The sequence below is a fragment of the Mus musculus genome, chromosome X, assembly GCF_000001635.26.
Source record: "Mus musculus strain C57BL/6J chromosome X, GRCm38.p6 C57BL/6J".
Classification (NCBI taxonomy): domain Eukaryota; kingdom Metazoa; phylum Chordata; class Mammalia; order Rodentia; family Muridae; genus Mus; species Mus musculus.
In genome coordinates, this window is record NC_000086.7 from 56,716,698 (window position 1) to 56,860,876 (window position 144,179).

General features: G+C 41.4%; 2 protein-coding genes, 1 long non-coding RNA gene and 2 other non-coding genes across 25 annotated transcripts; 3 read left to right on the forward strand and 2 right to left on the reverse strand.

Moving 5' to 3' along the window:
• Window positions 1-3,438: 3,438 nt before the first annotated feature.
• Window positions 3,439-6,911, reverse strand: Gm36289. Its single transcript, XR_386935.2, has 3 exons — window positions 6,287-6,911; window positions 4,472-4,613; window positions 3,439-3,722 (listed from the first exon to the last, which is right to left on the reverse strand). It is a non-coding gene; the product is annotated as a predicted gene, 36289 (long non-coding RNA).
• Window positions 6,912-8,375: 1,464 nt separating this feature from the next.
• Window positions 8,376-8,538, forward strand: Gm26312. The gene has a single exon (XR_003953233.1). It is a non-coding gene; the product is annotated as a U1 spliceosomal RNA (small nuclear RNA).
• A 5,973-nt stretch (window positions 8,539-14,511) lies between these two features.
• On the forward strand, window positions 14,512-76,649 carry Fhl1 (four and a half LIM domains 1). 18 transcript variants are annotated; one of them, XM_006527802.2, is made up of 8 exons: window positions 14,512-15,171; window positions 37,638-37,694; window positions 71,292-71,473; window positions 72,447-72,621; window positions 73,180-73,349; window positions 73,767-73,953; window positions 74,542-74,741; window positions 75,147-76,649. In XM_006527802.2, the coding sequence occupies exons 3-8, from the start codon at window positions 71,318-71,320 to the stop codon at window positions 75,228-75,230; spliced, it is 972 nt and encodes a 323-aa protein (XP_006527865.1). In that variant the 5' UTR covers window positions 14,512-15,171; window positions 37,638-37,694; window positions 71,292-71,317; the 3' UTR covers window positions 75,231-76,649. The 18 variants fall into 18 exon arrangements, with proteins under 18 accessions (XP_006527865.1, XP_030107084.1, XP_030107085.1 ...); XM_006527803.1 differs by having other exon boundaries at window positions 15,023-15,188; NM_001077361.1 differs by lacking the exon at window positions 14,512-15,171 and adding an exon at window positions 15,260-15,471.
• Gm23258 lies at window positions 33,313-33,418 on the forward strand. The gene has a single exon (XR_003953158.1). It is a non-coding gene; the product is annotated as a U6 spliceosomal RNA (small nuclear RNA).
• Window positions 76,650-78,135: 1,486 nt separating the features above from the next.
• On the reverse strand, window positions 78,136-105,793 carry Map7d3 (MAP7 domain containing 3). 4 transcript variants are annotated; one of them, XR_878106.1, is made up of 17 exons: window positions 105,540-105,793; window positions 102,147-102,239; window positions 101,979-102,056; window positions 100,579-100,742; window positions 98,828-98,936; window positions 96,618-96,710; window positions 94,166-94,854; window positions 93,341-93,468; window positions 92,921-93,093; window positions 91,147-91,273; window positions 88,703-88,847; window positions 87,669-87,773; window positions 85,064-85,145; window positions 84,306-84,495; window positions 82,593-82,972; window positions 78,591-78,886; window positions 78,136-78,333 (listed from the first exon to the last, which is right to left on the reverse strand). XR_878106.1 is itself a non-coding variant. In XM_006528089.2 (16 exons), the coding sequence occupies exons 1-16, from the start codon at window positions 105,766-105,768 to the stop codon at window positions 78,882-78,884; spliced, it is 2,790 nt and encodes a 929-aa protein (XP_006528152.1). In that variant the 5' UTR covers window positions 105,769-105,793; the 3' UTR covers window positions 78,136-78,881. The 4 variants fall into 4 exon arrangements, 3 of the variants coding, with proteins under 3 accessions (XP_006528152.1, NP_796267.2, XP_006528151.1); XM_006528089.2 differs by having other exon boundaries at window positions 78,136-78,886; NM_177293.3 differs by lacking the exons at window positions 78,136-78,333; window positions 78,591-78,886 and adding an exon at window positions 81,256-81,405 and having other exon boundaries at window positions 105,540-105,628.
• Between the last annotated feature and the right edge of the window lie 38,386 nt (window positions 105,794-144,179).

Below are 144,179 nucleotides of genomic sequence, written 5' to 3' on the forward strand. Positions count from 1 at the left end.
ATAGTTTTTTCTCCTCCATCCCCTGATGACTATCATTCTACTTTCTTTATGAATACAGCTGCTCTTGGTACCTCACACAGCCTTTGCAGTTCTGTCTATGTTTGCAAATTTGCTTTGCATGCCCACAGAAGAAGGTTATTGAAATCTTTCTCTCGGTTGCGTTCAATTGTAGGTCAGCTCAGAAGTTGTTTCCATCGTTACAATAGTGAAAAATTTGCTCTTTGAACTCAGATGCCTTTTGCATTGGTTTAGGTCTTTAATCTCTGTATAAAATGGCCTTTTTGTTGTTTTTGTTTTGGTTTGGTTTGGTTTGGTTTTTGGTTTTTCAAGGTGGGGTTTCTCTGACTGGCTCTGGAGTCCTGAGTCTTACTTTCTAGACCAGACTGGTCCTGAAGTCATTGAGATCTGCCTCTCTCTGCCTCCCAAGTGTTGGAATTAAAAGCATACCACAATCTGGTTATATAGTGTACTTTTAGAATATACACATTATATCTTTCCTGTTTAAATCTATTCCTCAGATACCCCAAAAGGGTAATAATTTCATTATTTTATGTGATTCTTGTATTGTTACTGTGACATTTGCAATGAGAGTACTTTTTTTAAAAGAAATCACTGTGATCAACCTCTGAGTTTACAATCAAAAGTTATTACTCTTTTTGGGTTATTGTTTTCAGAGATTCCAATGCTCCACACAGTAATAAAGCTTTAAAAAATGAAATTATCCCATTAGTATGTTTTGGTAATGTGGAAACAATTGAGTTCACTAATGGATTTAACATTATCATAAAAATGCCAAACCAGCCCCATGCTATTAGAGAGAAGTGAGTGTAAACCGTTGATTGCCCCTGGAACTTGTCTGCTAGTACTTTAGAAGTACTTTAGATATTTAATATGCTCCTTGGGTTAGTGGGTTTTGCTGGAATTCAAATCCTTTTTTTTAAGGACATGGAAAATTCCTGGGTGCTGGTATTAACCTCTCCCTCTTTTTAATGGGCTGAAAAATTGAATCCAACGAGATGAAAATGTTCTCAAGGGCCAAGATCAGGACTCTGCTGTTATTGTTCTGACTTAACTCGTGTTTTAGGAGTAGATAGGACCTCACATCAACCTCGCAACTAGGGAGGTTGCTCCTCCATTTTTCTTCATCTTGGCCTTAACATGTCTCAACTAGCATTCTCCTCTTTAAATTTACAGCTCCCCTTGTTTTATGCTTAAATAAAGGATAAACAATTTTATTAAAACATCTGTATACTGGTCAAAATTCAAGTGTGTGGTAAATACAAGTTTGTTTTACTTGAAACAATATTTTCTTTTGATTTAGAGAAGTTTCTTTGCTCCTCAGAAGTTTAAAAATGTTTACCCACATCGTGTGCCAGCTTAAAATAAGAAACTTGTCAGACTGGAGGCATCTGAGAAGCCAGGGCAGGGGTCTGGGAGCCAAGTTCAGCCTGCAGACATGTTTCATTTGGCCATTCTGGTGTTTTTAAAAATAGCGAAATTAGTTGCCAACATTTAAAAAAAAAATCAAATAGTTTCACATAAAAACTTGGGACTTAATTTTAATCAAATCATCTCAAAAATTAAAAAAAAAACTTGGGACTTGTGATTTTTCTATCTCTAGCCTTCACTCATTTCAGCCTGTCCCAGGCTCCAGTTTGCTGAGGTCCTCCTCTGTCTCATTGTATTGAGGAGCCTGAAATGATGACCCCAGGAGGCCTTGGAGACTCTGACTTCTCCAGAGATGATTCATTAATCCCCTTCTGATGTTTGGAGATATCATTACTGCTCAAGAGTTTGTCAATTGCTAATTACTTACCAATTTCTCAATACTTGTTTGAACGCTGACACCAAGAATGCTATTTATATAACAGATAAAGTTAAGGAAGGGCTGGTTAATTATTTTATATTTTCAAAGGATTTTCTTGCTTGGATGCCATTCTTCTGGATACATTTAGGGTTTTGTTTTTTTGTTTTTTGTTGTTTTTTCAAAACATAATTCTTGACAGAGGTTCTGAAGAAGCCACTGGTAATCAAGATTGGCCACATCTATACACAATAAGACATTATTTCAACCTAAATTCCCAGCTTAAATCTGGTTCATAAAATTTTTCTTTCTTTCATATCTCTCCTCTTCTTTCAAATACCCATGATTTACTTGTTTATCCAGGCTATAAGCAGACTAGTAACTAATTTTCTATTTAGTCAATAAATACTTATGCAATGAACTTTGGCTACAGTTAGGTGGTAGAGCATGTATATAGCTGGCAGGAGACACTGCATCCCATATGAGGCACTACAACCACTACAGCAAGAGAAATACATGCTGGAGCACTTATCAACTCAATAGCAAGTGCTATTCTAGGTTCTTAGGGTAGTACAACAATCCAAGGAGACCAAAACCTCTGACAAGGCAACATAGTGGTAGGAGAGATGAGAAGATGACAGACAGATTGGTTCTGAAAGTTGAAATCAGAATTAAGATGCAAAAATTGGCTACTGTAAACATAACCTAGCTTTGGGAGTATTGTTTTGATAGGACAATGACAATTTAGGAACCACATGAGGATATCAGGGTGCGGGAGGAGGAGAATTGTCTTGGTAGCTAGGAAAATAAAGCCAAAAGTTTGCATGCTATAATCCAGACTCAAATAAACTAAGTAAAAGGACCCAAGGGGGGATGTGTGAATCTTACACAGAAAGAGAATAAAATAGTCCTCCGAGGTGGATGGAGAGAGGGAACTGAGTGGGAGAGGAGGTTAGGAGGGGGACAATCGGGATGGCGATCAGGTGTGGGGAGGGGAGGGGCTGGAGAGGGGGGGAAGGCATCTCTGGGACTAGCTGGAGACCTGGGACAGGGGACGCTTTGGAGAGTCTATGTGGATGACCCTAGCTGAGACTCCTACCAATAGGGAAATATGGAGACTGAAGTGGCCACCTCTCATACAAGGAAGGAGGAGGACATCAACCCACCCACAAAACCTTCAACCCAAAATTTGTCCTGCCTACAAGATGTTCAGTGATAAAAGTGGAACAGAAGCTGGGAGGTGGTGGTTCATGCCTTTAATCCCAGCACACGGGAGCTCGAGAGGCAGAGGCAGGCAGATTTCTGAGTTCGAGGCCAGCCTGGTTTACAGAGTGAGTTCCAGGACAGCCAGAGCTATACAGAGAAACCTTGTCTCAAAAAACCAAAAAAACAAAACAAAACAAAACAAAACAAAAACAAACAAACAAACAAACAAACAAACAAAAATCCATGGAAAATTGAATTAAGGCATTGTCACAAAATTGATAGAACTGAAGAATTGATAACATTAAGCAAAATAAGCTATCATATGTGGCATCTAGAGAAAAATTAAAAATTAATTTAAGCCAGAAAGTGGTGACACACGATTTTAATCCCAGCACTTGGGAGGCAGAGGCAGTTTGGTCTACAAAGTGAGTTCCAGGTTTATACAGAGAAACCCTGTCTCGAAAAACAAAAACAAACAAACAAACAAAAAAAAAAAAAAAAGAACAGAAATAAAGGAAATGGACAACCAATGACTGGCCCAACTTGAGACCCATCCCATGGGAGAGAGCCAACCCCTAACACTTTTAATGATAGTCTGCTATGCTTGCAGACAGGAGCCTAGCATAACTGTCTCTTGAGCGGCTTCGTCCAGTAGCAGATGGAAACAGATGCAGAGACCCACAGCCAAACATCAGGTAGAGCTTGGAGAGTCCTGTGGAAGAGTAAGGGATAGCACTGAGCAAACCAGAGGGGTCAAGGACACCACAAGAAGACCTACCGAGTAATCTGAGTCTAGGGGACTCACAGCGACTGAACCACCAATCAAAGAGCATGCAGGGCCTGGACCTAGGTCTCCCACACATTTGGAGCCTTTGAGAAGCTTATTCTTCACGTGGGTCCCCTAACAATTGGAGCAGGGGCTGTCTCTGACTCTGTTGCCTGCCATTGGATCTCCTTCCCTACCTGGACTGCCTAGTTGGACCTCAGTGGGAGAGGATATACTTAGTCTTGCTGGAATTGGATGCCCTAGGGCAGGTGGTACCCAAGAATGGATTCCCCTTCTCTGAGGAGAAGGGGAGGGAGTAATGGGAGGAGGGATTTATAAGGGTGGAATTGGGAGAAGGGCAACAAGGGGGGAGGGGCTATGATGAGAAGTAAAGTGAAGAAAGAAAGAAAGAAAGAAAGAAAGAAAGGAAGGAAGGAAGAAAGAAAGAAAGCAAGCAAGCTTGGAAGTGAAAAGTGTAGAGGGCCTGGGAGAGGGTAGGAGGTGAAATCGGAGAAAGGAGCCAGCAGGGAGCCTTATAAGGCCTATAGGCTAGAACCTATGGCTTTATTCTGCTTTAGAAGCCAGTGGAGTCCTGGGATTCTATTATGTAGCTTATGGCTTATACTTCCCAAGTCTTTCACAGTGTTCCCAGGCATGCAATGCTGTGTCAATCTGTACTACTCAAGTTTACAGACCCTGGACAATCCTTTGGAGACAGGCTGTCACCGGAAGGACCAAGGATGGCAGGGTTCAGGAAAGTTCCATTTGTAAGAGTTGGTTTCTGCACAACAGAGGAACTTCTTCAGTCTATATGTACCTCTGTGGTCATGTGACACCCTACAAAAATTAAGAAGAGCAAGTGATGGCATCAGTGTCACCAGTGCCACTTCCTGAGAGTACACCAGATGGAAGGGATCAGATGAGACACCAATTTTTGGTCATGGGGAAGATTTTTGCGTGACTCCCAAAGGACTGGGTGACAGGTAGCTGGGGGTGAGTGTACACAGGGATGCATGAGTGAGTGTTAGTTTTGAGAACCCACTCAGACCTTTGGAATAGTACATCAGTGGATACAGAAACACCCCAACAGAGGGGAATGTGGTCAATATGGGCCACATCACCAATCACAACCAATCACACTGCCATTTCAAAAGTGGCAGAGAAAAGGGGATCATGTCTGTCTATGACTAGAAAGTACCCTCCAACTCTACCCATTCAGGTACAGTGGAGTAAAACTGGGCCTAAATAGCAGCAAGCCCTTTTGATTACTCTGTGGTCTCTTCCAAAGTTTTACTGCAGTGAACTTCTTCAAATAAAATAAGCTAAGAAACAAACTACGTGCTTCATGAAGTTACTAAGGAGTAAATGAGACAGACCATTTACCTCTAGAATTTTAAACAATGTCAGGTGCACTAACAAAGAATATTGCTTGTATCTTCATCCTTGATTTGTTTTTTGAAAGCCACAGAAATAAGGTAGTTTATATCTTTAATGCATTCATAGCAATTAACAGTACACCCTATGGGCTGAGTTTTATGGGGAGACAACAGGAAAAAAAATGGACTTCTTCCACTGATAGTCGTTTCCTGTCATAGCTTCACATAGAAGTACCTCTTGAGCCATTCCCAAATATAGGCTGAATCTTGACCAACAATGATTCATACTCCTAAATCTCTCCACCCCAGAAAACAAGTCAAGAATTAATTTTCATCCATTTTTGTTCAAATGGACTGAGCCATAAGTTCTCTGCAGCTTGAGAATCAAAGCCTGTCAGGATTCAGCCACCTCTGAAAGCTCACCTAGGCTGAGCAGATCTAGGCACAGCTGTAACATAAACATGTAGGGCAGAGGTCTGCATGCAGCTATGTGGACATAGCACAAGATTTAACCCCACAAAGAACAAACCACTAAAGTCATAGTTGATGCCGCCTTAGTTGGTCTCTCTGGCCTCCCTCAGGTCCCATAATTTCATAAAGGTAACCTCAGCCTGCGCTGTCTGTGGCATTTCTCAGCAGCTTTCATTTCTGAAATAACAGGGAAAATGGCTGAAAATGACACTAACATATTCTAATATGTGGATGCCCTTGTTTTGACTTGCTTTTACTGTAGCGATACTGTTTGTGTTTAAACAGTCAACAATGGAAATATTAATGGATGAAAAATGCTGTTTAATTAACTAGCTTTTATCAGACACCATGTCAACAGCTATATTTAGCAACTGCACTAATAGAGAAAGCTGCTGCAGAATTAGTCAGCACATCAGCCTGTTAAATAGCAAAGAGCGGAGGACGCCTTTTGTCTCCCCCATTGAACAAGAGACTGAAAAATGCATCTAATTTTAGCATTTCTAGAGCCGAATAAAAGATGTGAAACACAATCATCAGAAAAAATGTCACGCACAGCCTAAGTACACATTCATCAGAGAAGAAATGCCAAGACGATGGCAGCGTAAGAGGTCTGCCCAGAAGCGAGAATTCATCATCATGACTGAATTCTTTAAAATAACTTACCATTAAAAAAAAGCCCAAGGCTCCAGGTCCTAGGGAATAATACTGAATATTGAGTAGGTGGCAGGGATATTTTTTCCTAGACGTGATTTCAGCATTTAATGACATCATCAGTGTAATTGAAGGGAAAGATGAGAAAAATGAAAAGAAAAGGTTTCTTTCCAGGGTGAGCTTTGATCTCCTTGAAGGTCTTTTATTTTGAGAGCGAACAAGCAGGTGAATCTAGGGAGCAGAAAGGAGGAGATGGTGTGCATGCAGATCTCTTTGAATCTAGCCATCCTGACCAGACTGGAAATGTTTCTCTATGTTATGGAGACAAATTTCATATTTTAAAATAGAGCACCCAAAGAGGCTTGTGCTTTGATCAGGTGTGATCATGTATTTTAAGATTTTAGTATCTCAAGAATCTGGATTGGTGCAAAGAGTGCCCACAATAAGTATTGCCTGATTATGTGGTAGAGCCCTTGTCTACCCAATCAGCACAACAACAACAACAACAACAACAACAACAACAACAAAATGCTGAGGAAATAAACCAATGGTTTCATGATGAAACCATGGTGAAGTAGGCACATGCTGGACTCTCTCAGTACTGCTGCAGTGATCCATGAAGTCTTTTGAAATATATTTACAAGTCTGTAATTGTCAAATGATAGAGGGAAAATTTCACAGATCAAAATAGAGGAGCAGCTGGTGGTAGTGTTACAAGTCCGTGGGAGCCCTCCCCCCCCCTCCCCCCCCCGCCATGAGATGCCAGGGTCGAGCATCAGGCTTCCTACTCTTCCACACGCATACACACGCACACCCGGACCCGGATTGGGCCAGAATTGAGGGTTACACTTTTGTTGTTGTTAGATCCCCATCTATTTTGTGCCATATGGTATGGATGCTAGAACTGCTAAATCTTGTCAGGGAAAGCCATGTATGACCTGAGCTATTGGTAAACTGAGAGGCCAGAACTGAGGCCATCGAAAACCTACTTTCATGAACGTGGTCATGGACAGAAAAATCGCCAAAGAAACTTGATTCTCAATAAAGTGATTCACCCAGCTATGTATTGGGCTATACCTAGCTTTTATGGTTTTCTATGAATTTTGTTCATTGAGTTGGGCCTGCTTAATTTTGGTAAGCAATTTTTGCGACATTTTTTACAATGAAGTTTAAAATAAATTTAAAAGAAAAATAATATAAAACTATCCCAAAAATATTTATACATTTCGCAGGAATAAGGGAACTTGACAGGTTGTAGGGTACAAGATCAATATATAAAAATCATTTGTAATTCTGCACTGTATCACCAATTCAATACTGAAATTAAGAAAATAATTTCATCCGTATTAGAATAAATTACCTAGGAATAAATTTTACAATAGCATAAAATTTGTACTCACAAATTGTCCAAAGAAGGTTTAATCAAAAATGAAATTTCTCTCCTGTTGGGAGGAGGGAGATGCTGAAGCCTGGTACCAGCCAGAGAGAAACTTGCCTCACAGGAAGAGATCTCACATAGTTCTAACAACTTATCAGACCACCGTAAAGGACAGACTGGAGCCTAGAAAATATGGAGTCAGTGATGGAAGGGAGTACACATTGGCCAGGGCTGCTTGGTTATACACATTGCTCGCCTTTTATTTAAACCACAATCTCAGAGACAAACACGGGGTAACCAGACCTCTTTCTTAGTGGCTATATCAACTCAATCTCCCTTTTCGGCCTTTAGTATTACTTGTTCCTTGTACTTTCATATGGGAAGATGGGTTTGACCATAACTTGTTGGGAATGACAAATCCCAGGATTTGTCCCTAAAATCTCTAGTAACACAGATATTAGGATATATATATATATATATCTCCTAATAGCTAGCCTAATGCTAAAATAAAAGTTTAATTTTAATATATGTACATTTTTGCAAAGAAATATAGCAATAAACCAGACATGATGCCAGATAACTATTTTCTAAGCCTTGGGAAACGAAGGCAGAGTGATTAGAAGTGCAAGGTTATCCTCAGCTACATAGTGAGCTAGAAGCCCACCTAAGCTGCCCAAAATAAATAAATAGATAAATAAATAAATAAATAAATTAATTAATGACATACATGTCTGGCAGAGGAGGGAGGATAGCATGAACCTGAAAGTGGTTTTCCCAGGGCGTCTCCACTGCACCCAAAGGTGTGCTGACTGCTGGAATTTCTCCTAATATGGGAAACTTGACTGAATAATTTATGCTAGTGAGAAAAAGCATGAATACAGTCTCCCTACTAAAAAAAAGTCTGTGCTAGATGATCAAATCAGAGTTAACATGCAAAGCATGAGTTAGATTAGGTCAAACCTCTGTTGTAGAAGAGAATGGAGATATGAATTTAAGGAGGCAATACAGAGAACACTGTAAAATACTCAACTGTAAAAGAAGTTGATGGCCTATATTTATGTGCCTGATGCTGAGTATAGTATTTAGTAAATAGCTATAGCATTTAGATTCAACTGGATAGCCACAATAACATGATGTAACCACATTACTATAGAATATAAATATTTACAATAAAAATAAATTATTGTTTGTTGATATTTGAGAATGGAAGATTTCTATATATCAATTTATACTATATAGGGAAGGATACTCAGGCTGCCAAATTTATTGTAGGAGGCATACCATCAAAAATGTTTATAGACACATGAGTTTATATATTTCCCTGGACCTCAAAACCAACAGAAGGCCACACTGACACCTGAGCCCATGTCTGCAAACATTGCTCTGCTATTCTATCTATGGATGATAATTTTGATTATTCTTCTTAGTTTAGAAATAGCTTATGTGGTTGTTCTAGATTAGCAAGGCCTTGTCCTTGGGGCCAAGCTCTGTACACTGATGAGTAAAATTCATCACTTTCCTTCTAGGAGCTGGAGACTTTATAGGGGAGATAAACTGTCTTTACAATGTGACATAAGATTAGCTCAATAGGGGCAAGAGGTCTTGATGACAACTTCCGTTGTCATCTGTGGAGAATGGGAGAGATTACTTTGGATTGCGTTGTCACAGAAGAATTTCAGCAGATTATTTGTAAAATGGGTAGAATTTAGACTGCTGAAGAAAAGAGAGATGATGCTGAGAGTTTATTTGTCCACATACCTATCCATTTACTCATCAAAGAAACATTAGCTTAAAATGGAGTAATAAGTGTAATTAAATGGGCCTTTTAAAATATCCTGTTTTGGAAGAAATAAACTGTATAAAAACATTTGTGAGACATCTAAGGAATTCTGAAACCTAACTATTTGTTGATGGCAAGGGAGTGTTTTTTTTTTTTTTTTTTTTAGTTAATTCCTGTTACATGTGATAATATTGTATGAGGAGTCTTTATCTTTTACCAATGTGTACTGGACTATTTTTTATGGAATAATATTTTGCATTTCATTTTAAATAGCCCAATGTGTATGTGTAGTTTGGAGGGAATGGGTAGAGGGAGACTAAACAAAAGAAACAAATCATATGTTAAAGAAAGTGTTTGATGCATGGCAGTTTATTGTACTAGTTTCTCTCTTTTTATTGCCTCCAAGAAATACCTTTAAAAGAACGTCCAGATTCCAAGAAACTGGAGGGAGATATAAGTGGGAAGGACATGTTCCAGTGCCTCTCCTTTCATGGTAGAAATAGCACATGAACTTGCTTGGTACGTCAGCATTATCTGTTATGCTAAATGGCATGGTTCATGTGCTATGGGATCAATGGACTCTGTGTGGGATTCTCAGGGGCAGCTTGGAATAGGAAGGGAGGCTTTACTAGTTCAGAAGGAGAATTTTTTTTAATTAGGTATTTAGCTCATTTACATTTCCAATGCTATCCCAAAAGTCCCCCATATCCACCCACCCCCACTCCCCTACCCACCCACTCCCCCTTTTTGGCCCTGGTGTTCCCCTGTACTGGGGCATATAAAGTTTGCAAGTCCAATGGGCCTCTCTTTCCAGTGATGGCTGACTAGGCCATCTTTTGATATATATGCAGCTAGAGTCAAGAGCTCCGGGGTACTGGTTAGTTCATAATGTTGTTCCACCTATAGGGTTGCAGATCCCTTTAGCTCCTTGGGTACTTTCTCTAGCTCCTCCATTGGGAGCCCTGTGATCCATCCATTAGCTGACTGTGAGCATCCACTTCTGTGTTTGCTAGGCCCCGGCATAGTCTCACAAGAGACAGCTACATCTGGGTCCTTTCAATAAAATCTTGCTAGTGTATGCAATGGTGTCAGCGTTTGGATGCTGATTATGGGATGGATCCCAGGATATGGCAGTCTCTACATGGTCCATCCTTTCATCTCAGCTCCAAACTTTGTCTCTGTAACTCCTTCCATGGGTGTTTTGTTCCCAAATCTAAGGAGGGGCATAGTGTCCACACTTCAGGCTTCATTCTTCTTGAGTTTCATGTGTTTAGCAAATTATATCTTATATCTTGGGTATCCTAGGTTTTGGGCTAATATCCACTTATCAGTGAGTACATATTGTGTGAGTTTCTTTGTGAATGTGTTACCTCACTCAGGATGATGCCCTCCAGGTCCATCCATTTGGCTAGGAATTTCATAAATTCATTCTTTTTAATAGCTGAGTAGTACTCCATTGTGTAGATGTACCACATTTTCTGTATCCATTCCTCTGTTGAGGGGCATCTAGGTTCTTTCCAGCAGAAGGAGAATTTAACCAGACTTTGGAATTTATTGGATGGGGAATCAAAAGAAGTGGATTTTTTTTTTTTTTTTTTTTACTTTGAACACTGACATAGCAACCTCAGAGACAGGAAACAGAAGAGAAATTGGTTGGGATGGAGATCGACACAGAGTAGTTCAACTCTGAATCTCCAGAGGCTGAGCTACTCCTGAAATGTAGAGGTGGTGAAGATTTCACACAAACGGCTTTAGGCAGGATGAACTTCAGTGACTACAACACGGGGAGGGAACCGTGCAGTCTCCATCCAGGTAGATGCAGCTCCCTCCGCACAGGCTCTGAGCGGAAAGGATGGTTGGCCTCAGTGGTAGGTAGATGCACTCACTGAGCTCATGCTGCCCTCCACCATTATCATGAGGCTTGATGAACCTCAAATGGACCAAGTGTTTTAGGTCTGAAGGTCTCTCGTGGAAGGGGATCTGGATGCATGGGCACTTTAAGAAAACAAATCACTGACCTGAAATAAGTAGCCATATAGAATTGCCGTGGTAAAAGTGATGAGCACTCTTCTTTTGTTGTTTTGGAGTTACAGTTTATTGGTTGGGATTGTGGGCTCGAAAGCTCCCTGTTTTATTTTTAAATCCTGACTCTACAGTTTCTTTGCCTCAGTCTATTCCTCTGTAAGGTGGGGAACATAATATCTAATATGAAACTACATCAGATGATGAATATAAACTGTGCTAATTCTTGTTACTTTCTTTCTCTCTCCCTCTTTCTCTCTCCTGCTCACAATGCAGGGCTCATGCTAACGCTGGGCTATCTTTTTAGCCCTCTCTCTAACAATACTTTTTGAAAAGAAGGCAAAGGATTGATAGTTTTGTGTATTAAATGCTCCATATTTCCATTTCTAAGAGGACTCAACGTTCTATTGAAATTGAATATCTGTAATGAGCATAGTAAGAAATGCCTTTTAGACATGTAAAATTAGCTTAGTCAGGATCCCCACAACATCCAAGGCTGCTCCTGATAACCAGAACTCAATGACATCACTCACTCAAGATAACCAGACGTACTCCTACCCCTCTCCACCCCCATGACGCCCACTGGACAGAATATAGGCAGAGACCAAGAGCAAGGCTCTACTCTGCACATCTGGAGAGACACCACCTTGATCTGTCCTGTGGCTGTAGAGTCTACCCACTATCCTGATTCTTGATTTAGAGACTTCTTTTAGTGACTGGAGCTGACCTTCAGGGGAGCACCTTTGGGGAGATAGGCTTAGGACTGTAGTTAGGAATTTAGAGTGTGAACATTGTATAATGACCTCAGCATAAGAAAATATACCTTTTCTTATACTACCTACATGTATTTAACGTCTTGCTCAAATAATATTCCTTTCCTCATGTCTATTATATTCCTCAACCAAAAAAATCCAAGCATACTCAGATCTGAGATTAGACTACCTGAATTTATCCTTTTGTGTGTGTGAGTGTGTGAGTGTGTGTCTCTGTGTGTGAATCTTCACATTAGATGATTACAAAAATGTTCTAAAACAAACTCACCCCTTGAACAACTCCTTTCCTTCTACTTATTCAGCAACACCACCACAGTTCTATATATTTTAACTGAAACAGTGTGTTTCTGTGACCTCCAAAAGTTGAATTCCAATGCAAGAAAGTGACCAGCTAGAGGGAGAACAGGGCTGGCCTTGCTTGTGCAGCTTTAGTTAGGGTGATGGGAGAGGTGGGGCACAGCTCACATCAGGTGCCCAAGACTTCCTGGGAGGTAAGACAGGAAGCAAGAAAGACAGGCAGGAATGTGTGGAACGGAGTTGGTGGGGGTTGAAGGAGGAAAGAAAGAAGGTTAAAGAAGTGAAAGGAAAGAAAGGGACAATTTCTACCAATTGGGCAATGGAAGGTTCCTTAAGAAAGGGTCTGTACTTTCCTGTCAGATTCTAAAGATACTTGTGCCCTTCCCTTTGGCTAGTTGATTGTGAAATAATCACAATGGTCCCAGGAATCTCCTGCTGGGCAACGAGAAAGGTTGAAGGAAGAACCTGCTTGCCAAGGAGAGATTTCACACAGTATTGACTACTACAATCAGGACTTCCTTGTGGGACAGACTGGAGTCTAGTGGCGCGTCAGTTTCCAGATCATACCCAACTTGGCCAACACTGCTCAGCTACACATACTTCTGGCTCTCTATTCAATCCTAATCCTCATGTTACATGGATTTGGGAGTCACTAGACCTTCATTTGTTCTTCTCAATGTGGCTCCATAGAATAAATTGTCTTCCTTTCTCCACTTTTTACTATCACTTGGGACTTGAATTGGCAGAGCAGAAACAGGTGGTGGAGCCGACCTTGTTAGGCCTGCCAGAGCCCAGGCTTTGATCTGAGAATCTCCAGTAACTGGCTCTCTGTCCAGAGCCACCCAGAGCTTTTGCACTGAGTGCTCTTGGCTGTTTCTTTCTGGTTGAGCCCAGGGCTGGTATGCAGGGGAGCTGCTTGAAGTGGTGCTAATTGTTCCAGGCCTTCCCATGATGGCCTGGGGCGGATCAGTCTCCTTTCCTAAGAAATGTGTGGGGAGACTTTTTTTGCAAATCCAGAAATACCAGACCTCAGTGAGCCTAAGGGCTCAGAAAGAGAAAAGAGGCGTAGGCTCTGGGTAGCAAGATAGAGAAAGGAATTTTGCAAGTAGCTATTGGGTCGGGTAAAAGAGGCCATCACTTGAATTTTGAAGCTGGAGGGGGGGGGACGGGGGGACGAGCTAACAGCAGTGTTTAGACCTTTTGCTTGGTTTAAATACACAGCTGCTCCGCCTCATCTGCTTCCACATAAAGGGCTGATTCTCCCCTCTCCTAGCTGGCCTTCATGTTTTTAAATCAAGACTTTGGATTCCTTTAATGAACCTCTCTCCTGACTCACTAGACATTCTAAGTACTGACTATTCTCACCTTTCAAAGTTTTCCTCGACCCTACTCCTTCCTTCTGGTCCTTTTCGGGTCCTCTTTAAAAGGAAAAAAAAAAAAGCAGGTTTCTCTAGTTCACCTGCAATTCCTTCAACCCTCTTCTAACCAAGTCCTTCTACTTCCCTCCACTGACATGGTGGGATTCTCCTGGCTTCCTTGCCTCTGCTCCTTCTGTTTGGAAAGTTATCCCTTGGTTCTTTACACCCACTGCTTTTATACCATGCAAGGCTTAGATTAAATACTACCTTCTTTCTCGCATTATTTATACACCCTTTTATCCTGCAGTTTATCCCACTGTGTTTATTTTCTCACTTGCTCATAATCTGTCTTCTTCCACCAATAAAGCCGAGTGTGTGCACAACTGTGCTGTATCTACAGCATTTGGCACAGTACTGGGCACATGCTGAGGGCTCACTGAACTGAACTAGGGAAAGAACGACGGAGTCAGTCACTATGTGAAGCTCTGCTGTGAGAGCTTTAGGAATGATGGAAAGCCCTCTGAATAAAGGCTCTTTTCGTTCTGTCCAGCTTGTTATTAAGGGGAGAGGTCGTCGGTGGGTCTTTCAGTGTGGTGGGAACCAAGAGATCTGCAATCACTGGCTGTACTGGGCTGTGCAGGTCAGCGAGGCCCCTGGAGAGGCTAGAGGCCACCTTGGCTGTCTCTCTTTGTTGCTCCCACCTCCCGGGCTCTGGCCGTGGCTGCCTGCAGTGACTCGTGACTCCCCAGCAGCCAGCGAAGGCCTGAGCCCGCGAGGGAGGGGGGCGGTGGGCGCCCCTGGCCCGCCCTCCGCGTGCCCTTCGGACGCTTGCAGGGGGTGCTCCGGGAAGCCGCGCCACCGCGGGCTCGCGGCCACCTCTCGCGCGCACTGTGCGCGCCTAGCCAGCGGCTTGGCCTCTCCCGAGGCGGGGCCCACGCAGCCGCGCCCCCTTCCCGCGCTTGCCCGACTGGGCTCCCGCGCGCGAGCGCGATCTGCCCGCACCGCAGCCCCTCGCACCACGGGCAGAGCCCAGGCGGACGCGCGCTCCGCCCTACCCCTCCCCGCCCCGAGTGGGCTGCGCCCGCCCCCGCTCCCGCCCCCGCCCCCGCCCCCGCGCGTGCTCCCTCCTCCCTCCCTCCCACCCTCTTGCGCCCCTCCCCGTGCGCCCCTCCCGCGCCCTACATCCACCGCCCGGCCGAGGGGGCTCAGTCCTGTGCTGCCGCTGTCGCCGCTGCGCTTTGGTCTCGGAGCTGGCAGCGGCCGCCGGTGCCGCCTAGACAGCTGCGCGGGTGAGCATCCCCAGACAGTAAGCCCGCTTTCCCTCCGCGAGTGTGTGTGTGTGTGTGTGTGTGTGCGCGCGCGTGTGTGTGCGTGTGTGTGTGTGTGTGTGTGTGTGTGTGTGCGTGTGCGTGTGTGTGTGTGTGTGTGTGCGCACGCCTCCGGCGTCCCCGGGGAGCCGCAGCTCGTGCTCCGTGGCCGCTACTCCGGGGCTGCGCGGACCTGCTGGGCTTGGGTACCTGCGGCCTCCGGCCTCCGCTGCCTCGCCCACGTTGGGGGCTGAGGAACCTGGGGCTCCAAGGTCCCTTAGGGTGCGTGCCTAAGCCTCCTCCCCAGGGCTTTCGCTCCCCTGGGGGCCGGGATGCAGGGGGGCGGCTTTGGGTGTTTCCTCTGCAAGGATGGAGGGTGGGAGTAAAAAGAGGGGGCTTTTGGTTTTCTCACCCAGGATGGCGGGCAGTGGGGGTTGGGCGAGGTGGGAACACCTTTGGTTTTTGTTTTTGGTTTTTTTTTTTTCTTTTTCTTTTTAAAGGATAGCTAACAGCAGTTGAGAAGAGCAGGGGATGATGATGACGATGGGGGGGGGGCTTCATTGGTTTTTACATTAAGGATGGCGCCTGTTGGGCAGGGGAGGAAGGTGAAACCTGCCTTGGTTCTTGGAGATGTTGAGGGAACTGCTGTGCTCCCTTTGGGGATGCTGGGGAGGAGGCAGTGGGAGGACTGGAGTGCAAGGAGAATGGTGATGGAGGGAGAAGGCTGGTCGTGGTTCTGCTCTCTGAGGGGGAATGGCAGTGATATGGGGGATGGGGGTGGGAGAGGGGACTGGATTTCAGCTTCAGCATGGAGGCAAGTGGAAGGTTCTAGCACTTAGGTTGAGCCTTGGTTGAGCCTTGGCAAAGTGGGTTAGGTAGACTGCTGGGTGTGACCTTTCAATTTCAGAAAGCTTAAAATTCCCACTAGATGCAGTTCTGGGCTCCTGGGAAGAGGTTTCTGCTTCTCAAGTTCCCATTGCTTAGTCTTCCACAACTGGTAGAGGTTTGAATGAGAAAGGCCAAGGGAAACAGTGAATGTGCTGTGTATTTTCTGCATTTGGGCCTTTCAAGTTTCTTGGGTTCATTCTGATTACAACGACACCTCCCCCCCCCCCCCCGCCATACACACACACACACAAACACACACACACACACAACTAGGGTAGCACATTGGGAACAGGAGACAAGAAAGTGTATGAATGTGATTTCAGATTTGGTTTTGGGATTTCCTGAAGGGCAAGAGTTCTGTCGTAGAAATGCAGCAAGAGTGGAACACATGTCTTTGCTGGAAGTCCTCTGTTCTCTTCATTTAAATGATGCCATCGGGACTATCTGAGCCTCTTTTGATTTGAATTTGGACTAGATCCAGTTTTCCTAATTGGAGCTATCATTTTGTAATTGCTTGTAATTCTCCATGTTATCAAATGTATTGCGAGTTTAGAGAATACTGGGAATATTTTTGTTATCTTGATTAAGGCCGTTTAAATATAAATATAATGTTCCTTGGAAATGAGAATGTTTACAGAGTAGCACAAGTTTAAATTATGGGCCACGTGGAATTGGATAAGGAGTTCTCATCCTTGCCCATCCCCAGGAACAGGCTACTCCCCATTCCTCACATTTGAAAAGGATTGGGGTTGGTAATTTTGTCTTTGGAAATGCGTGCCCATATTTTCTTAAGAATATGCATTAAAAAGCAATGGGCCTTAAATGTGCTAGGAATATAATGCTTCCCTGTTTCCGTTACATAAGGTTCCAATCTAGTCTACCTTCACTCTTTTAAAACATTTATTTACCATTTTTAAGGGCAAATAGAATCTTTATGCAACAGGGAATTTGTTAGATAGGCCAAGGTTTGTACAATGCACTACAGAGTAAGTGCACATTTTACTACTACCGTATAGAATCTGTAACCATATATGGCTTCTGAAATTCTAGGCTTCCATTCCATGATTTAATCTTTTTGGAGAAGGAAAACATTTTTAAAGCAAGTCTAGATTGGGGGATGAAATTTTGAATGTGCAGATTGGTAAAATACCTCTTATATGAGTTCTTTGGAGATGATTTAATATATAGTAAATTAATGGATCACCTCAATAAGATACTGACTTTGTTTATTGCAAATGTTAATACATAAGTGGGTCTACAGGATTAAGAAAAATGTATTTGCTTATGCTGTTGTATACTATTCTACATTTCTGTGGTGTGTATTCTGCCCCAGTGCAACAGTGAGACAGAACCGATTTTCACAATCTAAGTTTAGCCTGGTGTTTTTTGTCTGAGGAATAATGCTGAAGGTGGTGAAAAGGAACAGTATGTTGGTGGGAAAATGGGCCTTAAGTTGCTCTCTAAACAAAAGGAGCAAAGGGAGTCTTTTACTTGGCTTTTTGAGAACCTGTTGTAAGATGGGAGGAAAAAAAGATGAAGAACTTTCAGAAACGAACAGGACAATGAAGTAATTGTTTTAAATCTTAGAGAGTTCACTCTGTTATCTTTTTTTTAAAAGTAACTTGTCAATTGAACTTTTGCGTGAGAAACTCACCACCCTCGCACCTTCGGTTTGAAGAATTATTTATTCATTTGCTGTAGTCTTGGAGATGGAACCCAGGGCCTCCTGTGTGGAGCAGGCGCCTTTATCATAGGGCTATGTCCCTAGCCCAAGTTTAGCCATTAAAAACAAATAATTTGTTGAAGGCACGGCAGCTAATCTCCTGAGGCTTTGCCCTGTTTTCCTAATCTCTTCCTCCTGGTTCTCCTCTTCCCTCACCCCTCCTTTGACTCCCACCCCCTAGTGCCAGAAACATTGGCTTTTATAACCTTGTGGGAGTTGAACAAATGTTCCTGCTTGCTTGAACTTTAGTCGTTATCTCGTTGGCTGCTTTCCTTAACTTTTGTCTGCCCTTTTTTTTTTTTTTTTTTTTTTTTTGTTAACTGAACTATCCAGTTGTTTGGATTTGGGATAAAAGGGAGAATATTGTAATTATTTTTTCTTAAGAGATTTTTTTTTCTTTTAGCTCCTGTTGAACAGAGCAGGAAAAAAAAAGGTTTCTCCCTGCCCCCCCTTGTCTCTCTGCCTCTGCCCCCCTCTCTGCTTCCACCCCTCTGCCAGGACAGTGCGTAATTAAGCAAAATATATGACCATTCCTTTCTCCAACAAACATTTACAGAGTCACTGTGGTGGTGGTGGTGGGGCTCTTGTACCCAGATCCTGAGTATGTAAGAAATGGCTCCTGTTGTTTCTGATTTGATTAAGAAAAGAAAAGTGTAGACAGTTAATCTGTTGTAAATAATTAAAAGATGCCTAGTCTCTTAGATAGCCACAGAGCAACTGTGAAGACAATAAACATTCTTCAGGCCTACAAACAGTGAAATAATTTCTTTGTGGTGACTTTGCTTGGGACATACTTTTTCATTTGGGGAATACAAATAGATTCGGATTCAACTAGTCTTCTTGAAAGTATTTGCAAAATTGACATCTTTATTAAGCCTTTATAGACTTTGTTGTCTGAAGACTACATAGCAGTCACATGATTTTGAATATCATAAGTAATTTGAGCGATTTAAAGTATATGGGAAAATATGTGTAGGTTATATGTGAATACTGTATCATTTTACATGGACGACTTGACCATCTGTGCCTTTTGTTATCTATAGGTAGGTTCTGCAACCAGTCTCCAACTCTCAATCTTCTTGCCTCTGCCTTCTTATTGCCACTGCTCCCATCTTTCTCCTTTTTCTTTAGTTAATATAATTGTATGTATTTATGGGGTACAACATAGACCACTGATACATATATATGCAATATGTGAAGGTATTTTCTATAGATTAAATGCAATTTACAGGATTCATAGATGTTTAAATTCACCTTTCTCATTTTCTTTTCTTGAGACAGGTTCTCACTGTGTAGCTGTGGCTGACCTGGAGCTCACTCTGTAGATCGGCTGGCCCAAACACACAGAGATCCACCTGACTCTGCCTCTAAGTGCTAGGATTAAAGACATGGCTAAATTTATCTTTCCATTATTGTATAGATTATTGGAACGTGGATGAGCAGCCTCCCTTCCTGTAATTTAGATTTAAAACATTTTCTGATGGCAAATTGAGGCCCCATTGATCAATTTTGATTTATAGTTAGACATGGGTGATGGAGTCCAGAAGAGGTCTAGTATTTAATTCTAGCTTGATAAGCATTTGATCTTTCTCAGGATACCCTCTGAGATCTTGGAGGATCCTTCTGTTTGTGGAATGTGCTAGAATAGTAGTTTTCATCCCCAGGGAATTTGCCACACAGGGTTCACCGGACAATGCCCAGTAGATCTTTTTTTTTTCTTTTTTTTTTGCTAGATGCACTTCCTGGAATCTAGTCACTAGAGGCCAGGGATGTTGCTTAAATATCCTAGAACCTACAGGGCAGCAACCCCAGCATAGATGTGTCCAGCCTGAAGTCTCAGTAATGCCGATGCTGATGTAATTTCCTCTGCTAACACAGGAACACATAATTCCAGGAGAGGAAAGGACAATAGCAGTGTGCTCATGTGACCCTGTAGAGTACTTGGCTGAGCTCATTTGATTAGACTTCAAAGTGGCTAGTTCCTGCCCACCAAACTGAATAATTAGAATAACAGCTTGTGTTTATGGCCCTCTGTTCCAGGTACTTGCATACATTACATATTTCTCTTCTTTGGTAAAGGAGGAACCAGGTTCAGAGAGGGGATATAAGTTGCCTTGGGTCTCACTGCTGGTTAGCCCTTGGAAGTGAAGAAAAAAATCTTCTGAAATTTATTGTCTCCCTTGTGGTGGGCATCATTCAAAAATATTAACCAGCACAATTTTTAAATGCTATTCAAGTTCATTAGTATATGTAGACTTTCTTATTTGCAAGTTCTTTATAATAAAAATAGAGTATGGTATTGGAAAAATAAAAATTGCTGTATGTCCTAAGTACCATTGAGCTTGCTTGACATTAATTGAAGCCAGGGATGATAAATTTGGCCAGGCTTGGAAAGAGGGCAGTGGAGAACAGGGAACAGGGAACTAACTTTAATTATTTCTACCTTGTTTCAGGAAGTATGCTAGTTTGGTTGACACAGCCTACCTAGTTTGATCCTCTTACTTAGTTCTACAGAGTCGTGCATGCTTCCTAGTTTGAGTTTGGGGCCAGGCCTGGGGTTGCACCCCTTTAATCCTAGCACTTATGAGACAGAGGTAGGCAGAACTTGGAGTTTCAGGCTAGCCTTGTTAGGGCTATATAGAGAAACCTTGTCATGAAAACAATAAAAACACAAAGCACAACAACCAAAAAGAGTTTGCAGACCGAAGAGTTGATAAGAGACAGAGTTGGAATTTGAGTTGAGGTTCCATGGCTAAGCCGCTGTGCTGTCCCTGCCAGGAAGGCTGGTGTTGAGCTGACCAGGGAGAGGGAGGGGGAAGGGGAGGGGGAGGGGCAGAGGGAGAGAGAGACAGGGAGAGGGAGAGAGAGAGAGAGACAGGGAGAGAGAGAGAGAGAGACAGGGAGAGGGAGAGAGAGAGGGAGAGAGACAGGGAGAGGGAGAGAGACAGAGAGAGACAGAGAGAGACAGAGACAGAGACAGAAACAAAAAGACAGAGAGTCAGTCACTTGGTCCTATGTTGCCAATGGATTTTGCTGTACTGGCATTGAGAATAAGGAGGTAAATATATGTTCTCTCTTCAACTGATGAGAATTGAATTCAATTGCGGATTTTTGTTTCTTCTCCAAAGGAGCTGCAGTGTTTAGTTTGGAGAACTTTATTCTCTTTACTTGCCTGAAATTTTAAGGAAGAGAATCACAAACCTGGGCATTATCTACTTTGGCATCCAGCCAGGCACTTTCCCTTCTTTACAGGACTCACTAATGACAGCATCTAGTTTTCTCTTTTTTATATAATTTGAACACTCATACTTGCTATGGGAGTTGTTTCTATAATAAATACTAGATTTGTACTTGTGTTTTCCATTTGGGGTGTTTTGTTTTGAGAGCCAAATATTTATCTTAACTTTTGATGTGTTTTGTTTTAGAGCACAAAAATAGGAGAGATTTTAAAGAACCAGCCCAATAACAATCATATTTTGTCTGGAAAGCAGTTTGTGTGTGTGTGAGTGAGTGAGTGTGAGAGAGAGAGAGAGACAGAGAGAGAGAGAGAGAGAGACAGAGAGAGAGTCAGAGAAAGAGAGAGACAGGGAAAGGAGGGGAGGAGGGAAAGAGGGCAGAAAAGGGTCCTCGAGTTTCACTTAATTTATTTTAAGTTGGAAAGGAATTTTAACCATGATTCTCCAGGGTGAGAGTGCTGGGGGAAAAAAGAGCTGTTATTTAGATAAGATGCATGTTTTGATTTCTATATAGGACTGTCAGCCATAGATTGTGATTATAATAATGTTCTGATTCTGACCACAGCAGTCAGCCAAGTGCTAATCACCCACTGCGTGCCTGGTTTTGCTCCCACCTCCCTGATTGTGATTCAGTTTAGTCTTTGCTGTGTGGGGTATGGAAACGGGCCTTGTGCATGCTAGGCTAGTGCACTGCTACAGACCTACATTCCCTAGACTCACCCCACTAAGTTCGGATAGATGGGAGATCTAGTAAAACTTGTAAGACTACAGAATCCTTTCTGTAACTTAGATCTTTCAATGATAAGATTAGTACTTCTCGGGGCTGGTGAGATGGCTCAGTGGGTAAGAGCACCCGACTGCTCTTCCGAAGGTCAGGAGTTCAAATCCCAGCAACCACATGGTGGCTCACAACCATCCGTAACAAGATCTGACTCCCTCTTCTGGAGTGTCTGAAGACAGCTACAGTGTACTTACATATAATCAATAAATAAAATCTTAAAAAAAAAGATTAGTACTTCTCTGTTATACAGAAAGGCCTTGAGAAGAAAATGAGCAGCATATATGATCTACCATCTAGACCAGTGGTTCTCAACCTGCCTAATGCTGTGGCCCTTTAATGCAGTTCCTCATGTTGTGGGGAACCCCAACCATAAAATTATTTCCGTGCTACCATAACTGTAAGTTTCCTATTGCAATGTAAATGATCTGATTTGCAAGCCTCACAAGGGTTGTTATTCACAGATTGACAACTGCCTGATCTAGAAGTTTGTGACAACTGTTTATGAATCTTTAAAATGCAGTCAATTTTTCATGGTGGACTCAAGTCTATTCCAAAGTTGCCAATTTAAACTCCTCTCAGGTTTTCTAAACTCTCAAAAGACTGGGTTCCTGCTGCACAGCTAGCTCGTCACAAGCACACTGCAGGTGAAGGGGGAAGCTGCTGGGAGCTGGCCTTGTCATCTGGCCTGCTCCTGTCCACTAGATACAGAAGGGAAGAAGGACTCGCCCATGTTCCTCTTCTATCTGCCTGATTAGTAAGGATTTCAATAGCAGCAATTCACACCTTCCTTTTACAGGTGAGGAAAATGAGGCTCAGTTAATGACAAAATTCTGGCTTGGATTCTTGGTTTTTTTCTAAATTGAATTGAACTTTTGGTGGCCTGGCCCTCAATATGTCAGGTTTTGGGGCAGGTGACATAGCTTTTTTTCTTTTTTTAAAAAAAGATTTATTTTCTATATGTCTATGAGTACACTGTTGCTGTCTTCACCAGAGAGGGCCTCAGATCCCATTAAAGATGGTCGTGAACCAACATGTGGTTGCTGGGATCTGAACTCAGGACCTCTGGAAGAGCAGTCGGGGCTCTTTACTGCTGAGCCATCATCTCTCCAGCTGTAGTGAGATAGCTTCATGGTAAAGGACTCTCTATTTAAACTCAAGGTCCTGAATTCAGTCTCTGCTCTGGGGTCGTGATTGTAGTCTCAGTGTCTAGAAGGAGAACCCAAGGGGATCCTGAAGGGCTCACTGGTCAATAAGTCTAGCCTGCCTGGCTAGACTCAGGCACATCAAGTATGCCAGTTTTTTTTTTAAAGATTTATTTATTTATTTATTATATGTAAGTACACTGTAGCTGTCTTCAGACACTCCAGAAGAGGGAGTCAGATCTCGTTATGGATGGTTGTGAGCCACCATGTGGTTGCTGGGATTTGAACTCCGGACCTTCGGAAGAGCAGTCGGGTGCTCTTACCCACTGAGCCATCTCACCAGCCCAAGTATGCCAGTTTAAGTGTGACAGTGAAAGACAGCTTTAAGACTCTTTGGAAGCTCACAATTAAGGCATCTCCATGAAAATGTTTTTGTTTGTTTTGTTTTTATAAAATGAGATGTCTATTCTAATTGTGGGATATTTGAAATTTTATGACTGTTTAAGATCTAAGTAGGAAATTAAGTTATAGTAGATTCTGACACTGTAGTCATTAATGGATACATGTACACACTTTATTTAATCTGACACTCAAAAAATGTTCCCGAGGGTGGGGCTGGAAAGAGGGCTCGGTGGATAAGAATATTTGCTGCTCTTGCAGAGGACCTGGGATTGGTTCCAAGCACCAATATGGTCACTCATAATTCTCTGTAATTGCAGTCCCTGGGAATTAGATGCCCTCTTCTGGCCTCTTCAGGCATAAGGCACTTGTGCAGTATATATCCATTCATGTGAGACAGTCATATATATGAAATAAAAATTAATCTTCCTCCTATAGGGTTGCAGACCCCTTCATTTCCTTGGGTACTTTCTCTAGCTCCTTCATTGGGGACTCTGTGTTCCATCCAATGGATGTCTGTGAGCATCCACTTCTGTATTTGTCAGGCACTGGCAGAGCCTCTCAGGATACAGCTATATCAGGGTCCTGTCAGCAAAATCCTGTTGGCATCTGCAATAGTGTCTGGGTTTGGTGGTTGTTTATGGGATGGATCCCCGGGTGGGGCAGTCTCTGGATGGTCCTTCCTTCAGTCTCAGCTCCGAACTTTGTAACTCCTTCCATGGGTAACCATATATATAGGTGGAACAACAATATGAACTAACCAGTACCCCCAGAGCTCATGTCTCTAGTTGCATATGTAGCAGAGGATAGCCTAGTCGGCCATCAATGGGAAGAGAGGCCCCTTGGTCTTGCGAAGATTATATGCCCAGTACAGGGGAATGCCAGGGCCTGGAGTGGGTGGGTTGAGGAGCAGAGGGAGTGGGGAGGGTATAGGGGATTTCCGGAGAGGAAACTAGGAAAGGGGATAGCATTTGAAATGTAAATGAAGAAAATATCTAATAAAAATGTACTTGCTAAAAAAAATTAATCGTATTAAAAATAAGTAAGTTCTTCGGTCTAGAAAGATGGTTCAGCAGTTAAGAGCACTTGCAGTTTTCTCAGCAGATCTGGTTCAATTCCCAGCACCGATGTCAGGCAGCTGGCTTATAACCACCTCTATTTCTCATTTCCTGGGATTCAAACCCTTCAAAAAATAGATAGTCTGGGATCTGTGGGCACCTAGAATCAAATTCATATGTACATACACCACCCCCTACTCGCAGAGACACATTGAGAGGGGAAGAGGAGAGACAGAGAGAGGGAGAGAGGGACAGAGGGAGGGAGAGAGGAAGAGAGGGAGGGAGGGAGGGAGGGAGGGAGAGAGAGAGAGAGAGAGAGAGAGAGAGAGAGAGAGAGAGAGAGAGAATGAATGTTAAAAACTAGTTCTTTAGGGTTCTTTGCTTTTCTCCTGGCGGAAGACATTTTTTTCCTGTAGCTATTGGGGCCTCTTCTGTATGCCCCACTGCACATCCTTTTACCCTCAGGGTGACTTGTCAGCCCATCTCACTGTGCCCACTTCCCTTTCCTCAGGATCATTCTTGTGGCACATTTGCCAGCCACTACTTCCGCCTTTCTCTTATCCATATTTGCCACTGTTGTACATATATACTAGATAGACTGGGCTGGGTCCATTTCTCCTCTTTGGATGATTTTTTAGGGTAGTGGTAAGGTGAGAAGATGTAGTGTCACCAGATATAGACGTCCTAGTGACAGAGTAAACCAAAAAATGTGTGTGTGTGTGTGTGTGTGTGTGTGTGTGTATGTCAATGTGGAAATGCAAAGCAATTTTTCTTTATAGCTAGGGTACCAGCTATAAAGGGTGTGTAATGATGCATGTGTGCATGTGGATACACTGCTGGGGAATGAATGGAACAAAGGAGAAAATTGTCCCTTTGACTAGGGGTGTATTTTCAAGTAGCCTTTGCTCTGGCTTATCACTGTGCCTGCAAGTGAATACTGTATATCACAAGCCAGTGATCAGCAACTTGTAGGTTTTGAAAGTGCAGTGAGTCTGTCATCTGAGAGTGGATTTTCCTTCCAATTTAAGCTATTGAGATATACTGTCTTTTGAACTAGGATATATATATATAAAATATACAGACGGGGGAGTCATGAGAACTTTTTAAAAATGCAGTGGAACCTAAATAAAAGGGCAGCAATCAAAATAAATCATCATGTTTTCACTGCTTGTCAAAGTTATGTTTTATTTGCCCACTTAATATATGGCATATATATTCTAAGATACACATGTTCCCAACATATTCTAATAAAAGGAATTTGTAATATCCATGAAGTTGTTTTTTTTTTTTTTGACAGCGTTTCACTGTGAAGCACAGGCTGGCTTTGGCAGTCGCTACAGTCCTTTTGCCTCAGCTTCTCTGTTGTTTTTAAGTTGAGCATAAGCTACCTGGAGCCACATGGTTGTCAGTGTAGTTTTTCTTCAAAAGTGGTAGCTGGGAATACAGAAGGTTTGTTGGAAGAATTACCTTGCTGAGGAAGTATAAAACTAACTGTGCTTATGGGTTGTCCTTCCCTCGGCTTTTGAGTGTGCTTAAGGCTGTTGGCTCCTGTTCAGTGCTCACACAATGTACAATGCACAATTTGTTAGGAAGACTTTAAGGACTGATCGGCTTATCGACGAACTGAGTTCGCTGCTTCTCTGCAGCGTTCCTGTTTGTGGAGCTGGTAGCTGGCATCTGCCTGCAAGTGCTGGGGAGGGGGTGCTAGCGTGAATTTTGCTCCAGGTTTGCCAGAAACCTGGAGAGAGGGGGAGGGAGGAAAATAGGGAGAGGAGCATGAGTTATAAAGTTCATGATTTTGAATGAAAAAAATGTCAACAATATGTACTATATATTGTATAATATATATAATATACGTATATGTAATTATATATGTGTGTGTGTGTGTGTGTGTGTGAGAGAGAGAGAGAGAGAGAGAGAGAGAGAGAGAGAGAGAGAGAGAGAACAAGAACCCTGATGCTAGACCAAGCCCCTTCTATGCCACAAGAGATTCAGACTCTTTGAGAAGAACTGAGAAGTTTTCCAATGTAGCAAATACATCACACTAAGGAAAGAAACTATAATGGGTGTGTTGGTACACGCCTGTAGTCCCAGCACTTGGGAGGTGGGGGCAGGAGGGTCATAGGTTTGAGGCCAGATTGGGATACACAATCTCACCAAAACCAAATGTAGAAAGGGAGACAAGAAATCAAGCCCATACATGAAAAGGAGGCAGTGCACAGGTTTCTACTTATATTTGTACATAAAGCAGCCAGACTGCTTAAATGTCTGCTTTATGAAGTATCATTTCTACATGACAAACGGTAGCCATTTAAGAACTCTAATTTGATTAGTTGTGACAAACATATATACCCACGAAACTACCATTATAGTTAGGGTATGTATTCCCCCCCCACCCCCATTTTCTCTTATGGCCCTTGCACCTACTGATGATATGCATTTGTGCAAGAACCCCTTTCCAAACTAGTTTTATAAATTTGTAGATCCTCCTCTATAAAACCAAACCAAACCTGGATTTGTAGCCAAGATGCAGTCTTTCTGTATTTAAAGCAAAGTAGCATTACAGAGGAACCCTAGGTGTGGCTATTCTGAAACATTTTCCTGGTCACCTCAGTAAATGACTTAGCATGTTAGTTTCATTACATATTTGGACTGAAGGCAAATTATATCCAAGCGAGAAGCAATTGTGTTAACTAGAGCCATGTACATTCTTACATTGAAAAGTCAAATGCTCAGGAACAGGAAAAGTGGGCTGGGGCTGGAGCTCAGTGGGAGAGCTAGCACTTTATATTAACAAGGCTCCCAGTTCAACCCCCAGCACTGCCAAACAGAAACAAACGAAAAATGCAGGAAATGAAACTATTGAAAATTTGCCTCAAATTTAATGGTGAAACAAAAAAAGAAAAAGAAAAAAATGTTTGTTTATATAGTTATGTTACTAAATGATAGGTATATTTTCTGAGAAACTTGTCAGGAGATTTTTTTTTTTTTAACAAACATGAGAATATACTTGTGCAAACCTAAATGGTGTGGCCTACTATCCCCCTACAGTGTATGGTACCGCCTATTGTTAATAACTAATAACTAATAACTTTAATAGCTAATAGCCATGGAGCATTTTATACTGAATATTATAGGCAATGGAAACAAAAAGGTAGGTACTTGTTTGTCTAAACAGAGAAGGTACAGCAGGGGCCAGGGAAGTAGGTAGCTTAGTTGGTGACGTACTTGCTGTATAACATGAAGATTGGAGCTTGACTAACCAACACACACACACACACACACACACACACACACACACACACACACATTAAAAGAGTCGAGTATATGGAGCACATACTTGCAATTCCAGCATGAGGGCCTAGGGAAGAGGTAAGACAGGATAGTGTTTAGGGCTTGCACACACACTTTAGAGTACAGAGAAATTCAGTCGGAGGATTTTTTTTCTTTTTTAGCTCAGTGATAATCAGGGTTGGAATCATATAATGTCATTGATGGAGAAGTGATGTGGCTCATGGTAGTAACATCTGTATCTCCAGGTACCCACAGAGACACAGTCGGTTAATATGAATAACCCATGAACCTTCCAACAGATTTGGGACTTTCTGTGCATAGATTATATACCCCTGTCTACATATTTATGTGTAGAATGGGCTTTTAGTATATTTAGTTGTTGATTCTCATCTGTACTATTGAATTAAGTGAAAAATTCTTTGGGGAAGTTAGGGGCTACTGTAGCCAGCTGCAATCCATCCCTTTCTCTTTTACTGTCAGAAGAATTCAAAAGTCAGGAAGTGTTTTGCTGTCATTCTATTGATAGTTGTGACCCTGGTCTGTGCCCGCTCCCCTGCCACTCCTGTTTTGCCCTGTGGCTGCCCTCTATGTCTTCCTTCCTGGTTTTCTCTTTATGTGTCTTTCCTGTCTCCTCATGCTCCTTCTTCTGCGCTGCCTCTGCTGTCTCTTAAAAAAGCCATTTCGTAAATGTCTTCAGATAGAGTGCTCAGCAAACAGGAATTGGAGCGAGCATCTTTGGGACAGTGTTTCCGACTTTTCATTTCGTGATCCAATAAAACCTTGACACTCCTTTCAAGTTTGGAGCCACACTAGAGGTTGGGGAGTCGTGAAAGGCTGGTATTTAGAGAACCAAAACAATGTATTTCCTGGGCTACTTTATACAAAAGTCTTCGAACAATGAATCAGTAAAACTAAAGAAAGGGTTTATGATATTCCTGTGATGGTTCCTTTAACAATGCTTAAATAGTTAACGGTCAATTAGTGTTCTTCAGAGTGTACTGAAAAGATATTATCTACCCCCAACATCTGTCAAAGCCTACAAAATGCATGGCACAAAGCAGGAACCCTACCCCTAGAAAGTGTGTACGTGCGTATGACCTATGTGTGTCCTTCTGTAAATGTTAAACCATATTCCTTACAGTACCTAAGGTAATATAAATGCTCGGTACCCATTGCTACCATATTTGGGATAGTTACAAGAGAAAACTGTATATACACTACATGCATGCAATATTCTCTCCTGAACTTTCCCCATGCAAAGTTGATTGAATCTGTGGATGTGCAACCTGTGGATGTGGAAGGTTGGTTTTACCTGGAACGATTGGGGAAGATAACGACACTGGTTAAAGGTCAGGCATGTGATGGCATCTTCTAGTCCCCTTGATGGTTACTCTCTTGCTTCTTGCCATCTCTAGTTTCTCCTTCCCTTCTTTATCCTTAGTGTGGTTATTTTGAGATTATCTTTTAAAGAAGAAGGAGGGCTCCTGCATGACACAAAGATTGGCCAGCAGATCACAACCATCAGCACATTGTACTTTTATATAAATTTCTTACACTCAGAACTTTATTGCTGTCGTAGTTTCTTCAGGATAAAATGGTAGGCAAGGTTTTCTGACAGGGAATTTGGAAACAGACATTGTGTTACCTTGTAAATTTGGTTATCAACCCTGCCATGTTTCAGACCCACATTCATTCTCTTTATTTGTTTGTCATTGTTCCTGTAGCAGATAGTGGACAGCACAAAGGCTACAAAGGCTACGAAGGAGCTGAGTACCTCAGAAAGGAAAACCAGCAAACGCTTAGTCAGTGCTTCATCTCAAACACAAACACATGGGTGGAGACCAGTAAAAATCAATCTCCAGGCAAGGAATGGGCGCTATAATTGAATATGCTGTTAGCAACACAGCAAGGATGTGGTAGAAAGAGTATTGAACTGGGTGGGGCAGTATAGGGAGTGGGGAGAGCGAGGAATTTAGAACGCTAACCTGAGGATCATTTGATTTTTCTGGGAAGGTTATTCCTCCACTGAGGCTTCGCTTTATAAAAAGACAATCTACTGGATTGTCTAAGCCAAGTGTGGATATTTCAGAGAAAGCTACATTCTCTTTTGTCTAAATGAGATGCACAAGGCTAAAATATCCTTAAATGCTTCAGTACTGGGACATTTCATATTTCAGATTAGGGATTCTTATGTGATGAAATCTACACAAATATTACAGAATCTAGGAGAAAGTAACCCCAAATCTGATATACCAGTAGTTTAATATTTCAGGGAAGGTGCTGGGTGTGGCAGTACATGCTTTTTTTTCTTTCAGAACTAAGGAGGTAGAGGTTGGTTGGCAGATCTACCTCTGGTCTACATAATGAATTCCAGGACAGTCAAGGCTACATAGACAGACCCTGTCAAAAAAAATTTTTTTTCAGAGAATCTATAGGTATAGAATTACTATTTGTTTCCTAATTACTATTTGTTGTATAGTATATCTATTTATATGATATCATTGTACTGATTATAGCTACACACCAGTGCTTCTCTGTGTGGGTCCTTGGACCCGGAGCAAAGAGCATCATCACCTAGATTCTAGGTCCTAGAACCTTGTTAGAAATTCAAGTTCATGAGCTCTACCCAAGCTGGCTGAATCAGGAGTGCTGGGGACGGGGCTCTGCCTCCTGTGTCAGGGAAAGGGTCTACATTAGGTAATCTGATATCCACTACTATTTGATTACTATGTGCTATCTGAAGTTGGGACAGTGATTTTCAACTTGGTCTACATCTAGGATTCACCACGAGTAACTTCGTCGGATGCGCTCTATCGTTCTTTATTGCTATAAGAGACTATCCAAGACTGAGTGGCTTAAAAAGAGCAGAAGTTTAATTTCTCATCATTCTGGAGGCTGAGTAGTCCATAATGAAGGTGGCAGCAGATTTATTGTCTGCTGAGGACTGCTTTGCACTTACAGCATGGTGCCTTGATGCCTCTGGAATGAAGGGATGATGTTTTCATCAGATGAAGGACAGTGGAAGGCCTAGAGGTGAACTCTGTCAGCCCTTCTGTAAGGGACCCGAATCTGACTCACCAAGGTTTAATCCTCCATAATCAAGCCACTTCCCTGCGTCTTAATGTTGTCTTGTTGTTTATGTTTAGAAATGAACCTCAGAGAATATGGAAATATTCACATTCTTGCACCAAGGAAGACCAGGAGAGCCGATGGAGGAAAGAGGAAGGGGAGTTCCTGGCTTAGTTAAAGCACTGGGAAAGTGGGCTACCTGGCACGGGCACCACATGAGGGGAAAGGCAGAAAGGCTAGCAGCCTCAACACTGCAGTGGAACCTTTTTTGTACCGTCCTTAGTTTTATCCAAGAGGGAGGAACATTGGCGCTCCAATCCCTTAAAGGGTCTACCTAGTAATAAGTGTCACACTCACTGGCCATTAAGTTCCACCACCTGAATTTTGGAGGGGGCACATTCAAACCATAACACTACCCATACATCACTAGTCTCTCTGGCTCCCAGTGTAGCCAGTTTTGGTTTAGAGGGGAGTAACACCTGTGGTTCCTTATCAGAGTAGAACTCTAAAGGTGATGAGGTAGCCAGAGCTGGGGCTGCGAAGAGCAGGCCAGGGTCTCAGTGAAAGGAATTGTGTTTGATGGTAAAGACCTTGGCTCTTAGATCATGGCAGAGGAAGGTTATTTTAGAGAAAGGGTATAAAACATGTGAGATGATAAATATATCATGATTGTTTTGACAGCTACATGAAGAAGAGATTTTGCCCAGCATTTAAAAGTCTGATGAGGAGCTAGAGAGTGGTTACCAGCACTAGGTGATCTTGCAGAACCTGGGTTTAATTCCTAGCACATACATGGGGGCTCACAACCGCCTGCAACTGCAGTCCCCAGAGTTCTGACATGCTCTTCCCGTCAGTATAGCTCTAGGTTCACAGGTGGTTCAGAGGCACGCCTGCAGACAAAATACAGAGAAACATAACATTTTTAAAAGTCGGATGACAAGGGCTGGAGAAATGGCTCAACAGTTAAGAGCACTGAGTACTCTTCTGGAGGTGGTGGCTCACAACCATCTAGATCTGACGCCCTCTTCTGGTGTGTCTGAAGACAACTACAGGGTACTTACATATAATAAATGAATAAATAAATAAATAAATCTTTTTTAAAAAGTTGGATGATGTAATCAGTGTGCTTAACAGACAGCTTGGATTGTGGAGATGGTAAGAAAGAAAAATGTGAACATTTGTTTGTGAAGCATGGGAAGGGTCTAGTGGTAGTCGTGGTTGAGTATCCAGGAGGACCAGTGCTCTGGTACAGCTGTCAGAATTGTCACATGGGTTCTATACAGTCCTCTGTCCTTCATGGCTTTCATTTAGCTCTAAGTTGGGGAGTGGTCTACAGAGAGTTATATAAAAAAATAGAAATTATACATGCCTAAAAAGCTACCCATAGTCATCATGACAGAGTGGGAAAATGCTGCTTTTTTTTTTTTTAAGTGAAAGAATGCTTGGAGTTGTGGGAAAGTTGTAAACTTGGCAATGACTAATTCAGGCCTCTCTCAGTCAATTAAGCGAATTTTTATTTTATCATTTGTTTTACTTGGGAGCCACTGTAATGGTCATTGAAAGAACATCTATCGTCTTATTTTGAAAACACAACAAACATATCGTCAAACATTAGGGCAGAGGACAAGAATGTCAAGGTTTCACCTTTTGACTTTAGCAAATATCTGTCACTCCATTTTTCTTGCTGCATTCGACGACGTGTGCCTTTGTGCACATTCTTTGGCCAGTGCCTAATAGGTCTAGTTTCCTATCTTCTATTTTAATGGCTCTTGGAATTTGTAAATATTATTCATATTTTAACATTGCAATAAAAGTGGACAAATATATTTTCTTATTCTGTCTTTTGGCCAGAGGTCCCTGAAACTTGTGTGAAGCCATGGGTGTGGAAGGAGCTTCCTCATCTTTAGTCTTGGAATCCGGAATGGCAAGAGGGTTGTTTTCATCCCTCCACAGTTTGCTGGTTTAGAGGAAAGACACATCTCTAGACTGCATTGAAAACCTATTAACACAGGTTCCCACTTATTCCAGTGGAAAGCTTAAAAATACTCATTCCTCTAACTTTGGGAAATCTGTGCACTTTTTAGTTTTTGAATGAAATCAAATCCGTAGAAAAATCTGGACTGATTGCAGCCTTAAATATGCAGCATATAGAGCAGATGCCTTTAAAGAAGAGAACTGGTTTTCCCAAAGCTGTATATGGTGATAGAATTATCTCTAAGTTGTGAAGAGTACTTAAATAAATGTGGAAGGATTAAGGAGATAGTTCAGTGGATAAAGTTCTTGCCACACTAGCATCTTGACTGGAGTTCGGATCCCTAGACCCCATGTAAAAAACCTAGGCAGGGTTACAAGTGTGTAATCCCAGTGCTAGGGAGAGTGGAGACAGGAGGGTCCCTGGACATGCTGACTAGCCTATGTAGCCAATTAGTGAGCTCTGAGTTCAGTGAGAGTCACTGTCTCAAAGATTAGAGAGTGACTTTCATGTGTATTCTCACAAGTGAGCACACCTCCTCACACCCCAAAACTAAAACAAATACTCAGTGAAACGGCATGCGTTGTAAAATTGGAACAATACAGAGGAGATAAACATGGCCATACACAATGATGATTAGCAAATTTATGAAGTGTTCCAAATTTTGGGGCAGGGTTGGGTAGTCAGGGTTTCTAGACAGGATCTCTTTGTATAGTCCTGGCTGTCCTGAAACTAGCTCTGCAGATCGCATCAGCCTCAAACTCATAGAGATCTGCCTGCCTCTGCCTCCCGAGTGCTGGGATTAAAGGCATGGATAAATACATAAATATAGAAAATTGTATGTAATTATTTTTTAGAGTATAAGAGCATGTTATCAGATATACTATATACCTAATCTTCTTTAAATAACAAAACTTGGGCTGTGGTACATTTATATGACTGAAACATACTTTAAAAGTTGCTTTGCTTATTATATTAATGCTTACTGAATAACTGGTTATGTTGCAGGTCTTATGTTGAAATTATTGAAATAAGGCATCTCTTAAATGGATCATTTATTCTTTTGTTTGTTTGTTTGTTTATTTTATGTGAGTACACTGTTGCTCTCTTCAGACACACCAGAAGAGGGCATCAGATCCCATTACAGATGGTCATGAGCCACCATGTGGTTGCTGGGAATTGGACTCAGGACCTTGGGAAGAACAGTCAGTGCTCTTAACCACTGAGCCATCTCTCTAGCCCGAATCATTTATTCTTAATAAATTATTTTCAGTTTTTCTAGAGGGAGCCAGCAGACATTTCAGCTGTATTTATTATTGCACTTTATGGCATCATTGAAAGTATGTTTTGAATGGCACATATGCCACTGTTTCAGACTCCCATATTAACACAAGTAGGGAAATAGATAACAGGAGGGTGAACGAGAAGTTTGAGCCTGCTGGTTACCATCACAAATACTTCTAATTAAGGGGATACTTGGGTTCATGCCTTTTTGATTTCTTAGGTGGAAGAGAATCTCCTGAAGAACATGATTAAGGGATGGTTGCCATGACAATCATATCCAAAGCATCTGAGACAGTGAATCCATGGAGATCATCCATTTTGATTGATTCAACTGGTCATTTAAGTTCATTTCAACAGACATCATCTCTGCATTTTATTTTATTTTTTTCCACGTAATTCACAAAATTGATTAGCAACTTGAGGATCCTTGAAGCTTGACTGAAAGTAATGATAGAGTCATCAGTGTCTATGACCACAATACTTTTGTTAAACCCCATTGTCTTAAACATCATTAAAATGATGTGTCAGGCTCATTAATGACATTTCTAATTTGAGTTACTAGTTTATCAGAATAGGATAAGATTAGCATGATTTATTTGAAAGCATATACCCTAAAATATTCCAGTCTGCTTTAGATTACTTTGGTATTATCACATTTACCCAGTGTTTGGCTGTCCTCCTGGGTTTTTAAAAAAATGTTTTTGCACAATATTGTTGGCACGATATTATACATTATGTCTGATCAAAGCCACAGTTATATTCTACATATGGGAAATGGCACACAGGCAATACAACCCAAAATGATGCTAAGTGGAACACACTAGCACAGGAAAAAAAAGTGAAATGAAGATGCAGATGCAGTTCAAGTCCCACTGTAAAGTTTCTCCTGGTCACTGATGAGGAAACTCTGAATTATGGAAGGGAAAATAGCTCCTTCGGGCTCAGTTGGACCCCAGTGTGTGAGCTTTGAGTTCTCAGCTTGAACCTTTCTCTCTTCTGCCCTCTGGAGGGTGTCAGAGAACATTAGATACGATGCAAGGACTTCTGAAATGAGTAGCCAGGATCCTGGTCTGCTAATAGAAGTCTTCAGCATCTTCGAACTGGTAGCCTCTTCCTACCCAGCAAGAAGGGTATAGGTGGTGAGCAGGCAGAGAAGGCGTTTGTAAAGCCAAGATCTTAGGAGGGAAGCTACCTGACTTTTCAAGTAGAGAACCAAATTCCTTCTGAGTAGAACCCAGTATAAATTGCATCTGTCTCCAGGAATAATCACTTCTAGAAGGGGAAGATGTACTAGTATTTGGAAGCTAGAGTGTGAGGAGATGAAGTTTGAAATTAAAATTGGTTGAGTCTGATGAATATATTTGGTATCAACTATCTGCGGGAGTGTTTATAGTTATCCACATTGATAGCATTTTAACTGCTTGTCTGCTGTAAGAAGTGGTTGTGTAGCTAATATTCTGCGAGTAACAGCTATGTATGCCCTGTACATTTGATTCTTTGCCTTTGTGGGTTGGTTACTATTAGGAAGTTCAGGAGGGAGAGGTTGGGCAGCTAATGTAAGGTGGAGCCAGTGTTTCGCCCCACCCTGTGTGAGTCTGGCAGCCTGTGTGTAAACCAGCTGTAACACGCTGTGTTCTTTCACAGCTGCATGAAAGGGTGTGGCACCTTCTGTGAGCAGCAAGTTCCATATGAGCAGCTGTGAGTGGGAGAGCGAGACTTTTGTATCTGTATGCCATGCAACCTACCTAGAAATAGGAAAGAAGGGCTTTGTGTTGGCCACGAGCCATTTAAAGTCCTCTAGCACGAACAAAAATGTGACATGAAATCAATAACAATGATGTTGTAGTATTAGATAATATTTCCTCCTGTGTTGGTGGGAAGGGGAGCAAAAGATAGTTCTTTGAGGATGCTTCTAAACAATTCTTTTTTCCGCTGACACAGTTTGATGTGGCCAAAACCAAAAAAGTCCTCTTCAAAAAGAAGACTCAAAAGTTATTTATTTTTTAATTTCTGAAATACTTTGATCTCTTACTTTTTTATATTTACATCTTTTCTTTATTTTTTTTTACATCCCAACCTCAGCTACCCCTCTCTCCTCTCCTCCCATTCCCTCTCCCCACCTCCCCTCTGCCTTCCTTATCCATTCTTCCTCCATTTCTCTTCAGAAAATGGCAGGCCTCCCATGGCTATCAACCAGACATGGTATATTTAGTTGCAATAGGACTCGGCACTTTCTTTCCTATTAATGCTGGACAAGGCAACCGAGTAGGCAGAACGGATCCCTCAAGGATGCAGAAGAGGCAGAGCCAGCCCCTGCTCCCACTGTTGAGAGTCCCACAAGAACACCAAGCTACACAACCATAACATCAATGCAGAGGACCTAGGTCAGACCCATGCAGGCTCCCTGATTATTTCAGTCTCTGTGAGCCCCATATGAACCCAGGTTGAAGAACCCTGTCCTTTTTAGCCAACAGTTTGCCCATTTGGACTTCAGAATAGTTGTCTTTATCTCAGAAAGTCATTGTTAAGGTTTCCTAAACAGATGAATCTGTTAGTGTGTAAAATGAACTACACCAGCTCCCGTCTAGCACACACACACACTTCAATCTGTAGTCAGTGCCTGTTTGATAACCAGCCTGGAAGCGGTTGTGGAGGTACAGGAGGGATTCCAAGCCTCGTTGTAAGCTTGGTTTATGTTTGTCCTATTCCCATTGAAACTCCCTGACAGCCTGTTCCGGGTGTGGGAACAAAACAGTTGGCAGCCGATTGTGGTGACACATACCTGTGATGCCAACAGTGGGGGAGGTGGAGGCAGGGATCCTCAGTTTGAAGCTGGCATGGATCACATGGTGAGATCCTTTCTCAAGTAAACGAAACCCAAACAGGGACCTCTTTGGGGAGCTGTCATTTTACCAGGTTCCCTTTACAAGTGATAAAAGGTAGAAATGGGGATGTGTATGGGCTCATGGGGCAGTTGCCTGTGTGTTCGGAGGACACTGTTGTGCATTTGTGTCATGGATAGCAGCAGCCATGGGACACCTGTTTCCTAGTACCACAGCTCCATCCATGCAGGGAAGAGCCTGCAAACTAACCTGCATCCTAATCCTGTTGTGGGTGGGAGATAACCTCATTTCCATGGCAACAGCTAACTATTACTCTGGTGACTTGTGGTCTACACTCTGGATGGATCAGAGCCCCCCTGTGGCAGAATATTCTAAAGATGCTAAAAGAGAAAGGGAGAAAGGTTCAACTAATAAATCTATTCTAAATGACTGAATCATTTGTTTTGATTACCAGAGTGATTGCCAAATGTTAATTTAAAACTGAAATAGGCCATGAGCTCACTTCCCTAACAATGCTGAGAGTTTGAGCTAATACAGCTTGATAATGAGGGAGCCAGATCCACTGCCAGGGCTAATGTTATATGATAAACAGACATTTGGAGAAGTATGCAGAACATCTTGGCTGGTCTCCGTTAGCTCTTCGGGTTGTAAATACAAAGGAGAATGTGTTGCTATGAGTCTTTTCAAAGGAAAATAATTTTTTTAATTGATGACTTTACTTCTAAAAGGTAATTTTGCTATTTTTTTTCTTCAATTTAGGCAACTGGTAGCTGTTCTTAGCTGTGCCCAGTCCTTCTGGAACACATCCTGTGTGAGGTGAGAGTTATTCATTGCTATGGATTCTTATGCTGATCTCTGATTTTCCAATTTTGAGCATTGTACAATGCGTTTTATTTCTTTGAGAAGTTGAAGAAGATTTATCTTAATGGGCCCGACCAGTATCACTGCTTACCCTGACTGTCAGCTCTCTGGGGAGTGCCTTTTCTAGCAAAAAGCTCATTTGCTTTGAACTTGGTAGCATAAAAGTAAAAAGTGGCAGGTGCTGTCGTGGGGAGCAGAGAAGCTGCGTGGGATGACCACTGCTCTGAGTAGAAGGGGACTCCTCATGGTGACTGGACATCAAGTCCGAAGACACTTCCTGTCCTGGGTGAAAGGTGTCAGGCCACTGTCAAACCTGGTGGTAGGAACACCAGAGTGTTTCTTCTGGGTCACAATAGCCTGAGCCAATGTGTTTTTGTTTTTTTTTAATTTGCCTTCAAGTTTAGAAGAAGCCATGCTATAATGGTGCATGTAACCACACTGCCTGGACATTCATCTGCTGTACTCATTGGCTAGACATCCTCTGCTTCCTTCAACTGGGGGGCTGCTTTATGCCCTGTGATAATCCAGGCTTCCTTATTTCCCCTCGAGAGACAGGACATCCATCTGTAAAAATAACTAGAGACATGTAAGAGAGGTCTACTTTAGGTACAATGTAGAAATGACTGCTTCCTTTTGTCCCCCGGTTTCTGTATTTATTCAAGGGACATGATACTTGGGAGCACTGTACTTGTCAAGGTTGCCAGTTTCATACACAAGGAGGTGCCATTGCTGTGGGCACCTTCTCTACTTAGGTAAACCTGCTCAATTCTTTTGAATCAATCATTACAGAAACACACAGGGCTACACTGCTGAGTCTTATGTTTTTCCTTTAATCCACTGAGCCCCATTGTGTACCAAGGCAGGAGTGTTATGACAAAAGTCAGGTACTTTGGATCTGATGTAGGGAAGCCCTAGATAATTTTCTCTTCATCAGGTAAGGAGACTGAACATTGCTCTGTAAAATGTTACCCACTTACGCTCTGATTCTTGAGCCTACAACTTTTGCTTCCTCTGTAATAAGCGGGTATGAACAAGTAGGTGATACTGTTGGAGCAACAGCTGTGCCTAGGACCAAAAGCCCCCAAAAGAGAAAAAAATGGAAGTTCTGTATTTCACACCCTATTTTTAAAGTTATTTAGGGTCAAATTAAACCATTCAGGAAAATGGAGTTTGCAATTTCCTCAGGAGGATGGTAGAAATTTTAAAACGATGTGATACAGCATTCATCTTCCACAAAGTTTATAATTGTAGGAATTGATATTATTCTATTTGGCTTGCCTCCAGTTTATAAAATTATTTGGAACACAGTTGAGCACAAAATAAAAAACAAAAGACTTATTTTATGTGTCTTATTTTGTCTGCATATGTGTCTGTACAGTCCCTGAGGAAACCAGAAGGGGGCACTAGATTCCCTGTAACTGGACTTACAATCTCTTGTGAGCTGCCGCGTGGGTGCTGATCAAACCTGGCTCCTTTAGAAAAGCAGCTAGCACCCTTAACCACTAAGCCATCTTTCCAGCCCTCACAACATAATTGTTAGCAGACACATGAGCTGGGTAAAATAGGACTACTCTGATTTGTACTGTAGAAATGATAATATTGTTAATGGATTGAATACATTTTCATATTTAGGAAATATTTGTGTAACTGCCATATGGTTATTTTCATTATTGATTTGGCAGGTTGTTTTTTTAAATATTCACCAAATAAAGTTCTGAAAGATAGTAGTCATAATGATTTGATGTGTGCCATGGATATTGATGTGATCTCTCTCTCTTGGAATCCAAGTAGTCAGCATACGAGTCCGCACAGATGGATTACGCAGACTTAAAAGAGTTTAGAACTCTTGAATCTAGAGCCATGGGCTCAAACTGGTAAGCTGGATCTGGCACACAGAGGTGTTCTTTTAAAATGCTAGTGAGTTGCCAGCCTTGAAAAATCGAGAGATTTCACACTCTTAAACATCCACATTTCCCATGTCTTGAAATACAGAAGATTTGGCACCACAAACCCTGTGTTCCCATTCGGCTATAATAGGCTGCAGCCAACTTGCTGCTGTTCTTTTGCAGAGAGCACAGGCTGCGAGAGCCTTGCCACAGCCTCCAACCTTCCCTGCGGTCTTCTTGACACAAAGGGTGGGGGCCTGTTGCCATTACTAGAACACTGTGCTCACGTAGGCACTTGGCTTTTCAGTGTCAATTGAAGATAAGATTGGGTGTGAAGTTCAGATTACCCTGTCTGGCGGATCACTTGGTTTATTTTTCTGGGCTGAGCCATGTTCATTTTAAGGGCGTGCTTAAGATTCATCTTAAGTTGGCAGGTGAACCCTAATAGGGGAGGGATACTTACTGATGCTACCTGAGTAAGAAGAGGAATATCTGAGCAGTATCTTCTTACAAAGGCTTGCTTGGGGTCAGTCTTTCTCAGATATACCTCACTTCCTTTCACTACCCTGTAACAGGGTAGCTTAAAAATGCAACTAGTTTTAATACAGCATACCACATGTGGAGGATAAAGAAAAGTTGTTGAGATAAAGAAAGCTTGCTTGAGATTTTATTCTGATATATTTTCTAGTAAAATATTATTCATGTTAAGCCCAAGAATTATGAATTATGGACAAGAACTTTATATTTAATTATCAGAGTACACATTTATGCTGCTCTTAGGATCCATTGAACATAAGACTGCAGAAAATCGGCTAATTATCAAATCCCTAAGTGAGCAATAATCATGTAAGTTGTAATAAGCTGAAAGAGTCAGAAAAGAAGAAGATGGTCTTCTTTTCTCTAACTCTACCGTGAAAAAGGTAATTATAACCAAAAGGAAACTGTGCCCAGAAAATTTGCCACATGGATAAAAGGTAATTTTGGCATTGTATACTGAAATTATTCAAGTTGTTGAGTTTCGATGGTTGCTTAGTAATGCAAAAGAATATAGCTAGCAAAAACGTATCATAGTGTAGGCTGCAAAATTTTATGTATATGTGTATGTGTATGTGTATGTGTATGTGTATATGTATATGTATATGTATAGTGGTTATAACCATGCAAGGTGATATGGATGTATGTACAAGAACCAGAGGGCACATGGATGAGTAAGTACTACTTTATTTGAGATTTCATGATGCTTATTCATTTTAACATAAGCTCGTACTCTAAGGCTGAGAATCTGTTGCTTTTAACTACTTTACACATCACGAAATATTCCTGTTTATCACAAGGTAAGTAAATAACCATGAACTATAATACCATTTGGTCTTGGCCTATACTTAAATGTGGCATTCCAACGGTATAGGTCTTTCTTGTGTATTTTGTACCCACTCAGATTCCTGTTTGTCATTCTTCTCCTGTGTTCTTGGTGACCCCCATGACAAAGGACATGTATTTTGTTTTGGGGCTTCTTGTAGATGTGGGCTGATGCTTCATGTGTAAAGGTCCAGTGTACCCTGGGGAAGGGTCTTAATTATGTTCTCACAGGAGGGCAGTATCAGCCCATCATCTCTAGGCCTTTGCAGAAGCCTACAAAAATTACTTTCAGAGTAATGGTCTTTTCTCAGTGCCCCTTCCCTTCATCTCTCTTTCAGATGTACTTGTGTCTCTTCTAATTAGGTCAGGTACTTCATGTCTGTTTTTCTTTCTTGACATGGTTTTCCTCTGGCTTTGGCAGCACATATTTTCCCCATATGTCATTGCCTCTAGAGCTTCATGCTGCAGTCATTTTTCAAGGGGAATGGAGAGCACATTGCTGGAGGGGGGGTAAGTCTTGCCTCCCTTGCTTGCCCTTTACTTGAATGAGCAACTCATATTTCTTTTGGGTCTAGTTCTGTTTGGTTTTGGAGTCTTCACAGTCCGTTATGTTTGGACTAAAAGATACTTAAGTAAAAATAATGGTAAGTCACAGATATGTCTGGCAGAGGTGCAGCACATTTGTTAAGGTTACTGGTTTATTTATCTCCCCTATCTCTATGGCAACTCAATCTGAGTCTGGGATTTAATGGACTTAACTTTGACCTTCTGTAACATCTCTTAACTTTTCCCAGCCCTCTACTGAAAAGGAATTCATTTTCACTTGAGGAAAGAAATACACGTCACTTACAGAAAGAGTCCTATTTGGGCTCTCAAAGGTGGTCTCTGTAAAGGCTTTGGGTTTTTTCAGCTTAAAATTGTATTGAAAAAAAAGAGTTTCATGTGAATAAGTATCCACAGTGTGTGTGTGTGTGTGTGTGTGTGTGTGTGTGTGTGTGTGTGTGCCATGAGTTTTTTTGGTGCCCTCAAAAACCAATCAGATCTGCCCCAAGAACTAGAGTTACAGACTTCAGGTTGCTATGTGGATGCTGGGAACTGAACTCAGGTCCTCAAGATCAGCCAGTGCTTTGAACAGCGGAGTCATCTCTTACGCTTCCCAGAACCTTTAAGTTTTTATAGTCTTCAGTCTTCAGAGTATACATCACACTTAACAACACACATATGTATAACAACACACATACGTATGTGGCATTACTGGTGTACAAAGAACAGTGTTCCTTTTGGTGAGCTAAAGTACTGTTTTGTCATTGTGAGTCTTTGTGAACATATAAGAGAGTTTATTGTAAGGATATTAAATCAAAGAGAACATTAATTACACTTTTTTTTTTTTTGGTTTTTCGAGACAGGGTTTCTCTGTATAGCCCTGGCTGTCCTGGAACTCACTTTGTAGACCAGGCTGGCCTCGAACTCAGAGATCCACCTGCCTCTGCCTCCCGAGTGCTGGGATTAAAGGCGTGCACCACCACGCCCGGCTTTAATTACACATTTTTAATATTTATTTTAAAAATGATCTCTTATCCATCATAGAATTAGAAATTTACATGCCCACAAATGATCAGACTATGTCTCAGAGTTTAAATTGTTAAACAGCACCATAGTAGTGCATAAGAAAGATTTAGTTTGACCAGTATTTCCGTAGAAGTCAGCTTTGGATCCCGACATTCAAATCCAGCATTTCATCAGTACCTGACTCATGTGCATAAAGACAGAGTATCTGTCTGAGGAAGTTAGAGCCAAGCCATGTTGGACCTAAGTTGGTTTAAATGTTCACATAACACTTTTTCAGTCTCTTCTGTATGGTTGCAAGACATTTACAGAGACATTCCAGTTTCAGGAAATGCAATAATTTTTTCCAAATCCTCTTTACATTATTATTACGTCAGTTCAGTATAGGACATTCAAGATTTTTTTTCTCATGACACTGTTTTAACCTGCTTCCTACCAACGTAGACCATAACCTTGTCAGTACATCTCAATAGCTGTAAGCAAAGTTTCTGTCTTATTGATTACCTATGTTGGCAGACTATCTCTGATGTAGGTTAGATGTTTCAAGGCATGCATCATGGAAATGCAATAATTTATCCATGAAGTCATAGTGTATTACTGTAAATCTAGTGTATAGTGTATTAGTCTACTTATGAAAAGTGTATTTGTAAGTCGTGTCGCCTTCTCTAAGAACAAACTCATGGTTGAATTTCCCTTAATATTAATAAGACTTGTAACAAAGGATGTGGCAAGGGAGGTCACCTGTGTCCTTTTGACCTTACTCTGCAAGCATCCAGTACAACTGAAGTCCAATACGAATTGGTAAAATAAGAAACCTTTTGTGAGATATCATCAAGTCTCCATAGACATGGAGGTTGTTTTATGATCTTGTCTCTCATCACCTTTTCTATTAATAGGTCCAAGACTTGAGAAGCAGTAACAGATGCTCACTTGTGAGTGATCCACACTTGTGCGGCGAATGCTGCGTACACTTTAGTTTCTAGAATGGAAACCTTGACTCACATATCTAAGAAAATGTATTAGGTCAAGTTCATAAGTACATCATATAAATTTTGTTCTGACCACCATGAGAAGAATGACTGAGGTCACAGCTTTTAGGCAGATCACAGATTAAGGCTGGAAGCCCCCAGCAACACTAAGAATGAACAGTATAGCTGCCGTCATCATTATCATTATTAGCCTATCTACTTTTGTCACATGTTGAAAGCCCAATGTGGTGCACTGATAATTGTTCCAAGTGCTCTGCTTAAGACAGAACTAAGAATGAAGCCAATTTACAGAGAAATGGATGAATTCTATAGAATGGCTTTGGAAGAGTGGCCCCATCCTCTTGTCCTGTCAGCCAGATAATCTTCACACCCCATAGACCATCTCTCACTGCTGATGGCAAATTATTGGATTAGTGGTTTCTTACTAGACTGTTCTTAACCTGAAATGAAAAGCTAAGGTACATACGAGTTTGGTGTTAATTTGTGTACTTCGTTGAATTTGTGAGCATCTTTTAAACCATGAGAGTTGTATGTGTGATATAATGATTTCTATACATTAAGATTCTGAAAAAATAATTCACTGAATTTCCTAGAACCAGTAGCAATTTGACATTGACATTTACATAGACAATTGTTAGGAGATTCATAACTAATTTTGGCTTTACAATTTTTGTGTGTGTGTGTGTAAGTGTGATGGCTATTCTTAGTTGTGGTATTTTGCCCGTGTGTATGTCTTTGTACCTGTGTCTACAGAGGCCAGAAGAGGGCATTAGATTCCCTGAGACTGGAGTTACAGTCAGGTGTGAGGAGCCATGTAGATGCTGGGACTTGAACTCAGGTCTTGTGCAAGAACAGTCAGTGCTCTTAACTGCTGAGCCATCTCTCCATCTTCCCCAACAATAGCGTCCTTTGCTTCTTTTAATGAGTCAACTACAGACTAAATGGAGATGACATTTATTTTGGTGGTGGCTAAGAAGAGATGGTAACTTGAATGTGAATTACGCTCAATTTTCAGAGACTGGGGATTTTATTTCTACCAATAAGTATACAGACACATATACCATTCTCTTTGCCCACCACATTTCATGATCACATTATTTGTACTAGTAAGTCTTGGAAGACTGGCCTAAGGAAATGCAGCTAGGGGTTCTTTTCATATGAATAATACCAGACAATTGGGATGGAGGAGAGTAACACAAAATGTTAGTCTTAGGTCCTACCATACCATTAGATAGCAAGGCAAGAAGTCACAAGTAGGTAGTTGTTTAGTTAGTGGCTTCACTTTTTACTATGAAGTCTAAGCTCCATGTATTTAATAAGTACTAAGAGTACAAAAAAAAGTAATTTCAGCCTGATGGCTTTTGCATTATAGTCCATAGAACTCTGGAATTTTCCGAAGTGTTTCAGAAGTTGTACCAATATTTTACTTACATTTAAATTTTTCATTATACTATTTTTAAAATCTTAAGCCAGCAAACACTTGTAACTGTTTTGTAGTACATTTTAGCATTCTGCAGGAACTCTTACTGATTGACTTTAAAGTAAGTAAAGGTTATTAATGTCAACTTAAAATAAAATTTGACTAGAACTTATCAGTCATCCATCAATGTCAGTGTAGCATTTCTGTTGGGAGACTAAAGACAAAAGGTCTTCACTAAGGCCATTACACTAAAGCCATTGGTGTTAAGGTATTGGCCTGTGAGAGCTGATGTTACATTTGGGTTTCCAGTTACAGTGAGCACTTACCCATCTGTTATATTTAGGTGTTTCTAGTGCCTCCAGGCATCTGGGAATGGATGAGTATACACTTTAAATTGGAAACAGCCATAAAGGGGGATATACAGTTAAGAAGTTGGAGGCTGATGGGTCATCCTTCAGAAGGGACTATGAAGGGATTAGGAAACTTTATTAAACGTCTGAAAATGCATGTTTGTAACATCGATGTTCAGTAGGAGAGTTTTAAGGATTCTCTTCTGAGTGTAGCAGTAAAACCTTCAAATGAGTTTGGCAGAGTCCTTTCCTTTGGAGGTAGTGGCACTTGCTCTGCCTCTTTCCATTCCAGATGGTATTGCTCTCTCTGCCCATAGTCTTAAATACCTTTTGGAGGCTACTGTCTGCTTGTGTAGACTTGTGATCAAGTTTTCACATTTTTCCATAACCATATTTTCCTTCCCCATTCTTTTTTTTTTTTAAGACAAATTTCATAGCCCAGTCTTGCTTTCATCTTACTATTCAGTTAAGGGTTAAAGATGACCTTGAACTTCTGGTTTTACCTGCCTAGTGCTGGGTTCACAGATGTGTGCCAATACTCAAGTTTTATGCCCTGCTAGGGTTTTAATCCAGGATCATTTACATGGGAGGCAAGTACTCTACCAACTGCATCCAGAGAGAAATATACCCCTAAACCTCCACCGACGTTTGATTATGAACATTTTCAAAACTGAATTTTTCCAGTGACCTGTATGCTTCTCCTCTGTAGTCTACCTGTAACAACATGTTGTTCTACTGGTTTATATCCTATATCTATGCAGGCCAGTGTATTTTTTTAACCTGGAAATGTATTTCAGTGAAAAGCTAGCAGATTTCTTCAGCAGTTAACTTCATGTATTTTATATGCTCAAAGTCTAGCTTTTTGAACACTGCACAATTGTGGCTAACTTGGCATAGCATGTCACGAAGGATGTAAAATAAATTTTTCAACTGCACTTTCAAAAGTAATAGTATTTCTGTAATTCTGGCATAGAGTTGGGGGAAAAAACCCACTGGCTCATTTTAAAACTTATACCCTTTCTATGACCAAGGCTCTGCTGACTTCTCATCAAATCAGGATATACTTACAAATTTTATTTTCACCAGTTAGAAGCCAAATAAGTTCTTACAGAGTTGGGATCGCCCTTAAAAGAGTTGATGTTATCTAACGTTGGTCTTTTCCATCTTCTCTGTTACATTTGGAAGGCAGGAGAACAGCTAGCTGAAGTCTAAATTGGTCTGTGTTGGATTCAATCCCAAGCCCTGATCTTAAAGTCAAAGTGTTAAGTGCAAATTATTAAAACAACACTCGATCCACCAAGTAGAGCATGTGGGGCTGGGCACGAAAGGTTGCAGGGTGTGACTTTTTGTCCCAGCTTATGCAGAAAACTCTCCCTCTGGTCTTCTAAAGCTGCTTCAGTCCTTTCATTCTGTCCCCCAGATTGGGTCCCAACACACCCTTGGCCATGGGGCTGTGAGTGGACATGTTTCCTTTTGGAAGCACTCACCAGCACTCTTGAGGTAGCCACCAGGAAGGCCCTTAAAAGCAGTTTTGCTCACTCCTGCAGGGACTAATCCTCTGCAGTCCACTTTGGTTTTCAGCTGCTGTTGCTTGGCTTGGGAAATGGACTTCTGTTGTGTCAGGAGAGAATGACTCTGAAAGACTTATATATAAAGACCTATATAATAAACTTGACCAACTGCTTCGTACAGACACTTGACCCTTTAGCTGCCTATAAAATCTCATTGGCATGGTGGGATAATGTGCACTTTGGTCTTGAGAGAGCCTATTAGGTTGCAAAGTTTTTGATTCATCTACCACTGACTTACCCTTTGATCTCAACATGTGATTGACTTGTCCGATGATGGCTTCATAACCACCCATAATAAAACTGATTTATTATATATACTATAAGAGTTGAGTTTTAAGCTATATCTCGTTTCTGTTATAGGTCAGATGTATGAAAGATTTCATTAGAATTTAGGTATGCTCATTAAGCTTTCAGATCAGATTTATTTTACCAATAAAAGTCAGGAATATTTCATATTCTGTAGTTCATATATACAGTACCACCAATTCAGTGATATTTCCATAAATGAGGTGAGATTAATGATATTAACTATGATATTAACTATAAGGCATATGTTTAAAATATTGAAAACTCAATTATTCTGCAAGAATTTGGCTAGTAGGGAGGTGGAACGGTCTCTGGATTTATGCATGGAACAGGTGACAGTACTTGAGCTTCTATTCTTAGTTTGCCCTCATCCCCTTCACTTAAGGCAAGGTACTTAGTCTAAGGTTTTGGTTTGTCCATGTGTAGCATCTGTAATGCTGGTCCACTAAAAGGGGACCTGGTTTACATTTACTAGCGTTTGAGGATAGAAGGTGGCACAGAAGTTCAGATTGCGGCGTAGTGAGTATCTGTTTGTGTGCCTAATGGCAATCTTGACAAATTACTAATGACTACATTTAGAAAGTTACAGCTCTGGAGGGAATTGATATTTGATATTGTTGTTCTGTGTGTTCTAAGTTACCATCATAACAGTAGGAAAATAAACCCCATCCTGGCTGTGTTACAGAGGGATTAATCACTTCTTCAAGTCGTTGCTAAAGCTCTAGCCCTTTAAACAAGAGAACAGAAGTGTTCCTTCTTTTATTGACTCTTCCACCAAATAAAAGCCTTACAACTAAGTTTAGTTATACTTCTTCATGTGTTGAAGTCTGTTCAAGTTATTTTCATTGTAAAGAATGAAGGATGAACCATGTCAATTAAAGTGGCTAAAAATACCCTATGCAAGTATGTAGAGAGAGTGAGTGCTTTTGATTTGTACATCAAAGCAAAGAACCAAATTATGTGAGCTTGCCTTTTATACATTTGTTCCAACTACTAGTGTCTTTACAAAGACTCAGATGTTATCTCAGCACAAGAGGATTGAAATAGTTCAACTCCGTGTGAAATTGAAAAACCTATATTACTATTTTCTAAATCCAATGTATTTAAAATTTTGTGCTAAGGTGAGACAGGGGCTTCTAGTCACAGAGATTCTTGGTCTTTTCATAGTGGTCTGCCTCAAAGCTTTATGAGCTATGACATGAGAGTCACGTGAAAAATGGGGATATCTACATAGAACAAAGCCTGATTTATTTATGTATCAGTATTAGATATATGCTATTTTGACCGCATAACATTCACTAAAATTCTTTAGGAAAGGCAGGACAGCTATTGATATCTCCATTTCATTGATGAAGAACACATTAATTTTCTGGTAAACAGCTCAGTAGTCCAACCATCATATTTGTCGAGAAATGGATCCCAAGTGTGGTGTCCCTTCTCTAGGTACAACACACTAAAGCCAGAAAATAGATACCCATTGCTTTTAATTTTGTTATATTAAAAACTTAAAATGAATTTAAGTTCAATATTGTTATCTCAGTGATTGGACTAACATTTTAACTGAGGTTTTTGTTTGTTTTTTGAGACAGAGTCTAGGAGATTGTCTAAGCTTGCCTGTTACTTGCTGTATAGATTAGGCTATCCTGGAAATTGTGGTTGTAATACTCCCTCCTCTGGCTTGCAAGCATTAGAATTATAGGTGTGTACCATCAATACTAGGAGTCACCGATCACCTCTGGCTCTTACAGTCTTTCCATCTCTTCTTCCTCATAGATCCCTGAACCTTAAGGCTAAGGTGTTTGGTTTTAAAAAAATTCCATTTGGTTACACTGATTTATCAACATCAATCCTTCTCACAGCTTTTTTAAAAAAATGCTCAATGTGAAATTGGGAGTTATGGGGCTGGTAATATTTAATTTGTGTAGCTGCAGAAGTGGCTTAATCAGTGACAAATAATCAAGGACCTTTCATTACCTCTTTTGGTTACTTCTATGACCTTTAAAAAGCAAGTACCTGTTTCAGAAACGATTGACCTGTGAGGCTTTGGGCAGCAAGGAAGGTCCTCTTGGCTTTGAAGTAGTAACAACTACAGACTGAACTGAAAAAATTTCTGATGTAGATATAATTGAAAATTCTATGACAGGCTTACATAATTAATAGGGCTGTGGTTCTGTTTTCCCAGCATGCAGTTTTAAGGTCAGACCTGTGACTCAGAGCTGTGCACTTTCTTGGTGGTATGCATCAGTGGTACATCTCCAGTCTCATCATCCAGAAGGGCTTTGCCCAGCTCAAGTTGCTCCCCTCATAATCCCTAGTTGGGTGGCTACCTTTCCTTTTTTAAATAGATAAAGAAGACAACATTAACACTTGATCATCAAGTACTTTAATGTTTTTCAGCATAAAGACTTAGTGAACATAGTGAACTCCCTTGAAGGAGAAGTAGGTCCTATATTGCCACTAATACCTCTTGGTGTGGTTCTGTACGAGAGCGTGTGATATGCTCATGGTAAGTATAAGCTTTTTGCTAACTTGGATGTTTTAAAGTTATTTAAAATAAAAGGCAAGGTCCTTTGACTTGCTGTAAAAAAAAATGCACACTTGGAATCAAAATCTACTTCCTCTCTGGACAGCTTATTAGCTAAAGGTTATCTAGCACGGTTGGCATGAGATTTCTAGATGGCATCTTCTCTTTGTGCACAGAAATAACCTGCCATCTCATGAGGCTTTGGGTGCTACCCGATCCTTTTGAGAGCTTACATCCATTTGCTTTTCTCTCTTCCTTTCTCTGTAATCAAAATTCCCATCTCTTTAGTGCGACTGAGTCTTCTTGACTTGCTACCTTTTTCTTCTTTTAAGAACATGTTTTTATACCATTGTTTATCATGAGAAAACACTAGAAATGAATATCTGGAAACAGTGGAGTTGCCTACTCAGTTGTGCTATATCCATGTGGTTGCATACTATATACGTGTTAGAAGATGGAAGCTCATTTTGTATTGGCATGGACACTTACCTAAATATAAATAGAAATCGCAACAAAATAAACAGAGAAAGCAAGGTAAAGAACTGAATATATAATAAAATATCCTTAGACTTAAAAACATTAATTAAGATATATAATTTCTCTCTCTTGCCTTCACTCCTCCCCATGTTGACACCCCAAACTCCCTCTCAAATTCATGGTCTCTTTCTGATTAATTTGTGTTGTTATGAAGGAGTGAAAAGGATAAAGAATACTTAGCTACCTGCTTCCTAGATCTCCATTATCTATTGAAACTTCAGAAGACAGTGGAGGCTGAGGTAGGAGGAGCTCAAAGTTAAGGCCAGCCTGGGATACATGATGTGAACTACGTCTCAAACATACCAGTGGGCATGGATTCACAGGGGAAGTGGATCGATGGTGACAGGCAATGGGAGGATAGCTTTTCACTATATATTCTTGTATTTTTTGTTATTTTTGAGATAGGCTCTTACTATGTATGGCTGTCCTGGAACTCACTCTGTAGACCAGGCTGACCTCAAACAGAGATCTATCTGTCTCTGCCTCCTAAGTGCTAGGATTAAAGGTCTATACCACCATGCCTTTTTCTCCTTTTAACAAATAATATGTTTAAGGACTAGTGAAATGGCTTAACAGGTAAAGGGGCTTGCTTCCAAGCCTGGCCACCTGAGTTCAATTCCTAGAACTGCTGTAGAGAGAAGCAACTCCCTCAAGTTGTCTTTTGAGCTCTGAATATGTACACACAGCCCACTAAATAAATAAATGTAAGAAAATGTAAAAGCACATATTTAAAAATCCTTACACAAAAACATGCTCATAGTAGCATTACTTACTGTATTCAAAAAGTAGAGATGTTCCCAGTGTGTCAGCTAACCCACGGATGACCAATATATTGTACATCTATACACTGGAATATCATTTTGCTATGGTATAAAGTATTAACTGATGTTATAACATCATCCTTAAAATATTATGCTAATGAAATAAAAGTAGTGAAAGAGATCAGCCATGGAATACCAGTTGTCTTAGTTGCTGTGATGAAACACCATGAACAAAAACAACTTGGGGAGGAAATGGTCTATTTGGCTTATACTTCTATAGGCAATGCTCATTATAGAAGGAAGTCAGGACAGGAACTCAAACAGGGCAGGAACCTAGATGCAGGAGATGATGCAGAAGCCATGGAGAAGTGCTGCTTACTGACTTACTCATCATGGCTTAATTAGTCTGCTTTCTTATAGAACCCAGGATAACCAGGTTGGGGTGACCCACAATGGGCTGGGCCCTGCCTTATCAATCACTAATTAAGAAAATACCCTAGAGTCAGATCTTGTGGATGCATTTTCTTAATTTGAGTTCCCTCCCCTCAGATGACTCTAGCTTGTGTCATGTTAATATAAATTTCTAGTTAGCCAGGACACTACACATTGTATGATCCCATTTCTATAACATGCCCTGAAGGGGCAACTCTATATGGAGACAGAAAGTACATTGTGAGGAGTTGGTAGGGAGAAAGAAGAGTGATTGCTAAGACCAGGCTTCTTTGGGAGTGGCAACCATGTTCTGGAGTTAGATAGTATGGATGGTTATATAACTATACGCATATGTTAGACACATTGAAGTATGTGTATTAAACATGTGGGCTATTCCTGTCGTGTATTTTGTTTCAGTAGATAAAGACCAACTTGGTGAAGTCTGGAACTTGGAAGCTTTTGGGTTTTTTTCTTTTTTTGTTTCTCTCTCTCTCTCTCTCTCTCTCTCTCTCTCTCTCTCTCTCTCTCTCTTCTGTCCTGGAACTCACTTTGTAGACCAGACTGGCCTGGAACTCAGAAATCCGCCTGCCTCTGCCTCCTAAGTGCTGAGATTAAAGACGTGTGCGGGAACTTGGAAGCTTTAACAATGATTGTGAACATGTAAAACCATGAACAGCTTTCTTGAGTTCTCTACGTAAGAAATCTTGTCATTCTGAAATATTTTTTCTGGTAACACCAGAAGACTTGGTGCCTTTTGGCTACGTTTACCACCATTTTACCAACGATCTTTTCATTTGGTAGAGGAATACTGTTAAGCCAAATGAATTCCTGATTGCTAGAAGTATTGGTAACCCCAGGCTCTGCCACTAGAGAGGTGACAGGAGTTTGCAGAGGAGTCTGGGAAGACATGAGAGCACTATCTCCTCCAAGCTGACCCCACAGCCATCTGCTCCTCCTGTCTTATTACTTCCCAGGAGCTGTACATTGCTCCTGTCTCTTTTCATGTGTTCTCTTGGGGTGAGTTGAGTCACGGGGTTTAAGGAAAGGAGGAAAATGGCTTTAGGAGTCTTGGTTGATCTCTGTATGCCTGACAATATAGCTTTTCTTCCCATAGTCACCTTCTTTCCTAGGTACTGGCTCATTGTGGATTTCTGTCTCTAGAGAGCCAGTTGCTACCATTCCATCTGTCTTGGCCAGAGGTTGGTTAGAAAATTCTTCTTCTTGCCTTTTAGCTTAGAGTTCCTCTCAGTTTAGGCATGTCAGGATGACTTTGGTGTGTGTTTGATCATGTGTAGGGCAACCACTGCCTATTTCTAACAAGTGAGACTTTACATGTTTGCCATACTTTCCCAAGCTGTGATCCAACACTGGCAACTTTATTTCACTTGAATTTCTGAGTCTGTCCTATACATGGCATAATTAAACAGCTCTTTGCTATACATTCTCCTGACATTCATTGAAAAAATGGCTTATAGAATGCAGTTGTAGTCTGCATTCCGGATCTGGATATTAGATATGAGTAGCCTCTTTTTGTTGGTGATGCTGAGAGATCAATTTAAGTGCTGAGATGCATGTGAAGCAAAGTGAATCCGCCTTACTTATTCATACTCAGAAGTCGTGTTGAAAAGTCTGTAAACTCTGGTCAAGAAAGGCCTTCTCATCCACTTTCTTTGTAGGAAGGACATAAGAAAGACCCATAGTCACAAGACAAGGCAAGTACCCTCCATCTACCTTGAGAATTCAGAGAGCTTTGTTGTCACTTGGTCTCTCTTGTTTGTTCAGAAACTATTCTTACTCATGTTTGGCTATTCAGTCCTTGCCTTTGGATTTTCTGGTGCCAGCCTACATTCCTCTGAGTCCTGAGGACTTTGAACTTTGCTCCAAACTCTCCAGTTATTCTCAGGCCCATGGTCTTTAAAACCAGGCTCTTGGCCAAGATCCCAAGCTCTTATCTCCTTTCCACATACCTCCTGTGAACTGGTGAACTTAATAAATTCTACTTGCAGGAAGCTGGGGTTTGGGACAACTACATTTTTTGCAGTGTTGTTATATAAACAGTATATAGTGATTGCTGTGTGTCAGTCATTGTCCTGAGTTACAAATATGCTTTATTATTCATAAGAATAGTATCACAAGGTCCCATTATTATTTCCATTTTATAGATGAGCAAGTTAAATCACAGAGAAGTTAAATGAAATTTTCTTATGTCATACAATCAGAAAGTGTTAAATGTAGACTTTCCATCTAGACATTATGACTCCAGAGTCCATTCCTCCAGCCAATACATTATTTTTACCTGAACTTTATAAAATAGATATACCCATATTAAATTTGGAGAAAAATCACGATTACTTTTCTTTAAGATGATGATGTTAATTGTTGAACCAATCTCATGTAAAAGTAAGCCTTAAATTTCTTTTATGGGAAGGCTTTGAAAAGTTCTGTTCGATTCAAAACACTACTTGAAAGTCCTTGAATGCAGTAGAATAATGAGCTGCTACTCTGTCTCATTTTTCATACCTCAAGTAATCTGGCTTTATGTACAAGAGGTGCTTACTTCCACTATTTGTTCTTTTTTATTTTTCCACTGCTTGAAAATAAATAGGAATGGAGCTGGTGAGGTGATTTCTGAGTTCTGAGCACTTGATATTCTTGCAGAAGACTTGCTTTTCATTCCTAGCACCCTCTTATGGTTCTCAACTGCCTGTAACGCTAGTTCTAGGGCTTTGGAGAGATGTTCTGACCTCCACAAGTGCCAGCCATGCAATGGTAGACACACATACATGCAAGAAAAACATGTACATACATACGTACGTACATACATACATACATACATACACACACACACTAAAGCTTTAGAGAACAAGATGGGCTGAAGTTAAGGTTAATATGACAGTCTTTCCAAGAATATGTCTTTTACTAGCTTCTGACACACTAGACCTAGTTAAGATCCTTTTTGAGTTATGCTAACAGACTGTTCCCAGGGCCTTGCCCGTGTGTAAGCCTGTGCTCTCCTACTGTGTGCTATCTGCAGCCCTACTACACTCCTTTCTGGGAGGCCCGTTTGCTCATCCTTGTGTTCTCATCATTGTGTTCAGTGTGCTTGCTGACTGCCATAGAGAACATATTGCTCAACCCTAGGAGATCAGCAACTATTCACTCTCTTTCTGAAGTGTCAGCTGTCCTGGTGGATCCCCTGTTCCTGTTCTACCCTTCAACCTAGTCTTCCTTACAGCTTGGTGTCAACTGCCACTTTGAAGTTAGCCAGAGTTTATAGTCTTGTTGACTAGACTCTTAGTGTCACATGAGAGCATCCCCTATGTTTTATTTCCAGCTCACATAATTGTCCCCAATCTCAGGGTTAGTGAACCAAGTTAGTCTCTGTTGATAATTATCAAAGACGAGGAACCACAATCATCATTCATCCTAAACCTCATTCCCAGGCTTTGTGCTATAATGAATAAAGGCCCCTTGTTGGAATCAGTTCCACTGTATATGAGGAACAGTGTCTCGAGCTGGAAATAATTTTCAGCTTGACTATAAAATACTCTATGCAAATGAAATGCCACAGACTAGGCCCATGATGTATTCTGGTCCTTCCAGAATCTCTGTTCTCAACATATATAGATTGGTTGTCAGGAAAGACAGGTTACCCATTGGGGCCCTATTCTGTTGGTAGACCACACACTAAGATCACCAGGTCAGTTTTCACAAAATAGTGCCTGGCCTGGCACAGCAGAATAGCTATTTCCACAGAAAGTTGTTCTTGTTTGCCCTCAACATGAGTCACTGTGGGCTGCCACTCTCTTGGATGTGCCTGTAAGTACTCTTGGGTGGAGTCTAGATTGAGACATTTGTGGGGCAAACAGAGACAGATAGAAGCCAAGTGAGCTTTAGCCCTCTGATTTTTTTTTCAGTTTGCCACGAATCCAGATTGACTCCACTACCAAGATAGTTCCCTCCAGCATCTAACACAGTAGAGACTTCCTGAGTAGCATCCAGGCACTTCTTGGGCTTTTTCTTTCTGTCGTTCCATCACATTTTACACTCCATCACATTTTCCGATTCTCTTTTGAGCAAACCCCACTTAACCACTCATGAGTTTATTCAACCACCAAACTTCAGTTCAAGAGCTATGCTCTGGTTACAGTTTGAGAAGAGGAATGTAAAATAGTGTAAAACAGTCACCATAGTCCTTTGGTAAAAAAAGAAGACAGCTTATAAGTCTCTAGTCTGAATATACACACAAGGAAGGAGGGCTTGTGAAGAACTATGGACTCTTTCTAATCAAGGCAGTCAATCAAAGTTGTCAGCACTAAGGATAAAGATATAAGGGGAAGGATTGTAGCTCAATAATAGAGTGCTTGCCCAGCATGTTCAAGGCCCTGGATTCCAGCTCCACTACCAAAGAAAGACTAAAGGCATGGGTACTTTATTTGGCTTCTTCTTCTTCCCTTTTAGGATAGCTGGGTAAATGATAGAATAGGACCATGGAATGCTTAGCCCTCTAACATCTCTCCGGGGCTTGAAAGGCCTGTAACAGGTGGACTTGGTGAGTGCCAGGACTGGGGATGATTGAAAGGGTGTTTTGAATCATGGCACATGGCAACAGAGAAATAAAACAGATCACAAGTGGCTGGTCGAAATAGACTAGGAGAGAATTTTAACACCTAAAATATGACAAAGATTTATCGCTACCAGTAGCATCTCCAATTCATAAGACATTTATTTTCCCTTGATCTGAGAGTCTATATTTACATTATATTTTTTCTTCTAAAAGTTTTCTTATTTCCTCGTTCCAGTTTTCTCTTTCTCAGTGTTACATTAATGGTGACTTCTGGTCAGAGTCTAGTCTCATGGAAAAGATCTATTGGATATGGTTGTTATAGTATCTGTATCTTGGTGTGGGTCTTTAAAAACGTGGGACAGAATAGACTTTAGGGACGAGAGACTTTAAAATTGTTATTAATCATGGAATGACATTTTTAAAAATCAAAGGAGAGAGACCATGGCATATGCTTTCTTCATAATCCCTGTGTGAGTATTATAAAAGAAACCCTGGGCCATGGTAAATTACCTTCAATACACTTATGTGGCATTTTCAGTTTGCCTTGCTATTATAGTCTTCTCTTTGTGTATGTTATGCCATTTGTAGGGAGTCTTCCCCTTTCCATAGCCATCGTGTCTTTTCTCTGAGATTCAGAGACCTTGTGGGCAAGCAGAACTCTGTGCTTTCATTTGACTCTTGTGTTATAAAATGGCACTTGTGTGATCCCAGAGTGTTCCTTCATTTTGCTCTTTCATGGGTATGCTGGGAATTGTGACATTTAAGAAGTGACATTGCAAAATTGAACATGTCAGTTGGCAATAGGGCTCTTCCAGCCTTAAAGATTGCCAAGAACTCGAGATGGCTGAAGTTGCTCTGGACTTATTTCTGGCAAGAGTACACAGGGCAAAAAATACTCTGGACAGGTCAACATTGAATCACATCGTATCATAGAACATGACGAGATGCTTTAATCTTGTGGTTAGACTCACTCAGGAGAAGTGCTGGTGCAGGAACGTATCCTGACCAAATTATGCTGAGAGAAACTCACAGGCTATTAATTTATTAGTAGTAGTCAAGAATAAAATAACGCATAAATGTTCAAGATGAAACCACCAAGACTCCAATCTTGGTTTGAAATAAGGCTCTCGAGTTTGGCCATGACTAGTGGCATTTAATTGTTTGAGTAAGTTTTCAGTAACTTGGAAAATGTCTTGAGTCAAAAGAAAATGGAGTAAGATGGAAGGCTGACCGCAAGTCACACCTTGAAGGAGGAGGAGCTCCTGAGATATACATGGGCCAAATGGCTCACTGAATTTGCTCTTTGACTCAGAAGTGTGATCCTCCCAGTGGCGGTGGAGAGATAAGAGTCTAGGATTAGATTGCAGCAGGATAATTCTCACAAGTGGGATTCCAGTGTGATCTTACACTCAGTCTTTCTTGACTTGAAAAGCTAGATGCCCTTAAAGTGTGTTTGTTGTTGCGGTCTTCGAGAAGTGTTACTGTGGAGGACTGGATGAAGTGCTCCTCTTCCATATTTTCCTGCTCACCCAGAATCTCAACTGCAGGGACCTTGTTGACCGTACCCCCTCCTCTGCAACCAGTAAGCCCCATCTTTCCTATTCTATAATATCCCTTCTACCTAGTCTTTCCTTTCTGTCCCCATTGTCAGTACCTCATGGTCATTTAGTCCTGTAATGTCTGCTCAAACGCAGTACTCTTCACGGCCTTTAGGCTCTTCTCTGATAGCTCCCCTTTTCTCTGCCTATATCATACACTCAGATCACTCTCTTCCTGTGGGTCATTTGAAAAGTAAGCCTATGTGCTCTGGCTTTCCTGCCTGTAGTCTTGGCTGCATTACCGCCTTACCACTCTACTTAACAGCCTTCTCCTAACCAGACTTGCTCCTGCTTCTTTCGTGGACCTCGTATTCCTCTCAGAACATGACCCACATGCTACCTTTTTTCTTTTCTTTTTTTTAATTAGGTATTTTCCTCATTTACATTTCCAATGCTATCCCAAAAGCCCCCCCCCCATACCCTCCCCCCCACTCCCCTACCCACCCACTCCCCCTTTTTGGCCCTGGCGTTCCCCTGTACTGGGGCATATAAAGTTTGCAAGTCCAATGGGCCTCTCTTTGCAGTGATGGCCGACTAGGCCATTTTTTTGATACATATGCAGCTAGAGTCAAGAGCTCCGGGATACTGGTTAGTTCATAATGTTATTCCACCTATAGGGTTGCAGATCCCTTTAGCTCCTTGGGTACTTTCTCTAGCTCCTCCATTGGGGGCCCTGTGATCCACCCAATAGCTGACTGTGAGCATCCACTTCTGTGTTTGCTAGGCCCCGGCCTAGTCTCACAAGAGACAGCTATATCTGAGTCCTTTCAATAAAATCTTGCTAGTGTGTGCAATGGTGTCAGTGTTTTACCTTTTTTCTTGATTGGCCTCTTCCCCTTCTTTGTCCAGTACATTCTTCACTATTCAGGACGAAGTCATGGCCTAGATTCTGTGATCTCTATCAAGTGTTTTCTGGTCCTATCTTGACACAGTTTCTGCCAGTGATAAATATTGCTAACATTATCTATCTTTCCTGTAATATCATGCTCTGTCTTCCATGGAAATTATTTGTATATTTATCCAGGTAACACTTCACAGTAAGGATTATACTTTATTTTTCCTGTCTAGAAAATCAGTTTGGAGCAGGTAGTAGTAGGGTATTTGTTTAACAAGTGGTTTTCATATAAGAGAGGTGAATGGATAGGGTCATGTAATCATGGCTAGATCTCAATGAGAAGCTAGAATCTCTCCATGAATTGTTAGAAGACACAGATGAGTAGATAAACTGATGTAAATGGCCTCACAAGGATCACATGCTAGAGGAGACTGAAGAGATTTGATGCCTAGCACTCAATAAAAAGTCATCCTGATATGGCTAGCACAGGATAGGTGCCAAAGAGAATTGTTCACTGACTGCTAGCCAACCTCCCCAACAGTGTAAATAGTAGAACTTGGTAAACAGTACAGTGGTTATCGAAGAGATTGTTATATATCGTACTGTTGATGTATAACAACATTAATGCAAATGCCAGTGAAGTTAATGACTGCTTGGGTGTCTGCTAAGTAGCCATTAAGCTGTCTAAACCATTAACCCTTGTTACTGAGAAATCACTTTTTCCTCATGGAAAGGGGGATTTTTTAAAGTTTAAATTTTATTTCTCTTTTATCCACAATTTAAATTAGTTCTTTGAGAATTTCATAGAATATATCTTGATCATATTCACCTTTATCTCTAAAATCTTCCGAGATACAACTCCTTTGACCCTGTGTTGTCTGTTTTTTTTTTAACCCATCAAGTAGAGTTTGTGTGGCCCATCTACTCTTAGTTGTATCCACTGAAGCATGGCCAACCTTCCAGGGGTCACATCCTCTCCCAGCAGTTATCAGTTGTCAATAGCTACTCAGCTAGTGCTTGGATTTGGTACCCACCCTTCCCTCTCTATCCTGGGATTTTGTCTGGCTAGAACCTGTGAAGATTTTGTACATGGTATCTTGATTTCTGTGAATTCCTATGAGCAAATGCCCTGATGTAGCTGGAAAACACTATTTCCTTGTCACCCATGGTTCTTACAATCTTTCTTTTTCCTCTTCCACAAAGAACTATAAACCTTGGGAAAGGGAATGTGGTGTAGATGTCTCATTTAGGACTGAACGTTCTTCAGTATTAGCCTCTATACTTTGACCGGTTATGGGATTTCACTGTTAATCATCATCTACTACAAAAAGAAGATTCTCTGATGAGGGTTGAGAGATGGACTAATTCCTGGCTATAATGATAATTCATTAGAAGTCAGTTTAATACTATGCCCATATTGCAGAGTAATAGTAGTATGTTGTCTCCTATGGTCTATGACCTGTCTAGCCATAGGTTCTTAGTCCCAATAGTGGTCCCAGATGTGGGCTTCATCTTGTGGGTTGAGACTTAAATATAATCATAAAGTAGTTGGTTACTCCCATAACAATCATGCCCCTCTTGCCCCACTAGGCCGATCTTAGCAGTCCAGTTGTTATTGTAGCTTGCATGGTTCATAGCTGGGTAAGACAACGATTGCTCTTCTCTTCTGATAGTGTGCACTGTGAAAGCTACCCAGTAGGGATGAAGCTTCCAGGTGAGTACCAGCTTGATTTCTCAAGGTTCTAAGACTCCAGTATGTAGTATCTTCTGCAAGAGGGCGTTGACATCAAGTTCTGTAAGGTAACCAAACACATCATCAAAAAATACCCTGTATTTGGTGAAAGGTCAAATTTTGTGAGAGTTGATATTAACATTTGGAGCCCCAGTGTCCAAGCGGGTGGTAGTCTTGCCTCCTAAAAGTCTCTTAGGAAAGCCGAGGTACATGGTTGGGCTTTGTTGCAAGTGGGATAAGCGCACCATTAGGCTGAGCACTCACACCACACTGGCTTGTCCTCATTGACTAGTGATCATGAAGTAGCTCTTATCTTTATATATTCTCTTCTATTTGAGGCAAAATAGACCCAAGTGTATTTGCCAGCTTCATGAAGCCAGATGTCCATAATCTGTATTTGCTTTACAAAATGAGCCAACACCTAAATGAACTGCCATAGTGGCTATAAAACCTACATCCCAGTGTCAAACTTAAAACTAGAACTGATGTCCTATGAGACAGCGTTAGCTACACAAAGCTTATCATTCACAGCCCTGTAAAGAGGAGGCGTTTAAAAATACACAGACCCTAAGAATGTCTCACTAAAATCTAAAGCAAGATTTGTAAAGGTTAAACATCTAATAAAGTAAGAACAGTTCCCTTAGGTGAAGAGTGTACATTGATTTTAAGGGTGTGGTATCGTAACTAGTCAGTTACAATTTTATCATCCTGAACAAGGAAATGTCCAGGAAGGTGTGGAAGAGAGCACAATGTCACGTATCTTATTTTCCTAGGCTTGTTTTTTTTATACTTAATGTCCTGAATTTTATTCTTAAGCCAGTTCCAGATAAGCAAGACTAAGTAAGCAGAAATTTCAGTTATCTTTTTGAGAAACTTTTCCTTGAAAGCTTGAAGGCAAAAATAATTGGAAAACTCATTTACCCATCTAGGCACATCACATTTGCCTGCTCTGTACTTCACAAACATTCTGGAGCCTACACAGTCAGACAAGATAGTGGTTGCTACATGAAACTCAAGAAGAACGAAGACCAAAGTGTGGACACTGTGCCCCTTCTTAGATTTGGGAACAAAACACCCATGGAAGGAGTTACAGAGACAAAGTTTGGAGCTGAGACAAAAGGATGGACCATCTAGAGACTGCTATATCCAGGGATCCATCCCATAATCAGCCTCTAAACGCTGACACCATTGCATACACTAGCAAGATTTTGCTGATAGGACCCTGATATGGCTGTCTCTAGTGAGACTATGCCGGGGCCTAGCAAACACAGAAGTGGATGCTCATAGTCAGCTATTGGATGGATCACAGTACCCCCATTGGAGGAGCTAGAGAAAGTACCCAAGGAGCTAAAGGGATCTGCAACCCTATAGATGGAACAACATTATGAACTAACCAGTACCCCGGAGCTCTTGACTCTAGCTGCATATGTATCAAAAGATGGCCTAGCCGGCCATCACTGGAAAGAGAGGCCCATTGGACTTGCAAACTTTATATGCCCCAGTACAGGGGAACGCTAGGGCCAAAAACTGGGAGTGGGTGGGAGGGTATGGGGAACTTTTGGGATAGCATTGGAAATGTAAATGAGGAAAATACCTAATAAAAAAATTTTAAAAAAGATAGTGGTTGCTAAGTATCTAGCCCAGGGCCTGTCCCTCAGTGAGCGCCTGATCCCTTCCTGGAGTTCATAACCAAAGCCATTTTTTAGATTCTAGATGGGACTGTGTTTTGGAGGATTAATTAACACATTTGGCTTGTCTTAATATATTCCTCAAACACATAGCTTTTGAGTGCTTCCTGGGAGCTCAGTTGATTCTAAATGAGACCATAACACAGATCCGAGGAAAGAATGAGAAAAACATACAAGCCAAGAAGTCACTCTGATGCCTGCTTTTAGAAGGGCTGTAGAACTGAAGGAACATCATCAGATGGGAAAACTAGCAGGGAGAGGGTGGTAGCAAGACGCACCCATTAGAACTGCGTGGTTAGAGACTTTCTCTTAGAGTGTCTTGGAGTGAAGACAACGTGAGGAGAGGAACAGCTGGGGGAAGCGTTGGGCAGAGAGGTACAGAGGACAGCAAGGAAGCCAGTGAGGTTGTAGCCAGGGCAGAGAAAAGGTCCTTTGAGGCTTTTCTTAGAACCGGTTCACAATCTCCAGTGTCCAGCCAATGATGTCACGTGGAGCTACTATATGTATGATGATTGATATCTTTATTCATGTTTTTATCATTGTCTGTAGCAGCAAAGATTGACAGTCCCTATTGTAGATGTAGGAATGGATACCATTCTGTTCTGTTTGATGCTGGAGTTAGAGTGCCATGGTTGCTCCGTGTTTTAGTGATCTGCTATTTGCCGGTACATATCCAGGAAGACATTAAATGTCTATAATGCCTTAAGGCTCTCACTGTAATGTTTTCCTTTAATTACACTGGTAGCAAAAGTCCATCTCCTATTGTTACTTTCATCATTAGCAGGACAAATATGCATTATTTATAGGTCCAAAGGCAGGCTCCTGTGGCATATAAAGTAAATTAATAAGGATGGCTCAGCATTAAGCTATGTCAGAGCTGAGTCCAATTTTATTCCGGTCCAGGGATGACTTTCTATGTGGCCTTTCTGGCTCTGAAGCTAATTTGGATGCTGAGTAGCCCCACAGGTATTTATATGTAGCGTTTGGTATTTTTACTGGGCCCTATTCTTCTCCCTTGGATCACCTAAAATGGTTAAGAATTTTCTAGTGGGATTAAGGTTGTGATCTCAGGGGAGGGGTGGGACATCTGCTCTTGGTTATTTTTGTGTGAGCTGCTTCCCCTTAAATGTATGTTCACAAATGAGCCAAAGCGTTATCATCTGGGGTTGAGGGAAGACAGGTCTGGGTGCCGCTCCTGAACTTGGCCTCTGAGCCATGGCTTCTCAAAGACACTCAGGTAAAAACCTCCCTGTTATTTCTCTTATCTAGAGGACAGTTGTTTCAGGCCAATGAATCTGTCATTGGTCTAGAAGATAATTTGGGATGGGGTGATTTTAGTGCTGTGTAAATGGTAAGTAAATCCTGGCTGCTGTCTGTTTCGTTCTTGTTCTGTTTTAATGATGAGATGAAAGTGTTCTCCCTCAAGTAAACTTAGATGCTAAATTTATTGATTAGTATTGTTTTATACCTTATTTTACATTTCAGGATGTCTTGGGAAACTTAGATATAATGTGATATGAGGAATGAAGTTTGATTTTGTTGTTTGGTCTGGGTTGTTAGGAAATTTTGGGGTCATTCATCTCTACAGTACTTGAAGTCTAACGTAAGGCATTTAGGGAAAGGGAAATTGAGTATGGAGAGGGAAGGAGGATTATATTTGTAACTAAAGTATCCATAAATGACTTAAGATGTCTTCCTTTTTTCCAAACAATATTCTTAATTTTTCTAAAGAATCAGTTATGTGTCTTTTTGTCATGGAAAACATAGTATTTGTTATTCTTAGCTGAAAATGTTTCCTGTCCCTTAAAAACCATGAGTGAGGGTTTCCTCGTGTTTTATAGCCTGGCATTAGGGATCCTTTCGGCCCTAAACAAGATGCCTATGAGATAGGGGCTGGAGGCTGGAAGCCCAGTGCTGTGAAACTATTGCACTGTCTGTGTCACTGCCTAAAGCCAAGAGTGGAGCTGTTTTTCTGCTGCCCTCGGCTCCTCTGCTTGGCGCTGGGGGAGACAGATGGGCAGAAACCAAACACTTGCTCCTGTCTCCCAAATTTCAGGTTATGGGACAAAGTTACTACTGATGGTAGTCTTTTTATTTATTTATTTTTATTTTTTTATGTTTGGAAGTTTGATGTTTGAAACTTGGGATTGCCTGTTGATATTATTGACAATAGAAATAGCTTTTGAAGAAATTCCTTTTTCAGTATGTCCAAGCACATGTAGAGCGGTGGAGTTGCCCACTTAAGTAATACACACTCCTTGCATTGTTTCTGTGTTTAAAAGCTGTTTGATGATTTTTCTATAACCCTCAGAGATTGTTTTACCAATATGGATTGGTACCACATGTCTGAGGTGGTGATTATCTGCCAACCCATCAGCTGGACCAGTTTCCCTAATGGGCCTTGACTCCACATCAACTGGTAGATTAGTTACAATTGGATTATCTAAAAATATTACCTAAGCTCTTAGGTGATAACAAAAACAATAATGATAATGATAATAATAAAATAACAAAAATTGTTAGAACAGTTTTAATACTTATTATATGATTTTTATAAATTAAGAACTAACAGTGTGCTTTGTGGTAAGTTCATTGGTCCATAGAAGCAGAGAAGAACTACTTTCATAGAGGAGAGAGAAGCCCTCACAGAAGGAAACTCAGTGTTGTTCTGAAATGGGCTTTGGTTGAGCAACAGGAAGGCTCAGGTCTTTGGATTTGAACTCATTTTTTCGTAGCCATCCACACAAACGGGACATTTTAAGGGCAAAGGTGTATACTTTCAGCATTAAACATTTTTTGTCTGAAAAAACCCCATCAATTTAATTTCTGTTACTCTTTGGCTTTTCAAGTCAAGGTCCATGAATAGAGTGTAGAGAGAATTCAGATTATTTTTTATTATCCTGCAGTTACTAGTTCTCTTCACAGGCCAACGAACTATCTCATACACCTGCTACCCCCTCCCTTTTTTTGTTTTTCGACACAGGTTTTACTGTGTAGCCCTGGATGTCCTGGAACTCACTCTTGTGGACCAGGCTGGCCTGGAATTGAGAGATACACCTGCCTCTGCCTGCCAAGTGCCCACTGCCCCTCCCTCCTTTTAATGCTAAAAATGGAAACTAAGAGTTGGGAGAAGAGGAGAGGAATTGAAGAGAAGTGCCTTCTTAAAATCCCAGACAGACAGAGTGGTATTAGTTCACAGCTTTGTCCGATGGAAGAATAAACGCAGATATGGTTTCATTTAATAATCACATATGCAGCCCTTCTTACACTAGACATGAACTAAAATGGTGTTATCTGTGCATCAGTGACTCAAAAGAGCTTTAATTTTTTTTAACAAATTGTGGCATTCTAGAGACATTGCCAGTAACATTGGATCATTGTGTTCATTTTATATTTTTAAGCAATAATAATGATAATAATAATAATAAAAAACTCTTGCTGAATTTTCTACAAAATTTTCAGCTCTGACTCATAAGTTCCATTTCCCCGAGACTATTTAGGTGTTTATTCCCAAATGTCTGACAACACCCCCAGGTGTGTGTTAGCGTGTCTGTCACACAAGTGTCCTATTCATCAGCTGAGCTTCTATTTGTTGAATGTTCTGAGGAGTGCACTATGTCCTTTTCTCTGGAAGCCAACATTTATTGCTATGGCACCGATGTGTTGCACTGAGCAATGAGCTGGCTTTTGTTTTCCCTCTGGGTGGTGTTCAGTGTTTGCTTGGTTAGAGCAGTCAGGCAAAGCACACAGAGAAAGAAGGGTGCCTAGATAGAGCACCCACTTTCTTCTGAAAAGTTCATTTGAACCACTTGGTTTGAGGGACAAATGAATATTATTAGCAAGAAAGACTTTAGAAAGTATATGAAACCCCAAACAAGACTTTATGACATACAAATCTTCTTTAACAGGTGTACACTAAGAAAAGTGCTTGAGTTAGTGAATATGCAGTTGCTCTTTGTTTCTAAGTATTAGTTGGATATGTATATGATTCAGTGTGAAGCTAGGTCATTTTTCTCTTGTGTGTATACACATCTGTGTGAGACTGCTTAAGTGTGTGTGTACATGTATGTACATGTGTGTATATGTGTATATGTCCCCATACGTGCATATGTGTGCTTATAGAAAGGCCAGTAGTCAGTGTTGGGTGTTTTCGGTTGTTTATTTTTGGAGGCAGGGTCTCTCACTGAACGTGGAGTTCAGCTTGGCTGGCTGGCTAGGACAAGATTCAGGCTCACACCAGTCCACCTTCCTTTTTTATGTGGGTTCTGGGGAGCCAAAGTCAGGTCCTCATGTTCACACAAGCATTCAACTGAGAGATCCACCCCTCCACTCTCTAAATTCTGTTTTTGAGATACTGATGTTTCTATAAGCACCTTTTGGCATGCTGGATATAAATTAAGTTCGTTCATTCTCTCTCTCTCTCTCTCTCTCTCTCTCTCTCTCTCTCTCTGTCTCTCTCTCTCTCTCTCTCTCTCTGGAGGGGGAAGCATACTTATTAAATGAACAATGATGTTTCCTGAGAAAAGTCAGGCTGACACCATAGAATGGCTAGGTAACATTTGATCACCTAGCTAGATTTTAACTGTATTAAGCTAAGCATCCAGAATTACTTTCCTTAAACATATTTGTACCAAAGATATCTTAGAAAAATCAGATGACAGTTCACATGACAGAGAGGTATTGTTTAGATGTGGGGACCTTAGGATAACGGGAGGTGAATTTTAAAATCAGGACATAGTATTTTGTTTTTAAACTCAGGACCTAGTATCAGGTTCATTTACCTGTAAACGTAGGAAAGAATTTGGTTCATGAAAGAGAAAAAAAAAGTTCTCCCGAAAGGAAAGCCAGTATTGCCTAGAAATAGAGGCTCAGATCATTGGACCAGAATCCATTCCGAGCGCCTGTCCACACACTGAAGTTTTAGAAGGTCAGTGGGGATGACCGTTTCCCATCTGCCTGCCAGTAGGGCACAGTGAATAATTTCTATATATAAGGTCCTGAACTAGGTTCCTGGGCTTCCATTATGGTGGCAGAGACATCACTTCCATGTACAAATGAAGGCTACGCTGAGATTAAAATTCATTAAAGAAGGTGCCCTCAGACACAGTGTCTCCAGAAGAAGCAATAAGGGAAGCGGCAGTGTCAGTGCATGTAGCAGTATTTCCATTTCATGGTAGATGACCTTTCCAAGTTAAAAACCATTGTAGGTCAAAGCAAAGGTGTCTAGAAATTTGTGGGGTGTAAAAGGTTGAACATTTCATGTACTTAAAAATTGCTAAAGGAGTAGATTTCTTTCTTAAGGGAGAAATGCTGAAGAGCATGACACTCAGCAAGAGTAGAGAGCCCACCAAGGAGGTTGGTTCCTTCTTCTCTCTGCTGATTTCTAATGAAGGCGAGGGGTAAACCACCAGCTTCTCCTCTCCCATATGACTCCATCTTCCTTGGCACCCACCACTTAGAACATGTATTCTCCTTTAGGAACCTTTGTGCCAATACTGTTGTTTGTCCTTAGCACCTGATGTTAATTCCTGTGAATGTTTTTGTCTTGAAAAAGTACCTATATTTTATGTGAGGTTTTGGTGCAGTGACTATCTCACCAGAAGCAATATATTACTCCAGTTTTGTATGTAGTAAAGCATATGCTATAAGGCTTTGCAATCGTTTTGTACCAAATAATCATATAGTTAGAAAAAATGAGAGGTTGGATAATTTAGGTTGCCCAAAGTTTCACTTAGATTTTTTTGCTAAATAAAGTTAATGTATTTAACATTACTACATACTTTAAGTATTTCCAAATTGTTTGTGCATTTGAGGAGGAATCCAACATTCCTAGACGTGCCTATTTTATCTTGATTAATAGTTGTTTCCACACATAGAAATGACTTGAGTCAACTGTTAAAAATCAGTCCTAAAATAGTCCCTTTGAAATCCATCTTCTCCAGCTGCATACAGAGTCTGGCCTCAAGTATATTGTGGTGGGGAATCTGAGGTGATCCTCATTTCTCCTGCTTTTAAAATAGAAAAATATAGCCAGGTGGTGGTGGCACACACCTTTAATCCCAGTACTCTGGAGACAGAGGCCAGCCTATTCTACAGACAAGTTCCAAGGCAGCTAAGGTTATAAATCCTGTCTTAACAACAAAACAACAAAAAACAAGCAAGCAAACAAACAAAAAAATCCTAAAAAGATGGACAGCCAAAAGCCAAAACTTAAAAGCACTGAGATTTGAGGACAATTTTGCTAGTACCATTAACTTGGAGTTGGCTCATTTCATGTGTCTTTGGCGTGCTTTAGAAACCTGTGTTAAAGGAATGAACAGGAGGTGTGTATTTTCATTGATGGATATTTCTAATACACTTTGGTATAGGCATGTCTATACCAACCTGCAGACTACATGCATCCCAGGATAGCTATAAGTGTGACTCTGCACATTTGTGCATCAAAGCACCATGTCACATTGTCAAAAGGCTGGAACCTTGCTCTTAGGCTTGGCAGGTATCTGTCTGGTACTCTGAATCGTAATGTAAACTAGCCTTTTCTTAAAAACCTCTAGATACCAGCTCATGCCTGTAAAAATCTCAACATGTAGGAGGTCTAAGTAGAAGGTTTACTACAAGTTCATGACCAGTCTTGGCTACAGCATTAGACTTTGTCTAAAAGCAAAGTCAAGACAAAACCACTAGATACCTATAAATGAAATTTGCTGTGTTTTCTAGCATTTTATTTCTTTTTGTGTGACCCAGCACCTATTTTAACCATAAAGGGAGTGCCCAGCAATACCAAAAGGTAGGACTCCTTTTAGGTGGGAATCAGTACAGTTCTTAAATAGAAAAATATTTAGAATCCATTACGGCTTTTCTAGACATTAAGAGAGTGATAGTAAACAAGAAATAGACAACTCAGTAAGGGAGAATGTTTGCTTTTCAAATATGGATGATGGAATTGCTGGGCTGCACAAATTCTGTTTCCTTGCCATTGGCACTTAGAGTCACTGATCATTTGAGTTCCTTGTACTTAGTCTTTTGTTTTATTTAGTTTATGGTTTAAAAGATTAAAGGATTAAAACCAGGGACTCATGCATGTTAAACAGAGATCCTGCCCTTTTATCCCCAGCCTTTTAAAACTTAGAAAAAAAATCACAAGGTGGCGGTTTGATTCAGTTGCAAAGGCTAGCTTTGAATTCCCTCTATAGAGCAGATAGGCCTTGAACCTCCATCCTTCTGTATAATCCCCCTGAGGAGCAGGGATTACAGGTCTGTACCACCGGACTGACCTGGCCCCTACCTGGCTGGCATCTAAAGAATCAGTTGGGTTTTCAAATGAGGTCTTAGAAAGAAAGCCCATCTTTGTTGATGTACACAACCATTGTACAATTTCCACATGGCAGAAGAAAACAAATGGGAGAGACCAGTTCAAACAGATGGAAAGGGGTTTCCCACAGGCAGTCATGGCCACGGGTACTTGTGCCTGTAAGCCACAAGAAGTTGGAACAGATGCCTCAAAGTTACTTGGTAACTCAAGAAAATCGACTGGGCTTCCTTGTGTGTGTGTAGTTTGTGTTTACCTCTATACACAAGGGAACATGGCTGGGGATTTTAGAGAAAAGCCCAAGCAAGAGCGATTCTCTCATTTTCCCTATTGACTTGACAGCGATACAACTGTGCCAAGCAAAGGTCGTTATACAAAAATGTCCCTCATTTACTTCTTGTGTCACTTCTCTGACATGAGGGGCCTGGGTAGTGGATGTGTCAGTGGACTTTGTGTTTGTTCCATGGCCCCACCTTCCCTTGCGGAGAGAGACTGGCATAAGAGACTGACAGTCCAAGTGAGAGTTCACCAGCCTCAGCCCAAGCGCGTTCCCAGACAAAGGGTGTGGTTTCCTTAGCTCACTCTGCTATTTGGTTGCCTATGGCAGCAGAATCCAAACAACTTGGACATGTGGTTGCATTTAAAAAAAAAAAAAAAACCTGGGAATAGAACCCAAAGCAGGAGTTTGGGGCCATTCAGTTGGTGGAAGAGCTGCGGTGAGTACAGACAGGCAACTGCTCATTTCTCTCCCCATTCTTTCTCTAAAGTACATGCAGGATGAATAGTTTCAGTTCAAATGGTTTCAGTTCTTGTGTTTCTAACACAAATTAAATAATTGCTGTCTATTTGCTTATGCAAATTCCTTTTCTAATGGGAGAAGAAAAATTAGCATATGTGTGAAGAAATTGGGAACTAATAGAAACCCTTCCTGGTGGCAGGATTCTCTAGAAAAAAAAATGGTTTGGCAAAGGGACTGGCAGCAGAAGACCTTAGCAGGGCTGTGGGAGTCTGTAGGCTTGTTACTTACAGCTGTCTGGGGCCACAGCTGGGATGCTGGTGGGGAGCGAAAGGAGTTTGATCATATGAGGGAGGAGGAGGTTCTTGGAATGGCGACTTTAGCCCTTTGCAAAAGTCAGTTTTCCAGATTATACTTAAAACTTTTTTTTTTTTTTTTTTTTTTTGCTGTTTAGAGCAGCAGATATGACAAAAGGTAATACTTGCATAGCTAGGCCAGCCCTCACTGTCTGGATCTGAGAGAGATTTGATTTTGATGTGTCACAAAACTCTACTTCACTGTGACAAATCCTTCATAATTGCAGAATGAGCCTGTTGGCCAAACTTCAGCCACCAAGAAAATATCTGGGACAAAACTGTCTGGGCTCTTTCCAAGGACTGAAGCTGCTTCTGTCCACTTAAACATTTGAAACAAGTTCATGAGGGCTGCATGGGTGCCTGGGGGTAATGACTTAGCTGTTAAGTTTCTGTTCGGATGACTAGAACTGTATAGACAGGAAGGAAGTGAGACCACCCGAACATATTTGCCCCCACCCTAAAAGGTGACAGAATATGAGGTCAAAACTGGCAGGGAGGCTTCTGGCTGGCTGTGTGGTGGGCCCCTGCTGTGCCCCATTCTTTTGAAGTGTCGGTGCAAGGCAGTAGAACATGGCATAGACCAGTGGATGCACGCAGTACACCTGCCCTGCCCAATAGTCTTTTTTTCCTGCTCCACCTTACCCTCCCATTCCCCTTTCCATTCTTGGTTACTTTTCAACCCTGGATGAATCTCCCAGAATCCCTCTGTGTGGTGACCTTAGCCTAAGGTCTGGCCCACTTGTCCTCTGAGTCAGCAGCGTGATTTCTGACATGTCCCTAGGGAATTACTGGCCCCTTTACATGTGATACTTAGAGTTCAAATCAGAGGCCTTTTCTTCCTGGGAGCCATAGTGAAGTATCTGTTGCTGTGACACTTGGTAATTAGCCAGGCTTAAATGGAAGCTGGACCCTGAGGACTCAGGGTTTTCCTAGCTACTTGACAACAGTGCCCTGGGACCTCCAGGGCTGTCTATGGCAGAGTGTCCTTGTGTTTCCCTTACTCATTTGTCCTGCTTGCTTGTCCCTACAGGTCCCTCCAGCTATAAGGTGGGCACCATGTCGGAGAAGTTCGACTGTCACTACTGCAGGGACCCCTTGCAGGGGAAGAAGTACGTGCAGAAGGATGGCCGTCACTGCTGCCTGAAGTGCTTTGACAAGTTCTGCGCCAACACCTGCGTGGACTGCCGCAAGCCCATAAGCGCTGATGCCAAGGTAACTGTTGTTGCTGATGGGGAAACGGGACCGGCTGGGTGGGCTTCAGGTGTATTCCTGCAGCCTTGCCAGCAACGCTGCCAATTTGAATTCTCATCACAGCAGCCTTAAGTACTTGAGGCAGGTGCTTCTGATGTCCCTAGCTTAAAAAAATCTATAATATGGACATTGGACTCGATGGCCTGCTAAGGCACTGCCAGCTCTTTCATAGTATAGGTTTAATGGCCTTTAGCCGAAAAGCTTAGCAATAGAAGTGTTTAATTTTGGATTTCTTATTTTATAATACTTCTACATATTTAATGAAGGGTACTAAAATGATACTCAAGTCTAAACACAAAATTCATTTACATTTCATATATACATAGCCTGAAGGTGATTTTATATAGAGTTTTTGTCTTTCAAATTAAATATAATTCTATCATTTTTCCCCTTTCCCTTTTTTTCCTCCATCCTAATTTGGGCATCCTCCAGTTCCCGCATGCTTTCTCTCAAGTTCACAGCCTCTGGCCTCCTTTCCCTTTACTGTCTGTGGAATGTCATTTCTGTGCTCTAGCTGACGGGACTGGAAGGGTCTTACTTTTCCCAGGGACACAGAATAAACTGTGTGTTGTGCTTTGACACTGTGACCGTGACCTGGCCCACGAGATCAGATGTGTCCTTTTCTCCTTGTGAGATCTGTCTGTTAACCCGTTTACGCTTGAGATTCCGGAGCCTTTTGGATTTCAGGCTTGGGCTGGGGGCTCTCCCCCCTCCTCTTATGTACTTTGGGAACTGTGAGGCTTTCGTCTTCACTCCAGTGCTACTCTTCCTGTTACTCCTAAAAGCACTCAGCACAGGGCATCCCCACATGGAGGGGGCTGACATTGGCGTGAGTAGTTACCTGGCCCTGGAGAACCTGGTCTCTGATGGTAAGGCTACTGCCACTGGCCCCAGTGCCCCTCACAGTGGCCACCCTGCTCTGCTTGATGTCCAGGAGGTGCATTATAAGAATCGCTACTGGCACGACAACTGCTTCCGCTGTGCCAAGTGCCTTCACCCCTTGGCCAGTGAGACCTTTGTGTCCAAGGATGGCAAGATCCTGTGCAACAAGTGCGCTACTCGGGAGGACTCCCCCAGGTGCAAAGGGTGCTTCAAGGCCATTGTGGCAGGTACTGGCCCCCTCCCACCCTGAAGGCAGACATGCTGTGTGCTTGCTTGTCATGGTGGGGCTAACTTTGCTGTGAGCTGCTTTGAGATTTTAGCATATATATGTACACATATACATACGTGTATGTATGCGTACATATATATGCTCGCACACACGCACACACTCGGAGACTAACGAGCACTGGAGAGAACAGTCTGTGGCCAGAGAATGAAGTGAGAAGTATGTAGCATTTCCTCCTTTGGGCGTAGTAAGTGATCCATGCATGCTTCTTCCTCAGGCGTTTTTGGGTTAGGCAGACCCGTAGTGAAACTTATTAAGTCATTGCAATGGTGGAAGTGGGGCGTGGGGCTTCAGGTACCTCTCCTAAATGGTCCTGCCAGGATCCCCACCTGTGACAGAGCCCGGGGTTGGCATGACTGCAAGTAGCACTCAGATAGGATGAGGCCACTGACTGCAGGGCCCTGCATCCCCTCACCTCTGGGGGTGGGCTGGGGAGCTGAGTGGATGCAGCCCCCTGCAGAGCCTGGCAGTGGGGCTATCACATTGTTTCCCCCTGCAGGAGACCAGAACGTGGAGTACAAGGGCACCGTCTGGCATAAAGACTGCTTCACCTGCAGCAACTGCAAGCAAGTCATTGGGACCGGAAGCTTCTTCCCGAAAGGGGAGGACTTCTACTGTGTGACTTGCCATGAGACCAAGTTCGCCAAACATTGCGTGAAGTGCAACAAGGTATGTTGTGGTAGGTTTGCATCAAGTGCTGTTTCCCTGGAGGTTGGCAGTTTGCAGAGCACTTGCACACACATTATCTCATTCCATCTTCATGATAGCCCTGTGACGTAGGAATTATTGTGCCCATTTTACAGACGAGGAGCCGAGGCTTAGAAAGCAGTGCCACAGCTGATTGTCTGTGTCTCTCTATTCTGAGCCGGCAGCCCTGGCTCTGGAGGCCTGTGGCCTCCACTTTATTCCTTTCCAAAGAGGCGCACCTTGTCTAGGCCTTGGTCTCCTCATCTGTAAATTGGGGATAATAATAGCACCTTCCTCCCATGGCTGTAGTGCTAATGAAATGAGATACTGTATCCCGAAGCATCCAGCACAGTGCCTGGTTGTTGAATCTGAATCCCGGTGCTACACTCCCTGGTCTAGGCCATCACATCTGGAGGAATCACTTACCAGGATCAGCCCTGGCATGCCGAGTGCTTTGTGTGTGTTACCTGCTCTAAGAAGCTGGCTGGGCAGCGTTTCACCGCTGTGGAGGACCAGTATTACTGCGTGGATTGCTACAAGAACTTTGTGGCCAAGAAGTGTGCTGGATGCAAGAACCCCATCACTGGTAGGCTAAAGAGTCCTTGCTAAGTCTGCCAGGCTAGGTTTTGCGCATGGTAACCATCTCTCATTTTCCTGGCGTCGGTTCCATCCACAAAAGGCCTTAGACAATGTCCTTCTACCCCTACCATTGTGGCCCTAAAGGCCTCTCCAAATAGTTTGGATTGTCTCCCAGGCCAGGTTAACCCTTGCAATGCAGAGCACTTCCTGACTACTGTTGACCAACTAACCATGCCAGGAGTTCACAAACCTGAAATCACGGCAGTGCACAGGGGTGAAGGGTGTGGGGCAAGAGGAAACAGGTGGGAGGAGCTAGTGGGGGTGGGTGGGTGTTAAGAGGGAATGGGGAGGGTTAGGGAGGCTGGAAAGCTATAACCTGGCTTTATACCACCCCATAATGGAAGGCTAGAGCAGAGGGGTCTGCTAGCAGGGTCATTTTTATTTAATTTTAATTTTCTTGTGATCATAAGCAAAGCTAATCACTTCATTCCTCATCTTGCGGCCGCGATCCACGTGCCCTGAGCCCTTTCCCAATTTTCCCATCTCCCTGGGGAGCCTTGAAATGTACATTTGAGAAGACTTTTGCCATCCTCAGGGAAAAGGACTGTGTCAAGAGTGAGCCACCCAGTCTCTAAAGCTAGGAAGTCCCCAGTGTGCCACGGGAAACGCTTGCCTCTCACCCTGTTTCCCAGCGCCAACCTCCGGGGCAGGCATCCGGGTGGAGAGAGGACTTGTCCCTCGTGGGTGGTGGTTCTTTATAGAAAAAATCGAAGCTTAGCAGCTCCTCGAGGCCCGGTAAGTGTACACCCTACAAACAGCCCAAGGTTGCCTCCTGGTGGCCACTTTGATGTCATGGCCCTGACTTATAAAGACTTGTTATGCTGGGAGGTCGGTGTTCGTCACAGAGCTATAGTGGTGGTGGTATGGGAACAGGGGTTCTTTAAATCAAGGAAGCCATTAGCTGAGCTCTGGCATCTTTTCAGGTCCTTGACAGCCATAGAAGGGTTGCGGCGGCGCGGGGGACAGTGGCGGCGCGGGGGACAATGCGCGGTCGAGTAGAGGGGAGCAGAGAGCCCGGCAGACACTGACTGTGTGCCTGTCGGCTCTATGAACGGGCAAGTTGTCATTTTATCTCTGACTCCTGGCTTCCTCATCGGTCTTCATTCAGCTGTCTTTCTGTTTTCTTGTGTTTTCCCACAGGGTTTGGTAAAGGCTCCAGTGTGGTGGCCTATGAAGGACAATCCTGGCACGACTACTGCTTCCACTGCAAAAAATGCTCCGTGAATCTGGCCAACAAGCGCTTTGTATTTCATAATGAGCAGGTGTATTGCCCTGACTGTGCCAAAAAGCTGTAACTTGACAGGGGCTCCTGTCCTGTAAAATGGCATTGGAACCATTCTTTGTGTCCTTTGCTCCCTCCCTCCCTCTGTACCATCCATAGGGCAAGAGTGGGCTTTCACCTCTTTAAAGTTGCTCTTTCCGTCTTTTCTCCCATTTTACAGTATTAATCAACGAAGGACACACAGTGATCATATTAAGATTTAGCAAAGAGCAACCTTGCAGCAAAAATAATTTCTCTGTTGCTGCACTGGAAAAACAAAACCTTAGACTGACTCTTCTGCATGTTTCTCATAGAGCAGAAAAGTGCTAACCATGTAGCCACTTCACGATGTAAACGAGAAGCATAGGCGATAAAGCTCCCACTGAGACACCTTTGGGGCTCAGTCTGGATGCGCTGTGCGGTCACGTGACTGCGGTGTAAGAGTTGCAGCGGCTGCTCCAACTCCCTTCTCGCCTTCTCTGGGCAGTTAAGAACTTGCCAGAATGCATGGTTTAACTTCCTTATCAAAACTCTGACCTTCCTTCTGTTCTTTTGTGCTTTCACACGACTAACACAGATTTCCAGAGAATTAACATTTTGAACTTTGTTGTAATTCTCAAGTGACTTTTCCCCCATACTAACATTTGACTCCCTTACGTGGCGTGTTCTCTGAGCGTTCCTACTTTAAAGCATGGAACACACAGGTGATTTGAAGCATCTAAGCAGATCTGAGAAAACGAGCCTGTTTCAGAACAAACTCACCACAGTGACTACTTCGGAAGCTTAACAAGACTAACTCTCCTGTCCTTTTTAATTTTTTTTTTTAAATTTTGTTTTAATGAGTAGTAAAATAGTTTATGGGTTTGGAAACTTGCATGACAATATTTGAGCCTCCTCAAACGTTCCTGCAGTTTTGAGATTCATCCTGTAGACATGACAAAAACTCTAGAGCCGCAGCTGAGCAGGCACAGGGCTGTCATCAAAGTAGGGACAAGGTGAAGTCCTTGTAACATAACCGTTGTCTGCTCTTTGTCTGCATCCAGGAAGAGTGCAAAGTCCCTTTGCTTGTGATTCTTAGAACTTTCCCTCCAGAATTGCAGTTAGACTCTGGGGCTGTCGGAGGTGGTCGTCATCCTTCACAGGCAGGACTGGGTTTTCACCCCCTTCTCTGAAACGCAGGATTGCCTCCTTAACTGTACTCTCCATTTTATTACATATATAACGAGCCAATATCAAAGTAAAGATGTAATGAAAACACACACTCATATATTACTGTAGGAGTGGTTATAGATGCCAACACCTCATTTCCATATTTGTCATTAGCTGTTTCCATCTACTGTTTGATTGTATCCTTACAAAAATAAAGCAGCATAGAAAGAGCACGCCTCCTGTCTTTTTATTCTGCCCAAGGAAGCATGAGAATGTAATAGACTGCTACTCCAGAAACTTGGGGACCTTGCTCCTGACTTCAAGGAAATAGTTAACTGCAATGTACAAAGCTGTAGGACCACTCTGGTCCAGTTTTCAAAACAAAAACCGCTTCAGGGTGTTTCCTGGATTTTCATGTCCTACAAAAGGCAAGAACTTACAATTCTTGCTTGAGCAGGATGGGTAGGAAGGGAATCCCAAATAGGGCCGCTTGAGGAGGCATTATGATTCTTCTTCCCTCTATTCCGTTCCCATTGGCTCTCTGGAGCCCAGGACTCCTGTGTTGTATCATCACCCCGTCCTCCCTACCTTGACCTGGCTTGTGCTTTGAGCCCAAGTCTTATGTTGAGAGACAGGGAAGAGCAGGCTGGCCTGAGATAATGCGCAACCCACGAAGTCAGAACACCTGCAGCTCATATTCTTACCCACACCCTTTCTCTGCCCCAGGGGTTAAGAGGGCCCAGGGAGCCACTGGCAATGGGTGCCTGCTCTGCTCACTTTCTGGGCCCAGCCCTTCCTCCCACAGGACGTTCCTAAGGCCTCGGGCACTTTGCTAAGCTACATTTCAGTTAAAGGTGGGTTGTGGGGGTGGCAAAGCGTTAGGCTACCACAAGCCCCTGGTAAATTTTTTTAAAATGTTCTTTTTAGTGGATGTCAGAATCTTGAGAAATAATGGGGTCTCCTGTTCAACCGAAACATAGCCCATCTGGGACAAGAGTTGAAACTTGTCAGAATCTACCTCAAGCCTTCTTCTTGTGCTGACAATTGAGAATGTGGACCATCCCCTCTGGTGTGTCTCTTTTTAGAGAAATTACCTGTGGAAACACCTTTAAACCAGTGAAGAGCATACATGTAGGTTTCTGAGGCCATGCCTCTGCACCACAGCAGCCAAAGAAAAGCTACGCTGGGGCCTGGAGAGATGGCTTAGCGGTTAAGAGCACTGGATGCTCTTTCAGAAGTCCTGAGTTCAGTTCCCTGCAACCACATGGTGGCTCACAACCATCTGTACTGGGATCTGGTGCCCTCTTCTGGTGCGTAATCATAAATAAAAAATGTAATTAAAAAAAAAGTAAGAAAGAAAAGCTACACTGCCTAAAATACCCAAACCCATCTCTTCCACTTAGTCCACAGTCTGCAACATAACAGCCTTCCATCCCCAAGAAACAGATCCACCAGGCATCTGTCTCTGCAGTTGCTTGCCCCTAACACTGATCTTAAGAAGCAAACAGGTCCTACACACTGGGTCTAATCTCACTACAAATGCTGGGCCCACTTTCCAGATAAGAATAGCACAAGTTCAGAGAGATCAAGCTTGCTATGAGCTTATTACACAGCTCATAGAAGAGAGGTCATTTTGGCCATATTATTACTATATCGGATTATGATACCGCATTATCACAGAAATGGACATACCATAAGGAAAGTCGTCAGGGTAGCCACTAGTTTTAGAAGACACCCATTTATTGCATGACAGCTCAGGAGAAATGAGGTTACATATCAAGTCACTACACTATCAGCAGAGAAGCATCACTGAAACAAGGACATAATAACTTACGGCTAACAGGGTGAGGGCTCAAGCAAGCTTGCCTGGGTTCACATCCTGGGCAGGTGACAATTCACCAAGCTTGTTTCTTCATTCTTAAAATGAGAATGAATCATTTCAAAATGAGTGCATATGGCACAGTCATAAGAGAGCTTTAGTGGGGCAACTGGTAGCAGGGAAACGTGCAATCAGTTAGCAAGGCTTCTGTCCTCACTCAGCACCAAACTATATTAGCGTCTTCCATTTACTCTATGAGCCACAGCGGGGAATGGCTGCCATGGCCTTATAAACACTAGTTCACAGAGATTAGGGGTAAGTAAGGAGGCCAACTGTATAAAAAAGCAAAACTTACCGAGGTGAAGCATGAGTAACAGACTGAATTGATTTGTTCATTCAGTGGAACTTCCTGTATTCCTGCTAGAGTCGCCTAGAGTGCTGGGATTACAGGCATGGTGCTACAGTGCCTGGACAAACCACATTTTAAGATTAGAACTTCAGGCCAGTGGAATGGTTCACCGGGTGAAGCACATGATAATGCAAACCTGACCATCGGATCCTTGGAACCATGTAAAGCTGGAAGGAGAGGACCGACTTCCAAAAGTTGTTCTCTGATCACTGCATACATACTGTAGCCCGAATGTTCCTACACTGGAATAAATGATGGTGCTGATAATGGAAGCTCAAATTTTGATGGGCATCTCAGGTCATAAGTAGTCACAATTATTCCATGAAGAAATGTGGTCATAAGAACATACCAACTGACTCAGCCTAGGTTTATAAAACAGTTTAAAAAAAACTTACATGTTGGGAAGATAGCTCAGTTGGTAAAGTGTCTCTTAAGCATGAAGACCCAAGTTTGATTCCCAGCACCAACCTAAAACCTTGAGATGTGGGGGCCTCATGCTTGTAACCGCAGTGCCAGGGAGGAGATAGACATAGCTCTGGGGCTGGCTGCCCAACCAAACTAACCTAATCAGTAGACCTCAGGTCTCAGAGAGAGACCTTGTTTCAGAAAACAAAGTGAGATGGCACACGAGACTGATCTTAGCCTTCTGTATGTATATAAATACATATATGTATATACACATATATGTATATACACACATACATGTACACACATACCCCATAATGTTTTCCTCATCAGAGGAAGACACCAAATTGAAGGGGTAAAAGGAGAATATTCTGAAAGGAGACAGTGTGGATGGTCACCCAGCCTCAATAGTACATATGTGGGTCAAAATGATGACTTCTAACTGGGTGAAGTGACTGGCTTATACCTACAGCTACGTAGGAGCTACACAAGCCAGAAGGCAGCTGGAAATCATAAGTTTACAACCAGACTTAGCAACACAGCAAGATTCAGACTTAACAAAAGAAAGAAGAGAAAAGGGACAGCAAGGGAGGGAAGGGAAGGAAGGGGAGGAAGGGGGGGTAGATTATTACGTGAATTTCACCATAGTAAAGACAAAACAGGAAAACCAAAACCTACTTAACAATGGGCCTCAGCTATAATAGTTCAATCAGGAAATAAAGACCAAACTTCTGCTGGGCAGTAAATGATGGCACACACCTTTAGCCCCAGCACTTGGGAGGCAGAGGCAAGGGGATCTCTGAGTTGGAGGCCAGCCTGGTCTACAGAGTGAGTTCCAGGACAGCCAGGGGAACACAGAGAAACCCTGTCTCAGAAAGACAAAAGCAAAACCAAAAACCAAAACAAAGGGTTTGAAGACAGACTTTCCTGTTCTAAACCTTGAAGTCTGCATAATCACCATCTAGATGAGTAGAGAAAGGGAAAGATCTTATTGTTTGTTGGACATGCCAGATCCCTGTATTCATTCCCTGCTTGACACCTGGTATCACTTTATATGACCAGCACTGCATTTTTATTATCATAATGAAAACAAAGCCTGTTTCAGGACATGTGGAAAAACATCAGAAGCTTGTCTTTCAGGACGATTGACTTTTTGCTGTCTACATGTAAGAACCAGTATCTAAAATATATTTTAGACCCTATGCATCCTGCCATAATACATAATCAAGGACCAAGAATCAAAAAATGTAGTTATCTCCTCTTGTGATTCCAAGATAGATGGCCAAAGGAATATTGCCCTGCTTTAAACCATTTGTGATTTAACAGTGAAGGCCAGTTAAGACAAGGAATGTGTGTCCTAGTTTTATAGAATCATATCGAGTGTGTGCGTGCGTGCGTGCGTGCATGCGTGCGTGTGTGTGTGTGTGTGTGTGTGTGTGTGTGTGTGTGTGTAGCGGGGGAGGCTACATGTGCGAATGTGCATGTGTATACATTGTGTGCCTGCACTGGAACTGAAGAGTAACACTGTCTGTGCCTAGAAAAAGGCAACCTTGAGTATATACTGAAGGACAGGCCTCAGGATCAAGACAGAAGAAAACTACAAGTGCACAATATTTAAGGGAATTAATCATGCTCCATGAGCCAAAAGCCAACCAAGTACTGCTTTATGGATGCGACCGAATAATGCACGCTGTGTATAAGCTATGTCGTGTGCTTCAAGACAAAACACTAATGAAAGTGTGAAAGACATTGATGGTTCCAAGCAGCTTATATTTCGGATTCTGGCATTTGGAAGGATCAGCACAGGACAGGGATGAGAACTGAATTATAAAAGGAGCATAGAGACAGGCAGTAGTGTGCTGTTATGTAACCTTTGGTGTGTATTAGAAACTCTCTGACACCAGTCTTGTGAACACCCTAAACTCCTCGTACAACTTCTTATGTTCTCTACACAATTGAATTGTGTTTCTAGTTGTTGAAGTAGTATGAGCATTAGATAGGATAAACTATTTTAGGGTTTTGACTAGACCCTGTTATAGAGACACTCATTGAACAATCACTTGAAGCACATATGCTTGGGTAGAAAACCCAAAAAAGAGACAACAGAGATGTTTTTAGGGAAAACAGAAACCTTTTTTTTACTTAAAACTCTAGTGATAAGAACATTTTCTCAAGGTGACTATCAGATGGGTTGTTTTTTTTTTTTAATTTTTGGTTTGTTTTCCATTTCTTTTTGGACACGTATTTATTTTGCCAGGTTCAAGTCTAAAAGGAGACAATTTTGAGTCTTGGCCTTGGGAGTTTTAATACAGAGTGAAAGATGATCAATCTTCAAGGCCCCACAGGATTTACACATCTAACCAGGGAAGAAAAAAAAGGTAGATTAGATGCTTATGATGCCATGGGAACTCACCCCTGGCCTCCCTTTAGGGTGACTGACTGACTATTTGGGGTGACTGACTATTGAACCAAGACCTTTGTACATTCTGACACCTTGGTGCTCTTTCCTAAATGCTCACCTCATCAATGCTCCAAGAGCCTACACTGCTTTTGACAAGAGGAGGTGTTTTGTGGGGGAGGGGATGGGTGTATACGCACGCTATGTCCTGATGAATGTGGAGGTCAAAGTTAGATGTCCAGTGTCTTCTATTGGCTCTTTGACTTTTTTAAAAAATAAAGGCCTCACTGAATCTGGGGTGACTCGGCTTACACTAGCTGGCCAGCAAACCTTAGGGATCCTCCTGTCTCTGCCTCCCCAGTGCTAAGATTACACCTGGCTTTTTTTTCTTTTTTTTTCAATTTTTCAAGACAGGGCTTCTCTGTGTTCCCCTGGCTGTCCTGGAACTCACTCTGTAGATCAGGCTGTCCTTGAACTCAGAAATTCGCCTCTCTCTGCCTCCCAAGTGCTGGGATCAAAGGCCTGCGCCACCGCCACCATGCCCGGCACACCTGGCTTTTTATTTTACATGGTGCTGGGCATCAAACTCAGGCCCTAAAGGTTGCCTGACAAACATTTTCCCAGCCCTGACAACTTTTTTCTTTTTTCTTTTTTCTTCTCTCTTCTCTCTCTCTCTCTCTCTCTCTCTCTCTCTCTCTCTCTCTCTTTCTCTCTCTCTCTCTCTCTCCTTCCCCCCCCTCTTCTTTTGAGGCAGGGTTTCTCCACATAGCCCTAGTTGTCCTGGAACTTGATCTGTAGACCAGGACGGACTTGAACTCAGAGATCCACCTGCCTCTGCCTCTGCCTCCTGAATGCTGGGGTCAAAGGTGTGCACCACCACCACCTGGCTGACAAACTCTTAAAGAGAAAACAACAGCCCTTTGGTTTGGGGAATCCAGGATAAAAGGTAAATTGTAAAGATTGCTCTCTGCCCTCCACTGTACTTGTCTGGCAGCCAGAAGAGCAGCTCAGAGAAAGCCAGATCTTGAAAAGGACTTATATCTTATATGTGGCAGGAGATGCAAGGCATAGAAATTATAAAGTCATGCATTCTTTCAAATCTAATTTAGTGAAAAACTTTTTCTAGATCATTCCTATAGACTCACCACTCTCTTCTGCCTCTTTTCCAAATGCCAGTCTGGAATAGACAGAAGCAAAGGGATGTTCAAGATTAGATGCTCTTCCAGTTATGTGGAGGTGGGACAAAACATTGGTCAAAGGGACAGAAACAGACTTGGTTCTTTTCCTATGGTCCAAATGTGCCTGAGGACCTTGGCAAGCTATTTTAGAATCCGCTGGACTTTCTTTGTTGCTCTTTGTTAGAGTGGTCTTTAGAAAAGGTGTCTGATTAAAGTCTATAACCTTGTCACAAACCCACTTGTGATTGGGATTGCTGCTGGCACTTTGAGTAGGACGGATGGCAGTGCTGCCTTCCTTTGTTTTTCTGCTTCTTATTGGGCGGGTAGGTGGTTTTTTAGCTGATAACCTGGAATGAAATATTGTAGTTAGAATCCTGTTTATTCCAAAACCATGAGAGGAGCTTTATCATATAACTTCTGAGAAGTGCCTTGGATATAATCAATCACCTTTCCACATTCTACAATGAGAAGGGCCCAGAGGAACCATGTATATCACAGACACAGTGTCATTCAAATTGTATCCTAGATACCCTGGAGACAGCGGGGCACAAGAGGAACTGAGAATGCCCAAACCCAGGAACCGCGCGCGCGTGTGCGTGCGTGCGTGTGCGTGTGCGTGCGTGTGCGTGTGTGTGTATGTATGTGCACATGCTCACACACAAATCTGCTAAGATGCCGAAGGGGAATACTTGATGCTCTGCTCTATCACTTTCTACCTCATTCTTTTCAAACAGGTCTCAGTTCTCACTGAACCTGAAGCTAAACTGGCAGCTGGAACACCTTAGAGACCCTCCTCCTGTCTCTATTTCCCGGGTCCCGTAACTGGGGCTACAGGTGGTATATAGCCACACCTAGCTTTTTGTGTGGATGCTGGGATTTGAACTCAGGTCCTTATGTTTGCATTTGAGTGCAACACACCGAACCATCTCTCTAGCTCCCTGGTGCCTTTCTTAAAGTCAGTCAAGGACACAGATGGTAAGAGACAACTGGAGAACTGGTGCAAGGGTTGAATGTAGTCCTTTGCTACTGTTACGAGAACCTAGCCTCTTAGCATATACATATACATACATATATATATATATACATATATATATATGTATGTATATGTGTGTATGTATATATATATATGTATATATACACACACACACATACACATACAACACATACACACACACACACACACACTCTAGTGAGCCTCACAACTTTATAATCTTTCAGGCTATCATGTGGGCAGTGTTCGTTTTCAACAACCAATTTCTACTCTCCCAACTTAACCTCAGAGCCTGCTTACCAATATGTGAAAGAAGCATACGATTATCAATCTCTGAGTGGCAGTGAAAATAAAGACAGGTGGTGTCTGTTTTATACACTAAATAAATGAATCCACATTATTATGCAAACACAAACAATTTGATGTCAGATTAATCTGGGTTTGAATTTGGCAAATGTCTAAGGCCTTCATGTATCTCAGTTTCATTGTCTGTAAAAGAAGGGGGTAATTATCTTGGCCCAAAGAGGCTGCTGTGGGCATTATTTTGTTTCCATTAAGTCTGGTGCTTGGCATGTTTGGTGTATGCAAACTAAGTGCTCAATCAGTAATAAATGTTCTTCAGGACTCTAAGGATGTCATTCATATTTTCCCCACATCTATTTGGATGAATAAGGTGTTAAGAGACTTACTTTGAGCCTTTTCCTTGAATCATAGAATATTTGGGGTCTTTTTGTTTGACAGCTTTCATGTCCCCATTAAAATATACATTTTTGTTGGTATCAACCTCATCAGTTCCCGACTGCAAAAACACGAGCTTTTGAGGCTTCGTCTTGGCATATTTGTGAAACTTTTTGAGTTTCATAGATAACATTTTTCCTCCTGGAGAGGAGAGAAGATCATGAAAGCTGGAACTTCAACCACAAAAACAAGAGAAATCAAAACTTCTGATCCTGGTGTGATAGGATGGGGGTCCCTGCCTGAGACCTTAAGGGCCAGACAAGCATTAGTTTGGGCAAAGGGGCCCAGCCTGAACCCCAGCCTTAGCTTGAGCAGCTTCAGCATGTCAGGCCAGCCGAGGGCTGCCTAGCATGTGCATTCATTTGCCTGGCTCTTAATTCACTGCTGATGACAGGGAACACATCTTCAAGGAATGTCCTCTTTTCTTTGCTAGTAAGGGCTGATGTGCCAAAGGCCAGCCTTGCTTCCTACCCTTGACCCCCCACCCCGCCCCCAATCTCCCACCTAGCTGATTCTGCCTTTGAGTCTGGTTTCATTTCACATGGTCCTGACTGCCTTCAGCTCTCCTCTCATTCAAAAGCAGAGCCGGGGGCTCTAGACACTGTGCTCTGCATTTTTAGCAGGCTTCTTAAAGCCAATCCTCTTCCGGCAGTATCACACGGCAGTATCACCCTTTGCTCATGTGTGCAACCATGAGGGACAAGCAAACCTGATGGAAATATCTCAAGAGAGTCTTCACTTTCACCTTCATCATCAGCTTCATCTTCGGATGAAAAAGATATTTCTGAAGCCTATGGTTAGCAGAGAAAGTTATGATTATATGTATTTAATCATCCTGGTCTAGCATCTCAAAGAAGTAAGAAAAGATTATATTGATGGCCAATTTTTGACATTACAAATAAAAGGTTAAAAAAAAGTATCAATTTCCTTAACTGGCCTCATGACAGGCAGGTGACTAATTTTTTCAGCTAGGGCAACACTTAAAAATGAATAGTTTTCTTGAACCATTCAGGCCAGGCCTCCAGCCCTCACCTCACATTCATCCTCTGCTTAGAATGCTAGTGAAGCCAGGATGGGAACAGTAAGCAAAGAGCAAGATGAACAAGAGAGCAGGGAGCAGGTGTTCTAGTAAAAGGTCAATGAGTTGAATGAGGTTTGAGGTGGTGTCTCAAAGCACTTCTCTGTATGGAGTGGTGCTGATGCTAAGGTCCTGTTCCGCAATTGGTTCTTGATCGATCAATAAAGATATGGGACACTTAAGAGCTGCACAAGAAAATGCAGGGAGAATGGGGGAGGGGGAAGAGGAAGAAGGAGGCAGTAACAACAGGAGATAAAGCCAACCATGAGAGTTTTTGGTTGGAGTGGCCAATGGCCACTCCACTTATGCCTGGGGTGGCAGGGGAGGTTTAGGAATTCCCAGTTGAGTTAGCAAAGGCATTTTAAGATTAACTAGCGTGTGTGTGTGTGTGTTGTTGTTGTTGTTGTTGTTGTTGTTTTATCCATGGATCCAAGTGAATCTGGGTGAGGGCTGGTAACAGCGATGTCTACCTGGAGCTTAAAGTGGGGTAGCAAAAAACAACATGCTATCAGGCATTTGTCATGCATCTTTATGGTGGGGATAACTAGGACTAGGTATAAAGAGCAGCTTGTAACCAAATGTAAATGGCCCAGAATGTAGAGAAAAATGTTTCAAGCCGGGCGTGGTGGCGCACGCCTTTGATCCCAGCACTCGGGAGGCAGAGGCAGGCGGATTTCTGAGTTCGAGGCCAGCCTGGTCTACAAAGTGAGTTCCAGGACAGTCAAGGCTACACAGAGAAACCCTGTCTCGAAAAACCAACAAAAAAAATTAAGTCTTAAGTGCATGTGCTCCATTCAGAAGACAAGTCAGTAGAAGCAAATATGCAAACAACCAGAACCAGACAGGGGGAAGGGATAAATTCATTTCACCAAAAGATATTAAAAGGTAGAAACACATACCTCCAAAAGACTTCTATTTAGAGTAGGTAAAAAAGCCCTGCAAATCAGTAAGAAAAGCAGGTGACAGAATCGGCAGATAGACACATACATGATGGTAAAAGGCTCATCAAAGTGGATGTCTGTGAGTTCAGGAAATATATAAAAGGCATTTAAGTTACCAGACGACGTTTATAAAATCAACATTATCATTAGGAGCTTCTCCCTAACAGAAAATGAGAGTAAGACAAGGCACATATTCCTAGAAGACAGCCTCAAACCTGTAACAGCAGCAGCAGCAGCAACCACAAAAGTGGGGTCTAGAACATTCAAGGAACTATTAAAATACATAAGAAAAAGACAAACTGATTCAAAGTTTATGCAAGAGGACCTAAGCAAGCATTCCACACAAGAGAAGATGAAAGCAAACTAGAGTTAGAAAAGCAAGCTCTAGGGTTTTAAGGACCAGCGACATACAAATGTGACAGTGTATTTCATTACCAGCCATCTGGTAAAAATGAAGAGAAACCAAGAGCAGGAAGCAAGAGGAAGTCAGATACACTCAGGTGTGAGTGGAGACTACCTAAGAGGTATCCACATCTGTCTTCCTTGTCCACTTCTTTATCTCCTCAACCCTCTATTTAAAGGGGAATAAAAATGTAAATGTGAAAGAGATTTAAAAAAAAAAAAAGACAGTGTCCCTGAAGCAACTGTATAGCAGGCAATGCCTGTGACTGTCCTAAAACCACAGGCTTAACAAAAGTTTCAGGGCGTCTTCTGGTTCTCGTTTCATCTACAAAATGCTGTGAATGGCAGCAGTTGTTCTTACTATCACAACACAAACACCCCAATGGCAAGCCCATGTTCCCTTTTCCACATGCAGAGAAATTCATGTTAGACTAAACACATATCGTTGCAAACTAACTAGAACTCTTAGAGCACAGCTGCATCAAACAGTAATGAAAACAATGCACTTCAATGATGCTGTGGTTCCATGAGATCTTGTTCCTAAACCAACAGAAGACAGAGGAAGGGTCCTCTTCCCACCATATGTACTGCAATCCAGCACCATTTAGAAGGAACTCTAACTTCCACTAATTTCTGTCACCCTAGAGCCATCCCGGTAAAAAGAACATTGATGCTATGGGTTTGGTATATTGAGACACTGCTATAATGCCAGTCATGAGGTACCAGCAATAAAAGGGCAGCCTTTTGTACAGAAGTCAGCTCCTTTGGATGAAAAAACCACAGTGGGCACACAGCTAAAGACTAACACATACTTGATTCAGCATTTTCAGAAAAATATGTCATAACCTGTACCCAACATTAATTAACACAAAGCACGTGAAACAGAACATTACCTTTCTCCTTTCTAATCTTTCTTGCCAATGTTGGAGGATGTTTTCCTGTTCTTTCTTTCTCTGTTCAGCACTGTCCCGAGATTTCATCATGGCACTGTCCCCTTTCTAGGAAATTTGTGCAAAAAATATCACTAATTTCATTATATCTGAATAACAAGAAAATTGTAGTTGCAAGCCTGGCAGGCATTTATTATCCATTTTCAAAGTGTTGTTAAAAAACACAGATTGAGGTTAATGTGATCTGAAATGTTTCAGACATCAAAATTACCTTTCTGAACATCTGCCCACCTTAGTATAGAGCAGTGGTTCTTAATCTTCATTATGCTGTGTCTCTTTAATACAGTTCCTTATGTTGTAGTGACTCCCAACCATAACATTATTTCATGCTACATCAGAAGTATAATTTTGCTACTGTTGTGAACTGTAATGTTCTTACGTGCAGAATATTTGATCTATGACCCCTGTGAAAAGGTTGTTCCACCCTTCGAAGAGGTCACAGCCCACAGGTTAAGAACTCTTCTTTAGGGCTGGCGAGATGGCTCTGCGGGTAAGAGCACTGACTGCTCTTCCAGAGGTCTTGAGTTCAAATCCCAACAACCACATGGTGGCTCACAACCATCTGTAATGAGATCTGATGCCCTTCTGGTGTGTCTGAAGACAGTGTACTTATGGAGGACAATAAATAAATCTTTACTAAAAAAAGAACCCTTCTTTAAAAGTACCTGTTTTGGAGTTATTAACATGACAAGGAGTTAACTTTCTCACATCTCTTGAGAGCTATGGGAAAAGTGCATAAAAATTTCCTGCCAAGGTATACAAATTTATAAGGAGCTTACATACAACAGGTTCTGATGAATGATACACTAAAGCTGAAAATATAAACTAGGGTATGGCAATGTGCTTTCTGTGGACCATGATGTAAAACTTCCTCCTGAGAATGCTGTATCTGCTCAGAGGTCGAGACTGCTACTTTCTATTGCAAATGCACTTTCTAAACTGGCTCCCCGTGCTGCTCAAGTGTCAAGGTTACAAACCTGTAACTCTGCCTTCTGAACTTCTGGTGACTCAAGAAATGTCTTTGTTGGATTTTTGTCTTGCTGCTCATCTTGGCATGGCAAGGAACCTTCTGCTGGGACTTTATCCAGTTTCTCTGCCATAATTTCTGGTTTCCGAGCAATTCTGAGAGTATTAAAATAACTTTAGTATTTTTTTTTTAGCTGCTAGTGTATATAGCTTGAAGGACTATGTAAGCATTTATAGTGAAATTGCTTGTGTATAGTAATACAATTTACCTATATGGCAGATTTGCTATATTTTCTGGGTTCTTGCTATCCAAGAGTTAGATAATCTCACCGGTTTTTAAATGAGGGAAGCAGACCTTTGGGCATACAAGAGGATTTCTAATAAGCACCAGACTACTTTACACACATATGCAAGAGAAAAAGTCAACCTTGAATTATTTTAGAGATAGACTCTTTAACGTCTTCTTTAAACGTGAACACACCAATCTCACCTAGGGATGTGTACTGGCTGGTTTTGTGTGTCAACTTGACACAGCTGGAGTTATCACAGAGAAAGGAGTTTCAGTTGAGGAAATGCCTCCACGAGATCCATCTGTGGGGTATTTTCTCAATTAGTGATCAAGGGGGGAGGTCCCCTTGTGGGTGGAACCATCTCTGGGCTGGTAGTCTTGGTTCTATAAGAGAGCAAGCTGAGCAAGCCAGGGGAAGCAAGCCAGTAAAGAACATCCCTCCATGACTTCTGCATCAGCTCCTGCTTTCTGACCTGCTTGAGTTCCAGTCCTGACTTCCTTGGTGATGAACAGCAGTATGGGAGTGTAAGCCAAATAAACCCTTTCCTCCCCAACTTGCTTCTTGGTCATGATGTTTGTGTAGGAATAGAAACCCTGACTAAGACAGGATGACAGGTAATCTGGAGGAGGGTCTAATTATGTGCCAGTATTTAATACTTTCAAGTGTTAGATTATCTCTGTTTGCATGAGACAAGGAATAATAAGCCGGGCGTGGTGGCGCACGCCTTTAATCCCAGCACTCGGGAGGCAGAGGCAGGTGGATTTCTGAGTTCGAGGCCAGCCTGGTCTACAGAGTGAGTTCCAGGACAGCCAGGGCTATACAGACAAACCTTGTCTCGAAAAACCAAAAAAAAAAAAAAAAAAAAAAAAAAGAAGTTATAAATTTCTTGCTATTCAAAGTATCTTTTTTTTCCAAGCAACTGTACTTTAAACATTTGCTATTTGAAATAAAGTCACAGGGCTGAAGAGATGGCTCAGCGGTTAAGAGCACTGACTGCTCTTCCAGAGGTCATAGGTTCAATTCCCAGCAACCACATGGTGGCTCACAACCATCTGTAATGGGATCCAAAGCCCTCTTCTGGTGTGTCTGAAGACAAGGACAGTGTACTCATATACATAAGATAAATAAATAATTTAAAAATAATCAAGTCAGTACTATAGGTATTTTGTATACTCAGTGAACAGGGATTTACATTACAAGATACAACATAAAATATATGACAAGGCAGATCTCAAGGTAAGAACATAAGAACATTTCAAGTTCAAGTAAAGGCAGCTAAACTTGAAATTCCTTACCAGTGGAATAGTCTTCTCAGAGTAACTCATTGTCTGTATCTTTCTGTCTCAGTCTCCTCATCCCTGGCCCCTGGCCCTGTTTTTTTGTCCTTCCCATGAAGGAGAACAGAAATGCTATGTGGTCATCTAGATGCTGCTGCTGAGATGGAATCGTGGACATGATTTTGGTTTCTTTTTACATTGTCCTACCACACTTTAATGGTGCAGGATGTATGAAGACTGAAAGGGATGTGTTTCTGTTCATTCCGCTACCTTTCTAAGTGGTTTCCACTGTTGCTTTCTCTTCTTCCTCTCGTTCTTTTTACTTCTCTCTCTCTCTCTCTCTCTCTCTCTTCCTCCTCCTCCCCCTTCCTCCTCCTCCTCCTCCCCTTTCTCCCCGTCCCTCATTTTTGTTTTTGTTTTCAAGACAGGGTCTCTCTGTATAGCCCTGGCTGTCCTGGAACTCACTTTTTAGACCAGGCTGGCCTCGAACTCAGAAATCCGCCTGCCTCTGCCTGCCTCTGCCTCCCAAGTGCTGGGATTAAAGGTTGTGCCACCATTGCCTCCTTTCTTTTCTTTCTTTCTTTTCTTTCTTTCTTTCTTTCTTTCTTTCTTTCTTTCTTTCTTTCTTTCCTTCCTTTCTTCTTTCTTTCTTTCTTTCTTTCTTTCTTTCTTTCTCTCTCTCTCTTTCCTTCCTTCCTTCCTTTCTCTCTTTCTTTTCCCTTTTTTTATCACACTATACTTTCTTTACTTGATTAGAAGGCAATGACAGACTTTTCCTCACTGAAGAAAAAATAAATTGCCATTTTAAAACTTTGAATTTGAGGGCAAATTTTCAAAGTTTAAACTTGCACCCTAGGTCCCAGGCTAGAAGGATTGTTGTGTGCTGACCTTTGCTTTGTCTCTTCTTTCTGGAGTCTTTCTTTCTCGTTTTTGCTTTGCTCATAAGCAGCATGGCGTATCTGTATAAAAGCTTTCTTGATTGCTTCAGCACTTGGCATACTTCTATTACCAAATTCTAGTTTAAAGAAACATGTGAAACAGTTGATTAGAGGACCTATTTCCTCTCAATCCCACAAAGAAGTAAATGAGATCCACCCCAACATTAAAAAGTATATGAACAGATTGTCTTAGGGTTTCCATTGCTGTAAAGAGACACCATGACCATGGCAACTCTTAAAAAGGACAACATTTAATTGGGGGCTGACTTACAGGTTCAAAGGTTTATGGTGGGAGATGGCCGTGTCCAGGCAGGCATGGTGCAGGAGGAAGAGCTGATATTTCTACATCATGATACCACTATAGCCAGGAGACTTTCTCATGGACACCTTGGAGAAGAGCCTCTTTCCCACTGGGTGGAGCCTGAACATAGAACCTCACATCCCACTTACACACTTCCTCCAAGGAGGCCACACCTTCTAATAGTGCCATTTCCTATTGGTCAAGCTTATTCAAACCATCACACAGATCAAAATTAATCAAATGCTAATTAGGGAAATTGTTCAAACCACAACTTGTCCCTAACAACAGAATTAGCAAGTTGTCTCTTTCAAACAAGTGCATATTCAAATATTCAAAAAGCAATGGTGTGTTTATGCTTTGGTTTAACTATTTAGAGACAGGTCAATTAAGGACTCTATGAGGAAAGATTAAAATATGCTGAAGTCAAGTTTAGGCCTGATCCAAATGAGGAGTAAAAATCTTAAATATTCAACCAAATATCACATCTGGCATAAGTGTGGAATTTGGACATTATTTTTATTGCTATTTGCCGAAACAGCTGACTATATACATGTGGTTATCATATAGTGGCTAGCTGCAGATAGAAAAAGAAGCCAAGACGACCAGTAAAATAAGCCACATTTAAATATATAAATATATATTAAATATATCTCTGTATCTCAAATATCAGAGTCTCACTATTTGCTTTGTTCTAGATATACTAGAACTAACTCTGTAGATTAGGTAGTCGCAAATTCATAGAGCCTCTGCCTCCTGAGTGCTGGAATTAAAGCTGTGTGCTATCATGCCTGGCTCAACACAGAGGTATATTATACTATTTAGTTGATATAACTAATTCTGTTGTATTAGATAAACAATGTAGAAATGAAAATTTTAAGACATCAAGAATAGCTAATTCATAATAAAAGATCATTTGATACAGAGAGTTCACTGGAATTTCTCATAAGAACCAAATTCCCTAGTAGGTTTGAGACCAAGTAGCATTGGCATGTGTAAAAATGTATGTGATAGGCAAAGTAACATGGTGTACTTTTAGGAACATGGATACAGCGTAAGTTAGCACGTGTCACATGTCATGTATGTACATGAAAACTGGCATACATCTGATAAAATGTATTCATCTACCAGTAGCTAAGTGAACCCAAGACAAAGCCAGTATCCTAATTGGAAGGGCCCACAAGAATAATATACCAATTCTCTCATTTAACTTATGCTTTTAACTGTTCCAAAAATGAAATTTCCAAACAAAGCAGTGGATAAGCAAGCAGAGAAGAAGCGTTCCAGGGGACCAGGGCTTGGTTAATTCTCTTTAAACAAAGACCACTCCTCAAAGTCCTGTTAACTAGGGAATAAAATTATGATAACTCAAGTACTTCAAGATTTTCCGTGCTGCTAAAATAAATTCCTTAGGGAAAGAATTTACCTTTTTTGATTGGATACTTTTGGATGGTTTCCTTTTTGGTTGCTATTACACCTAATGAATTTGGCACATATAGGACATTCTGAACTGGGGTTATTTTATATGACAAAGAAGTCTTTGTTGATAATTTTGATGAGACTGGTATAGGAGATGGAGGTCGTATCTTTCGAGTCTGCCTGCCATGAAAAAGTAACAAATGTGTGTGGATTAGTTTTCAGTAAAAAATTTTATACAATGCGATATATTGACATTACAAAGAAATTTTAAACAGGAGATTTTTATAATGGACAAAGAAAATCTACTTCATTTTTCCCATTTGCAATTGTTTACCTTGAATACTATATTATTTCATGTAGGAAATACTGATATAACCTTTGTTTCAGTAAAATTCTTATAAGGAATAACTGTAAATAGGTTACTTACAGAGCCTTTAAGGGAGAAGGTGGGCGACACCCAAGGGCAGAAGATGATGGCCATCTGTAACATGGTATGTGGCACAGCGGTTGTTTCTTGGTGGTAAGGTTTATGTTTCTTTTGTCTATTTCTGGGTTCTATAAACATACCAATTCAACGAGATAAAAAAATTAGTACACCTATCTTTTTATAAGAAAATATTCTGAATAAAATAGTGTCGTGGTTCCTGAAGTCTCCAATTTTCTTTTTATTCATGAAAATTAGATACTTTTTTTCTAGGTTACACAATACAAGTATATCACAGAAATATATTTTTAAAATCTACTTTGGGGGCTGGAGAGATGCCTCAGCCATTAAGAGCACTGACTGCTCTTCCAGAGGTCCTGAGTTCGATTCCCAGCAACCACATAGTGACTTGCAACGATCTATAATGGGATCTGATGCCCTCGTCCGGTGTGTCTGAAGACAGCAGCAGTATACTCATATACATAAAAGAAATAAAAAGTTATCTTTTAAAAAATCTTCTACTTCAAATCCGATTCAATTTTCAAACCTCATCGAATGGTCCAGAACATTCTTCCAAGATGCTTTTCCTCCAAGTATGGGAACATCTCACATTAACTGCTTAACAAATCTCTGGAGAGTCCCTTTAGCTTTGGGAGATGTTTTCATGTCGTAGAAGGCATTTTTCCAGTTGCCTATGGTGAAACTTGCACCATTCACTAAGGAGTGCTACCACAGTCACCATAGGGGCTGCCTTAATGTTTGCCTAGGCTGTGCTTTGCAACCCCACCCCCACCCCACCCCCTGCTTAGGCTATGCTTACACACTTACCTTTGGTGATCCTTCAACATTTGCCTCAGGTTGTCCTTCCACACTTGCTTCAAGGCGTGACTCCCCCCTGGCCTGAAGAGGTGCTTCTGTTTTAATTTCTGAGGCCACTTTCGTATTCCCTGAGTCCATACTTAATTCAGGTGAGGTATCTATGTTTGTTTCAAGTGAGGCATCTATGCTGACAACAGGAGATATTTCTACACTCCCAAAGGAGAATGATCCTGTACTCAGCGAGGGGGATGAGTTGACACTCACTATGGAGGATAGTTCAACACTTGAAGAGGTATCCACACTCACTGGGGAGAGTTCTTCAACATTTGGTTTTGGGTGTCTTGCTATGTTCTCATCAGTAGGTACTTTGATATCCACCTTCTGGGAGGCGTCCTCTTTAACTTTAGAGATGTCGTCCATGGTTTGGAGTCTTACTTCTGCATCAGCCTCAGATGATTCTTCCAGCTTTGGTGGAGAGGGGACTTCAATTGTTATTTTGGGTGGGATTTCTATATTCATCATTGAGAGTCCTTCCACATGCCCCCTGAGAGAAGCGTCTAGTTTCTTTGTAGTTATTTTTTCTAATTTTGCTGCAACTGGCGTTTTTGCTGATGGTTTACAGAACATAGCAGAAGACTTTATCTCATCACTAGAAAACACTGGTGCAGTAACATATCGGAAAACATATTTGGTCATGCCTATAAGTGAATATAGAAGCAACATCAACAGAATTTCTACAATATCAGTTTACTACAAATGAAAATAAGCTGGCCTATAAAGTGGACACTTGTAACAAAACATTTCTATTCGAATAATATTGCACTTCAAAATCTTTGCCACATTTTAAAAGAGATTCGTTTTTATTTTATGTGTTGTAAGATATTTGACCACACTGTGAACACCAAGATTGTGTTACTTAAAAACTCTGTTTCTCCTTGTGGTCTTGCCTAGTCCTTAGCACACACCTTTAACTCCTGCTTCAAGCTCCTGCCTGAGTTCCTGCCTTGGCTTCCTCCAGTCATGGGATTCAAGCTGTAAGTCAAACAAACTCTTTCCTCCCTAAGATGTTTTTGGTCAGTGTTTTATCATAGCATCAGAGAAGCAAAGTCGAATATGATAACACAATACAAGAGTTACATGAGAGGTAAATGGTAGGGGGAGAAAACCTGTCAAAAAGAAATCACTTTAAACCTAGGCAAGGAAGGGGCCTGGAGTGATGGCTCAGCAGTTAAGAGCACAAGACTGCTCTTCCAGAGGTCCTGAGTTCACTTCCCAGCAACCACATAGTGGCTCACAACCATCCATAATGCGATCTGACACCTTCTTCTGGTGTGTCTGAAGACAGCTGAAGTGTACTCATATACATGAAATAAATAAATAAATCTTTGGAAAAAAAAAACTCGGCAAGGGAGCTGATGCCTGCAGAATCAGCTCTCGGGAGGCTGAGACAGGAAGATTGCTATGAGGCTAAGGCCATCCTGGACTATGTCAGGTCTACTATGTCAGGGTTACAGTGTGAGAGCCTGTCAAAGACAAAAATCAATCAATCAATCAATCAATCAATCAATCAAACAAACAAACCACCACCACCACCAAAAACAGAGGCAGGGGGGTGAATATGGGAATGGATGATGGGACAGGCTTCCAGATGGCTCAGTTGGTAAAGACTTTGCCACTAAGCAGCCTAAGGACTTGCTCTCAGTCCCTGGAACCCCCATGGCAGAGAGAACTGACTCACACAAATTGTCCGCTGACCTCCACTCACATGCATATGTACATGCATCCACACAATCCTTCAATATGAATCTATTTATTTATTTCTTCCAGCTTTGCTCTGGATTCCCTGTCATATGCACATATGCCAGGAAATTTGCACCACAGGGAAAGGAAAGAAAAGATTCTTTTCCTCTTACCATAGTCCTTGCAGTTTCTTGAATGACATTTTTTAAAAAGTTTCTTTCATTTATGAGACTATAGGATATTTATACCATTTCCTTCTCCCCTCTCCTCCAAAAGTTTCTCCTCCCTCCAAACATTCCCATATACCCCTCCCTCCCCTTCCTTATTCTTTTTCAGATCTATGCGCTCTCCTTTGACTACTTGCTGGGTCATGCATAGATAGTCCTAATATAACCTAAATATAACCTGCTTAGTTTGTATCTTACTTATATGCATATTTTCTTGAACAACTTTTCTTCTTTTAAAAGATTTATTTATTTTATGTATGTGAGTATACTGTGGCTGTCTTCAGACACACCAGAAGAAGGCATCAGATCCCATTACAGATGGTTTGAGCTACCATGTGGTTGCTGGTAAATGCTCTTTGGAAGAGCAGTCAGTGTTCTTAATCTCTGAGCCATCTCTCCAGCCCCTCTTGAACAACTTTTTAAGCAACATAGAGCTGAGCTAGACACTTCTTTAAACCAGAATTTAAGATCTATACTTATGAAGAACTACTCGCCAGGTGTGTTGTCCACGTGTTGCATATCACCTCTGGGATGTAACCGGTTGTCTTTTCTACTCAGAGAGGAACTTCGTTTATTTTCCAGTTTTCCTAAACATCAAATGCAAAGGAATATTACTTTTCTAGAAAGTTCTTAAGATTATAGGAGTGACTCACTCATTTTATTAAGCAGTCTAAAAATCTTTTCAAGGGGGCTGGAAAGATGGCTCAATGGTTAAGAGCACTGACTGCTCTTTCTAAGGTCCTGAATTGAAATCCCAGCAACCACATGGTTGCTCCCAACCATCCATAATGAAATCCGATGCTCTCTTCTGGTGTGTCTGAAGACAGCTACAGCATACTTAGATATAATAAATAAATTAAAAAAAATCTTTTCAAGCCGGGCAGTGGTGGCACACACCTTTAATCCCAGCACTTGGGAGGCAGAGGCAGTTGGATTTCTGAGTTCGAGGCCAGCCTGGTCTACAGAGTGAGTTCCAGGACAGCCAGGGATACACAGAGAAACCCTGTCTCAAAAAACAAAAACAAAAGCAAAAACAAAAACAAAAACAAAAAAGAAGAAAAAATTTATGTAATTATACTATAATCTCCAAAAATAAAAGATATAATACAACAAATATTAATTAAAAAGACTGGATTTGTTTCATAATTTCCTAGATACATTCAGATCATAGATTTATAGAATACAAGTACATCTGCTCATATTCAGGGTAATATCTGATTAGGTATTTAGTTGTTCCTCAAGGGAATCATTATTCTTCACAATGCCTGACATAGACTTCATATTTGTTTCTATTTTAGAGAAAATATAAGAATTGATGTGCTCAACAGTAAAAGGTGAAAGCTAAGAAATATATTTAATGTTACATTAAAGATATTTTCAAGTGAGATTGTCTCTTGAAAAGGACAATGTTGGCATGTGTAAATGTCAACACTATAAAGTATATAGAAAATCTTTCCATTACTACATGAAAAGAAAAACCAAAAAAACAAAAACAAAAACAAAAACAAAAAACCCAACAACAACAACACAAAAGCTTTTCAAATCTTGCTTCAAAGAATTTATTTAATTTCAAATATTATGTAGTTTACAACCCCCAAATTAAAAATTATTTGCTTATTATCTTATTGAAGTAAGAATAAAGTTATTTGGAAAATGATGAAAATCATTAGCCAGGTGGTTGCAGGAGGCACTCGAGAGTCACCCTGTGAGTTTGAGGCCAGCCTGGTCTACAGAATGAGTTCCAGGACAACCAGGGCTACACAGAGAAGCCCTGTCTCGAAAACAAACAAACAAACAGATAAAAATTTAATATGGAAAATATCTAATTTTGACAACAGGAATTTTCCCTAAATTGTGAAAATATAACCTTTAATAAAACCATCTGTGATGGTGTCTAAGAATAATGGATAATTTAATTATGATTTTTTATTAGATATTTTTTCATTTACATTTCAAATGCTATCCTGAAAGTCCCCTATACCCTCCCAATTATGATTATTTTTAAACCAAAAATATTTATATTTGCTATAGATGTCATGAGGTAACAAAACTATAAGAGAAAACAATTGGCTTTGTGTGAATACTTCCCATTTTGCCTGAAATATTCTAGTTTAAGATACTGAGGGATAGTCTTAAACAAAAATTCTTTTTCTTTGAGACTTATAAAATAAAGTACACATTGACACTATTATGACAAGTAAGCATTCTTTGGATTGATAATGTGACGACCATAGGTGTAAGCCCATCAGTCAGGTGACTGACTCACACACATTTTTTCATCGACATACTTCAAGAAATACTAAAGTAGAGTCAAAAGTCACTTTTACTACCACATCTGAATGATTTTCAGGTGAGTTTGAGGGCGCAAACTCAGGTCCTACAGTTTGCAAGGCAAGTGCTGGGCTGACTGAGCTATTTCTCCAGCTTTGGACTTTGTTTATTAAAACCAAAACCAAAACCAATTCAAGTATCCATCATTTTCATGCTTAATTTAATTTAAATAAATTTTAATGTGTTCTGAATCAAAATCCGTTATAAAATCTGATCGGTTCTGCTTTGGCAGGTGATATAAGTCACTCTGTATCATGTTTTCATTTAGGACATAAAGAATAGCTCGCGCTTGCACTGCATTCAGCCTTCTACCAATAACTGACAGTGAAAAATGGACACGAGCAAATTTAAATTAAACAACTCTATTACTTACCAGACTTGTCAGCATTCATCACACCACCCTCCCACGACCACCTTTTCTGTCGTTGATCAATACGATTGCATCGCTCCAATGTACGAGACACAACAGCCTTAAATTTTTCCTATTTTAAAACAAATTTCAGACCATTTTATATGGTTCTTAGATTACAATTTAAAGTCAATATTTAAATTGTTTCTAAAACTAACTCCATGACCATATTTCTTTTTCAAGTAGGTGAAAAGTTTAAAATACTTGGAGATAAGTTTCAGTTTCATCAATGAATACCCGTGCTATCTCCAAATAACTCATTTTTTATTTTCTAGCTGCTATGTCAAGGAATTGACCATGTTTCTTTTCTCCCTTTTATCATCAGAAAACTTGGAGCCAACGTTCTGAAGCAACTGGACAAAGACCGGGTGGTGTCCTTTCATGCATACTAATCAGTGTTCTGAATCTTTATGTTTGCCTCCCTCAATTTTCACTCCTGCTTGATTCCCTTCATCATTTATTTTACCATTTGGGATGATATAGTTTGTAATTGCCTTATCATTTGTGGAAAGATAAAGGAAAGGGTGGCATGCACAGAGAAGTCAAAGTTATTTATCTATTATGTTCATATCTAGTACAGCTTAAATCCTGGTTCTAAGTAAGAATTGGCTTTAAGGCAAGCAATGTATTTATATTGACCTCACCTGCAACCTGAACTTCTCAAGATAACAGCCATACAAATCACATGTCATAGTGTGATAGAACAAGCACCTGTTTGGGAATGAGGTCTTTGTTCAGGGATGTATCATCCCTTTACTATAATAGACCATGGACTATGTTCCAGTGAGAAAATCAATTTTAGGGCCAGGGGTTTTCTGTTTCCTAACAGCAACTGTTATATAACAATAGCATCTTTACAGTGCCTTCCCTGTTCTTAGTTTCCTTACACTGTCCATGTACTAGGCTTTGCCTGTGCCTAGCCTCCTCTAATTCTTCAGTGTTGAATTCCTTTAGCCTTTCTTTATCTTGCAATGGCTCTGGTTCCCTTTCTTTTTTCTTTTCTTTTCTTTCTTTTTTTTTTTTTTTTTTTTGAGACAAGGTTTCTTGTGTAGCCAGGATTGTCCTGGAACTCACTCTGTAGACCAGGCTGGCCTCGAACTCAGAAATCTGCCTGTCTCTGCCTCCCAAGTGCTGGGATTAAAGGCGTGCGCCACCACGCCCGGCTCTGGTTCCCTTTCTGTCTGCACTGACTTTTGCTTCTGTTCATTCTTTCTTCTCTCTCAAGTTCCTCTTTTATCACACTGGAACTGTCTTAGACAGATGTTGTCCACCAGAGACCCTTACTCACTCTGTACTGTTTCCTAATTAATGTTTGTTGCTTCTTAAACTGTTCTTAATGGTTCGTACTCTCTCAGGGAGCCACAAGATCAGGTAAATTAGGAAAAATCAGCCTGCGATGGAAACTGTCAGAGAGGTAGGGTGCTGTGTTTGGAGTCTTTGCACAGGTGGTAGATAATAGTCCTGAGCTAAACCCAAACCAAAATACATTGAGGGTTGCATTCTGAAGGCTAATGGGGTTCAGTGTCTGGACCTTCAACTTCCTCTTTTCTCCCTGAAGTTAGTGTTTAAGGACTTATCCTGAAGGTAAGGAAAATGGAAGAAAATAGCAAGAGGTGAGATTATTCCCTTCCTTTCTACAGGGTCAGTAAACACAGAAAAGAACTAAACAACTATGTGACACCAACACTAAATGGAAAGACTCTAATATGGCATACTGTATCTTCTGCCTGCTTCTGTTTTCTTTTTTCTTCTGCAGATGCTTGTCGTCGCTGGTCCTTTTCTTTTTGTTCCTTCAGTTTACGGTGTTTTTCTTCCAATTGCTTTTCATACTGCAGCTTCGCCTTCTGTTCTTTCTCAAGCAGTTGTTTTTCCTTGTTGGCTGAAATGTTCCAAGCACATTTTCATGGTGTTAAAGCCAAATTTTTTTTCCACATTACATACATAAAAGGGAAAAATGTTACTTTGTCTCCTTATCATTCTTAAGACAACATAACCTGGTCTAGTAAATAACATGCATGTGTCATATGTGTGTAAATATATTTGGGCACTAAAGAACCACTTTGCAGGGCTGGAGAGATGGCTCAGCAATTAAAAGCTCTGTCTGCTCTTCCAGAGGTCCCGAGTTCTATTCCCAGCAACTACATGGTGGCTCACAACCATCTATAATGAGATCTGGTGCCATCTTCTGGCCTGCTGGCATACATGCAGGCAGAACACTGTATACATAATAAATAGATCTTAAAAAAAAAAAGAACCACTTTTCACAAGGAGTTCACTGAAATGTCAAGAACTGGCATGCTGGGCTGGGGAGATGGCTCAGTGGTTAAGAGCACTGACTGCTCTCCCAGAGGTCCTGAGTTCAATTTCCAGCAATCACATGGTGGCTCACAACCATCTGTAATGGGATCTGATGTTCTCTCTTCTGGTGTATCTGGAAACAGCAACAGCATACTGTACTCATATATATAAAATAAAAAATCTTAAAAAAATAAAAAAACCTGGCATGCCTAAGCCAGATGACTCTTGGCCTATCCAAACTAAAATTCCAAAGAAGGAAGAAAGGTTTTCTTGTGTTATATGAATAGACTTCAAAGTCTACCCAATGATGGAAGAGTTTGTTTTACTAGTCATATTTTCTGACCGCAACCAGAGGATTCATACCTATGCAGTCATAAAAATGTTCTTCCTAACACATGACTATCTCTCCCACTACCATGAAAAAAATCACTTATAACATTCCTCTTGAATAAATTTGAGCACTTGTCAGTTGATTTAGATCAAAGAAGAAATACATAGTTGCAAAGTGTGCACCCAAGTTGGAAAAAGTTTTAATTTATACCAAGTGCCATTTTTACTGAAATCCCAATCTGCTTGTTTCCACAACTGTCAACGAAAGTCTCAGTATTTAATTTTCATTGACTGAAGCTAACTTAAACCACTCCTTCAACAATCAAATAAATTGCTTACAGATTCTTCAGGGGCCTTCTTGGTGTTTTAGTAAATGGACTTAATTTAATATAATATTTTATGTAATAAAAATTATAATCTATTGTATAAGTAGATTAAGGAAAGTGACTAGAGCCAAGTCAGAAAAATATGAGCTGCACGTGTGTACCTTCTTGCTGACGTTTCTGTTGTTCTCTGCGTTCTTTGGCTAGCTGCTGTTTGACATCATTTTTAAGGACAGAACCATCTAAAATTACAAAAGAATAATTACCCGTTAGTTTGATATCACATTTTAAAGCTACAGTACTGATATAGCAGAATATCATTGAAAGTATACCTGGTGTACTTGACGATCTCTTGTTTGCACCTGCAGAAGAATTAATACCACGTTTATGTCGCCTTTCTTCAGCTAGTTCTTGAGTCATGGCAACTAAAACACAAGGAGATAGGAAAAAAGCCTGAGATATTGTCAATACAATCCATAACCATTTGTCATTCATGGTAAGAGATTGGATCATTTCTATGAGGTAAAACGTTACTGCTTACCGAGCGTGGTGGCGCACGCCTTTAATCCCAGCACTCGGGAGGCAGAGGCAGGCGGATTTCTGAGTTCGAGGCCAGCCTGGTCTACAAAGTGAGTTCCAGGACAGTCAAGGCTACACAGAGAAACCCTGTCTCGAAAAAAAAAACCCAAAAAAAACCCAAAAAACAAAACAAAACAAAAAACATTACTGCTTAATCTTGGTCAATAACAAAAAGATGAGCTAAGAACTTGCTTATGTTCAACAACACTTTAATAAAGACTTGGAATTGTATGGTATTTGTCAACATCAAGGCAATTCCAGTTGTGAATAGCAGTGGCAGCACAAGAAAGATCAGGTGGAGAAGTTAACTTAGTGATGGATGGCTTTTAAAAATACATCAGATGCAGGCAGTGGTGGTGTACACATCTTTAATCCCAGTTCTTGGGAGGCAGAGGCTGGCTGATCTCTGAGTTCAAGGACAGCCTGGTCTACAGAGCAAGTTCCAGGATGGCCAGGGCTGTTACAGAGAGAAAACCAAAACATAAAATATGTCAGACAAGAAACTAAAAACTAAGTAATTTTTTAAGAGTTTGTATGAAATTGAGGGAAAAAAGTTTTGTTAAAATAAAAAATTAAGAATTTGGGCTGGAGAGGTGACTTGGGTATGGGCACTCACTCCTCTTGAAGAGGACTCAGGCTCAGTTTTCTGCAGAGACTTGGCAGTGAACTAACAGTTCCAGGGACCCTGATGCCCTCTTTTGACCTCCACAGGCACTGCATGCTGATGGTGTCCTTACATGCAGGCAGAAACATTCATACACATAAAATAAAAATCTCTTAAAAATTAAAAATTTATAGACCCAAACCTAGAAGCAAAGTAATAACAGGCAGATACTCAGAGATTGAGGTCAATATTACAAGACATTATAAATTACCCATATCAGGTACTTTCTAGGCTGGCTATACACTAGCTGCATATGTCACTTTCAGGACAACCCTGTACCTTCCCTCTGGGTGTCGGGCTCAAACAATTAGAACTGCCTAAAAAGTAGCTCATTGTCTTTCTTCTCTCTATGGAGATTGGGATTGAACTAAGCCCTCTATTATGCTAAGCAATGTGCCCTTCCCCCATGGAACTACACCTCCATGGAGCCAGTACCCCCAAGGCTCTATTCTGATGCATTATGAAGTTGCTGGGACAAGGACAGCCAATGTTTTTAAAAGTAAGGCAAATAAATATAAATTGTACCATATATATATATTCTGTCAACATGCAGGAAAGTGATAAGCAAACATTAGTAAGATGACATGTAAATTGGGGGAAAGAAAAAAATAAGATGATGTACATTAAGACGGATTATAGAGAATTACTGAACCGTGAATTCCATGGATGGTTGTATCTAAAATTACCCACAATCCTGAGCAAGGGCTTGGGGATCACTGTTTTTTCCTTTGTGCAAAAGGACAGCAAATCTATCCCTTGGTCATACCACATAAGTCTGGTTATAACTCTCAAAAAGACCCAACAGTTCAGGAAAGACAGTTCAAATAATTAAAGGACTGGAGGGATTGCCCTAGTGAGTGGGATTTGGGATGTTGGTTTGCATGGGGGGAGGGCTATCTGGGATTCATTTTAAGGGGTAAGCTTGAATGTGCCCCTGCAATTGCTGCCATAGAGATCTTACCATTGCAGAAAAGAAAAAAGAATTTGCTTTTAAGTCTTAGGGAGCTAACAGCTCAGATAAACTATGACCTAGTTAAAGACCTAGTCTCACTCCCTGTTTTACTACTGGTATTTTTGTGGCACACATTACTTCCGAATGGTATAATAGCATGCATTCTTTTGAATCGGTTCTCAAAGAATACATAGTTTTTAAATGTTTCCCTACTAGATAAACAGTTGATACCAGGAGAACAAATAGCTACTGAAAGGCTGGTGGGAAACTGCTGAAATCTTTGTGTCCAGCAGCCATTGTTAGGGGAGAGCACCCTTCCCAGCCCGACTGCACCATTCGAAATAGTAACAAAATATCAGGCTGCCTAATACCGCACACCTCCAAGCTGTGGAAGTGGCTCAAGACTTCTGAGTCTGGGATTCTGGCTGCTAGACTAACTTTAAAGTTTCTCCTGCTCTAAAACGCTGTTAATCTGGCTCTCAGTCTTAGTAGCTTTCCTTGCATTTATAGGTCCCAATCTTTGAGTAACGTGCTCTAAACTGAGAAACCATTTGTGAATTTAAACAAACGAGGGAAAAGCAACAAGTTAAGTCACACAGTTTTTAAAGCTCATCTGGCTGAATGGTTTTAATTTAAAACAGTTGTGTAGAAAATATAAAATGTGATTTGTTAAGATAAGAATAGTTCTTTAGTATTAGCATATTAAAATGCATAGAAAACCCACTAAATGAATATATGTACATCTAATTACAATGTAAAACTCCTTAAAGATTTTTATAGCAATCAAAATCATCTTATTCACAGGCATATCTGGGGAAAGTAGTCTTGTCCTTCTCGCACAATTTCCTGAATTAAATAGGTGCTGCCAAAATTGTTAAGATTAATACACCCCACCAACCTTTTCGTCTCCCCAGACAGAAAAAGTTTTGATTATAGGACCTGTTGAGAAAGTATTGCTAGGTGAGGATTCTCATTCAGCTCAGCCTAGGGATAAAGTCACGTGCCGTAGCAAAGTGAAATCTTTTCCCAACATTCTAAGCCCTAAGCGTCAGTTCTCCCCCCGCCCCCCGCGCGCCTGGATCTGAACCTGGAAAACGCCAACACCTTGGGATTCAGGGAAAACCCAAACTTTCCGATCCTGGCAGGGCCACCCTGAAGTGTGGATGTGCCCAGCACGGGCCAGCGCCCACCCATCCCTGAGCTTTCCCGCAGTTGCTGCGGTGTCACTGGTCCCCGACGCAGACAGGGCTAGAGTTAGGGTTTGGTAGCTCCCGCCCGCCCAGCAATGGTCTTTGGAATGTTGACAGCACTGCCCGATGGTTTCCCCTTCATGTCCTGGTTCTCTGATCTCTCTTGCCCCAGCCCTAAGGTGTTGAGAGAGATGAGGGGGATCATAGACCATGAGGGACCGAGGGGACTCTCCACGGAAAAGTTACTGAGCCACGCTACTTCTCTGGATCCTGGGGCTACATCAACCCCACTGCCTATGAGTGTCCCTGTCCCCCTGGGACTATGATCCATCTCACTCACCCAAGCGTTCGTGTAGCCCCCGGAAAGATGTGCTGCTACTGGTAGCAGCAAAAGTGGGGTCCGCCATCTTCAGAGAGTAGTTGAGAACCACTGGAGGTGGTTCTTGGGCGGCAAGGCGCAGGCGCCGCCTCTTCTTTGGCCTCTGCCGGGGCTGGGACCCCGGGGGGCGGGGCAGGGCGGGGCTCGGGTAGTCCCCGCACTTCCCATGAACCTTCAATATAGGTAGCATTAGCTCTCACATGCTTGTGGCTAAGCTGGCTGGAAAGCTATTAACTTTGTCTGAGGAAAGCCTTTCTTATATTGGCGGTTCTATTGTGATGCGTTCTGGGCTCCAGCCAATCAGCTGCCCACTTGGCCATTGACCGTTCTTTTCCTTTTATCGCCTCTACTTGATGAATGCTGCAACATTCCATAGTTCCCCATCCATAAGTTAACACCCATTTGCCAAGCATCTTCCTGTACTATGAGCGTTTATTACCTTTGAAGTATTACATGAAAAGCCCAGTTTGGGGGTAAAGGATGTGAGGGGTGAATAGATGATGTGTCACCTCTTTTTTTCGTGTATATGTTAACACATGGTTATGGGCAGGCAGTTATGGTTGAGGAAGGCCCAGGAGCCTCTTTATAGGATAAGCACTTGAATGAATTCTCTGAGTCTTCAAGTGATATTGGAACTGTAAACCGAAGAAGCTGATAGTGGTTACCCATCTTTTCCCTGTACCATGACACTTACCACTTACAGTAATACACAAACTTATTAGTCCCCTACTACCCTAGGAAGTATGTACCACTACTGTCCCAACTTACAGGCAAGGAAAGTAAAAATTAAAACCCTTTGTCTAGAGTCACCACAGTAAGTGACAGTATTGAAATATAGTCCCCAAGCTTCTCATTAGGGTACGCATGTACTTCATCTTAGATGAGGAAATTTCATTAGGTGAAGAAAGAGAAACGGGACCTGGAGTGATGGCTCATTGGATAAGAGTAAATCAAGCCCTCCAAGAGGACCTGAGTTTGATCCCCAGCACCCAAGTCAGATGGCTTACAACTGCACTCCAGGGTAACCCAGTGCCCACTTGCACTCAATCGCACCGCCCCCATACATACAATTTAAAAATAAAGATGAGGTGCTGGAGAGATAGCTCAGTGGTTAAGAGCACTGACTGCTCTTCCGAAGGTCCTGAGTTCAAATCCCAGCAACCATGTGGTGGCTCATAATCATCTGTAACGAAATCTGATGTTTTCTTCTGGGGTGTCTGAAGACAGCTACAGTGTACTTACATATAATAAATAAATAAATAAATCTTAAAAATAAAGATGAATCTTTTGAGAATAGAAAATAAATGTTATAACTTACAGTGCACAAACATGTGAAAGTACATCAAATGACCTTTAAATGTGGTCAAAAGGCATAAACAGGCCTCTTCGAAGGAAAGAAAATACAAATGGTCACTAAATGTTTACAACAACTGTTCAAAATGAAAGTTATCACAAAACAAGCTACCTCTCTAGATCTGGCACAAATGTAAGGACAGTAATTGAGGCGGACAAAATTAATTAGAGCCTCAAAGTCCTGCTTCTCAGCAAGTACAGTACAACATTTTGCACTAGCTCTGTGAGAGTAGCCATGATTATTCCTATAGCACACCTATGCTTAGGGCATTAGTACAGCACACACATGCACAAACATCACAGCCAGACAATCTGGCAAAACACATAAACATCTCTGTTGTTTCTTTTTTTTTTTTAAAGGTCAAGCCCAAATCTAGAAATGAAGGAACATTTAGACAAATATAGGCTTGCTTTAAAATGCCAGCATTATGAAGGACTGAACAATTAGAGGGTTACTTTAGATCACAAGAGGCTAAACAGAGCAAGTACAGGCTATAAACATTGCTGAAGACATGGATTTAAGAATAGCTTTCAGGCTGCACAGTGGTGGCACACGCCTTTAATCCCAGCACTTAGGAGGCAGATACAGGCTGAGCTCTTTGAGTTTGAGGCCAGCCTGGTCTACAGAGTGAGTTCCAGGACAGCCAGGTATACACAGAGAAACCCTGTCTCAAATAGTAGTAGTAGTAGTAGTAATAGTAATAGTAGTAGTGGTATTAATAATAAAGCTTTCAAGGGCTCAAAGCCTGGAGATACAACTTTGTGGTAGGGTTCTTGCCTAAAGTTCCTGAAGGCTCAGTTCCCAGCATTGAATACAAAAGGGCACTCAGAATGGAAACAATTGGGAAAATTTAACTATGAACTGCACAGTAAATAGCAGTGTAACAAGGTCAAATTTCTTAGTTGTGAAAATAATATTGTACCCATATAGAAAAGTGCCCTCTTTCTTCTTTCTTTCTTTCTTTCTTTCTTTCTTTCTTTCTTTCTTTCTTTCTTTCTTTCTTTCTTTCTTCCTTCCTTCCTTCCTTCCTTCCTTCCTTCCTTCCTTCCTTCCTTTCTTTCTTTCTTTCTTTCTTTCTTTCTTTCGTTTGTTTTTTTGAGACAGGGTTTCTCTGTGTAACCCTGGCTGTCCTGGAACTCACTTTGTAGACCAGGCTGGCCTCGAACTCAGAAATCCGCCTGCCTCTGCCTCCCAAGTGCTGGGATTAAAGGCATGCGCCACCACCGCCCAGCAAGTGCCCCCTTTCTTAAGAAAGAAATGTTGAAAGAATTTAGGGGTGACAATTTGATACCAGAAACATATTAGCAAGTATTTAGGGAAGAAAATCCACAATGACAAGGACTATAAAATGTAAAACAAAACAACATAAAAGCAACTCCTCCCCAAATCTCTATACAAATCTACACAGTTAATTTTCCCATTCTTTGAATTCTTCTATAGGTTTTCTTAGTTTCTTTCTTTCTTTAAAGAAAGATTTGCTTATTTCATTATTTTATGTTTAGGTCATTTGTGTGCATATATCTATGTACAACACCTGCATGTCTGGTGCCATAGCAGTTAGAAGAGGTCACTGGAGTTACAGATGGCTGTTGTTCAGATGGCTAGGTGTTGAGAATTGATCTCAGGTCCTCTGCAAGAGCAGCAAGTGCTCTTAACTGCTGTTCCAACTCTCTAGCCAGGTTTGCTTTTTTTTTTAAATCTAGAAATTGTATCTTCTATCTTCAACTTAATTTTACATACCAACAAGAATTTGGGAATTACATGTGAAATAACAAGATACATAGTCTTACAGTGTTTATAGCCTCTTTTGTTGTTTTTGAGATAGGATTTCTCTGTGTAGAGCTGGCTGTCCTAGAACTCACTCTGTAGTCCAAGCTAGCCTCGAACTCAGAGTTCCACCTCCCTCTGCTTCCCTAGTGCTAGGACTAAAGGTACCTGTCTGTTTATATCCTCTTAAGGCCTTAAGCCAGCCAGGATATTGGAAAGGAAGGAAAGCTAAGACATTTGCAAAGAACCAAAAGCTGACAATGTGTGAAGAGCTAGGTGGATAAGTAAAATGTATTCTAAGAGGTCAGAGGAATTAGAATTCAGTTCTATGGAGATGTACAGCTCAGTCTCCATGTGGGTCTCCTAAAAGCTGGAGCAGGGGCTTTTCCTAAGTCTGTAGAATCCATTCTCCTAAGTTGTCTGGCCTCAGTAGAAGAGGATTTGCATAACGGTGCAGAGATATTATTCGTTAGAGTATAGGGATACCCCAGGAGGCCTGCCACCTCCCAGAGGAGAAATTAAGGGAGATGGGGGAGGGAATTTGTGAAGGGGGTGCAGGAGGAGTGGCACAGCAATCAGGATGTAAAGTAAATACATAAATGAATGAAGGAAAAACATGAAAACAAACCAGAAATGATGATATTGGGAGAAATATTCTTTGCAAGTGAAGAAAACAGTTCTTTATGTGCTATGGTTTTATTTTTGGATGGGATATAGTAATGACCACAAACCCAATTATTTTTGTAATAAAAAAACCATGTATAATCCTTTCCTTGTGCATTCATGGACTGCTAAACATTAATTGTTGTAGCACATCATCATCATAATACGCATCTCTAAACAAACAAACAAACAAACAAACAACAATTCAGTTGTGCTTGGGGTGACCGAAGAAGGCTTGAGGAGAAACTTAGCATTCGGATCCTAGGATCCAGATGAAGGGCAAGCCTTCACGCTTCATTGTAGCCCGCTGAGTGAAAGATGGGTTCATCTGTTCATTTTTCAAACTCATCTAAGGAATCTGTATTTTAATTTGAAAAATTCTTTATTATGAATTAAAGTATGTTTATTTTTATGTGTATGAGGATTTTACCTGCGTGTATGTCTGTGCATCATGTATATGCAGTGCCTACAAAGGCCAGACGAGGATATTGGGTCCTTGAGACCAGAGTTACAGGTTTGGTAAGTCACCCACCATGTGGGTGCAGGAATTGAACCTGGGTCCTCTGGAAGAGCAAACAGTGGTCTTCAGCCAGCCCCCAAATGTATTTTAAAATGATAACACTTAAAGTCTTTTAAAACACTACAGAGTACATAAAGTTATCTAATATTATAACTTGTTTTCAAATTTCTAACTATCCAATTATTTAATGTCTGAATAGAAATCCAAGCAAGGATTGTTTCCTTACTTGAGATGTCCCTTTATTATATCTTGAAACAAAGTTTTACTCTGCAGTTCAAGTTGGCCTTGAATTTATAATCCTCTGGTTTCCGCCTCGTCATTGCTAAGATTATAGTTGTGCGTCACCGTGCATAGCGTTGAGATGCCTTTAAAGTGTCTTTTTAATCTATAGCTAACCTTATGTTCTAACATCTTTGATACACTGCTGTGAAGCATAGCTTTCATGCAGTGAAGGAAGTCATTAAGTTGTACTTTTACTGACCACCTATTCTGCCTATAACGGAGATCTAGAGGCAAGGAACAAAGCCCTTCCCCCAGGGTCCACAAATCTTAAAGGGATTCCAAGCTGATGATTTATTCCAGAGGACACTCAAAATGCTTCCTTGAGGCTACACCAGTTCCCTAAGGAGCCCCAGCTATGCTGTACATTTCTCAGAAAAAGATTGGAATTGAGAGCTGCCAACTTAAGGAGAGCAAAGTTTCTTTGGGAGCCAAAACAGACTCACAATTGGCAAAGAACCCTGGAAGGGCCCCTTCTCTCCTCCCTGAATTTGGAAAGTGTAGATTCCCTTGTGAGCAGAAGAGAACTGGAATCCTGTTGATTTTTTTGTATCTCACTTGACTGTTCCTTCCCCTCCAATCTTGCATTAGCCGGAAACATATTCAGAAAAGCACAGCCAGGAGAGCCTACGAATTGTTATTTTGCCCCAATTAAAGATGAAGTTTTAAAAATGTGACTTCATTTTGAATAAACATCCAGGGGAACTTACTGACTCCAACACATTTGCCTTGAAACTGCTACAATCCTAGTCCTGTTCCGGGACGGTAGAGATTGGCAGCCTTGTGGTGACACTTTGTAACCATCCTAACTATGTGTTAGCTTCCTCTATCACATCCGGAGTTAGGATCAGGTTCTGCTTCTGCCCTTTCCTCCTTTTCATCTCTGACTCTTGCCCTGAATCCAATGCACAGGAAATGCTATTTCATTCTGGCCTCGCCTCCTGCTCCTCCTGGCCTCAGACTCTTGCCTTTGTCTAAATCTACATACACTATCTTGCTGCTTGTGTGACGTGCTTACTTCTAGACCTGAACGTTTTCCACTTGGTTGATGGCAGTCTTCTCAGCTCCAGAATTGTAGCAGAAACTGAAACCCTCCACATCTCCAAATGACCCTTCGGACCCCTTTCTTCCTCTTTACATAGACTACCCAAGGGGCCTTGCTTTCCAATTTCAGAAGACTCTTCTGTGCCATTGCATTTTAGAGAGTGCTTGCTCTGACCTGAAATGAAGGATTGGCTTTCATCACCTGAGCTCGTCAGGGTGCTAAAAGTGAAATAAAGAGAGGGGGGAAAAGTCATCAATACCATCAAGGATGAAGGAAGTGCGGAGCTCAGAAAGGATGGGTATGGACAGTGGGAGGAGCTTCAGGTAAGGCCTGCATACTTCCCAGGAGAGAGTAAATATTGGCATTTGATGAGCACTCAAGGGTGGGGGAGAGCTACAGGTCTGCTATGGATTCTTTCTCATAATTTTTACTACAACTTTATGAGCTAGCTTCCATCATCATCCCTGTCTCCACACATGCGCTGAAGGTTGCTAACCTGTCCAGATTAGCACTACAATGACGGGGTCATGATTGAGATCTCTTTCTTTCTAGGGCTAGTGCTCCCTCTCAGTGTACCTCCTGATTTCTCAGTCCCATGGTACACTTGTTTCCTTCAAATTTGGCCTTGATCCAGTCCTAACACTGGGACCCTGAGCTTATTCAAAGTTACCATTTTTGTTTGGTGCAGTCTTACTACAGCTACTGCTCCAAACCCAGGTGATCAGCATAGCCCTGTCATAGCCTATAATGCAATTAACTCATTGAATAAGAAGTCTTTAAAAATGAGGGTTTAACATAGTCTGCAATGGAGATGGATTTGACTCTTCTTAAAGAGCTCCCTTCTAGAAAGGATTGGCTCTAATATTGGGCCTCATTTCAAAATATGTGTGTGAAGGAAAATTAGCATATTCATCACACTGTTTATCCTTCAAGGAATATTTGCAAAATAAATGAAAGAAAGTACTAAAAACCTCCTTGGATACCAAAAGAGAAAGGAATGAAAATATTTGCAATGGCCTCTTGGGGTGTTGAAAAGGTCTAGACTTAAAATTATTAAGGGGCAAGAAGATGTCTTTTTTCCCCCTTGACTTCAAATAAAGTAAAATAAACACTGTTATTCTAAAAGCAGTCCTGAAATATAAAGGAAGGTTCATAGGATGCCAAGAAGCATAAAATAGCAAGGCGTGCCCTTTAAAGGCATGTTGGAGTTTTTAATAGAGTTAAAACTTGGTAAGATACAGATGGAAGAAAATGAAGAATCAGGATGGTTCGTTAAGATATAGGTTGCTGGGTTCCATGCTTATAGTTGCTGGTGTTGTAAATATTATTTATATAACGTATATTCCTAAAGAAGGGTACTAAATAATGTTTAGGGTTATGTCTGTTGTATCATAGTACTAGATGCCTTTACATTTTGAGGTCACTGTGGAAGTCTTCATAACACACACAGCACATAGACTTCATTATTTTTGCCTATTACATTTTCTTTCTTTCCTTTCTTCCTTTCTTCCTTCCTTTCTTTCTTTCTTTCTTTCTCTCTCTCTCTCTCTCTCTCTCTCTCTCTCTCTTTCTTTCTTTCTTTTTGTTTTTTTGTTTTTGTTTTTTTCAAGACAGTGTTTCTCTGTGTAGCCCTGGCTGTCCTGGAACTCACTCTGTAGACCAGGCTGGCCTCGAACTCAGAAATCTGCCTGCTGGGATTAAAGGCGTGTGCCACCAAGCCCGGCTGATATTTACATTTTCAAGCGAACAATCTAAATGTATTAGGGAATGGAAAAATACTTATATCATACATAGGGAGATTCACTGGAAAGCATAGTATTCTTATGGGATCATCTTGAGGATCTACATGCACACGTGTGTACCTAAAACCGGAAGCATGTTTCATCGATGGATTTCCTTGGTCTCTGTGTGTAGCTGGGGTAAAGAACTCAACAACAACACTAACAAAATGGAGTAATCCTTCTAGGGCTCAAGTTGGTCCCCACAGTCAACCTTCCAAGACTGCAAGGAGAGTTTGTGGAAGAGCAAAGGCAGAGGAGGAAGGAAAAGAGGAAAAGTGAAGGTTGGTTCTCAGGTAATGATCTGCTTTAGTTTCCAGCTGTTACTGTTGCTGGTAAAGACTGAGCCCAGAATGCCACATTGTATTAGCATTACCAATTTAGTCTTTACATTTTGTTTTGGGACTCAGGGATAGGACTTGACTCCCGTTTGTTCTTCGTGTTGTTGAAACCTGGCTTTCCTGACACCCTTTCTAATGCGGGTCTTTTATTCACAGGTGAAGGGCTATCCAAATAATCTTTTGAAAGAGATGTAAAATGAGCATTACCTCTTGCTCAAGTCCCAGGCAAGAACAATCAGGCAACGCAGCTGGAACCTGACTAATAGTCACCCAATGAAACTGAGAAAGAATTAAAAGGGAAATGCAAGAAGGTGCTGTAAAGTTGTAGAAGACCTACTTCTGGCTGTCCACCAAACCTTTTTGTAAAGGTTCCTAGGGCTTGTCCCTTACTTGCTATTCCAGCAGACTCCTTTCTCATTTCCTCATCCCAGGCATTCACCTTGGCCCGAAAGCTTTTGCATCCTGATCCTTTCCCTCCCCCCACCTTCCAGTCAGGGTTCAAAGACAGGATAATTTGACTCCTAAAACTCAGGTTTTTTTTTTTTTTTCCAGTAGGTTGAGGAACAGGAGGAAGAGAGGCACTAAAATCCAGTGCTTGGCAGCCTAAGCCAAAGGCTAAATGAACTACTAAGTCTGTAATCCATGATGAGAAGAGGGAGACAGCTAGACACCAGGGTACCTGAGAGACTTCATAGAAGAAATAGCACTTCTGGGTTTTACAGGCCTGGAGGGGCAAGTTCTTGTACGAGATTTTCTTAGTGGCCAGTATGGTGTTTTTCTGTATGGTTCATATTCAGTAAAGTTTTGTGGATGATGATGGAGTTTGCTATTCTGCCTGGGGATAATTGAGTCAATGTAAACCATTGAGTCTTTTGGAGCTAACAGTCATTTCTCTTTGTCTGGTGAGGGGGTGAGGATGGGCAGACCTGGTTTTGGTTTCTTCTGGATTTGTATGCCCTGGTATCCTGTTGATGTGTGTCCCTTCAAGAAGAAAGGTATGCTGGAGAGTGGTGGTGTATGCCTTTAATCCCAGCACTTGGAAGGCAGAGGCAGGCAGATTTCTGAGTTCGAGGCCAGCCTGGCCTACAGAGTGAGTTCCAGGACAGCCAGGGCTATACGGAGAATCCCTGTCTCGGAAAAAAAAAACAAAACAAAAGGAGGGGGAGGAGGAGGAGGAGGAGAAGGAGGAGGAGGAGGAGGAGGAGGAGGAGGAGGAGGAGAAGAAGAAGAAGAAGAAGAAGAAGAAGAAGAAGAAGAAGAAGAAGAAGAAGAAGAAGAAGAAGAAGAAGAAGAAGAAGAAGAAGAAGAAAGGTATGAGAGATAAAGCAGTGACTTCAGCAGCCTGGGCTCTGTGGACATATTTGGGTAGCTTACTTCATGTTTTCATGATTTCAAATGACCCAGTGTGCATGTTTAATAGGAACATGGACCCCAGCATGCTTTTTTCATCTCCATATGTTTCCTTTGTGTCTTAATCCATTGCCTGCTGGGAAATAGTTGGGTAAAGCAGCACTTAGGGGACCTCTCTCTCATTTGCTCTCTTGCTCTTTTCTTAGCCTACAGTATTCCCACATCCTCCACTGTGAGCTGGAATTCAGCCCTGGACCTGTGGCACTGCCCGAGGGCTTACTGCAGGGTTAAGAAAATCTGAAATGTGAAATGGCTTTATTCAAATGTAAGTCAGGGATGTGTTCAGTCTGTTTATAGATGGAGGAAATGACATTTGGAGGGAGTTGGTTCAGGGGAAAATGCTGTCATTATATAAGCATTCAAATGTGAGTAACGGACTAGCAGGGGAGTAACTGATTGGCCTACTGGTAAAGGCACCAAATGGCTCCTTCTCCATTGCAGGGTGCTGAAAAGTGGGTGGGGCTTTAGAACTTAACAGTTTGGGTCCAGGACCCAGTTGAACCACCCAAGGACAATGTGGCCTTCTGTCTTGGTTTCTTCATCTGCAAAATGAGAGGATTAACAGTTGCTTATAACGGTTTCACTGAAATTCTAATTACTTGGTGTAAAATTTCAGGATTCATGTAAAGTGGCTAGTTGTGGTAATACCAGTTGCTATTAGAAGGTAACATGTGAATTACATACTTCATTTGCACCGCTTCACTAGTCGACTAGGATGAAGTCATGAGAAGTAACCTCTATCACTATTACTATTTGAGTCAGGGTCTCACTATGTTTCCCTAACTAGCCTGGAACTCTATTTAGATGTGGTTGGTCTTGAACTCAGAGTCATGAGGCACTATGCCCAGAACAATTATTATTATTGATGGTAATATACCATATAGCTCGGATTGAAATGGGTAATTCTGTCTCTTAACTCTACCCAGGTAGTTTTTAGAAAGAAGATAAATGAGGAGAGGAGAGGAGAGGAGAGGAGAGGGGAGGGAAGGGGAGGGGAGGGGAGGGGAGGGGAGGGGAGGGGAGAGGAGAGGAGAGGAGAGGAGAGGAGAGGAGAGGAGGCTTGTTTTGGGAGGGGTGATAAATAAGTCATTGACGAGTTGGAATCTATCTTTTAAGAAAACAAACCTGGAACTTCCCAGAGAGCCAGCACTTCCCTCAGCGACTGGGAAAGATAAAGCCTCCTTCAGAAAGGGCACAAGGTAGAGTCTGTTGACCAGGGGTGGAGGCAAAGCACTGTGGGAAGTCTCAGGCCCAGTCAGTCCTGCCCCGAGGCTGGTCTTCTTGTGGAGTAGACAGAAGTCTGAGCAAACAGATTTGTTTTAAAAAAATATTTTTATTAGGTATTTTCCTCATTTACATTTCCAATGCTATCCCAAAGGTCCCCCATACCCACCCCCCCACTCCCACTTTTTGGCCCTGGTTCCCCTGTACTTGGGCATATAAAGTTTGCCTGTCCAATGGGCCTCTATTTGCAGTGATGGCAGACTAGGCCATCTTTTGATACATATGCAGCTAGAGTCAAGAGCTCCGGGGGGGGTGGGTACTGGTTACTTCATATTGTTGTTCCACCTATAGGGTTGCAGATGTCTTTAGCTCCTTGGGTACTTTCTCTAGCTCCTCCAATGGGGGCCCTGTGATCCATCCAATAGCTGACTGTGAGCATCCACTTCTGTGTTTGCCAGGCCCCGGCATAGTCTCACAAGAGACAGCTATATCTGGGTCCTTTCAGCAAAATCTTGCTAGTGTATGCAATGGTGTCTACGTTTGGAGGCTGATTATAGCAAACAAATTCTAAACAGATGGATCTCTGCTAGCACCACTGCCGCTGTGGCATGTGAACCTTCCCCTCACTTCTTATGCACTGAGGCAGCCTTACTGGAAAGTCGATCTCACCGAAAGAGGAGAAAGGCATCTCTAAAGAGTGCGTGCAGAATGGTTGGACCTGAAGGGCATCATCCTGAGTGAGGTAACCCAATCACAAAAGAACTCAAATGAAATGTACTCACTGATAAGTGGATATTAGCCCAGAAACTTAGTATAGCGAGATATAAGGTACAATATGCAAAACACATGAAACTGAAGAAGAACGAAGACCAAAGTGTGGACACTTTGCTCTTTCTTAGAATTGGAAACAATCACCCATGGGAGGAGTTACAGAGACAAAGTTTGGAGCTGAGACAAAAGGATGGACCATCTAGAGACTGCCATATCCAGGGATCCATCCCATAATCAGCCTCCAAACGCTGACACCATTGCATACCCTAGCAAGATTTTGCTGAAAGGACCCAGATATAGCTGTCTCTTGTAAGGCTATGCCGGGGCCTAGCAAACACAGAAGTGGATGCTCACAGTCAACTATTGGATGGATCACAGGGCCCCCAATGGAGGAGCTAGAGAAAGTATCCAAGGAGCTAAAGAGATCTGCAACCCTATCGATGGAACAACATTATGAACTAACCAGTACCCCAGAGCTCTTGACTCTAGCTGCATATGTATCAGAAGATGGCCTAGTCAGCCATCACTGGAAAGAGAGGCCCATTGGACTTGCAAACTTTATATGCCCCAGTACAGGGGAACGCCAGGGCCAAGAAGTGGGAGTGGGTGGGTAGGGGAGTGGGGGACTTTTGGTATAGCATTGGAAATGTAAATGAGGAAAATACTTAATAAAAAATTAAAAAAAAAAAAGAGTGCGTGCAGTTCAGAATGTGAGCCAGAGGTCCACAGCCTTGGCAGTTTCTGGCACAGAGGGAGTCGCACAGGCTTTGCTGAAGGTCAGATTAGGAAGGGCAACAATGTATCCTCCTTCAGCTCCTTCAGGAAAGCTTGTCCATGATCCCTAGAAGGCTAGGTGACTTGACGGCTCAAAGAAAACAATGTGGGCTCGAGTTTTCCTTCAGCCTTGGAGATACCACAGTAGAGCCTGTCAACTTCAGCTGTCTAGACCCGAATTCTTTTGTGTTACGTTCCTTACCTTTCACCTACATCACTACCAAGGCTGTGGATGTGGTAGAAAGGGAGCACACTGAGCATGGTCTCCGAAATTCACGGAAACTGGAATCATTTTCACAGAGTTTGTGTTGTGTTACTTATAACAGGAAGGTTAGTTACACGGTTCTCTAGTGCAGTTTGCAATGCTCTTCTCTTTTCTTTTCTCTTCTCTTCTCTTCTCTTCTCTTCTCTTCTCTTCTCTTCTCTTCTCTTCTCTTCTCTTCTCTTCTCTTCTCTTCTCTTCTCTTCTCTTCTCTCCTCTCCTCTCCTCTCCTCTCCTCTCCTCTCCTCTCCTCTCCTCTCCTCTCCTCTCCTCTCCTCTCCTCTCTTCTCTTCTCTTTTCTTCTCGTTCCTTTCCTTTTTCCTTTCCTTTCCTTTTCCTTCCTTCCTTCCTTCCTTCCTTCCTTCCTTCCTTCCTTCCTTTATTTATTTATTTTATTTTTTAGACAAGATCTCTCTACATAGTCCCGGCTGTTCCTAGGACTCACCATGTAGGTCAGGCTGGCCTTGAACTCAGAGATCCACTTGACGCTGCCTCCCAAGTGTGGGGATTAAAGGCACACATCGCCAGCATTTTTTTTCACCATATTTTTCAAAGTCCATTAATGGATACTTTTGTGGTCAGTGGTCTGAGCTGGCGTTCCCGGGAGCACAAAAGGAAGGAAAACCAAAAGTATAGTTTTCCTGACAGCTCAGACACTAAGATTTGGCTTCTCCCTCATTTTACCAGAGAAGTAACTGAAGTGTAGTGATTTGCTCAACCTCTAACAGCTAGCAGACAGCAAGACCACTTATTTGAAATTAGCATTTTCTAAAAGCCACAGTACTTACAATATGCAATACAAATTATAGTTCAAGAAGGATCTATGAGTATAGAAATTGTCAAAAGGCTATCTTGAGGCTTAAAGGTGATTGTGGGTTTGTTGTTGCTGTTGTCGTTGTTGTTGTCTCGAGACAGGGTGATTGTGCTTTTAAAATGGTATGCACTGTAGCTAAACCAAATCAGTGTGACGACGGTTTAGCTACCGCACAGTTTTCTTTTTATTTGTATCAATGGCCATATATTCCAGCCGTATTTAGATGAAATGTTTGAATCTACATTGTGTTGCAATCTTCATTTTTTACTTAATCCAGTCCACATACTTACCACTTAGTGCCTTAATAGCATTTCATCTGCTCAAATAGGTTATCAGCTTTTAGATTACTGTTGATGAACTGCAGGAATGGTTTTGGTTTTGGTTTTGGTTTTGTTTTGTTTTGTTTTGTTTTGTTTTTCCTTCTTCTGGTGTTTCTATCATTAAAAACAGTGAGCCTATTGAATTTGCCTGGCAATTTTACCACTCCCCTACCCTCCGTTTTATTTGACATAATGTTTTTGGAATATGGTCTTGGGAAGAGGAGGGTGGGGGAGTGGAGGATGCATATGAAGAGCTTTCAAACCAAATCACCCTCCATCAGTTCATTGTATCTGTGTATCCGCAGGGATGGCGAGATGAGATAATTGCGGAGAGGGGGTGTTATCTTTAGGCATAGAAAGGAACTTGAGGGTTCTCGGCTCACACTTCTTTCTCCCCAACCCTCTACCCTCTCACACTGAGTGTTTTTCTGGCCTTTTTGTAACTTCCTCTTCTGCTGCAGAACAGGGTGGACAGTTTGTGCACCAAAGCCACATGAGGAGTGTGAGCAGCCATTGTGCTTTACTGAACCAAATGCTACAGATTCGCTTCCATCCTCAATTGCATAAACTGGTGGCTTAGGTCCCAAATGCCAGCTGGTACCTAAATGTACCCGGCCCTCCTGTAGCCTTTTTGGTTTGGTTCTTCTGAAAGAGAGTCTCACCATGTAACCCTGGTTGGCTTGGTACTGTGTACTCCGCACTCACTCAAAGTCATGGCAGTCCTCCTGCCTTAGTGCTAGGATTAATGATGTGTTCATGCCCATATACTGCACACTCCCTCCCCCCTTTTAAGAATATTCTGTCTGGATCCATGTACCCTTGAGTATAATCTTTGATCACTTACACGTCATTCATCATTCAGTAGTAAGTGGTGTGTCTGAGAGTTTAGCCCATGGCATCTTGCTCCTCATAACAAACCTTGGGCTAAATGCTTTTTGTCCCATTTTTATGGAGCAGGAAACTGAGGCTTAGAAAGGTATTCAATTTAGACCAGCTTAATTGGTAAAAGTGCCTGCCTTGCCAACCTTACAATGAGCTCATTGCCTGGAATATGCAGTAGAAGGACATAATAGAACGTGATTCTCTGACCTCCATGCTGAAGCCATGACATTCACCACCTGTGCTAGTGTGCATACACGTGCACATACATCCCTCCCCCGAACTTCACCCTCATGATATTACTAAATAAAAGAAAAATTAAGAGGGAGAAAGGAAAGAAAATTAAAATGCCCAGAGTCACATAGCTCAAATGTATCTTTTCTATGATATAAATTTAAATTGTCTACTCTAGAACCTTTGTTCTCTCTGTTTTGGTCTTGCTTTGTTTTTGAGCCATAGTATTCCTGTGCTGCTCAGTTTGGCTCCACACTCTTAGGCTCACGTGAACATCCTGCCTCTGCCTCTTGGGGGATGGGATGGCAGCCATTACTGTGGTTCCTAGCTCCGATTTGTTCTGTTCTCATGGGATGATGACTGACTATTCATCATACTATCTGCATAATGTTTGAAGTATCAAATAAGATAAAAAAAAGAAAACCGGGCTGGTGAGATGGCTCAGTGGGTAAGAGCACCCGACTGCTCTTCCGAAGGTCCGGAGTTCAAATCCCAGCAACCACATGGTGGCTTACAACCATCCGTAATGAGATCTGACTCCCTTTTCTGGAGTGTCTGAAGACAGCTACAGTGTACTTACATATAACCAATAAATAAATCTTTAAAAAAAAAAAAAGAAAGAAAACCACCAAGATGCCTTGTAAAGTGTAAACAAACCTTGCATAAAAATGTGTAGGCATTTTGTAAATGTAAAGTCCATTAAATAAAATAAAAATCAAATAATTAAATAATAAATAAAATAAATAATTAAATGATAAATATGAAAAGATAAATAAAATAAATAATAAATAATAAAATAAAAATAATAACTAAATAAAAATAAAACAATTAAACCCATCACTTGGATTTAATTTAGCTACAGTGATTAGGAATTCTTTTTTCAGAGTGGATCTTACTATGTCTGCTTGGCTGGCCTGGACCTGTTGTAAGCCACATGTGGCTAGCTTCCTGTGTCTGCGTCCCAAATGCTGGGATTAAAGGTCTGAGCCAAAACTTTAAAGACAAATATATATATATATATATATATATATGGTTTTTTGATATATGGTTTCTCTGTATAGCCCTGGCTGTCCTGGCTGTCCTGGAACTCACTCTGTACACAGGCTGGCCTTGAACTCAGAAATCTGCCTGCATCTGCCTCCCGAGTGCTGGGATTAAAGGTGTGCACCACCACTGCCCGGCAAAAACCAAAACTAGTTTATGAGTATGTGAGAGTGCTTGTATAGATGTGTACCATGTGTGTACCTGGTGTCTGTAGACGCCAGATGAGGGTGTTGAGTCCCCTATCCCTGGAGTCTTAGGCTTTTTTAAGGCACCAGATGGGGGCACTGGGAACCAAACCCTTCTCATTTTAAGATTAGCCAGTGTTGTTAACTACTGAGCCCTCTCTCCAGTCCCTAATTTAGCTATACTGATTCTATAGGCTTCAATTAGCCACATAACCTGGCCTAATAGCCATGTGGTGGGATGGGCTTAGTAGTTTCTGTTCTAAAATATATATTTTGAGGGGCATGTCCCTGGTGATTGCTAGAGGACCCTCTTTTCACTAGTGTCTTTGTTGGTGACTGATGGAATGGGATAGAGCTTGAAGAAGTCGCTAGCCTCTGTCCGCTCCTCTCCTAAGGGAGAGAGCCAGGGTTAGACAGACACATGGAACCTTAAAACTCATATCAGCTATATCAGGGTCCTTTCAGCCAACGCTTGCTAGTGTATGCTATGGTGTCATCGTTTGGAGGCTAATTATGGGATGGATCCCTGGATATGGCAGTCTAGGCCGGGGCCTAGCAAACACATAAGTAGATGCTCACAGTCAGCTATTGGATGGAGCACAGGGCCCTCAATGGAGGAGCTAGAGAAAGTACCCAAGGAGCTAAAGAGATCTGCAACCCTGTAGGTGCAACAACATTATGAACTAACCAGTATCCCAGAGCTCTTGACTCTAGCTGCATATGTATCAAAAGATGGCCTAGTCGGCCATAACTGCAAAGAGAGGCCCATTGGACACACAAACTTTATATGCCCCAGTACAGGGGAACGCCAGGGCCAAAAAGTGGGAGTGGGTGGGTAGGGGAGTGGGGGGGGGAGGGTATGGGGGTCTTTTGGGATAGCATTGGAAATGTAAATGAGGAAAATATGTAATAATAAAAAATATTAAAAAAAAACTCATATCAGATACTCTTCACACTGGGACAGACCTGGACACCCCTGCCCACTGTGCCTTTCTTATTTCTTTAAATCTATAATTTTGAAAATGAACATCCTGTCCATTATTGGGGAGAGGATCCATATGGAGTGTGTTGTATGAGACTTTATCAGGAAATCAAGGTATGAAATGTCACCAAACATCCTGGCATGGGACATACTTACCTGTGTGGACTGTCCCTTCCTGTGTAAGAACTGCCTACTTGTGAGTAGCCTCTTCATGTGTAACGATGTGTCTCCCTATCTAAGGATAAGAGACCGGCATTGAAGGGGAAGAGACTTGAGCCATTAACTACATCAGGCAAACCACTCCAGCTCTTCCATCTATGCGAATTCATGAAAGGATCATCCCCAGCTGTTAGTCTCAGTCTTGCCTGGCTTTATACTTGATGCCCCTCTCTGAAATCTGAAATTTATTTGTGACTACTTTTCATTGGAGCCAAACATGTTTGGCTGTTCAGAAAATAAAAGTAGACATTTAAAACCTGAAGGTGTGTTATAGAGGTCATCATGGAAATGGCAACCTAACCCAACCCAACCCAACCCAACCCAAACCAAACAAACAAACAAAAAACCCAACAACAACAAACAAAAACAAAAAGAAAACCAGGCCTTGCTCTTTGGTAAAACTGAGTGTTGCTGCCACCTAGTGGACAAGATGTATCATGCAAGCAAAGTCAACTCTGGTTAGGTCTACAGAAAAACACCAGCCATCAGCCCACTGTTGAGAAATTAGTTAACTCAGGAATTCCACTGGTATATTAGACATCACACTGTTACTTTATTTTCTTTACATTATTTTTGTTTATTTTTTGGAGACAGGGTTTCTTGAAACCTGTGTGTTTCTCTGTACAGCATTGGCTGTCCTGGAACTCACTCTGTAGACCAGGAGGCTTTGAACCCAGAGAACCAGCTGTCTCTGCCTCCAAAGTGCTGAGATTAAAGGAGTCCCCCACCACTACCCGGCTTTTTTTTCTTTTCGAGACAGGGTTTCTTTGTGTATCTCTGGCTGTCCTGGAACTCACTCTGTAGACCAGGCTGGCCTCGAACTCAGAAATTCACCTTCCGTGCCACCACTGCCCTGCCCTTCTTTAATTCTTTTTTAAAAAAAGATTTGTTCATTTACTTTGTGTGAATGTTTTGAGTGTGTGTGTGTGTGTGTGTGTGTGTGTGTGTGTGTGTGAAAGAGAGAGAGAGGGAGAGAGAGAGAGCATGCGTGCTCGTGCATGTCCAGTGCCAGCAGAGGTCGAAAGAGGAGATCTCATTTCCGAAAACTGGTGTTATAGGCAGTTGTGAGCTACCTGATGTTGGGAACCAGGCCTACAAGCCTAGGTCCTGTGCAAGAGCAGTAAGTGCTCTTAACTGTTGAGCCTTCCTTTCACTGTTTCTTCATTAGCTTAAAGCCAATAAATTTTCATTTGAGCATAATGGGTTGGGAGGAGACCTACTCTGGTCTGTAGCTAAGTAGTTAGTTTGTTTGATTTACAGATGCTATTCTCAGAGGCTGCCAGAGGAAGGTAGACTCCAAGCATCCACATATACGGTGTTCTTCCCATGTCCTAGCTAGATTCCCAGGACGTTAGAACATCCGAAAGGAGACCTTTTAGGGCCTTGGGCTAGAAGCTGAAGAGGAACACTGGTTTGACCGAGGTCACACATAGTTGATGTAGGAGAAGCTGGTTTGGTTGAATGGGAGTGGGTATTTGCCAAAGCACCTTGGAAAGACATGGAGCTCCTGGGTCTCAGAGAGGCATCAGCGCTGGGGACATGTTTAAAGGAATCCATTCTGGTTGGGAGGGATTCTGAAGAAACAGAAATGCGGGAAGCTTCAAGCATCAAGAGGCACTCTCTGCTAGGCTAGGGGATGGTGGGGATCACTGGCTGGGGCTTTCACAGAAGCTGAACTGCATCTTCAGTCCTTTCCTTCCCTAGGCTTCCCACCGTTTAGGTTGCAACAGTGTCTCACTAAACTATTCTTCCTGTCCCTGAACTCACGGTGTAGATCCAGCAGGCCTTAAATTTGATATTCTCCTATGTCAGCCTGCAGAGTTGCTGCGATTATGGGTGTGTGTCACCAGGCCCAGTTTAGAATGTCTTTTCTTTTAAAAACAACAGCCCTTCTTCTCCTTATCATGAGTACAGCAAACTCACATCCCCTGGTTGAAACAATCACTTATTTCCATGCTTTCACTATAGTCAACAACCTTAATATCGGCAGTAATGGTCGCTGATATTAACAAGGGTAACCACTGTACCTTGTGTTTTACCGTCCCATTTTACAGTCGAGTAAGCTGAGACTCCGAGAGCAGTTTACTTAAAATCACATAGTTTCTCCTGATGATTTCAGCTCTCAATCAGCCTTCTCCGGTACATTAATACTAGGAAACAGGAGGTGAGTGTGCATCCTAGCTCCTAAGGGGCATTGTCCTTCCGTGAAGCTTCCCTTCCGGGTGTACTTAGCACCCTTGGTAAATTAGCACACAGGTGGAGCATCATTCTAGCCTTTTCTCAGGAAATAATCAATTGGCCTGCAGGGGGAGAGATTACCCCAGGAAAACATTTTCTTGACTGCACAAACAATTGCTTGCTAGCTGTGGGTGGAAAAGGAAAACCGACTGTAGGAAGACATGTGACCGATGAGAAGAGTACTTGAGTATCTACTGCTGTTTGAGATTTTTAGAGCAGTTGCCTCTGTCCATTAACATGGGTAATTGAAGAATTAATTATAGTGAAGACATTCCAATCTTTCCCTTTCACAGGCAAAAATCTAATCAGGAATAAACAAGTGTTTACAGAATTATTTACAGAAAGGAATGCACCTGCTACTAATGTTTGTTGTTAAAGACTCCTTCTTTCTCCTTGAGTTAATGATTAGCTGGAGAGGATCAGTGAGTACCGTTTTACGCCCCCCCCACCCCACCCCCCCGTCCATCCATCACCTGTGTAGCACATATCTCTATATCCCTAACAGAATATGCACCACAATAATTTCTCTCCAGCTCCACCCCTTCTTTGACATTTGTTGGTAGCTCAGGCAAGAGTATAGGTTAACATGACTTTAATATTTTATAGTGTTTCTCGGTGGTCTAAGCAGAGACTAATAAATATGGGACATTTAAAATATGTGAACAGGAAATGGGAAGAAAGAGGAAGTGAGTTTAGAACCAAAGGAAGCTTTGTGTTCGGTGAGCGCCATCAAGAGAAAAGAGAGATTGAACAGAGTTTGGAGTGATGGTTCAGTAGTTAACAGCATTTACTGTTCTTCCAGGGGACCTGGGTTAGATTTCCAACACCCTCATGGCAGTTAACGAACTGTCTGTAGTTCCAGTTTCAAGGGATATGCTGTGCTCTTCTGATCTCTGTGGGCACATGTGGGGTACATATACATACATGCAGGCCAAACAGTTATATAGATAAAAAGAACCTTAAAAATACCTTAAAGAGTAATGGACCAGTGTCATGTTTAGACTCGGAACACCAAGGTGAGTACTAACGAGCAGAAGTTTCACTTCTTTTCTAAATTCAGCCTGAGATGAAGACAAAAGACAATGAGTTCCTTTCCAGGAGCCAGAGTAGGCCTCAAGTGTCATGCGATTCTCCTGTGCTGTATATAGTCTGTTGTTTGGTGTGTTCGAGGCAATTTCGTAAAGCAAAAGGAACTTTGCAATCACATCCTAGGCTTCAAGAATCCGATGTGTGTGTGTGTGTGTGTGTGTGTGTGTGTGTGTGTGTGTTTAAAGTGAAAAGGAAGTAAATGTCAGAGACTTCGTTACTGAGCACCAAGGGAAGGTTGTAATGATAGTAAGAGTTCTCATTTCATTTTGTACGGATTAGATGCCATGTATGTCATAATGAAGTGCACGTGGACAGCTCTTCAGTGACTTGCTTGTTTTTTTTTTTTTATTTTTGAGACAGGGTTTCTCTGTGTAGCCCTGGCTGTCCTGGAACTCACTTTGTAGACCAGACTGGCCTCGAACTCAGAAATCTGCCTGCCTCTCCCTCCCAAGTGCTGGGATTAAAGGTGTGTGCCACTACTGCCTGGTTTAAATATATACATCTTAAAAAGTCAATCTATCTACCTATGGTATACATTTTACTATGAAACATTCTAATTAAGAAGCTGTGTGTATGTTGTGTGCACTGAAGTTTTTTTTTATTGCTATTGTTTTTAGAATTAGGCAGTTCCTTCTCCCAGAGGTCAGTGGTCACTTCTATGATATGGTATGTGAGCAGTTCCCCCCAAGTAGCTCCTTCCCCCCCTTGCTCCACAGTGCTATATTTTCCAAGCTTGTGGTTGCTACTTTAAATTTGAAATAGGTAGCCTCTGTTGAAATTATGCACTAGGGGAAGAAGCAGATGGAAATGATGTGGATCCTGGGTAGGAGCACTTATCGTATACCAAGTAGAGTGCTAACAAACAGGCAGATGGAAAGGTTCTCAACACTGTTAGTCATCAGAGAAATGCTGATTAAAGGCACACTAAGATGCCCTTGTGTACCTATTTGGATGGCTTAAATAAAAACAAAATGGATAGTATCCAAAGCTGACCAGGATGCAGAGTACGTGAACCTCTTAGATATCGCTAGTGAGATGGAAAATCTTCAAAGGAAGTAGGGTGGAATGGGTAACAATTTGGTCCGTGAAGAGAAGACTTAAGTTCATGATCTTAACGTGAAATTTGATCAAAAAGGAGACTTCATTTGCCACGATTGTTATTTAAATGAAATATTCCTGAAAAAAAAAAGTATTCAGTGTCCATATACCGTCCCGCCTTTTTAAATTAGCAGGTTTCTATAAAGCTTCCCAGGAAAAGCCGCTCTTGCAGAACCACTGATAAAGGGAGGCGTGTGATCACAGGATTTACTGTACCTTCCACAATCAATCAATATTGATTACTTCCCCTCATTAATGGTCTCTGCATTCATCAAGAATAGGGTACCTCCCTAGCTCTGTCCTTTCCCCAACAACTATAAATTACCATCAAGGTCCCCCTTATCTTCACCTGACTCCAACCACTCGCCTGGCTTAAGAGCTCCAGGCAGCTTACTGTACAGATGGTGCCATGACTATGTTTACCTGAGTATCTGTCAGGCTGGTTGATACAGGAAAATAAATCTATGCTGTCTACTTTTTGCTTCAGAAGGGGATGTGTCTGAAGTTAATTGAAATAGAGATCATCGAACAGTCTGAACAAACATACATGTATTGTACAAGGCAACTAAACTAAGCTGAAAAATAATCAAAAGAGTTGGCTAGTATATGTAACCAGGACTCTGTGTTGTTATTGCTTATCTGAATTGTTCATTGGGAAACCTTTTTTTTTTTTTTAAACTGGAAAATCCCAGTGCGTGTATAATCAATGCCATTGCCATCTGGTTGATTTCATTCTGGGGCATTTGGCCAAATACTATCAACCAGAAGTATTTGCAACTGTGATCATTTCTAATTGTTCTAACCGAATTGATCGAACACTTCATCTATAGAAATCAAACAGCTTTGGTATATCATTTTAATAGGGAAGAATTGAGAAGACATTTCTGTAAATGACTCAAATCCTTATTCATAAATAAAACACAAATCTTTCTGAAGGCAGAAAAAGTATCCTGTGTCAGTTATCACATGTGTGATAGAATCATCCAACACTGAAAATTATCTTTCTCTTTTTCCTGCAGTTCATCTTGGGTGGGACTTTAGATCTTTATCCTTCTCCACCTATACTACTCCATGTCTCTCAGCATCTTCCAGCATCTCTCCTCTCTCCTCTGCCTCTCTTGTATTTCTACCTATCTATTCACCCTCCCAAGGAACTCAGTGTTGGGTATTAAAGACTGAGGAAAGAAGGTCTGTATTTCTTGAACTTTCCGTACAGTGGTTGGGGCCGGATGTGTCATGTTCTAGTGGCCACCATTACCTCTCTAAGCCCTGTGGAAGATGAGTGGGAAGCAAGCAAGCATAATAGCAAACAGACGACAAAAGGAGCAAAGAATCAGGAGGTGGTCAGGAAACATTAGAACGAGCTAGTAATGGTCATAATAACTGCCATTTACCAAGTATTAGCCCCAGTGCTTGATATTTCCCTATGCCTTATTTCATTTCTTCTTCATGCTATGTCTGTGTGAGGGACATTATTTCCATTGACGCGGTGGAAACTACTGATGAGTTTGGTACAGAACTCGGCAATGTTCCCAAAGATACTCCAAAGCACTCAAACACTGGTGCTTTTTGTGTTCAGAGGCAGAAGTCCCTTTCAACCACTAACCTATTATCTGAAAAAAAAAAAAGAGTCCACAGCTATACAGAACCATCTATGAGAGCAGGGCCACAGCAGCTTCCTGGATGCACTTTGGTCTGTTCCTAAGGAGCTAGACAAAAGACATTTGTTTACTTATTGGGCAGGGGACCTGTGAGAACAGGATTCAGGCAATCAATATTAGGTTTGGAAGCAGGCTGGGGCCAGGAAGGACTAGGCTGATAATAACCAGAGACACTCATCACTAAGGCTGGCTACAGGTTTGCTTCTTCTGTGGCTGGCCTTTTCATTTGCCAGTGGAGCTTCTCCACACGCCCCCCGAGAGTCAAGTACATCTTTTTGCATCCTACCTGGGGACATGTTCTCCTGCTGTAGCTGCTGAGGTGGCAGGTGTGAATAGTGTCAAGTTGGGGGGCTAGTTCTTCTGAGTAGTAGCCCAGGGGAAGTAGTCAATCCTTCAGCCCCAGTCTTGCCCATCTCTGATTTATAGAGCAGTACAAACAATAGTAGCATCTCAGAAAACAAGCAGCCTTCCACATTTATCTTGGCACTGGGTTATAGAATAAATCATCGTAGATAGAATCAGAAACATCTGTCTTTCCTGGCCCTTATTTAACTTACGTGAATTATGAAGCCCCTCCATGTTTCCAGTTTGTAATCGTTGTAAATGATGCAAAAAGAGAATTGGAGACAGAGACACACAGGGAGAACGAGGAAGAATTAATTTACCACAGGGTGAAATGAAAATGTACCAAAGTGTAATGGAATTTCATTAACTTCGGAAATGATGATGAATGCTGTCCAAATAATTCCTACTAATGCATAATTCACAGCTGAAAATAGAGCCAAATTCTCCTAAAAAGCACATCCATTTATGCCCCCAAATTAATTTGGTATGTTATTCACGATGGTTGACAGGATAAAAGATCTACTATGAAATATAATCATCTATTAGGCTTGGGAATCTATGAGTCTTTCTAGTTTAGTAGATGATGGCAGCTGATAACAAGTGGAACCTTGAGAGGCAGACACCCACAGTCCTCATTCTCATAACGTGAATCTCCCCAAAGACATAATTTCAGACATAACCACACAGAAGTTTGGATGAGCTTTAACGTCTCCATAGCAACGGTAGTCCAATTCATATATATACCGAAAGCAAATTAAAGTCAGTTTCAAAAGATTCCAGTGGGGCCAGGAAAAGGCCCATGCATATTCTGATTGACAATGCCACTATTAATTAATATTATATGTTTATAAAATATGCAAATTATGTAGGTAGCATATTACCTATAGATTTATATGTAATTTTACCATGAGGTTTTTATTATCTTTACCGTTTTTCAGAAGAAGTATCCTATTTCACAAACTCTCAGTGACATTTTGCACTTAATTTCTCAAGACTATGAGCTTTTAAATGATTTCTTCCAAAAAAAAAAAAAAAACCCTTATATGCTTTTTCTATACTCAGGAGAGTGGTAATGGGAGAGAAACCTTTTTACCTTTATATCTGACACAAAGCCCACCTGTGGTTGGCAGAGAGAGAAGACTATTCTTAGATAAGAGGCTACCCATTGGCTCAGATTCCATCAATGGGAGTCTGTATATTCACAGGCCTTTCAACACCATGTACACATTATGGCTTTTCTAATCCATGGATCCCTTAGCCACAGTATTGGTCAGATGTGTTGGCAGTTTCCCCGGAGGTGACTTTTGCAACCCAGTGAATTCCTTCCTCTTGTAGGAAGCACTACACTTAAGAGAAAACTGGTAAGGGGAGGGTTAAAGCATCTAGAGTTAACTGAGTCTATGATAAGAGGTACTGGGAAAGGACTCAAATATGATGATGGCTTGATGATACTGGGACCTTAGGAAAATATGAGGGCAACACTGGTCAGTTCCCAGCAATACCTTGTAATGAAGATATCACAACTTCTTCCTGCAAAGTACCCATTAACCCAGAGAATGCTTTATGTAAGAATATGAACAAGAAAGTTAGCTTTGACGTCTGAAGCTGTATGATGGCAGTTTCCTAGCAGAGGGTGGGGTAAAGGTAGGGAAGTATAATAATGTAGGGAAAATTAGTTTTTCCTTTTTCTTTCAAGACAAGGTTTCTCTGAATAGCCCTGGCATCCAAGAACTGTCTCTGTAGACCAGGGGTAGCTTCAAACTCAGAAATCTGCCCACCTCTGCCTCCCGAGTGTTAGGATTAAAGGCATGCACGACCACATCCAGCCATATTAGTTTTTTTTAAATGGTTAGGACCTGTGGTTTTAAGTTCTGTGATGTTAAACTAGCATCCTGTTTCTGGCAACAGATTATGGCATCATGAACCAGGGAAGCCAGTGGGCTAACTTCTACCTATGGGAAAGCAAGACTAATGAGTGCATTATCAAAGCACAGTGGATGCTCCCTCCTTGGGTCTTCAAGACTCTGAAAAACATTCCTGCTGAAATGTGAATAGAAGCACATAGGTAATGCTTTTAAAAAATGGTCTTTGTAATGGAAGAAATAGCCTTCTGAATTCTGTTTTTATGGAAACTAACCTGGGTGCAGGGATAAATGTCATGCAGAAGACAGTACACGCTAAAATCGTTCTCATGACCATTCAGGGAGGAAACACAGTGAGACATTCCCGAATGAGTGTGAATGCATCAGCAAGTCGTGCAGTGCAGTGCCCTTGCTTAACAGGAACAACAAGGAAAACATTGGCTCTCTTTTCTAATGGGAAACGTTAGTGGAGATGTCACTAGAACATCAAAGAGGCAACAGGGTTGCTCTCTGGGATGAGGATCTAGCTCAATGTCAGGACAGTTGTCTAGCATGTTAAAGACCTGTGCCAAGAGTAACATCAGATTCAATTTCTTAAGTCTTTACTTATCTTTCATCAATTCTTGGGTATGTAGGGTATGAATTAATAACTGTAATTTGGGAGAGTCCACTTTCCAGACTCACCTGCTAGTCTTAAACCTATGAATTTTGAAAGATAGATTTTTTTTTAAAGAAGGATGAGGTTTTCAAATAACATTTGATTATTCAGGTGATGACACATTTTATGATGTGGAGTTCCATTGTATTAAGCTGGCCTATTGATCACAATGAGAAATAATGAAATAATTATGAAATAGGCCAGCAATTTGCCTAACATTCTGCAATAAGAAATATTAAATGAAGACTTTATGCTATCAAAAGAAGCGTCATGGCTCCTCCCTTCCAACTCCCTTATCGTCTCATACATCCTTGTACTGAAATTAAATTATAGTACAAACATGATCTCAACATTGAAATCTTATGGAAAGGATAGATTTGAGTGGAGCAACATGTGGGGCCAACAGGATGTCCACTGACCCATCTTCTACCACTGGGAAACCTGGGATAAAGAGTCCAGGGTGTGGGCTGCAATGATAGCTTTGCAGTTATAGCATTTACTGCTCTTGCAGAGAACTTGGGTTCAGTTCCTAGCACATACTTTGTGGCTTATAACCATCCTTCAGTTCCAGAGGATTCATGAGACCCTGGAATCCTTCCATGGGTCTCCACAAGCATTTCTGTATGTGGTGCACACATACACACACACACACAGGGAAAGCAAAATAAATCTAACTTTTTTGTAAAAGTCTGTGATAATCTCATATTGAAACGTTCTTAGGAATATACAGGTAGTCTTTGAAAATTCATATTATTTATGGAAGTGATAGCATTTACAACACTAAATTCATTGTTAGAGTTGGATTCGCTGAAAGTTCAAATGGCATAGAGGCCAGTACTTTCTGAGAATGCTACTGCCACAAAGAGTGGCAGGGGTAGTCTTAGAAAATAAGATTACCATTATAGGTCTTAGTGGTAAACTATATGATATGGAGTGATAAAGTAAAAAAAAAAGATGATATCATTTGGTGTCAATATGAAGAATGGCAGCCATTGGCTCATGTTTCACCAATAGAACACCTCCATAAAGAGAATATGACATCTCCCAGAGGAGATAAAATAGGTTTTCTCTTCCATGGATCCTCTTATTTTCTGAAATATCCTTGTGCTGATATGCGACTACTAATGTGTAAGTGAAAGTTAAAAATAGGATTAATTCTACAAGTGATGATAACCCTCTCAACTGGATCTTCTAGGATGAATGACTGTGAAGGAGAGGGGGTCATGAAGGCAGCACTGTTTGTCAGGACTATTTAGATCACTACTTGTAGTTCAAACCCATGATTTGAGTTTTGTGGTGAGAAGTGATTAAAATATCAGTCAAAGAGAGACTTTGAGGAAGGAGAACATCCAAAAGCCATTTCCCTCAAATGAGTAACCTCAATGGTGAGATCATTAGTGCCTCACACTAAGGCATCATGGTTTCTTCCTGCTGCTGGTGGTCTCTTCAAGCCAGATAGAGAGCATCCTGTGCACACATGAGAAGAGAGAAGAGTGGTGTCAAGGATGACTAATAGCATCCTCCATTCTGTTTTTTTTTTTTTTTTTTTTTTTTTTTTTTTTTTTTTTTTACAGGGTTTCTCTGTGTAGCCCTGGCTGTCCTGGAACTGCCTCTGCCTCCCAAGTGCTGGGATTAAAGGCGTGCACCACCACTGCCTAGCTTTTATTTCATTTTTATTGTTTTTTTAAAAATAGTTCTTTTTTGGTGGTGGTGGTGGTTAGAGACAGGGTTTCTCTGTATAGTAACGCTGGCTGTTCTGGAACTTGATTTGTTGACCAGGCTGGCGTCAAACTCGGAGATCCTTCCTTCTGTCTCTGGCTCCTGAGTGCTGAAATTAAAGGCCTTATGTGCTGCGCTGTTAACCTGGCTTCTAACTATGGTAACAGATGATATCATCACAAAGGCAGGTGGTTATTGGTTTATTTTCCACCAATGAGAACATTTAAAGAGTTCATGATCTCAAAGGTGGCTTCAATGGTTCTTGTCTTCCATAGGTGACCTCAGCATTTCAGCATCCTTGTGTTCAAAAGTGAATTGTAATATGTGAGTGATTTTTAAACACTGGCTATAAAAGTGATGACTTTTGTGACTCTCTTGACTGAGTGTGCTAGTGAGGTATCAAGGTCATGGGACTAAGCTGTCACTGAGAGAAATCTCACCACTGTTCATGGTTTTAAAGTCTGTGTTTTGTTCTGAGAAGTAAACAAAAGGTTAGTTGAAGGGTGGCCTTGATTGAGGAGAGCAGAGTGTAACTCCCAGTGGGAAACCTTAGTGAAGAAACCTATGCCTCAGAATGGAAGCAATACGGCTTCTTCAACCACTGAATGCATACTGTGCCAACCCCTGAAAAGTAGTTCCAGAGATGATTCCTGTAATTGTCTATTCTTATTTCCCGTGGTCGAGCACATGGTATGGGTATTGTGTTTTATGTGGAAAATACTACGTTCTAGGACCATATCTATCAGTCTTAACAAACCCTTCAGTATTTACCATGGTGACAGATGACATCATTGAAAAAGGACCGTCATTGGCTCACTTTTCACCAATTAGAAAGCTTCAATAAGGGGGGCCTCCCCTACCCCCTACTCCCAGCTTGGAAATGAGGCACCATGTTTCCTCTCTGCCTTCTCCCTTTTCCCTTCTTTTCCTGCCTCCCACCTTCACTTCCTCTCCTGCCTCCCTTCCTTCCTGTCCCTCCCATTTCCCTTTTGTCTCTCCCTCCCATGGATTTCCTCAAGCTTATCAAATCCTCATCCTGAAATTTGAACCATAACTAGAAAGAACTTTTAGAAATCTGAATTAGTTACGGAAGTAATAAAATATGTCATCTTTGACTTCTGTCCTTAGGTGTTGTGGCTTGTGTGTAAGTGTAGAGGTTCTAAAGGAAACACTGATTCCTGGTCTGTTCTCACCAATTTTCTCTGTACTAACTCTAGGGCTGGATATCGTATATTGAGAGGGGTGTTGCATACTGGATAGGAACTAATTCCAAAAAGTGAATTATAATACGTAGGCAATATCTCCACACTGGATTTGGTATGGGATTGATGACATCTGTGGCATTCAGAATTTTGTAACATAGATAATGTCATGAAGGGGACATTACTTACATTCTTCTATCCATCTTAATGATTAAACAAGTAAGTGTGGTCTTTTTGATGGGGAAACACAGTGGCTAGCCTTTGTTTTTTTATTTTTATTTTTTATTAGATATTTTCTTTATTTACATTTCAAATGCTATCCCAAAAGTTCCCTATACCCTCCCCCTGCCCTGCTACCCTACCCACCCACTCCCACTTCTTGGCCCTGGCATTCCACTGTACTGGGACATATAAAGTGTGCAAGACCAAGGGGCCTCTCTTCCCAGTGATGGCCGACTAGGCCATCTTCTGCTACATATACAGCTAGAGACACGAACTCTGGGGGTACTGGTTAGTTCATATTGCTGTTAGTGGCTAGCCTTTGAATCAATGGTTTTGATTAAGCAGGGAATAGTCACATTCTTCTAATGGGAAGCCTTCATACATAGGCTATACGTGGCTCACAATGAAAGTTTTTGTGTCTTCTTTTTTTTTTTTTTCTAAGTATGTCCAGCTACTGACAGGCCATCTTGCACATAGGTCTATGAAGAATAATGTAAAAGATGAATTCATTAGGCCTCTAATCTTCTAGTCGGAGATTCAGATGCTTTTATAGAGGTCCGATACTGCAAATACTACACTTTCAAAGCATGCCTACAGAGTCTTCATGAAGACTTCATGAAAATCTTATGATTTGAGGGATCTATGGTAGTAAGCTAGGTGATGGTATTATGAAACTAGACAGCTATTGGTGATAACTGGTGATGTCATTAGAAATCTAAACAGCAATTGGTGGTAACAGGTGAGGTAATTATGAAGCTGAACAGCTGCTGGTGGTAACAGGTGATATCATTTTGAACTTAGCTATTGGCTTACCTTCTATCAACGAGAATATTTGGGTAGTAAAGACATATTTCCCATACTTAAGCGTCATGACCCTTCCCTTCCATGTGTCCCTCTGATAAACCTTGAGCTGCAATGTCAATAGTAATATGTAGGTTTTTTTTAACTAAATGTGATATTAATTTTGGAAATGGTGACTTATGGAAGACTGTAAATTGTTTTATATTGTCTGTGCTTGTTGACATTTAAGTGAGGCAGTGTTATGCCCAGGGAATAAGCCTCTCACTTTCTATGTTGTCACCCTGTGAATTGGCATTTTGGGGATAATATTGGCCACTTAGCAAGGGTTTTTGATTAAGGAGGAAGACTGCCGCTGGCTGCATTCTCCCAGTGAGATACCTTAACAGAGAGGCTTTCAACACTTCACTTTGGAGGTTCCAGGACTTCTCCTTCCTCTGGCTCTTTTCAGGCAGTGTATGGTTATTTTTTCCTAAAATATGAATAAACAATTTATTAACAACAAGTATAATAGCATCAGATTAAATTCATCTTCTTTGTTAGAGTATAGTGTTTGTAGTGTTTTGGAGGGAAAATTACTCTCTTGGAACACTTTATTTTTAATGACATAATCACCAAATATTAGATTGCCGTGGTAATCAAGCACATTGTCTTGGAGTGTCCATTGGCCTGCCTTCCCTTCCACTAATAATCGTTTGCAACAAAGGCCATCAGGGCCCCAGAGGCGTCATGGCTCCTTTACAAGGATGCTATCATCCAGGTAAAAGTACCTTCTGGCTATATGGTTATAATGTTAGAGAATGTGAGCCCCACCTCTTGAACTGCTTCCCTTAGGAAAGGAATGTTCCTGTAGATTACTATTTAACTAGGAAGTCCTTGAAGTATCTCTTGGTCCCATTTCTCTCTTATCCTTAAGTGTCTCTACCCAGACACCCTGCTAACATTGTGACATCATATCTGCCAATGTATGGTCACCTTGAAATATACCACTTGCCCTGTTTCTCAGCATATAACTCTCCTCTCAAATGAAGCTTTGTGTTCTTTAGCACCTTTGGGGAAGTGCTGAGTGATTCAAAAGGAGCTCACTTACAGAACTTTAGCAGCTACTGAGCATCCTGTATCACTTGTTACTTGTTCCTACCCTTAGTCTTATCTATCTCCCATGACTCCTCTCTACTATCTCTGTTGAAGACACTTAGGCCCCAATGTAGGAACTATTACCCCTCCCTCTACCTGAAATGATATTTACTTCATTCTCACTCAAGGAAATGACCCTAACCTTTCCAAGTCCTGGTCTACAATCACCTTTGAAGCCTTCTTCCAGCCCTTAGTTTAAATTCTTTCTTTTGCTTCTAGAGTGGATTAAGACCCTAAAATCCAATCTTTGACTTACTTATGAACCATGATACCTGCTTAGTACATTTATCCCTTTACCTTCTATTTCTTCCTTTATCTAAAACGTGTTTATATTGAATAGATCCTTTCCAGTTGTCTCCGATTCTCTTTGGAGGAAAAGGAATCAACCAACACACTAATAATACATAAGAAACTTTCTGTGGGAGAGTTCATCCCCTAACTCCTGGCTTGGCGACTCCACTTTACTACTGCTTGCATGTATCACACACACTGAACCTCCTATATCCTGTCAGCTTGGTCTGTTTTTTTTTCTGTGTGCCTTAATTGATGTCAAATGTAACTGCTTACCTGGTTGGTGGAAGAATGTTGTTAATTCTCTAAATGAGCTTCTTCACAAAGATGTGTTCTTTCTGGCTCTTCTCTAGGGACTGAGCTGCCCCAGGGAGTGAGCCTGTATTTGTATCCTGACCCTACCCACTCTGCCTTATTTTGTCCTAAGCAAGCTTTTATGACATAGTATAATATAAGTTGGCCAAGATTAGGTTATACATGAGTGTGATGGTTTGTATATTCTTGGACCAGGGAGTGGCACCTTTTGGAGGTGTGGCCTTGTTGGAATTGGTGTGACCTGGTTGGAGTAGGTGTGTCACTGTGGGTGTGGGCATAAGATCCTCACCCTGGTTGCCTGGAAGTCAGTCTTCCACTAGCAGCCTTTGGATGAAGACATAGAACTCTTAGCTCCCGGGGATCCATCCCATAATCAGCTTCCAAATGCTGACACCATTGCATACACTAGCAAGATTATGCTGAAAGGACCCTGATATAGCTGTCTCTTGTCAGAGTATGCCTGGGCCTAGCAAACATAGAAGTGGATGCTCACAGTCGGCTATTGGATGGATCACATGGCCCCCAATGAAGGAGCTAGAGAAAGTACCAAAGAAGCTAAAGGGATCTGCAACCCTATAGGTGGAACAACATTATGAACTAACCAGTACCCCGGAGCTCTTGACTCTAGCTGCATATGCATCAAAAGATGGCCTAGTCGGCCATCACTCGAAAGAGAGGCCCATTGGACACGCAAACTTTATATGCCCCAGTACAGGGGAACGCCAGGGCCATAAAAGGGGAGTGGGTGGGTAGGGGAGAGGGGGTGGGTGGCTATGGGGGACTTTTGGTATAGCATTGCAAATGTAAATGAGCGAAATACCTAATAAAAAATGGAAAAAAAAAAAAAAGAACTCTTAGCTCTGCCTGTGCCAAGCCTGCCTGGACACTGCCATGCTCCCACCTTGATGATAATGGACTAAATCTCTGAACCTGTAAGCCAGCCCCAATTAAATGTTGTTTTTATAAGACTTGCCTTGGTCATGGTGTCTGTTCACAGCAGTAAAATCCTGACTAAGACAATGAGTATATTTCAATGCCTAAATACTTTTCAAGGTAAAGAATCCTTATCTATAAGCACAAAGAAGGGTTTAATAATTGTTTATCACAAAAGTTTTCTAATGTTCTTTATCCACAATCCCACTGGCCCTTTTATCCAAAAAGTAATATTGGTATGGCATGGGTATCATCATCAGCTTGTCTATTGTGTCTTCTATTAGACCAGTGGCCAAGACATATACATTTATTTTGGAACTATATTGTAATGGCAAGGCTGGAGGGATTTAGTGGTTTAGAGCACATACAGATCTTCCAGAGGACCTATAGTAGGCAGTTCACTATCAACCGTAACACCAGCTACAGTGGATCCAATGCCTCTTGTCCCTGTGGACACCTGAACTCATGTGCACATACCCATACAAGCATACATATATGGTCACAATAAAGTGAGAAAAATAAAATTAAAAATCGTAATAGTAAGATACATGAAGACTTTAACTTAATAGTTCTCTGTACTGTAAAAAAAACAACACCCCATAAACAAATAAATAAAAACCATTGTATTAAAAAAGCACTTGCTGGGAGTGTAGCTTAATGATAGAACATGGAATTAACATATTAGGCCTTGGGCTCAAACTTCACCATCAAACACAACCACACACCAAGTAGAAGCTCACTTAAGTCTTGTTTAGTTTGCTATCTGGCCTTGTGTAAAGCACTGTTGCTTTGTCTTTTGTGAATTAGGGTATATAAGACTATTGCTACTTTTTACCTGAGAAGAAAAACACTTGAATTACTAATAGGTGTAACAACAAACATTATATATATATATATATATATATATATATATATATATATATATATACACACACACACACACACACACACACTGTATAGACCTTCTCAATTGTTTCTGTGTAACAACAACAAATATATATATATATATATATATATTTATATATATATATATATATTGTATAGACCTTCTTAATTGTTTCTGTGAGTTCATGGCCAGCCTTGTCTACAGAGCTTATTCTAGGTCAGTTAGGGGTACATAGTGTGATCCTGTCTCAAAAAATGAAATAAAACAACAAAAAACAAGAAGTAAAATTAGGGCCAGGCGGTGGTGGCAGACACCTTTAATCGAGCACTCAGGAGGCAGAAGCAGGTGGATCTCTGAGTTTGAGCCCAGCCTGGTCTACAGAATGAGTTCCAGGACAGCCAGGGCTACACAGAGAAATGCTGTCTTGGGAAAAACTCAAAACCCCCAAACCAACCAACCAACCAACCAACCAACCAGACCAAAAACAAAACAAAACAAAACAAAACAAAACAAAACAAAGCAACCACACCTCAAAAATCAAAAACAAAGAAACAACAAACAGCTCAAACCTCCCAAACCTAGATATTGGTACATAGGGTATGCTGTCAGATAGTTCCAGTTACAGAAGATAAAGGTGTAGATCTATTCAGACGACTTTATTGATTGTCATTCTATGGAATTAACAAATAACACAAAATACACTAGGAGTCATAGAGATACTTATGTGGTGTTAGGTTAGTTTGACCTCAATCTATTTTGAAATGGATATTTTCTCCCTCAACTGAAATACCTGTAAAAATGGAAAAAGTAAAGAACTCTTATATATATTTGAGCATCATTCAAAGTAGAAGGAACCAGAATCACATGCTTTAACTAACAACCAGACTAAACAAGCATCTTCAACCAAGGTAATTGCTTCTGTAATCATTCACAAAGGAGAAGCCTTAGAGGAATTAAATGATATTGTTGTTCGCCATCAAAGACAAGCCTCTAATTGGGAAAAAATATACTGGGAAAAATTTCAAGACTCTGTTGCATAAAAATAACATTTACCACTGCCAGAATAACTGACTGAAAAGAGCCAAATTTTAAAAATGAAATTAAAATATTCTTCACAATAACACCCATAAGAAAGGAGGTAGATATTAAATGAATATTGATGGGACAATTTTAAAGTTATTGTCAGGCATGTTTCCAAAAGCATTTCCAAAAACATTCTACCTGCTAAAAACACAATCCTGGTTGACTGGTAGGGTGGCTCATATACCAGAGACAAATCCTTGAGGACCCTTTGAGCATTTTCAAATGTACTTCATGCAAGAGCCTCTTCAATAGGCTATAAATACATCTTAAGATTGTTCATTTTTAAGATGGCTTAACTTTTTTTTTTTCTGGTTTCTGGAGACACGGTTTCTCTGTGTAGCCCTGGCTGTCCTGGAACTCACTCTGTAGACCAGGCTGGCCTCGAACTCAGAAATCCGCCTCCCTCTGCCTCCCAAGTGCTGGGATTAAAGGCATGCGCCACCACTGCCCAGCTTGATGGCTTAACTTTTAACTTTTAAGTTTTTGACTTCTCTGGTTAGCTATAGCCCTGTATTTGTTTGCTTGAGAGGCTGTTTTAGTTTCCCAAACAGGGGTTGAGTGGTAAGGAAACATTTGTTGCCCCATATTCTTAAATAGAGATATCTGTAGAGCTGGCTCTTTCTGAGGGACATGGAATGAAGGATCTGTTCTAGACCCTTCTTCCTTGGCTTGAAGACGGCTATCTTCTTTTGGACTTTGTTGTTGTTTGCTTGCCTTATGGAGATATTATATTTGTTACTTTTCTTTATTTTAATTATAAGATAAAGTATTATAAAGCAAGCTCAAGTCAAGGGTTCATTGCTTGTTCCTAGTACTGGGGATTGCATTTAGGTCCCTAGGCATGTTAGGCAGGGACTCAATCAATGTGCTACAGGCCCAACCTTTCATGACTTTTTCTTGTTGCTTTCACAAAATCCATGAGAACAGAAACTTAAAGGATGAAAGGTTGATTTTGGTCTACAGTTTGGGGATATGTAGTGGCAGGATTTTGAGTAGGAAGCTGCAGTCAGGAAACTTCATGGCCTAAAATATGATGAGCCACTTTATTATCTACAAGATAAGTTTTTTTTCTGGGAGTCTGAAATTATCTTGGGAGTCAGTGGTAAGCCACCCCAAGTACCTGGGCGTTTCACCCTCACTCTTGAAGTCTACCTTATTGCAAAGATATGCAAGAGGCTCATAAGCATCATCAGGAGATACAACCTGCATCTCAAAAAAATTTTGTCTTAACAGCTTCTAGATGATCTTTTGCTTGCAGGTTTAGTCTTGTGGATAATATACCAAAGGAAAATATTGCCATCAAGCCTAGTTGGAAAGGATCATATCAGATGCTAGTATCAGCTGTATCAGTCTTACAAGTGCTGATGCTTGGATCCATGTTTCCCATCTCAAAAGAAATATACAAGTTGCTGGGCAGTGGTGGCACATGCCTTCAACCCCAGCACTCGGGAGGCAGAGGCAGGCGAATTTCTGAGTTCAAGGCCAGCCTGGTCTACAGAGTGAATTCCAGGACAGCCAAGGCTACACAGAGAAACCCTGTCTCGAAAAATCAAAAAAAAAAAAAAAAAAAAAAAAAAGAAAGAAAGAAAGAAAGAAAGAAAGAAAGAAAGAAAGAAAGAAAAGAGATACACAAGTTCATTTCCATTATGCACAGCAGGTCTACTATTTGATGACCTTTGGTTTTGGGTTCCAAGGAATCCTCCACAAACTTCAGCGATGGACAGTTTCCACCCTAATTTAAAGGAGAAGATTAATTTTTTGATTGTGTGACACCCTTTTCTGTCTTTATACATCTACCAATCTCACCTATTATTCCACTTAGGTGCTTTCTGGAATACTAATGTGACACCCTTTATCTCCATCCTATTATTTTTGCCTCGCTTTGTGCCACTTAGAAGAAAAACAAAACAAAACAAAACAATAAAACTCTTCCATGTTTTTCCAGTAACCACAGCTCTGCAGTTAACTGAGTGCCGCATATGTCACCCCCTGCCTAACACTGCTGACAAAAATGTAATAGCTGTTCCCTTAAACACTTCAGGAGGTAGATTCCCTTTTACAGGTCTCTTCTGGCACTTGTTTCCCTCACAGCATTCAGCCCAACCAACCTTTTATCTGGTACAACTTTGATCTGACCTCACATCAACAAAATGCTTATACTTGAAGTCTTCATAATGACTGCATCACAACGCTCCAGTCAATTAGGAATGGGCACTCATTTGCAGGACAGCTTGATTACAGAGACCCGTTTTCTCTCTTTAACCTTTGCAGGAAGTGTTTAACTCTACTAAAGGGATTTGTCTATCATGAGAGACACTAATTAGATCATTCTTAATGCGGTAAATGACAGTTGCATTCCTAATGCAATCTATATTGTGGTAGTGTTTCTAAGATATGACTTTATTTGTCTCCTGCCACGTGCTACCATATCTTGGATAGCTGCAATCAAAAATCATTTACCTTTTTCTTGTGTGTGTATGTGTATTTTTGTCTGTGGGTGCACATGAGTCACAGTGGATGCACAGACATCAAAAGGCAACTTGCTGGAGTCATTCTCTCTTTCCACCATGAGGATCCTAGGGATTGAACTCTGGCCCTCAGGTTTGGTGGCAAGCACCTTTATCTACTGAGCCATCTCACCAACCTACTTGGAACTCGTTTTAGGGTTTTAAATTTACCTTTCCTCTAGTGGTTCATATCTCTTTAAGAAGGACATGTAGAAGACTCCAGAATGAGACAAATGGAAGTTATTGAGGAGAACTTCAAGGAGGCCTACCTTTTTTACTCTTATGCATTGCTTTAATTCCCATAGAGGGTATGGTGCTAGTAAAGCCATCTGGAACTTCTTTCTAATGCTATTAGAAGTCATACATGTCTACTTTTGAAGTCCAAAAAATTAACATAGATGTCTTAGGTAGTGTGGCCAAGACAATCACATGGTCCTTGATTTTTCTCAGTCAGCTCAACATGAATCTAGGTGAGAATAAATCCTTGTTACATCTGTTAAAAAATTACAGTAAAAACATAGCAATTTGTGATTAGGCTAAAAGAAAAGGTCTCCTCCCACTTACCTAAAAGTCTCCATTGGATTTGGAGACATATTTTCAATTTTTAAATTTCATAACATACTCTTTTGATTTTGAGGCCTGTTGTTGACACACTTTTCTGATAGGTGTTTGTCTTATAGCTGGTTTATATAATCTTCATAGGGTGCTTTTATATTGAATTCTTCCCATGTGACCATTTTTATACCACAGCTATTCCGTAACAAACAGGAGAGATTCATCACAGTCTAAATACAGACATTAAAGCTAAAGCCATCTTGTGACCATCTATGGGGGGATGGAGATACCATGAATAACATCCTGTCATCTGACTTTACCTGTTCTGGCAAGAGACACAGAGGAACCATATTTCAATCTTGTAAGTAGTCTGATGCCCACAGTTGGGCCTCAGTGTTGATGGAAGCCAGTTTCATGGTCTTAACTGCCATGTATAATTTGCCTGTGGGATATGAACAATATCACAGAAGTGTGTCAGATAAGGCACTTCAATATTGTGATACAGTAAAACAGAGTTTTAGAATTTTGTTTAAGCACAGATAAGAGGCACTCATTGTGCAGACTACATGATGCCAACCACTTCCCCGTCCTGCTTATTATGAATGACTGTTACTGCTACTTGTGTACCAGTTAGAGCTTTGTTCCAACACACGATGCCAAATGATAGAATCCCAAGTAAAGCTTCATTTACATGAATGCTTTCCAACTCATTTAATGAAGCCCAAAAGTTGAGTAATAAATCTTCAAAATATTTAACCATATTTAAAAATAAATGCCAAGTTATTTATTCTTTGAAACTTTCATATATGCATGGCTATAATGCGTCTTGAGCATACCTACCTTCAATTGTTTTCTCTACCTCTCCCCAAAATCCCCCATCACATCTCCCTCCCAGCTTCATGCCCTCCTTTAATCATTTTAAAAATTATTGTTGATTAAATTTTAATTCATTGAGTCTAATTAATGCTGCCTATATGAATGTGGGTATGGATTCATCTGGGGTGCTCAGACAGTATTCTAGTGGCCATTCTCCTAAAGAATAGTGATTATCCCTTCCCAAACAATCACTAACTGCACCCCCCATCATGCTGAAATACTAACTGGTTTGATCTTGTGCAGGTAAAAAACAAACAAACA

Excerpts from the sequence above, each read along its gene's own strand:
- Fhl1 (XM_006527801.1), top strand. The coding sequence starts at position 63,076 with ATGGCTTCTCAAAGACACTCAG. Across the intron at positions 63,098-71,291 it reads GGCTTCTCAAAGACACTCAG|GTCCCTCCAGCTATAAGGTG; the intron begins GTAAAAACCTCC and ends TTGTCCCTACAG. Across the intron at positions 71,474-72,446 it reads CCATAAGCGCTGATGCCAAG|GAGGTGCATTATAAGAATCG; the intron begins GTAACTGTTGTT and ends CTTGATGTCCAG.
- Map7d3 (XM_006528088.2), bottom strand. The coding sequence starts at position 105,768 with ATGCTACCTATATTGAAGGTTCATGGGAAGTGCGGGGACTACCCGAGC. Across the intron at positions 88,848-91,146 it reads AAAGAAGAGACAAAGCAAAG|AATTGCTCGGAAACCAGAAA; the intron begins GTCAGCACACAA and ends TAATACTCTCAG. Across the intron at positions 82,973-84,305 it reads ATTCAAGGAAAAGGCTCAAA|GTTATCAGCTAAAAAACCAC; the intron begins GTAAGTCTCTTA and ends ATTTCATTCCAG.